This window comes from Lethenteron reissneri, chromosome 37 (assembly GCF_015708825.2).
Source record: "Lethenteron reissneri isolate LAM-NWPU_2019-01 chromosome 37, ASM1570882v1, whole genome shotgun sequence".
NCBI classification, from domain to species: domain Eukaryota; kingdom Metazoa; phylum Chordata; class Hyperoartia; order Petromyzontiformes; family Petromyzontidae; genus Lethenteron; species Lethenteron reissneri.
The window spans coordinates 10,953,520-11,097,698 of record NC_083815.1 but is presented as its reverse complement, the minus strand read 5'-3'; the positions used below and the strand labels follow the sequence as shown (position 1 = coordinate 11,097,698).

Below are 144,179 nucleotides of genomic sequence, written 5' to 3'. Positions count from 1 at the left end.
GTACTATACGATGAATACCATAGGTACTAATACAGTATATACTAATGTACAAGTTTGTGACATGTGATCACTACTGACTATAATCGGTAGTGGCAGGGCCTGGTGGCGCACACTTTGAATTCAGCAATTGCATTAGATGATTTGGTACATCGCAGATTTCATTGTGGATTCATAACGGCAGACTTTATAGTGTTTTTCCCCGTGTAGAATTCATGATATGTTCATGGATATAGCCCATCCGAATCTTGTAGACCTTTTAAATAAACCTGTCAATGAACTATAACACCTTGCATTCGAATGTAAGCTTGATTTAATGCATTTGTAGCATGAATTATTGGCTAAATCATCGTTACATTTTTAGTATTGACTACCTATCACTGGGGATTAAAGGGTCCGTTTGTAATGTGTTAGGCATCACTTATTTAGCATGGTGTGGTGTAATAGTTGACAATACATTTTTTTTATTTAACCTCACAATAGTAATGTGTTAGTAGCAACTGGTGCCAGTGTTTATCATTCATAATTAATGGACTTTGTGGTAGTTCACAAGTACAAACCAAAAAACTCTCCAAACTAATTAAATACTCCCTTGTAGAAGTATTTACAAGTTCCATGCAAAAACAATATACTGATTAAATTACGCCCTTGTTAAATGATCGTTTTTATATATCTGTTAATGACGAGCAAGTGAATACTCGGGAAATAAGATTTGGTTTGTGTAAGTGAAGTTCCCCCCCTCGGGTTTTTTGAGTGTGTGACGCGTTTTGACCCTGAATCATTTCACCGGAGTACTGATGGAATTTGCCACGTGCAGAAACGAGTGCTTTGTTAATCACGTTTGTCCTCTTGCCATCCGCAGGTTCCGAGAGACTGTGGAACTCCAGATCAGCCTGAAGAACTATGATCCACAAAAGGACAAGCGATTTTCCGGAACCGTCAGGTCGATGCTCTTTGCTTGGATTAGTTTGTGCACCTGACCTACTGCTCTCGGGGTTACACGCATTGGTACCATTGGAATGGAATTTGAAATCAATGCAGTCCCTGACTCACCCATCCCATTGCAGAACGAGCATTCATACTAATACACTACTTGGCATATACACGCTATATTTTTTATCTGCATGTAAGATAAAGGTGACAATTAGAATGTTTGCATACATCTCTTGGAAAAGCATACATTTACATAGGGCAGTTACGTTGCAGATTGTAACAGCATCTCCCATATGGCATGCAGTCAATTTGTTAAGACTATGTTGGCAAGATAATTCTACTTTTAATCACTTGACTCTGAAGTCTATGAATATTGATTGGCTGCAATTGATTACATTGAGAAGAAATGCTCAACATGTAGCCTAGCCCAAGGGACCAGCGCTTGAAACTTGCTCTTTTCACAAAGGACCCATACAAGGGACATCCCCATGCACACTCACAGTTGTGTACATCACACGGCATTGAATTGATATAAGTCAGGGACTGCTCTACATAGAAACCCCGGAGTAGTAGTGCACAGGTAGTCCGACCCCGTCCGGGCGGACGGACCTGCACCCTGGGTCTTAAAATAACAGGGGAGGTGGGAGAGGCCCTCGGGCTGATCCTGCCGACAGGTAAGCTCAGCTGGTGGATGCGACTGCCATCACAGGTGCAGACGAAGCCAGCTGCGCTGATCTGGTAAGATGCCTTTTATTAGATCCCTTGAAGGTGTGTTTTTTCTAGGCATCTGCGAGTGTTTCTGTGCTGTAAGACTGATTGTCGCTTGAATGTGCAACCTCGAAAATAACCTCATTGGGGTTGTCTCTATCCCAGTGCCCCCCGGCACATGAAAGTGGCAGCTCAAGAGCTTTCTTGCACTTGATGATGTCACTGCCATTTTAATATGTCAATGGAGTGACGTCCGAGCACTGCGGGAGAGTGCCTGTGATTTTATAAGTCCCAATCAAACCTCGCGTAGGCGGGAGGGGAATTAAGTCATGCAGTATGGAATATCTCATGGCTATTTAAAATCTCAAGTGGAATACGTGCAATAGAAGATCATTATTTACGGAATCCGATGCATGTATTGAGAACATAATTTTAGCCTGTGACTCAATACGTATTTACAAAAACCCATTATGTCCCTCTGCAAGTGGCGTGGCGAAAGTGCTTGCTGGCTTGGTCACGGTTGTCCCTGGCACCATAGTGCGAGCTGAAAATCTGTTCTTGATCCTGTTGCAGGCTGAAGAATACTCCCCGCCCCAAGTTCTCCGTTTGCCTCCTGGGAGACCAGCAGCACTGTGATGAGGCTGAGGCAGCCAGCATCCCCCACATGGACATCGAGGCTCTGAAGAAGCTCAACAAAAACAAGAAGCTTGTCAAGAAGCTAGGTAAACCTCGTTCTGATGTGGTTCTGTACGAGGGATACGTTCTGGAGATGCTCGTAAAAAGCAACTTTCGCAGATAATTTGGCCTACATCTGCAGATGCTTTAAAGCTTTGAGAAGTTATCTCTATTTCTCTCATCACTATCTCATCACTTAATCTCGTCACTATCTCATCACTTTCTCACATCACTTTATCTCACTCGGGATACTGTCGTGTCGAATTCCAGATGTGATCCGCAGATAAGCCGGAGTCACGGATAGCAATTATTGTGAATAACGAGGGAATATACTGAACCCTAACACACTGATGTCCTGGAATGACTTTCCATGGTGGTTGGGTGACAAATAGGAAATATTTGTGCTATTTGGCAGTTAGGAAGGCATCAACAACATTGTTTTGACCACCCTCCAATTTGCGTTTTCGTGATAATTCAATCCGCAACTCACAAAGCAGTGCATCAGCCCTATTTGACAACCTCTTGCGGAGAGTGATGTCTATAACTACGACAAACAGCATGAGCTCTGTTATCCCCGGCATCCATGGGGAGAATGGAGGGTGCCGCTTCATCGACTATGCCGGTTATCTAAGAGTTGTTCTTGTGGTACACCAAATTTTCCAAGCACTTAACACTTTTCGTAAAATAAAATAAGCCTACAATTTAACTGTAGAGGTCCTCACCAGTTGTAGAGCATTCTGAGTGTTGTAGAGAAGCATTGTGGCTATTTAGAGTACAGTATACAGTACTGGATGTGCAGACTGCCGCAAGCGCCACGACTCGGCATCGTCCTGAAGCTCCCGTAACAAACGGATCTATGATAAACGCACGGCAAGATGCCGAATGGCTCGTTGGAATGTTACTGCATACGTGAAGGAAGATTTATATTGCCGCCTATGACACATGCCGGTCACTAGACCATTCTGGATGGTAAAGTGTCGGATAAGAGCTTTTGCTGTATATACAAATACACAGAACTACTATGAGATCACTTCAAGTGACCTCTTATACATACCAGGGGAAGCACTCTCCCACCTGCCCTGCTATAGATATTTGAATCATGGTCTGACTGAAGTTGTATTTTTTTTTTTACTCTCAAAAGCTGGAATTCTGAATTAAGTCAAAAATAATGAACGGCTGCTCATGCACATGAATTGGTGGCTTAGCTCAGAACATTACCTCCACTTAACGACCCGATTAGTAATGTTTATGGGTGACTCCTGGATTTATCCCTGAGCCGCTGACGACTTGCCATAGTTAACATGTCGCCACAGTGGCGTGATGTTCACTACCTCTCATCTGGGTTCGATCCCGACCGAGAGACGCCTCTATATTTGGAGTTTGCATGTCTCCCCCTGTGGTCATGTGGATTTTTCTCGGCGGTCCTCTCGTTTTTCCTTCCACATTTAGAAACATCTATTTAAGAGTAATTTGGCTGCTGTCATTTTCCACACGATAAGTCACTTTGTTGAGCTATCATTTGTGGCCGGATCACTTGTGAAAAACAGCTATATAGCTCAGTGGGCCTAAATAAGGTAAAATAAAAATAGTTTATAGTTTAAACTATTTAACTGCCTAGCCCTTGTGTTACTCCACAGTGCAGAGCTTTGTGACTGCCATTGCATTTCCATGGACGTTGCTAAACAGAGATGAACTATGATGGGGGCCAGAAAAGGAATCGCATTTGTTGAGCGCTGACCTATGGGTTAATGGGAATTGAGATGCAACAAGGCCTCTGCCTGCCTCACGCGACGACCATTGCTGTTGCACCCATCCCGATTGACGCCTCTCTACCCTCCTGCACCCTTTACATCGCCACAGCCAAGAAGTACGACGCCTTTCCTTGCCTCCGAGTCGCTCATCAAGCAGATCCCTCGTATCTTGGGCCCTGGCTTGAACAAGGCTGGCAAGTTCCCTTCTCTGCTCACCCACAACGAAAACATGGCGAGCAAAGTCGACGAGGTGAAGTCGACCATCAAGTTCCAGATGAAGAAGGTACGTCGTCGCGCTTGCACGCCGATGCGTTGCAGGCCAACATCTCGTGTTTGTCTTCCTGCTCGGGGCCAAATAGCTGAAGGTTTATTGTGCAATGGTACAAAACACAGATAATCTGGCCTGTCAGGGCTTTAACAGGAGGTGGGGAACCTATGTGCACGGCCAAGTCACTTGAACTAACAATTCTAAACAGTCTGCAAACAATGCTCATCTGTCACTGCAATCACCTTGGCTGCACTAATTAGATACTGGACCCGAATATTTATAAATTTCCAACACTTTCTCATTTTAGCGTGGACACTTCTGTCAAGTGATGATTAAGGTGTTTTCATGTGTTGGCCCACCAAAGTTATTTGTAAGCCAGCCCTGTTTTTCCCTCGTTAAATAAATGGTTCCTCACCCCTATTGTGAATGACAAACTCAATCCTAACAAAGTGTGGTTCATATTCACCTCTGAATACACGGGAAGATGACTTGTTGTTTAAAAAAAAAAGCCTTAAATGTTTGTTCGCAATAAATGTAGTTTTCTACAGAGAGCTGGTAATGTAAATGGTTGCGTCTGCGAATATTTGCAATAGGAATACGATTTCCTTGTCTTGCTTCTTGCAGGTGCTTTGCTTGGCGGTTGCTGTTGGGCACGTAAAGATGACGGAAGACGAGCTGGTGTCGAACCTGCACCTTGCCATCAACTTCCTGGTGTCGCTGCTGAAGAAGAACTGGCAGAACGTGCGTGCCCTCTACCTCAAGAGCACCATGGGCAGACCACAGCGCCTCTATTAATTAACCATCGCGCCTCGTCCTGTGCATGCGCATTCCTGAAAGTATCGAGTGCCTGTGCGGGCTGTGGTGTTTGGTATAAAAATAAAGGTGAAATTATTTCCACGTGGCTTCACTTGAACCTCACTTTTCTTATCGAGTCGGCATGCTGTACGAGCTCTGACGCAATGCAACCAGAGTGAGGATATTACGGGAGACCTGGCTGAAGAAATGGCCAATATGGTATGTTTGGTTACGTATGGTGTGAAAGTAGTTCAACGTGCAATTATTTACTCTGACAAACCAGATAACACAGTTGAAATGTCTCCCCTCTATTCCCACGTTTTCTGGACGGGAGGTCAGGGGGGGTTCAGGTGTAATTTTTAAGGGAGCCCAAGTAATTGAAAAAATGTTGGTTGACATTCGATTTAGCCTTCCCAGTTCAATACAGCTGCTTGTGCTGCTTGTCATGCTGTGATGTCAACACTGCCTTTGGAAATAGAAAGGACCTTATCTCTTGGGCATCTTGAAGCTTTCCATTTGGTTATAACGGGCTTTTGATGCGTTAGTTTATTGCTGGATGGAAGTTGCAGGCAAGTTGTGGGAAGATTACTAATTAAGTTAATTTTCAATATAAGTCCCACGTGAACATGTAATACTGTTTTCTTTGGGTCTTTCGGTAAAGTCAGGTTCAAAGAAATTAAAACGACGTTTCGATCGCAAAACAAGCAGTCAGGCTGAAAAAAGGGGAAAGCTGCTGAGGCAGACTGTTTCAAAGGTTTGAAATGGGTATAGCCCAAAGGTCACACATTAAGTGGGTGGGGCTATTGATGTTAATGAGAAATTAGCATGTTAATGTAAGATCAGAGGATGAGTGCAGAGGTGGCTATGTTAATGTGAGATAAATTAGCATATTAATGTAAGATCGGACGACCACGGAGGTGGCTATGTCAATGTGAGATAAATGAGCATGTAATGTAAGATCGGAGGTGGCTATGTTAATGTGAGAAAGCATGTAATGTAAGATCGGAGAGCTGCAGACACTTGGGCGCACGAGGTGGCTGAGAAATTTAACCTGTTAATATAAAATCAGAGTAGCAAATAACGAACATCGGAAGGTAGGATGGAAACATCACAGCCAGTTATGACTTAAACTGGTTAATAACGTCCTTCCAATGATTGCTCTGAAACCATCTCGGTTTAAATTGTGTCTGTCTATAAACGAATTTTTGTTGATAGCCAGTGGGTTTGCAAAGGACCTTCGTCTTGGAGAAATCAATTTCGTGAACCCACCGCATTAAAACTGATCAGCCACGGCCGAGGTGTTGGTCCTCCCGTGTTTCAGATCTGCCTTATGTTCACGAACACGGTCCGTGACATGTCGCTTAGTTTCCCCAATGTAACTACTGCCGCAGACGCAGCTTAGTTTGTCGACGCCGGGGTATTTAATTTTATGTACTGTGTTACATCGAACCTGGATCTTGTGTTTATGATTTTGGAAATCTTAGTTATTTGCAGCTCTGATTTTACATTAACAGGTTACATTTCTCAGCCACCTCTGCATGCTCGTTGTGGAGGTCGGCCTCCGATCTGCCATTAACATGCTAATTTCTCTCACATTAACATCAAGAGGCCCGCCCACTTCGTCTGCCCTTGGGCGACAACCATTATAAACCTGTAAAACAGTCTGCCTCAGCAGCTTTCCTCTCTTTTTGTAAATCCTTTATATTAAGTTCGCTTGCTTGCTTAGGACCGTGCAAATCTTTCGGTCGTTTTTTAACCCACTTCCCGTGATCCAATTGAGCTGACATTTTCCACACAGACTCGTTGTGCGTGACAATGTTCGTGAATTTTTTTTTCAAAAATGTTACACTTTTTAGGACAAAAATATTATATTTAATGACCAATTGCTTAATGCTGCCATGCAATCATCTGGCCCATATGTGGCAGCCATCTCAAGCCAGAGGACGAGAGAACTCTAGCCGCCACACATATAAAGGATTTAAAGTGAAAAACTTTGTTTTTATGGGTTATACTTGTTCAGTCTGATGACGACGGCTTGTGTTGCGATCGAAACGTAGTTTGTTATTTTCTTTGAACCTATCTACGTGACTTTACAGAAAGGCCCAAAGAATATGAATTCCTGCAGTCACGAAAGCTTTAAGTCAAGAATTTTACGTTTTAGTGTAGCTTCACTTTAGATCATGCTCTTGAAAGCTATCTCAAGAGCCTTGCTCTTAAAGCCCTAATTGTTGCAAAACATTTTCAACCGGAGCTGGAAAGCATTTAAACATGCACATACTGGCAATCCATCAAAATAGCACTTGTAATTCTATTGCAATGTTTAAGCTCAACGTGAACCCAATAAAAACTAATGAATAAAACATGGGGAGGCTCAACCGTATGAAATAACGTTTACTCGGTATCCATCGGTTGAAAAACAAGTCAAAACGCAATTTGCACAGTGGCAATCCTTGTGTCATCGCACGCGAACATACAACTCCTTACCACACTTTCTCTCAGGGACTGACGTTGAAAAAATGTGTTCGCCGGTAAACTTGAATAGGGGGTGGGGTAACGAGGTCTCCTACACGATTGGCAATTGAGTTCGACCATCTGGTGTAGCTGTGGATTACGCAGCACATTCAAGTCCTCTCGTGAGGGGCGATGGAAACAGTTGTGGGGTTACAACAGGAGGTTTTACTGCATAAAGTGAATGGTCTGGAGCACGTTATTTTGAGAAATACCAAATGTTATAGCTGGAGATGAATTTGACAACATTGTGTTTGCTTATAGTGGATAAATCTGCTAAATGCATCAAGATTTAAGAAAAGATTAGGAAAATAGGGGGAATCCTCTTACCCAGACCTGGCTCCCAGTGCCTCCCATATGTTGCCAATTAAATAATCGCTTGTAGGGAAGAGCTAATTTGTGACGTGTGTGTTGTGGTTTGAACAACGTGAATTATGCACTTCAAGCTGACCCACGTAAGTAAAATATCAAAGCTTCGTGCAGGTTACTCGTGCCACCGCGTCGGGTCACAGATTTTCCCGTCGCCCCTCGGTAACGCACGGTGTGTGTGTGTGCGTGCATGTGTGTGCGCGTCGGGTCACAGATTTTCCCGTCGCCCCTCGGTAACGCACGGTGTGTGTGTGTGCGTGCATGTGTGTGCATGTGTGTGCGCGTGGACCGTGACGGGCCGTTTTGTGGCGACGGTCGCGTCGTGTTTTACGCGGGGGGTGGGGGGGGAAGCCTCAGGTGAGGATGTCGTGGGCCCGGTCCTCCACCAGCACAGCCATGTTCTTCACGTTGTCGCACCACGAGTCCAGCCTCTCCTTCATCCCTGCGATCTGTGCCGAGCAAGCGACGTCAGTACCCGTCGCGGTGGGCCGAGAGAGTGAAAATGGACTGCTGCGTGAACACCGTTTTGTTTCCACGTTTGTCCCAATTGTGATATGGACATGGTGGAATGAGATTAATCAATTTACGTCTTCTTGCAGAGCAGCGCAAAACCTCTCGTGTCAGAACGGCTCCGATAGATGGAAAGTAACAGCTGCCTCGGAAATCCCTTCGTCACCTCTGGTCTATACGGTAGTGGGGCCAAATTTGAGCACAGAACCAAATTTAACGTGGTGTGTTTTTTGCACAGTCATTGGTGACCAATCTGAGACCATCTCATTGCACTTGTGAAGCCAGTTTAGTAATGGGTGGCCACCGAGATTTGGACCCAGGAGTCATCTAATAACTTTCTCCTACATTTCAAGCGTGCTCCTGCTAAAATTAGGAATGAGGCTCATCCCATTGGGAGTCCTGCGACCGTGCTGGCAACCTTACATCCCTTATTGCGGTGGGGGGGGGGGGGGGGGCACCGTTGACTTTGCACAGTCACCTATTTTACTTTATGGACCCCATAGGCAAAGTATACCGAGTTGGCCTCCAGCTTAGTTTTTAACTCCCATTTTATTAAAATTCCAGAGTCTAGCTCTGCTACAGAGCCACACGACCTTTTCAGTCGTGTTCTGTGTTGTTACAGGAATAGCCTAACAACATGGCATTACATAAGGTGGCCCCATGACCAAATCGCCTAGAATGTGTCAGATCTTTGACGTGAAGCAGGGAAGTACCCGGACGGTGAATGGGAAACCACCGGCAAAAAACGAGCATTTACAATGCATTGTGGGAAACGGACGCACAGTAACACCCATTGTTATATTTATTTGATACTTTAGCAGCTAAGGCCCACTGAGCTATACACCTCTTTTTCACAAGTGACCTGGCCACAAATGATAGCTCAAAGAAGTGGCTTGTGGAAAATTATAGCAGCCAAATACGTGCGTGCTCCCTACCGTCACCAACCAGCACTGACCAGCGTGATGACACTTGGTGAACTGGACATTTCTAAAAATAAGCTTTATAGCTCATCAGATTCGTCCAGTACAAATACATGTTCAGATTCTGGTGTAATAACCCCACCATGACCCACACAGCATGGGGGGAAGGGCCCTCATCCAGCAGAGGATTGGCAATAAGGCTGCGCACGTCCAAGAACGTGCGTGTTGATCCCCAGAGCCGCGGAGGGTGCGAGCACGAGGGGAGGAGCGGTCACCTGCTGCAGGTTGAGCACGCGCGGCTGCACCCAGTTCATGTGCACCTTCTTGTCCACCTCGTCAATGCTGCCCTTGGCCAGGCCGGCCGACAGGGCTTTCATCACCAGCAGCTCCACCTGGCACAGGGTGGTGGCGGAGGGGAGCGGAGGAAGGCATTGGTGACATCGGTGTGTGCGTGTCAGATAAAAACTTTTTTATTTGACCAGGTAAGGCCCACTGAGCAATATAACTATTTTTCAGAAGCGACCTGGTTATCACAAATGATAGCTCAAAGAAGTGGCTTATCACGTTGAAATTTATAGCAGTCAAGCATGTTTCTAAATGTGGAGGGGAAAACCGGAGGGCCCGGAGACAAATCGACGTGACCACAGGCAGAACATGCAAACTCCAAATATACAGGCGTCGGGATAGAACCCACGACCCCCTGTATGCCAGGCGAAGTAGTTAACATCTCTCCACCAGGGGCCGCCAGTGGCCCACGGGCCTTGCAGTGAAGAACACCGAGCCAGAGCATCAATGGGAAAATGACCGACTTCACGTGGGCTGTAAGGATGCATTACCTCGTTGACCGGGAGTTTCGCCTTGGTGGAGATTTCCTGGAACGTGAGCTGCCGGTTGTTGGCCGGCCGTGTGAACGTCATCTGGCAAATGAGACACGGGAATACAAGCAAGGCAACTCGCAAAGCAGCCAGCAAGTGAAAGTGGGCTCACAAAAGGCATTTTCTTTTTGTGAAAGTCCATAATGGTCCATGTTAAATTACATCTGCACGTTCCATGGCAGATCCACCCCCTCTGCCATCACCGATAGAAATTCGGAGAAAGCCGATGTACGATTACGGAAACACGACTAGGCTGCTAGACCACTGAACCGTCGTGAAGTCTGGAGGCACTGAAGAATTCGACTGCACATCGACCTAAGTCCTTTCCGGTACAACAAATCTGGACATAAGATTTTTAAGTGGCTATTCATCCAGCCGTACGTAAAAATGACATTTTCTCCACTACTGCAATGTAAAGCAATGGGTCTGCCTGCTCACTAGAGGCCACAACCCAGTCATGCAAATTCTACGAACCTATGACGAGCAGGAGTCTGTATAATAGGACGAATATTGCCTTGTCACTCGATGTGTGCGGGTAATGGGCTGAGTAAACACTCAAATGAGATTAGAACTTTGCAACCTAACAAATGTGCCTTGAGCAAATGAATCGCTAATGCTGCTGCGTTGACAGTGGTGCACAAGCGCAGTTATCAAATAAACTCAACCCGTTTGTCAATAACATTGTAGCCTTCAAAAATATATATAAAACTAGCGGGAAGTACCCGGCGTTGCCCAGGCAAAACATATATTTCAAAACTTATCTTAAAAACACTACAGATACTAAGCTATTGTGAAAGCCCGGTGGCCCGTTTGTCCATTTCTCCACCAACAAAATTATAAGAGGCTTGCAGAAGTCCAAACGTGATATGATGTGGGGGGGTAAATAGCTGATATAAAAGGTTTCCAAAAATTGTCGACCCCCCCCCTTAAAAAAATGTTTTGCCCCCGCGTAGGTAAAGAACGTACACACCCTACATACAACTAAGTAGTATTTATTGACTCTGCAGATGTATCTACTGACTGTCCAGTAGTATCTGAGCCAGTAGTAGCTACTGACTGTATAGTAGTATTTACTGACTGTAGCAACTACTGACCGTAGTAATAACTACTGACTCTATAGCAGTATCTACTCACTCTATAGTAGTATCTGTCTCTAGCAATATTTACTGACTGTAGTGGTATATACTGACTGTTTTAGTATCTACTAACTCTATATAGCAGTATCTACCAACTCGACAGCAGTTTCTACTATCACTACAGCAGTGCATACCGACTGTGGTGGTACCTGCTTTCACTACAGCAGCACATACTGACTGTGGTGGTACCTGCTTTCACGACAGCAGTGCATACTGACTGTGGTGGCATCTGCGATGATTACAGCAGTACATACTGACTGTGGTGGTACCTGCTATCACTACAGTAGTACATGCTGACTCTATAGCACAAACTACTAACCTGACAGAGTGCCGTCGTGAGGCCTAGTCTCGCGAAGAGCCCACGACCTCGCCTAGATTGCCTAGCCGGCCGAGGTGGCAACTTGGCAGGCTGGGGGCTGGGCCGCTACCCCCCCCCCCACCATCCCCCCGCCCGCTCTACAGTAATAGTATGTAAGCGCTATAATATTACTATCTACCGACCAGAGAGTACTAAATGCACACATTGGGATGGGGGGACATTACACTTTGAAGAATTTACCTCAGCGTTGTATTTTTTTAGCATTTTGAACGCGAATGAGAAATCCCCCCCCCCACCGATGACGCGTGTGCGTTGCTAGGGGCAACCCCCGGGCAGCTTTAGCCCTCGCGAAGCAGCGTACAGCGCGGTACCTGGCTACTTTTTTTTAAAGTCAACCCCACGGTTTGAAAGCCAAATCCTTCGCAAGTGTGCATCCACACAGAGACAGACAGACGGACAAACAGACAAAAAATGACTTTCATATACAAAATAGTTGATGTTTGTGGCAATAGCCCTTCTTCCTAGCACGTAACATGTCAGTTGAGGACTCTTAACCATAGCGCTATCCAAAGGAATATTATGATCGTTAATAATAACAACAAATACATTGTGCTTATGTACCCAGGGAAGCTACGGAGTCTCCAGACTTTTCACAATTACCATACATCCCTGTGGGAGGAAATATGATTACACAGAAAGTTGAGAGCATAGAAGTACAGTATACCAATAGATGTTGATGCACCGTCCTCTGCCACGCACACCATGCAGCATGTTGTGCGTGGTGATCACCCATGCAAGCATTTATCTGGATTCGATCCGGGTTCGCGTCTAAGATGGGACGAGATCGGGGCGCATTCCGGCTGATTTGATCTACTGATACCACGCCCGTCAAAACGGGCTTTCGATTTGCCCCACCACTCACCTCCATGATGCAGAGCAGCTGTATCTTCTTCAGCAGCTTGGACTCGTTGGCAGCGAGGTCAGGCTGGGGGCAAACGCGGCAAACCACTACGTTAGCCTCAAACTCATTTCTACGTACAAGGTTTTGCCACTCTCGCGCAATGCGGTTTGTTTTAGAAGGTGCCTACCACAATGCTGTTAAACGTTAGTTTACTATAGCTCCACCATGCAGGTGGGGGATATAGAGAGAGACTGGTGACGTGAGAGGGTTGAGAGATGCATGGAGTGCCGTGGTAGCGAGATGTTAACTCCCTCGCCGAGTATAAAGGAGATCATGGGTTCGATCCCAAACCTGAGGCTTGTTGTATACTTGAAATTTGCATGTCTCTCTCCCCGTGGTCGTGTGGATTTTTCTCCGGGTCATCCGGGTTTTTCCCTTCACATTTAGAAACGTGAGTTAAGAGTATTTGGCTGCTATAAATTACCACGTGATAAGCCACTTCGTTGAGCTATCATGTGTGGCCAGGTCGCTTCTGAAAAAGAGCTACATAGCTCAGTGGGCCTTACCTGCTAAAATAAAAAATAGTTTATGTAGAGAAGATTAAGATCCCGCACCTGTGTGCCCCACTTGGGCTTCAGTGCCTGGAACTCCTCCACGTTGCCGCTGTTGAAGGCGTACAGCGTGTCGATGAGCCACTGCTTGTCCGTCTTGCGGACCGACTCAAGCACCGGGTGCATGAGCTGTCGGAGAGGGGCGGCATTCAGGACGAGCCCCTGCTTCGTTGACGTGACATGACTCGTACGTTACAAGACCTCAACCCGGAGAACTGGTCAAACATCCCAAGCAAGTATATTGAACTTCTTTCGCACAGTACAAAGCCAACCGCGCTCATTGGAGGTGCGAGCAGGACCCTCCGGATGAAAGAGACCCCAGACTCAGCTAGACATTCCTTGGTTAACAAAAGTCGTATAGGCAATGGGGTGGAGCTCATATGTCCACTGTGGGCCTTGTGCCCAGTGCCGTAAATTCCAAATTTCTTTGATGGGGGAAATAACATCACTTGTGACAATCACAATGTGATGGGGCTGAGTCGATGTACACCAATTATATTGCCATATATTCTGCACCTCCCATTAGCATGGTTGGCTACGTACGGTGAGAAAGGAGTTCGACGTACCTACATACATACATATCTCGGCCACCCTTATTTACCAGTAGGTCGGGTGGTCTGGCAGCAACATGGAACATGTGGGATCCAAAGTCTACGTGAAAGGAGCTTTCCCTATTGAGGAAACAGTTACACAAGTGCCTTGAGTAATGAACGGCTGAGTGAGGAAGCTTACCAATTCCCCGAAATTGTACACTCCCTCCCCGAGCAGCCCGGCCAGGCCGAGAGTGAATGCCCTCTCCTGCTGCTCTGTCACTGCACACATCGCAACACGCAGGGCAAGGGACGGGTGTTTGGTCTAATTAGGCTGTAACAACTGGTTCACGGGGCAGGGTAAAACGGAGTCAAGCAATCCCGCTGGGCAGTGGTCATCACCATCATCATTTGCAATCCTGGCTTGCGGACACCCGAGAGAGAGAGCAACGATGGAAAGAAGACACCCAAGTGGATGACCGTCATGGGGATGAAGCGATAAGATCGGCTCATGCTGCAGGCGCTGGGTGGATTGTTAAATCGTGAGACTGTGAGAGATGGCGACGACATCAGGTTGCCTTCATGCTAGGCCGCAACTGACTTGGCTGGTTGGGTTATTACCAAGAATGTCCTTGATGTCGATGCAACCGAGGTAGCGCAGGGCGTCCTTGTAGTAGGAGGCGTGGTCGCCCATCAGCTGGTAGTAGCGGCTTGACAGGTCGTAGAAGCGGCTGTGCACACTCGTCACGCCGGGCAGGCTGTCCAGGGTCTCCCCCACCTCCTCCACCAGTTTCTGAAGCAAAGATTCGCAAACAGACGCAGCAAATTCACGTCAGGTGCACGAGTCGGTGCTGACAACCTTACATTTAAAAAAAATATATGGAAAAATATGACCAACATGTGTTGCATTTCATAGTTATATATCATGGCAAACTTACCTTTGGGACAGAGGCAATAAATCACATAAGCTATGCAAAGGAGTTAAGGACGTTACATCTGGAATGTGTATTTATTATGCATTCACCAAGAAGAAACATGTTTTAAGGTGGGTCCTGCACTGATAATGTTCGCCCAACTCTTATTCGTTTTTTCTATGTGGGTGGCAAGAAAAGAACTCTAGGAAAACCGAGCGGCTACCGCATAGACTGGTTTGTCGCGCTGCCATTATCCTTGCACCTCACGGCCCGGCAGGCCGAGAGCCTCACAGCAACAATCTTTGCACAATCCACCAGCCTCCACCTTTAGAATGCCACTTTACAGGCGTGCATCGCAACGCCCATCTACGCCACCACATTCCGTTAAAAACGACAAATACGCCGCCCACCGACCTATCCCTTCTAACGTCAGGAGACGGTAAATACGCCGCCCACCGACCTATCCCTTCTAACGTCAGGAGACGGTTTCCAGTACCTTGGTGTCCTGCAGTTCGTTCTGCTGCATCTTGAGCACCCCGATGGACGTCTTGCATAGGATGACAGCCTCATCATTGCCTTTCACCTGTGCGCGACGACAAAGCACAGGAGAGGGTGGTGAGTCTACGAGAATTATAACGGTCCGACATACGGTGCCTTTTCACTTAAACATGATTCTAAAAACTGTGGCTGGAAATAAAATGCTAAAATTTCTAGAAGCCAGATCATTTAAATGAACGACGTGCACGACAACACAGGGAACCACTGATCAGCCGAGGCACTTTTGAAGCAAGTGCCGTTTGTAACAAACCATTAAGGTCAGCACAGCTTAACAAAGCATTTAACAAATACACACATGAAGCAAATAACATAAAAAGATCACTACTAATATATTCTATAACTAAATCGAATATCAGTCTCTCCAATCATGAGATATTTCTACTGACTGTCACTTCTCAACACTTGTATATGTAGGGAATCTGGAACTGTAAACGCCGGGATTCACAATTTTCTCTCTCCAGCACTGAAGTTGACCTTTCCACGCACGCATCGTATAAATGAGCGCAAAGTGAAGATTCGCGCACGTACATTGGCGTTCCCCAACTCCCATCTGATTAGGGAAATGTACCCGTTTTTATAAGTGCATTTCACCTTTTCCTTTGTCTTTTCCAAAAACTGTAGAGCTTCGTTTGGATCTGAACACAGGAAAATGTACGCACATTAAGCATTTCGTTCTTGTAGAACCTCGTCTTCTTCCTTTCCAGTCCTAGAGTGTCGTCCAACTTATCTAAAAATGAACGGAGCCTTCCTTCCTCTGCTATCAATGCGCATATCATACCCTCTGTGATACCCTACTCATGTTTAACCCTTCCCCATTCCGATGACGTACGTGTAAATCGTCAGAGAAACTAAAATCAAATAATTTCACTTGTACGTCTTTGACGTACTGAGGCTCCCACAAGTCTAAGCGGGAGGGCGTGTGGCACAGTTTGGCTCCAGCTATCAGTGCGGTCGCGTCGCTACGGTTCTCCGCAGTGAGTCCAATGTCTTAAAAAACAATGGCGCTACGCCTCTCTAAATAAAATTCACGGGACCCCACCCTGCAACTTGCAGATGTCTCTGAACGGGAAAGGGTTAAATTGCACTTTTGAAACCTCACTCATCCTTTTACTAAGGTGTTATCAGCCAATTATTTAGTGTTGACATGTGGGAAGAAACCAGAGAACCTGGAGAAACCCCCACACGTGCGAGGGTGAAATACTATCCCATACACATGGAACGGATGGAGATTATTTTTTTACACACTTGCTGCACGGTCTTCTCCCGGCAAGCCTGGGTACGGCACCTCCACACCCACAGGAAGGGAGTCTCACAACATTTGTGCGATCCACCAATCCTCGTCTCCGCAGTGCTGGATTACAGGCCATGTGGTATAGCCACCTACCAGTGCCCGGAGCACACTTGTAATCCAGCACTGTGGAGAAGAGCAGGAAGGCTGCTGCCTCAGCTACATGGTATTTTTTGATTAACTCCTCATAGGTGGTGGTTTGTGTGTTGAGGCACGAGTCATACTTTATGTAGCACTGACTAAGCACCACAATGAAGGACCTCCTCAAAAAAGTCTACAGACTCGGTGAATCTTTTCTAATGTTTTCTGCGTAAATAGAAGAGCACAGTGTATGGCAAACACGTGGTTCTACACGTGCGTGACCATGACTTACCAGTGATCTGCTTGATGATGTGCAGTATGATCTCCACCAAGGACAGTGGGTTTACTCTTCAGACAGCACAGAAAGTTTGCAAAGGAAAAAAACACACAAAAAATCATCATGAGAGTGCACACATTTTAATAGACGAATTATGACTTAAAATTAATTGGCAATTATTTCTGCACATTACGACAAGGCTTACCTGTGTTCAAAGTCACAGAGAAAGTTTTCATACATCTGTATAAACAAAAAAAGAAGACAGCATACATTTGTTAAGGTATATACGAAAAGTGGGGCCCAGCCAACCAGGTTTGCCAACAAACTATGGAAGGATTGTTCATACTGTAACAAAGGTACCATAAAGCACAATTGTACAGAAGGCTTAACAACTTAACAAAAGACTTAACTGAACAAAGTTATCTTCTTGGTTCTTTCGGTAAAGTCACGTAGAATGGAAATAATAAAATAATTAAAATAAAACATAATAAAAGAATTCTCATGCCGTTTCGGCATTAATTCAGACGCTGTCTCCCCGACAGACCTGGTCTTCACCTGAGGACGGCTGCTTGCGTTGTGGCCGAAACGTCGTGAGAATTGTATTTTATTATGTTTTATTTTTATTTTATTATTTCCCCTCTACGTGACTTTACCGAAAGAACCAAGAAAATGAATCCCTGCAGTCACGAAAGCTTTAAATCGAAATTGAACAAAGTTACCTAGACTGGTCATAGGAGACTGCGGCTGTCAGAACCAGAATCTTTATTTACACTGGAGGAACCCGATGAGCTATCAAGCTCTTTGTATAAATGTCCAGTACGTGCAGGCCACGAAGTTACAACAAACAATACAAAAATACAATAGGAGTATAAAGTATAGGAAAGGTAAGCAAATCACCAAAAATAACTATTTTTATTTTACGAGGTAAAGCCCACTGCGTTATTAGCTTCTTTTTCAGAAACGACCTAGCCACAAATGATAGCTCAACGAAGACCCTTGCAAGTTTCGTGAACCTTATAAATCAATATTAAGCACCCTTTTAAAGGAGCTATCTCATGGTTAAATCAGCATGGGTCTGACATATATTTAACTTGGTATGGACATATGCGGCATTGATGAATTTGTAAGGGTGCATGGACAAATCCGGAGTGGCATGTCTTTCATACCTTGAGTAAGCCATCGCCTTCAGCAAAACTGGGATGCTGCACAAACGTGGTAATGTGCAGTGTGAGTTGATGCCACAGTCTAAATACACACAGGAAACAAAAAAAGGACATTTAATACTCAACAGCACCAATATTGCAAAAAGGCACAGTAGGACGCCTCTCATTCAATGCAAATATGATCCACCAGAACTGCCAGTCTGCACTTTTTCAAATAATGTAAGACTAAAATAGGACTTCTTCACAATTCCGGCAAATCGCCTGATGAAGCTGGTTGTAATCACCGGCGAAACGTCGTACTCGAATTGTAAATGTCGTGGGTTTACTCTCCACAATACACCGGTGTGCTATACTAGTCACGAATTGGCACGTCCTGTTTACGTGCAAAAATCGTATTGACTGGCTGTGTCAGGTGGTGGTGGGTTAACGACACATTTATATTTACGCGATCTAACCCAAAAAAACCTTTATGGATGTCGGATATTCCCTAGGCTACCCCCTGAAACCCCTCCACTGGCTCACTCACCAAACCTCGACACGAATAGTGTCTTGGGCCGTCTGGAACGCTCTTCAGATATTAGTAAGCCAATGGAGCTATGCACTTTTAATTAATCATCCAGATTGAAAACTCACTTCTTTAGAACTGCTTTTTGGTGTTTAGTTTGTCGTCCTTTCTCCCGCACCTCCTGTTAGCACGGTTGGCTACGTACGGTGCAAAAGAACAGTTTAACATGTAGCTTTTTGCGACCAAAGAGGTTTTTTTGGGTTAGATCGCGTATATATAAATGTGTCGTTAAACCCGATTAAACTAGTTGCAATTACTGGCGAAACGTCGGACTCAAATTGTAAATGTTACGGATTTACTCTCCAACACACCGGTATTGCTGTACTAGTAACGAATTGGCATGTTCTGTTTACGGGACAAACCTTACTAATTTGCAGTGGCGGGTGGTGGCGGGTTTAACGACACAACATTTATATTTCTACGCGATCTAACCCCCAAAAGCCCTCTATTATGGTGCGAACGAACTTGATACAACCGATCAAACTCGCCAGCACAATGACAGCGCCACTGCAACAGCACAAAATGCCGAAACGTAAACACGACTGTATATAATAAACACAGTAACGTTACAAGTTTGACGTTGTAGACGCGACTGCTGGTGGATGTTGCTACGGGCTGAACAAGTACAGAGTAACACAGCAGATGCGGCCGCCTCGATTGTGACGCGTCATGGTTGTTGTTGTTGTTGGTTGTTGTTGTTGTTGTTTCCAACTCGCGACTTGGCAGGCCGATACAGACGTGCCGGTGCTTGTAGAATAACACCGCCAATGCCAGAGTAGCCTCCCTCGTCCATTCACTGCGTCTCTACCCGCAGAGTTTTACCTCAACCCAATAAGGCCTCGAACACGCAACGGGGCCCCGACATGCGACCTCGGCCTCGCCTGAGCCTCCCATGCGGGACGCGCGCCTCGCGTCCGGGCCAAGGCAACCAGGCGAGGCCGAGGCTGAGGCCTGGACGGCGGAGGTGACTCAGCGGCACCCAGCGAGCGTGCGCCAATCGCTCACTTCTTGTTGTAGAGCTCCTCCAGCCTCTGCCACTCGGCCGCGAGCTCCGGGGCGCTCTTGCACTGCTGCTGCTTGAGGAAGGCGGTCACGTCCCTCATGGCTCCGCCGGTGTTGGGGGAGAATTCAAAGTGAAGTGAACGAGGAGGCGATGGAGGCGGCAGCGGAGGTAGGCGGGATGGAGAGCGTGACGTCACCCAGCGGTCAACACTGCGAGGTGACGTCAACCACCAAGTCGGTTTGAGCGGTAAATTGACGTCACCCTCCTCCCCCTCCTCCACTCACACCGTGACGTCAAAATAAGAAATGACGCCGCCGCCAAAGGCGTACGTCACAAAAGCGTGACGTCACACTCGCAGACGCCTCCAATTGCTGTTAATCTGACCAGAATCAGAATTCTAGATTTGAAGCTTTCAGAATCAGAATACTCTTAGGTTTTTTCGGTAAAGTCACGTAGGGAAAAATGAATAATAAATATTTTAATAGAAATAAAATAATAAATCACGACGTTTCGGGGGCAACACAAGTCTCCGTCATCAGGTGGGACCGTCACAGCTAAATTTACTGTATCAACTTCTTGGTTCTTTCGGTAAAGTCACGTAGAAGGGAAGTAATAAAATAATAAAAATAAAACATAATAAAATAAAATAATTCTCACGACGTTTCGGCTACAACGCAAGCAGCCGTCTTCAGGTGAAGAATGAGACACTACCAAGCTAGGAGCTTATATATACGCTGGGTTGGAGGTGCAAGAGCGCCTTAACAAAAAGAATGTGCATATCAAGAGGAATTTAGCATATTCATGGGAAATGCGTAGGAGATGGGTGGGGGGGGGGGGTTTCATAGTCATATTATGCCCATGCATTATGCAGGATCAACAGCACCAAGGAGATGGGGGGGGGGGGGTTTCATAGTCATATTATGCCCATGCATTATGCAGGATCAACAGCACCAAGGAGATGGGTGGGGGGGGTTTCATAGTCATATTATGCCCATGCATTATGCAGGATCAACAGCACCAAGGAGGTGGGTGGGGGGGGTTTCATAGTCATATTATGCCCATGCATTATGCAGGATCAACAGCACCAAGGGGGGGTGCTGTTGATCCTGCATAATGCACGGGCATAATATGACTATAAACCCCCCCCCACCCACCTCCTACGCATTTCCCATGAATATGCTAAATTCCTCTTCATATGCACATTCTTTTTGTTAAGGCGCTCTTCTTCCACCTCCAACCCAGCGTATATATAAGCTCATAGCTTGGTAGTGTCTCATTCTTCACCTGAAGACGGCTGCTTCCGTTGTAGGCGAAACGTCGTGAGAATTATTTTATTATGTTTTATTTTTATTATTTTATTACTTCCCTTCTACGTGACTTTACCGAAAGAACCAAGAAGATGAATCCCTGCAGTCACGAAAGCTTTGAATCGAAATTTACTGTATCAAGTGAGGCAAAATTCCAAGAGACAAGCTCTTAAATACAAGTTAAGGGAGAGGGGGGGAGGGGCTTATCTGAATGTGGTAGCCAATGAATGGAACGTGTTGGGGGTGGGAGGGGCTAAAAGAGAACAATAGGTGCATTTGGGGTTGTAACCGGTGTTGGCTGACAATCCAAATACAAAAAAATTAACCTGTAAAAACAAAATTTTTCACTATAAATCCTTTATATGCGTGGCGGCTAGAGTCCTCTCGTCCTCTGGCTTGAGATGGCTGCCACCTATGGGTCAGATGATTGCCTGGCAGCATTAAGCAATTGGTAATTAAATATAAAAAAAAATCCTAAAAAGTGTAAAATTTTGCAACATTTTTTTCACGAAAATTAATTGTCACGCACAACGAGTCTGTGTGGAAAATGTCAGCTCGATTGGATCACGGGAAGTGGGTTAAAAAACGACCTAAAGATTTGCACGGTCGTAAGCGCGCAAGCAAGCAAGCGAACTTAATATAAAGGATTTAAAAAGGGCAGTACTGTTAAACGCTGGGGATGTCAACACTCGGTAAAGAAAAATAGTACCTGTCAAATAAGATGGTCCAAATATGTGTAGTTAAATCTTTTTTACATGATTAATAACATCTTTCCAATGATTACTCAGTTTGTACCCATCATCACGGTTGAAGTTATGTCTGTGTTTGTATATCTGGATGGCTTCGTATACAAACCTTTGATGGTAGCCAGAAGGTTTGCAGAGCACCTTGGTCTCAGAAAAGACAATATCATGAGTGCCCACAGCGTTGTAGCAATTATCGGTTAACGGCAGAAGACTCAATTTTTTTTTGATCATTGCTATTTACATTTAGAATCAACATCACGCGTTGAGAGTGATTTGTCTGCTATAAATTCCCACGTGAGGACAAGCCACTCAGTTGAGCTACCAATTGTGATGTCCAGGTCGCTTCTGAAAAAAGAGCGATATAGCTCAGTGGGCCTCACCTGGTAAAATAAAAAAATGTTTATTTTTATTTGAATATATGGTTTGTTTACCTTTATAATACTTTGCACTCCTATATCGTGTGTTTGCATCGTTTATTCTTGTAACGCTCTGACCCGCCTGTGAAAAAGAACTTTATAGGTAATCGGATTCCTCCAGGATAGATTCTGTGCACTGCCCAGCGCGTGCGACCCCACGTCCCGTGATGTCACCGCACCGGACAGCGAACACGACGCCACCACTCTCCTCTACTCCTCTACATAGGTAATCGGATTCCTCCAGGATAGATAAACATTCTGATTCTGTGAGAAAATAATTATCTCATTAAAACACTGCTTTCTTGTATTTGGATTGTCAGCCAACACCAGCCGCAACCCCGAGTCGATGTGCAGCATTGTTCTATTTTAGCCCCCCCCCCACCGTTCCATTCCCTGGCTACCACATTCAGATAAGCCCCTCCCCCCCCCCTTAACTTGTATTTAAGAGCTTGTCTCTTGGATTTTTCCTCACTTGATACAGTAAATTTAGCTGTGACGGTCCCACCTGATGACGGAGACTTGTGTTGCCTCCGAAACAGAGGCGTAGCTAGGGGGGGGGCAGGGGGGTACATGTGTCCCCGGGCGCCAAGGTAAAGGGGCGCCAAAATGAGGCTTACAACGTTACATTAGAACTTATTGCGGCGGGCGCGGCAGCCTGAAACTACTGCACAAATCTACACCTCAACCTAAAAGTTTATATATCCCGCCACACACAGCCTACGTGTCATGTAATTACATATTGGTACGCGCGTCTATTAAGAACTTACATGTGTAATGCGGGCGCGGGCGACCTCCCGGATGTGACGTCACGGAGAGGTGGAGTTAGGTGACGTGGGAGCAAGGTTAAGGTTCTTAAGGGATGAGACCGGAAGAGGAGGGGAGAGAGTGAGAGACTGGACAAGAGTAAGGCCACGTTGGGCGAAGCCAGGAAGAGTGGCACCGGCGGCCAGCGGTGGCCAGCTAAGGGAGCAGCCAGTGGAGCTGCGGGAGAAGACAGCAGTGGGGCTGCTGGAGAGAGGGCGGTCGAGGAGCTGCGGTGAACACAGCCGGCGAGGCTGTGTGTGAGAGGCTACGAGAGCGACGAGAAGAGAAACTGCAGCGAGTGCAGCCAGTGGGGGCTGCGTGAGGGTGACAGCGGCGAGGCTGCTGGAAGGTTACGAGAACAACGGGAGACCAACAGAGGAGCTGTTGGCGTGACGGGGTTAACAGCAGTATCAGTGCAGTGCGGAAAGCCTTATAGAAGGACAGCCGTGTGGGTTACGAGAAAGAACCGAATAAAGGACACCAAGCCAGACTTCGTGGTCGAGTCCTTTATTACATTGGTGTCGGAAGTGCAACGGCATGTCGAAACAAGTGAGAAAGAAAAATGTTCCAGCGCCAGCATCGGCTTCTTCGTCCGAAGACGACGACTTCCCTCCAAACATGGATCCTGCCGGGGTGGTGGAGGAGAGCCCTGCTGAAACGAGTGCGGGGACTGGGGTTGAAGATGTAGCCGCAGTGTCGGGGCCGCCGACAACATCAGACGCTGATCTGCGATGGCTGTAGGTGGCGGAGCAACTGGAGACTCTCAAGGACGTCCTGGGCCAATTGTGTCATCTCGTCACCCCAAGGACGGCGACGGAGAGAGCGGAGAGTGCTCCACAGGCCGCCACGGTATCTTCGCTCCCGGCGCCATCGGCCACGCGGCAGGAAGCCGCCATCTTGCGCGTTCCGCGGCGGGAAACCGCCATCTTGACCACGCCGCGGTTCGACGCCATTTTGAATTTGCCACCGGAGGAGCCATCGGCGGAGGGCGGAGTAAAGCGAAGTCGGAGTCGCCATCTCACCACGGTCAAAGAATTCGCCATTGGGGGCGACTGGAGCGCTTTCGCCTGCAGATTTTTGGCGGCGGTCCGTTCTGCGAGATGGACCGATGCTGAGGCCTTAGAAGTGTTGCCGACTCTTCTGGACGACGAATCTGTTCGATTTTTTCGTTCCATTAAGGCCGAGAAGAAGAGGACATTATACGGAGTTTTTCAAGAAATGGCCGACGCCTACGAGCCACCTGACGACGCGCATCGGCGATTCGCTCAACGACAACGAGCGCTCGAGGAGTCGCCCGTGGCATACAGGGGTGCGGTGCTTGATTTGGCTATGGCCGCGTATCCAGAAACAACACCTGACCTGCTCGAGCCTCTCATCTTGGGCAAGATGCTCGAGCTGTCGCGGGATCTTGGGATTCCCATGCCGGTGTGCGGGCATGAGAAGCTCACTTCCCGGGCGGCGGCAAAATGTCTGGATGCACAATTCAACCTCCGACGGTGGAAACAAGTCGCGGCGTGGACAGGGGGGCCCGTCGCAGAGGGTGGCGCTCTGGGTTGGGACCCTACGAAGTCGGTATACGTGCCGGATGGGGGGGGCCCTCAGGAGCTGACGGCCGCCTCGGGGCCATGGTCAGGCCGCGGTGGACCGGCCTCTCGCGCTGCACCACCGGTACGAGGCCGGCGGGAGGCAAGGCCTGCGCTTCGGCGCAATGACGCCGATTGTTTCCGCTGCGGACGGAGGGGCCACTACGCGAAGGACTGCTGGGCCCGCATCCCGGGTCCGCCGCAACAGGAGGCCTCATCATCGGCCAAGCCGACCAAGGAACCACCGAACCAGGCAAGTCGGCATTCACCAGACACCCGGCAAGGCTTGCACCTCACCCATCACCTTCGTTGTGCGATCCGAATGTTATTGTTGATGAGAGGCCGGCGACGGGGCCTTGTCGCTCGGTGACGCAGTGGCGCAAGTTGGCACGGAGGGTTGTCACGGCCGCTACGGGTTCGTCCACCGTACCGGGGTCTATACAAGGGGTGGACGTGCGCATTCTAGTCGATTCCGGCGCGTCCGCCACTATCATTTCGGATGTCATTTTCCATCTGTTGGGCATCCCACCCGGGGCCGTGCGTCCGGTTTACGGGTCATGCGTCGCTGCGAACGGGGGTAGCATGGGCATCGTGGGCCAGGTGGACGCTAAAATAACTATTGGGGAGGTGTCGGCCTCGGGCATGGTGTTGATTTCAAGGTCCTTGGCAGTTCCATGTTTATTGGGCACTGATTTCCTGGCTAAGATGCCTATTTTGATCAAAATTAATGAGAATTGTATTGAACTGCCAGGTGGCCGTCAAATCTCCTTTCTGCCCTCGCCCTGGGGGCGACCTGCTTCAGCCGTACAAGTGCAGGCGCTGTCCGTGGCATCTGTTGACATCCCACCTGGCTCACAGATGCTTATTCCCTTGCGGTATCGGAAGCCCCTGCCTGATCGGCTAGGAGCGATTGGGGTTTTGTTGTCTCCGTCAGCCTCGATAACGACCGGATTGGCGCTGGTTGGGGCACAGACCATCGTCCGGCCGGATCAATTACCTTTTTTACAGGTGCTCAATGCGGGTGCGGAAACCGTCTGCGTTCCGGCTGGTACGGTCGTGGCACATGCCACGACGGCATTTACGGCTCAGGATTGTTCGCGTAGCCAGGGGGTGGTTGCTGGGGTTTCTGAGCCGGTGTCTTCAGATGATCGCTGGATTGCTAAATTGTGTGACGGAAACTCTTCCCTGTCCGTCGATCAACGTGGTGCGCTTCACAAATTGTTGTTGACGTTTTCGGATGTATTTAGCTCCGATGATTTGGATTTGGGGCGCACCTCGTTGCTTCACCATCATATTGATACAGGCAACGCTGCCCCTATTCGGTTGAATTCGCACCGAATGAGTCCCGCCGAGCGAGACCACGTTCGGGGGGCGGTGGAGGACATGTTGGCTGCGGACATTATATCGCCATCTAACAGCCCTTGGGGCGCGCCTGTGGTTTTGGTCAAGGAAAAGGATGGCACATTGCGATTTTGTGTTGATTTTCGCAAATTGAATAAGATTTCAGTGGCAGATGCGTATCCCCTGCCGCGTATGGACGACTCCCTCGATGCATTGTCGGGGGCCAAGTTCTTTTCCACACTGGACCTCTCTTCGGGATTTTGGCAGCTTCCCCTTGACAAGCCCTCGCGGGAGAAAACCGCATTCCGTACGCCACAGGGGTTGTTTCAATTCAACTGCCTTCTGATGGGGCTGAATGCGGCCCCTGCCACATTTCAAAGGCTTATGGAGCTCGTGTTGACGGGGTTGCAGTGGGAGACATGTCTCATATATTTGGATGATATTATTGTCTTCAGCCGCACATTTGACGAACATTTAAGGCGGCTGGAGACGGTGTTCACGAGGATGCGCTCCGCAAATTTGAAATTCAAACCAAAGAAATGTCACCTACTGCAACGGTCCGTCCGTTATTTGGGACACATCGTAAGTGCTGAGGGGGTGTCCACGGACCCGGAAAAAACGGCGTGCGTCCGGGATTGGCCTACTCCGGCCACCGTGGGGGATGTACGTCGATTTTTGGGATTTGCCTCATATTATCGGAGGTTTGTGCCGAATTTTGCGACGATCGCGAGGCCCTTGCACCTCCTTACGGGTAAGGGACGTAAGTTTGCGTGGGGACCGCCGGAGGAGGCGGCCTTTCAGAGTCTGCGCGATCTGTTGGCTACGGCCCCAACATTGGATTATCCCGATTTCGATCGCTCTTTCATTCTTGATACGGACGCGAGTGACACAGGTATTGGCGCGGTATTATCCCAGTCTAGAGGGGGCGTAGAGCGTGTCGTGGCGTATGGTAGCCGGGTCTTGTCTCCCGCGGAAACCCGCTACTGTGTCACTCGCAGGGAACTCCTAGCCGTTGTTTTTTTCCTACGTCAGTTTCGACCGTACCTGTACGGCCGTTCCTTTATCGTACGTACAGATCATGCGGCCTTGCAATATGCCCTTAAAATGGATCAACCTTCCGGCCAGCTGGCGCGTTGGTTGGACACGCTACAGGAATTTTCATTTCAAATTCACCATCGTAAAGGGGTGCGCCATGCGAACGCAGACGCACTTTCTAGATTGCCGCAGCGCTCCCCTTGCAAATGTGCGTCGGGGACGCAGAGATGTACGCCCAGCCTACCCCCCCCTCAGCCGGTGGTGTTGGCTGTTGAGGAGTCGGATGCTCCTGTGGAACCGGGGCCGACTGATGGGGTTTTGAATCTGCCACGGTCTGTTTGGATAAGGGAGCAGATGATGGATGAGTCGTTAGTGTCCTTGCGGAAGCGATCCAAAGTGGAGATTGGGGGTCCGGTTACGGAGGGTGCGCCGGAAACCGCGGTCCGAGATGGTCTGCTCATGTGGAGGGAAGGTCTCCAGGAACGCTGGCGTCTGGTAGTGCCTGCGTCCCTGCGATACGAGTTGATTAGAACTCTCCATTGTGACACGCTATTACATTTGGGTGTGCAGAAGACCTTGTTGACGTTGCAACGTCATTATTTTTGGCACGGCATGGCGACGGATGTCGTGGGGCACGTCCGCGCGTGCCCTGACTGTGCCCGACGTAAGCCACCTAAACATCCTTATGTGCCGCCTTTACAGTCAATTCAGGTGTCTCGGGTTAATGAATTGGTGGCACTGGACATTTTGGGACTTTTCCCACCATCGGCGAGGGGTAATAAATATTTGCTGGTCGGGGTTGAGTACCTCTCCCATTGGCCGATGGCCTGGCCGTTGCCCGACCAATCGGCCGCGGCCATTACCGACGCCTTTTTGTTCGGATACGTTATGGACAAGGGTGCGCCGGAGAGACTCCTCACGGACCAGGGCCGAAATTTCTCGTCTAAATTATTGGCGGAAGTGTGTGCGGGCCTAGGGACTAAGAAGGTCCGGACATCCCCATACCATCCGCAAACGGATGGTATGGTTGAGCGGCTAAACCGGACATTGTCTGCCATGCTGTGCCATATGGTGAGTGAGCAACAATCGGATTGGGACCTGCACATCCCGGGGGTGCTTTCGGCGTACAGGATGACTCCTCATGCGGCTACGGGTTATTCGCCGTTTTACCTTATGTATGGTCGGGAAAACGTGCCGCCGATGGATGTGCAGATGGGAACCGGTGTAAGGGGACTTTGTAAACCACTCCCTGACTACATTCGGGACACTGTTCGCCGGGTCTCGGAGGCGCGGGAGAGTGCCCGTGTGGCTACGGCCAAAGCTCAAGCCCGGAATGAGAGGTATGCGCGGCGTTCCAAGGGGGAATGCCCCTGGAAGGTTGGGGACCTGGCCTGGCTCCATTGCCCGCAGGTGCGGCCGGGTACCTCTCCCAAATTTCACAAACCTTGGCAAGGGCCCGTCCGCCTCATTGAGGTTCTTAACCCTCAGTCGGCGCGTGTTCAGATTGGTTCTCGCCGTTGGGTTGTTCACACGTCGCGCTTGAAACCGTATGTTGCTCCCCTACATGATGCGTCATCTCCCAATGTTGCCTTGCCGGGGTCTGTTGCTGCCGACTCTCCCCCGCCTGCGTCTATTGATCTTGCTAGAGCGCCTGTCATACCTGTTCCAGGCAGGCTGGCCTTGACACCACAGGGGACGAGGCGCCCTGCTCGGAGGGTGCCTGCCAGATCTGCGGGAACTTCGAGCCCTGCGGCCCTTCCGACCCCGCTGCAGACACATCCGCGGGACACGCCCGAGACTGATCCTTCAGGGACACGGGACGTTGGTGGACTTCCAACAGCGACAGGGGGATTTGACCCTGTCACTCCTCAAACTCCATCACGTTCCCGTTCCGCGGGTAGGCCGCCGACCGTCCGGGACGGGCCGGCGACCCGCACACGTTCTAAATCCCTTGTGTTTCGTTGATTGTTACGTTGCATTATTGCTCTTACTGTGTATTTATTGACTGCTTCTGCTACGTTACTTGATTATTATGTTGTGTTGATTGTTCTTACTGTTATATTGCATGCTTGGTGTCCTTTGGTGTGTCAGGGTCGGTTTCGCCCGCATTACTGTTGGTGTTGTTCAGCCGAGGTCGGCTGGGTTTTTCTCCACGGGGGAGGGTGGTGTAATGCGGGCGCGGGCGACCTCCCGGATGTGACGTCACGGAGAGGTGGAGTTAGGTGACGTGGGAGCAAGGTTAAGGTTCTTAAGGGATGAGACCGGAAGAGGAGGGGAGAGAGTGAGAGACTGGACAAGAGTAAGGCCACGTTGGGCGAAGCCAGGAAGAGTGGCACCGGCGGCCAGCGGTGGCCAGCTAAGGGAGCAGCCAGCGGAGCTGCGGGAGAAGACAGCAGTGGGGCTGCTGGAGAGAGGGCGGTCGAGGAGCTGCGGTGAACACAGCCGGCGAGGCTGTGTGTGAGAGGCTACGAGAGCGACGAGAAGAGAAACTGCAGCGAGTGCAGCCAGTGGGGGCTGCGTGAGGGTGACAGCGGCGAGGCTGCTGGAAGGTTACGAGAACAACGGGAGACCAACAGAGGAGCTGTTGGCGTGACGGGGTTAACAGCAGTATCAGTGCAGTGCGGAAAGCCTTATAGAAGGACAGCCGTGTGGGTTACGAGAAAGAACCGAATAAAGGACACCAAGCCAGATTTCGTGGTCGAGTCCTTTATTACACATGGAAGAACGTCCCAAACAACAGACAGGCGCAGTTTTTCAGCCTTAGTCACCGGCCTGTTTTTTGGTGGCGGAAACTACGACGGCCTGAAACACGCTGGAGTGCACGATCAGAAGCTGTTAAAGCTATCTATGAAGGACTGGATGAACTAGACAAATTATCGGAGGATGTAACTATGACGCCTGAAACCAGAAGTGATGCAGAACAGTTACAGGCATGCGTATTAAATTTTAACTTCATAGTTTAATTACATTTCTGGAATGTCATTTTTGGAAAAATTGATCGTGTTCAGAAGCGCTTACAGGATCCTATTATGAATTTCAAGGAAGCAGGAACTGATCTTGAATCTTTGGAGCATAAATTTGTCAAGCTTCGTGATGATTTGAGCCAAGTTGCTGTAGAAAACGCCAAAACAAGATGCACAGCCTGGGGGATCGATGTGGACAGAGATTTGACGGTACATGGCCCCGTCCATCGTTCCTTTGATGCGGTGAAATTGTCCTGTCCCCTTAACAAAAAAACACCCCCAAAGCATAATGTTTCCACCTCCATGTTTGACGGTGGGGATGGTGGTCTTGGGGTCATAGGCAGCATTCCTCCTCCTCCAAACACGGCGAGTTGAGTTGATGCTAAAGAGCTCCATTTTGGTCTCATCTCACCACAACACTTTCACCCAGTTGTCCTCTGAATCATTCAGATGTTCATTGGCAAACTTCAGACGGGCATGTATATGTGCTTTCTTGAGCAGGGGGACCTTGCGGGCGCTGCAGGATTTCAGTCCTTCAACAGCGTAGTGTGTTACCAACTGTTTTCTTGGTGACTATGGTCCCAGCTGCCTTGAGATCATTGACAAGATCTTCCCGTGTAGTTCTGGGCTGATTCATCACCGTTCTCATGATCATTGCAACTCCACGAGGTGAGATCTTGCATGGAGCCCCAGGCCGAGGGAGATTGACAGTTCTTTTGTGTTTCTTCTATTTGCGAATAATCGCACCAACTGTTGTCACCTTCTCACCAAGCTGCTTGGCGATGGTCTTGTAGCCCATTCCAGCCTTGTGTAGGTCTACAATCTTGTCCCTGACATCCTTGGAGAGCTCTTTGGTCTTGGCCATGGTGGAGAGTTTGGAATCTGATTGATTGATTGCTTATGTGAACAGGTGTCTTTTATACAGGTAACAAGCTGAGATTAGGAGCACTCCCTTTAAGTCTGCTCCTAATCTCAGCTCGTTACCTGTGTAACAGGTTCCGGAGACACTTGTAGAGGTAACTTCTTTATTACAATACAACACTTCAACAGTCCAACGCTCCAACAGTCCTGATACTCTGCTCCAGCTTAGGTACACAGCCTAGCTACACAGCCTAGATACTCTACTCTGGCTACGCTCCGGAACTCGCCCTCACAAGGTCGTAGCGTCGGGAGTTCCAGAGTCCCAGCACTGGCTCTCGCAGCATCCCAGGGTCTTCAGATGGCTGGTCGTGGGTCTTGGGTCTTGAGTTACAACTGGCCCCGATCGTCCAGGGAGCTCCGCTTATATGCCCAGTCCCCAACGAGGGGTGGGGCCGTGTGCGCCACCAGACATCCCACAGAGCACACACAGCCCCCCCCGTTGGCGGCGCCCAGAGGCTTAAGCGTCTGGACCTCCTGGGAACCCAGCGCCTGGCGCCCAGGGGATTACGCGTCTGGACCCACCTGGGAACCCAGAGCCTACAGCAGCCCCTCCCTTCTTATGTCACTACATTACCCTCCTCTATGTAGCCTCCAGCCATCCCGGCTGTCAATAATTAGAAAGTTTAAATTAACGAAAGGGAGAGAGAGAAGAAAAAAAAATACGCGAGCTTCAACAGGAAAAGAAAAGAGAACAAGAAAGCAACCATAAATACCCTAACCAACCTGTACAACTCTACACTATATACAAGCATCAATCAACAAAAAAGTGAAGCAATGACACGTGAACAAACGACCCGCGGCACACCTAGCCCTCCTCGGGATCCGCATAGAAAACGGGGAATTAACAACAACAAATATACAGATTCCGACGCGTTGGATGCACAACCAACACCGGTAATCGAACCGAAATCACATAATCACCGCATGGATGGCAGGGATCCACACCACCCTGCCAGCCTCCCATCCGTCAGGTGGAGAGAAGGCGAAGACCAACATGTCGAGCATCCCTCTACACGCACTTATCCGGACGTCTGTCTACGTCCCGGGTCGAGAAGTCGTACTTCAGGGCCGACCCATGTACTGGGCAAAGAAGTCGCACTTCAGGGCTGCTCCAGTATCTACATTTTAAAAATATATATATAAAATTTACATGACACAACAAAATAAATCTGCCTGCTCCTGTCCATAAATGGTGGCCGCACGCATGAACCGCATCTCCAAAAGGCATCCCGTGCTTGCGTCCCAGCAGCCCTCAATGAGGACCACCACCGACATTACATGTCAACCGTTTGCACCCCCCGCCTTTCCAACGTGGCGTCTCCATCCTAAAACCGCGCACGTCGGCCATATCGGGGGGGACTTCAACCCAGTCTCTCTCCAATACTCGCATCGCAGCATATAGCTGTACCGACCGATCTGAGACCCAATCTCTCTCCAAGACTCGCATCGCAGCATATAGCTGTACCGACCGATCTGAGACCCAACCTCTCTCCAAGACTCGCATCGCAGCATATAGCTGTACCGACCGATCTGAGACCCAACCTCTCTCCAAGACTCGCATCGCAGCATATAGCTGTACCGACCGATCTGAGACCCAACCTCTCTCCAAGACTCGCATCGCAGCATATAGCTGTACCGACCGATCTGAGACCCAACCTCTCTCCAAGACTCGCATCGCAGCATATAGCTGTACCGACCGATCTGAGACCCAACCTCTCTCCAAGACTCGCATCGCAGCATATAGCTGTACCGACCGATCTGAGACCCAATCTCTCTCCAAGACTCGCATCGCAGCATATAGCTGTACCGACCGATCTGAGACGACCCATTGTTCACTCCCTGCACAACATGCACCCTAACAACTGAGGGATACAGTCCCAACGTAACGGGACAACTACACCTGAACACCACGAATCTCCAGCCCACTGTTTCAACGCGCCTCGGAGTGTTTCAATCTCCGGGCCGTCAGGGTGAGCCTACTGCTCCAGACGTACCACGGAGGGTCTCAACCTCCGGGCCGTCAGGTCAAACCGTCAGCCATAGCATGACGGGACCACACTCTCCGAGCCATGTGAGCACACAGCCCACTAGGCTAGACATGCCACGGAGTGTTTCAATCTCCGGGCTGTCAGGTCAAGCCGTCAGCCATAGCATGACGGGACCACAACTCTCGTGTTAGACACGCAACACCCGCTGGGACATCCTGGTCAGGATCTGCACCCCAAGATATTTGAGAGCCAGCATGACAATTCCAGTCCTTGGCAGCATGTCACCATCTCAAGATAAATGCCCCATACAGTATATACATCGTTAACAATGACAGCACAAGCTATACATTAACAATCACGAACAAAGCTCAATATAAACCATACATTGTTAACAATCACAAGCAAAGTTTCGCACACACATTGACAACACTCACGAGCGAAGCTCCACACAGTTTACCCAACAACAGTCACGACTCCCCGACGACAACGAAGAAAATATCAACAAAAAAATCATTAATCCGGAGCGCGTAAATGTACGAAATGTCAGGGGCCTGGTCTCCCGACCTCCAACCTTTGGCCAGAGCAGCAGAGGCGGCGAGCAGCGAGTCGGTCCATGTGCCGGCCCCGGCGCTGGTTACAGTAAGAATGGCGACCTCACAGTCCGGTCGCAGCGCTGATGACGCGGTATGCTAGGTTGCCAACAGCTGTCACCCGGCGGTGAGGGACGCAGCGCTGATGACGCGGCGTCGTCGGGTTGGCACACGCTGGGCCCGGAAGTGACGTCGCTCCCAGCGGTCACTGCTCCTCTGGTGGAAGTGATGTCATTCCCGGAAGTATCCCTCACATCCGTGGGGGGAATGGCGGCGGCGGGCTCGGGCGAGCGCCGCGCCTCCTCTCTCCCTCCCGCCATCGGCCGCGAGCACCGCAGCTCGCCCCGGAGGGAGGCGGTGGCGCAGAGCAGCTCTGCGAGGCGAAGCAGCGCCTTCTCCATCTCTGCTCCCGACGCTGGAGAGGGGACGGTCGGCGGAGCAGACAGCTGCTTAGCCGGCGGTGCGGCGTTGTTGTCGGCCGGCGGTGCAGCGTCGCTGTCGGCCGGCGTTGGCCGCCCCATCGCTGCCTGCTCCTCTTCATCGCCGTCAGGACTGACGGTACGTGGTTCACCTCTTGTCTCCATTGCCACTTCTGACGCCAAATGTAACAGGTTCCGGAGACACTTGTAGAGGTAACTTCTTTATTACAATACAACACTTCAACAGTCCAACGCTCCAACAGTCCTGATACTCTGCTCCAGCTTAGGTACACAGCCTAGCTACACAGCCTAGATACTCTACTCTGGCTACGCTCCGGAACTCGCCCTCACAAGGTCGTAGCGTCGGGAGTTCCAGAGTCCCAGCACTGGCTCTCGCAGCATCCCAGGGTCTTCAGATGGCTGGTCGTGGGTTTTGGGTCTTGAGTTACAACTGGCCCCGATCGTCCAGGGAGCTCCGCTTATATGCCCAGTCCCCAACGAGGGGTGGGGCCGTGTGCGCCACCAGACATCCCACAGAGCACACACAGCCCCCCCCGTTGGCGGCGCCCAGAGGCTTAAGCGTCTGGACCTCCTGGGAACCCAGCGCCTGGCGCCCAGGGGATTACGCGTCTGGACCCACCTGGGAACCCAGAGCCTACAGCAGCCCCTCCCTTCTTATGTCACTACACCTGTATAAAAGACACCTGGGAGCCAGAAATCTTTCTGATTGAGTGGGGGTCAAATACATATTTCCCTCATTAAAATGCGAATCAATTTATAACATTTTTGACATGCGTTTTTCTGGATTTTGTTGTTGTTATTCTGCCTCTCACTGTTCAAATAAACCTACCATTAAAATTATAGACTGATCATTTCTTTGTCAGTGGGCAAACGTACAAAATCAACAGGGGATCAAATACTTTTTTCCCTCATTGTATTTTATCGACTTCAACAGATGTCAACACGGTTTTTACGACTAAAAGACCTGAACACAAAATTTGGATTTCTGCTGGACGTCAAAACTCTTCTATCTGACACAGATGTCGATGCAATTCGTCGAAATTGCAGATTTTGGAAATTTCAATGACACCGACATCAATGGCCACGAGCTTTTCACAGAAATTGGAGATTGCAAAATGCTGCTCAGTAACCGGAATGAAGTTCTACCAGAAATTCCTTTGGATCTTCTTGGTTTTATTGTGTTTTATGGAGACGACATATTTCCGAATTTGCGAATTTCACTGCAAATTGTATTAACAATAGCAGTTTCAATTGCAAGCTGTGAGCGGTCGTTCAGCAAATTGAAACTTATTTTGTCGTATTTGCGTGCTTCAATGGGACAAGATCGTCTCAGCGATCTTGTTCTTCTTAACGTTGAAAGAGAAACATTGTAAAAAACAGATTTTAATTACGTGATTGACCAATTTGCGACCATTAAAACAAGAAAAATTAATCTTTTGTAGACTGTCAACCAGTAACTGAATGAGCCATGTAATATAATTTCTATAAATTTGCTTCTTTAAATACAATGTTTCATTAAAATTTTAATTGTTATTCCTTATTCGATGTAATAGGAAAATGTGATTTAACGGGGGGGGGGGGGGGGGGGGGCGCCAATTTTATAGTTCGTCCCCGGGCGCAAAATATCCTAGCTACGCCTCTGCTCTGAAACGTCGTAATTTATTTTATTTCAATTATTATTTATATTTTTTACCTACGTGACTTTACCGAAAACACCTTTAGAGTATGAATCCTTGCAATCACGAAAGCTTCAAATCTAGAATCTGTCAACACCTCTTAGTCCCTTGTTTTAGTCTCCTCTACAACCTGCCTTTCATTATACACAAGTATAAGTGCTCCAACGTATTCATTCACCTCTTCCTGATACCATATTCATTAATCACCACCTGTGATGCTTAATTGTTCTGTATAACCACCATACCTCTACATTTCTCATTTTCATTCATTACTCATGAATCAATCTTTTCCGTATCTGGTCCCTTATCTCTGCTTCAGATGCAGATAAGCTGCTCCATGACTTAATCTCATCTCGCATCGACTCTTGCAAAGTCTTGCTCCTCCCTGGCATTGCTAAGAAGGTTCTTAACAATCTGCAGTATGTTCAAAATGCGGCTGCTCGGGTGTTAATCAGAACACCTCCTTTAGATCACATACGCCTGCGTTGGCCTCTCTGCACTAGCTTCCAGTTTCACGTAGGATTCAGTCTACAATCATACTGCTAACCTACAACGCTCGGAACCACCTCGTCCCAGCCTATCTTAGAGACACACTGCACCCATATGTCCCTTCAAGGCCCCTAAGATCTGGGGATGCAGATTTCCGTTCCCAGATCAGAGGCTTCGGTCGATCGCCCTTATTTCCACATGGCCCCGCGACTCTGGAACTCTCTTTCACGAGGTCTCAGTGTCTCTCGAGTCCGTAAACATTTGTAAAACTTTTTAAAACTCATTTATACACTTCCGTTGATTCAACTATTTGTTAAGAAAATGCCTATTGGCATTTATTTATATTTGTTTCATGAGTTGTTTTTGTGCTCAGCGTTTGTCGCTGTGTCTTGTATAGCCCTTTGAGATCCTCGATGAAAGGCGCTTTATAAATTGAACTAGCTTTACTACCCGGCTTCGCCCGGGAATTGGATTCACCACGCCCGGCCGCCTTTGTCCCCCCAGTGGCTATGTTCACACACCACACGAGTTACTCGTTTGAGGCTGAGTCGACCTAGGGGAGGCCCGAGGCCAGTTCAAATAATCGTCACCGGTGGTGGCCGCGAGCGGGAATCGAACTCAAGTCGCCGGGTTCGTAGCGCGCTAAGCACTACACTACCGCTCCCCCCACACACACACACGCGCGCGCGTCCATAGGTACACATACACGCGCTTGCTGCAGACACACACAACTTTAAGGGTGCGTACGGCAGTAAACGACTGAAATAATAAAGCAATGCTGCGCGAAGAACGCCTTAGACCTGCAACACATTTGTATTTAACTTTACTCGCGGAGGGTTGGGGGGTGACATGAGCAGGCACACTGCGTGACGCTTCCGCACACGGGTCACATGACAGATGTGACGTCACAGCTCACTTGCCGTGCAAAATATATCCATTATTGCGCTCTCCCCCCCAAAATACAAAAGTCTATTTCTATAATTTTTGCATAGTGTACAGTCTGGAAAGTACCTACATGGCAAATTTCAAGTTTGTTGCATGTCGGGAAGTATGCTAAACATCTTGAACAGACACATTCCCAAATTTCCCTTTTATATATATAGAATACAGACAGACCTTGCTTAGCGTGACCCCATAGAATGCCAATTCGTTATAGTGCTTGTCCTGGTGAAAAACTTTACCAAAGAAAACGTAAATCCAAACTTCACTTACGAGAACACACAGCGCCTGCCGCCATCCTTGTGCGATAGGTGGCTCTGACACGGTATGTAACTTCTGCATTATTTATTCAAATCTTGGTACAGCCACCCCCTCTCGTTCTCGCGGATGCCGACCCGCTCTCGTGGCTGCGCTGCCCCGCGCCACGTGGCGCTCACCCCGCTCTCTACCGCACCGCTGCCTGGCGGTGCGCTGGGGAGCGGCTGAGCGGCTCAAGGTTGAGCTGCCACGTGGCAGGTGGAGATGGGGGGCAGCAGCGAAGGGGAGTTCCTCTTCGATCTTCTACCACCGACCCCTAACGTTGCCTTTTGGCGTCCTCTGGTCTAGCACCAATTGAGACGAGGCTCTAAAGAAAGCTATCTCTAGACAATGCATGTATTCCATTGGAACCTCCTTTGCCAGTAGCAAAACATGATAATTGTTTTTTTACCCTTTAATCTGGCAACAAAACTGACACCTTTTTTACAAGGAGTCATGTTTGCATTGACCACAATACCTGCAGTCGGAATGCAAACAAAAAACACAACTCTGATAATGTACGAAGGCACGGAACGAGAGGTACGCGCGTCGATCACGAGTTGACATCCCTTGGTCGGTGGACGATGTGGCATGGCTCCATTTCCCTCAGGTGCCGGTGGGTACGTCCCCTAAACTGCACAGGCCTTGGCGCGGAGCCTGTGAGGTTGGTGGACATTCGGAATCCCCAGAGTGTTCGCATCCAGTACGGTCAACGTCGTTGGTACGTTCACTCGTCACGGCTCAAACCCTATGTTGGCCCTTCATCCCCACTTGTTGACCTGCCGGGGTCTGACGTGCCGAATGTGCCACTTGCCTCGCCCATTGATCCCCAGCGGGGCCGTGTTCTACCCCCCGCAGATGCACAGGTTCTGAAGAACAACGAGGCCCCGGACGTCCCACCTCCAGTGGGGCCGGTCCCGGCCACAGGGGACACCGAAAATTCTTCTTCTTCTCCGCTGCTCCCATACCTGGGCAGTGCGCTCATGACCGGCTCCGGTTTTACAGCAGAGGTCTCACTCCAAATCAGTCGAGCGGCAATATCTTTTCATTTGCTGCGTAACGCTGTGTGGAAGCTACCTGGTCTGTCGCTCCGCACGAAGCTCCAGGTCTTCTCGGCCACGGTCATTCCCTCCCTTCTCTACGCTTGCGAAACCTGGACCCCCCTAATGGAACATCTTCGCTGGTTAGAAACATTTAGGCTGGCCTGCCTACGATCCATCCTGGGTTTAACCAGGCTGGTTTGTGTGAGGAGCTCACACATCCTTTAAAGATCTGGACAAAGTCCTATCGGTGAGCTCCTCCGGCAGGCAAGGCTGCGTTGGCTGGGTCATGTAGCCCGCATGCCCAGCCACCGCATGCCTAAACAGCTTTTGTTCTGCTGGTTCGAGGGGGCTAAACGGGCGCGGCACGGGCTAGAGAAGAGATGGAGTGATGTGGTACAGGAGGACGTGGAGCTGAGTGGACCTGCCGATGACTGGTATCAGCGGTGTCAAGATCGGCCTCTGTGGAGGAGGCTTGTGAAGGACGCTGCTGGGCAGTTGGAGGCTCACAAAAACGAGCGGAGCGCCGGATCGCTAAAGCACAGCAAGTTGGCACAGTAGGGGGCACAGGTGGTGCATCAGCCAGTCATCTCAGTCAGTCGACCCGTGGCACCTGGGACTGCCCCGTGACCTCCTGCCGGCGGGTATTCGACACTTCACGTGGCCTCAAGGTGCACATGGCCTGGCACAAGCGTCGTGGTGACGTCACTGCCACTTAGTGGCGAATGGCGGTTGTTGTTTGTAAGTCTATGTGTGTGTCTGTCTTTTTCGCTCGGGCAACGCCGGGTACTTGCCACTAGTTTGCACTATAAAAACTGCCTGCAGTTATCCCATGGTGGGATGAAGAACTGAGATGAGGGTACGCCGTCGCGTTCTGTATCGTACGGCGTGTTATATCGTTCCACATGTGCACCCAGAAATCCTATACCACTCGGCTCAAGAAATTAGTTCGAGAAAAGAGAAACGGCTTTACCATTTCAGGTAGTAATAATAAAGGTGCTAAGATGTTCAAACATTAACACTGCATCGTCCTTGTGTTGTCCACCTTTTGGCAGTCTTTGGTCTACAGCACCGGTGAGACAAAGCCATAACAGAGGCTGTCTCTGGTGCAGCCAATCCGGTTGTAGGACTATGTGTACACTATCAAATAATATGATTTTTTTTACCACGAGTATGTGTAGCTCATGCAGACTTAATGCCTTGTAATAGCTATTTGGTGTTTGAACATCTTAACACCTCCTGTATGAATGCCAGAAAGAGTAAAGCTTTTCCTTATTTTTTTTATCATCTTAAGACCGTACAGATTTCTCGAGGATTAAAAAAAATATTGATTTTGACCGTACTGTCAGAGTCCCATAGATATCATTCAACGTCAACTGCTCAGAAAGCGCGTTATGAGCGCGTTCTTGCGTTGTGCAAAGTTAGAGCGAAAACGCGTTGTGTGCGCACGCGTTAAGCGAGGACTTACCGTGCAGTATTTTTTTCATTTTTTTTTTAGGATTGCCAGGAAGCAGCAATGTGAGATAACGATCGTGATATCTTGGCACCTAACGTTATTGAGATGTCATCGAATGTCTGTGTTGTCCTTCAGAGTACAGCGTGATGTTACCCCAAAGATGGATTCAATGGAAAGAGCCATTCTGTATTTGTCATGGTGGTATAAATTGCGAAGAGGCCAAGCTTTAAACACATCGGCAACAGACAACAAAAATGCTTGAAAAAGTCTTTATTAAAAAAAGCACATTAAACAGTTTAAAAATGCTTACAAAAATATTCCAGGTACAAAACTGTACAAAACTAGCAAAGGGAAACATTTAATTGCCTACTTTGATAAAGTGTCAAAACACTTTCTGACGCTCATTACTGCACAACGCGATTTAAAACAAATATGGGACCAAAACGGCCTGTCCCCACTTTCCAGATAAAACAAGTCTACATTAAACAGAAATACTGTGGCATAGAGAAAATCTCTCCTACAGACCGTTATCAGCAATGCCTCCAATAGAGAAATGTCAAGGCATGAACATGTACCTTTGAATAATCTCCAAAACAAATAAGACAGACGTGAGTTAAGCTGGACAAACCCAATTAACTATAAAGCTCTTTCCCAGGCATCCGTCCAGCCCAACATGGTTCGTGACGGTGGAAAAAAAATCACAAATCGATGAGTGCCGCATTAACTTTGTGAAATGATGCAGACTTTTATCGACTCTAAAAACATTTTTTATTTTACATTTATCCCATTTTTCATGGTACACTTTACATTTTTACCAACAATGATACTTAATTTATGTTACCAGTCATTTTTTTCAAGGAAATTATAAAATGTCCTTCTATGGCGCATACATGATAAACACAGCTCCAGCATGTGACACTGCAGCACTGCTTATTGAAGTCAATTTAAAGCAGCACCTTTCCTCTTTAAAGCACTTTGATGAGTTTTATTGCATTAAGTATTAAGACACATTGATACATTTCAGCACGCTCACCTACACCTCTCCCACCCCTACCCATGCCAGGCAGAGCAAAAATGATCTGAAATGCCATACTCCAAAGGCCAGATTGCAATGGTTTATCCCACTACCCTTTTTATCATTGACAGGTTTTGGTCAATTACGAAGCTGCCCACAATGCACTGCCAGCCAAACTCAAACAACAACTCTGCAGGTAAACCTGGTCAGGGGGAAAGGGTGGTAAGGAGATGATTACCGCAGGACATTTCTTATCGAGGAGTCAATGGGTGAGGTTCTCTTTAGGTAGCGTAAACCAGACGTGGTTTATTCCCAACAGCCTGGTTGGCAACTGGGAAGATGCGATCGGTACTAACACCCGAGTGTAAATGCTACTTCGAAACACGAGTAATTCAAGTCTCAAGACTTGCATTAGCGACTCGAAGAACAAATTTAAATGTTATTAAGCGGACATATTGCTTATCATTAATAATATTGAAGAGGGAAACAGTTTTCTAGCCTCCAGTTAGAAACGTGCGTTTAGAGTATTTGGCTGCAATACATTTCCACACGTTAAGCCTCTTCTGTGAGATGTCATTTGTGATAGCCAGGTCACTTCTGAAAAATAGCTATTTCGCTCAGCAGGCCTTACCTGATAAAACATAAAGTTTGCTTATTAAAATGACGGTGATTGTTCGTGACATGTCATTTGTTTAAATCGGCACATACGAGGCTTGATGTGGCTTTCCGAGGCTGAGATTTCAAACTGATATTCCGTTAAAATGGCTCACAATGTGAAAATGATATTTGTTCATAACATTAAAAAAATCTGAATAATAGACATTATGCAATGATTATATACACCAAATATTCAACTCAATAAATAAAGACTGCATTTTAAATTGAAAATATGAACAAATAGAAGTCATAACTGTAAACCCAAGCAATACAATTTTTCTCAACCAGAAAGAATAATTTAAAGCTTAAATATTAATAGACTGTGCAGATCCACTCCATCACAAAGCGCAGCCCTCCCAACTGTCACAAGAAGCTGCCATGAGCTCATTTGCTCAAAGTGAAGTTAAACAGTGTGAACTCTTATCACATGCATTCAGTAGGGCATCCCAAACAACACAAAATTGAGTTCAACGTCAAAACATTTACACAAATCGTTGTGCAGGTGTTTTTTAACCAACGATTTGCACAGCACCGAGCTGTTATCTCCAATCAGAGCGCCATATATTTGGATTGTTATTACATTTGTGAATCTTTGTGGCAGTCGAAAAAAACCCACCGTCGTTCATCGCGGCGAATGCATTCGCCGCCGTTACCCTTGACAGCGTCGCCACAGCCACGCGACTTTGTCCCAGCCGAACAGTCCCGCCGCCGCACGTACGAACACGCGTCGCTTTCTAAACCGGCCCCTCGAGCGATGTCTGCACTTGCGAGGCACGCGCCCACGTGTCACGCAACACGGCCACATGGGAAGTGCAACAACAAGAATCTAAACAAAGTTGCAATCAACACGAATGCAGACACCACGCTGCACTGCTTAACTTCATCTTCAGCCAGGAACACGTTCCTGATCACACGGAAGGAGAAACATTTACTATACTTCAGACTAAATAAGCTTCCCTTTGACCAAACTTAACAGTATAAATCAGCCAAAATAACCTGCGATGTTCAACACCAGTCAAGACTAAAAGCATCAGAATAGTTTAAAAGCCACTAATTATCTTTACACTGCTAATGAAGACCCTACACCAAGTGGCAGCATTTATATAAAGCATGGTAACAGTTCTTTAAACGTAATTGTAAATGACTATTTGATATCTCTTACTTTTAACCGTTTTCGAAGCGTTTCCCATGCAAAACAGAAATAAGCTCGACGAAATGTCTATGCTTAAAAGCACAGTGATATTATGAATCAACACCTTTCACGAGAAAATCTTCATTCGCTTTTAAATATTTTACACTACTCGCTAACATCTGCAGTTCCCCTCACCCAGAATCCCTGAACAAGGCGAGTCTGATGAAATTCTTGAAGTAGAAAAATACGAATGGCACTTAAAATGTTGCCGTCTATTTACACATAATTCAGTCCTGAGTTTGGTGTTTTTTAAAGATATTCGCCATTTCTCATCGTAATTTCCACGCGCACGCTAAACACCGCAGCAAGAGCCACAGGTCCGGGCCTTTTCCGTTTGTGTGTCGTGACCGTCACACATTCACTCAACCGAGCTTGATCTGCAAAAGGTGCGGGGGCCCCTGCACCTTTTGCAGATCACGCAGGAGGGCCTTGCATTAGGAGAACGTTTGCATCTGGAGGGGGCGTTACTACCCCGCTGTACAAAAGGCACGGGCGGAAAGCAATGAGGATGAAAAAAACGGTTGGTTGCAGCAAATGTACAAGGGAACACTGGGAAATTAATCCAGCCGCGCGCGCACACACAGGGACTCATCCGAAAGCGCCTGCTGGCAGCCAATCCTTTTGGTGCAGTACTCTTCAATACTAACAGGGGCAGCCATTCGCAGTGAATGTTACTGCACCAAAAACTGGTAGGGCTAAGACATAGATGTCAACATCGAGACCAGAGACTAGACATAAAACTCAACATTCACCCTAGGAAGACCTTGAAATCAATGATCGTATATCTCCGACACTGAACTCAATACCCACGCTATGGCCTCCGCCAATCGCCCAGCAAATACGTATTTCACACAATGGGGAAACGTCTATGCAGATGTTTTTTTGCGAATGCGGAAGTCAGTGTTGCTCTTCACATTATGGTTTTTTGCAAGCAAGATGAATTGATATTTAACATTTGGCCAGCCTCGATGTGAATTCGGACGTCCAAGTATTTTGAGAGCAACGGTTCTAATTGCAGGAGACGACAAAGTGTGTTGAAACGACCTTTAGGTTACATTGAGAAGCAACCACCGAAATAACAATAGGCCTGGCAGCATTCATGTAATAGGCAGATTGTTTCTAGTGTCCCTTGGAGACAGTGGGACTGCAGTGGGACGAAAACACAATTGGGCAGAGAACCACGGAGGGCAGTGTTCATACACAAATTGATCAAACAAAGTTGAGCGACTGTTGAGAACAAGTGAGGAAATCCTATCGCCATGACCACAAGCAATCGTGGCTCTAAATAAAAGGCAGATTTCTGACATTTAGATTCTTAAAAATAACACGAAAGATATAAAATACTGCTTCAAATCCAAAACTAATGCACAATAGCAAAACATGCTTGCTTCCCGAGGCACAGTCTTAGAGATCAGAGGTCTCAAACACCTGAGCCTGCAGTCATTGTTGCTCTAAATAAAACATTCCTTCGCTTATCAGCACAAAAACTCACCACATTCAATCTCCATCATCATCATCACCACCACCACCAAAACTACCTTTAAACCATACTCGTAGGTTTTTTCGGTAAAGTCACATAGGTAAAAAATAATAATAAAATAAGAATAAATGAAATAACTCAATTAAATAACGACGTTTCGGAGGCAACACAAGTCTCCGTCTTCAGGTGGGACCGTCACAGCCAAATTTACTGTATCAAGTGAAGAAAAATCCAGCAGACGATCTTAAATACTGGTTAAGGGGAGGAGCTTATCTAAATGTGGCAGTCAGGGACTGGGAGGGTGGGGGGAGTGGGCGGGACTAGAAGGGAAGGTCGTAATTTAATCGAGTTATTTTCATTATTTTATTATTATTAACCTACGTGACTTTACCGAAAAAAACCTAAGAGTATGAATCCTTGCAGTCACGAAAGCTTCAAATCTACCTTTAAACCACCGCTAGAGATAAGCTGCGTACCGGTATTTTCGCATTCTTCTTTCGAATGGATTAATAGCAGCAGATTAAAGATTTAGCTTGAGATTTCTGTTCAGATGCAGAGTGGATCTCGTACTTTCCTCCTTTAATAGAGCGAGGACAACAGCTGTTAACGATGTGGTCGAAGGTTTGGGATTCGTGGCTGCACTCGCAGGCCGCCAAATCTTTGATGCGCCATTTGTGCATCAGGTCCTGATTCGGTTGATGGTCGACCATTGGCGACGTGGAAGGTTGAACCGGGAGGTTCCATGGATAGACTGTGCAGATCCACACGATTTGTGGCGCATTAACAAATATAAATTACGTACGATATTTAAATCGAGTGAGCATGGCAGACAGCTTGAGCGCGCACGACAAAATCCAACACTGACACGTGAGTGGCTATGTGGCGCGGTCATGTGATCCAAGGGCTCATTAGGGGGCGTTTGGAAATGTGGCGCTAAACTAAGCGTAGTCTTAATTTCTATCGGAATTTAAAACAACCCTATACGGGTTTTGAGAGAATAAGATTTGTCATTGAGAAACGCTCTGGCGTGTAAAAATTAACGTTTTCGTACAGTAGTACCACATTTTCCACAGTAGTTCTAAGAAAGGCTGCAGTCAAAATGTCAATGAATACCCCATAAGTTAGCAGTACAGATTGTGTACAGCATTTGTCAAAAATTACTCCCAAAAACCAAGGTAATGACGATACGAATTTACTCGTTTACACACCGATGATGAATGCGTTGAGTTTTTTTTAAGACCTCCTTATCAATCCAAATTAAAGGTTTTCTCTTACATTGCCTCCATTTCAGTGGACAATAAACAAACCACTACCTATGCAAAATGTTAAACAAAGCGATGACTTTGTAGAATTTCACAATGACGTCCGAGTACGCTTCCTCTAGGTGACGATGGCAAGACACGAAAATTAACAAACCTCTGCACCTGGATATTTGTATTTGAATGCTTTGTGAATTAAAGATTGCACTGCACGAAGCATCTCTGTGTCTGTACATCGATCGGCAGGCCCAATCGGTGAACCCTGATCAGCACAATCTGGATTGCCAATTGTAACCAACGCATTGCAAATACAGCAGCAGGTGAACCGCTCGTTTACTCGGACGCCTAACTTGTATGCATGCATGTACGTACGTTGAACTTCTTTCGCACCGTACGAAGTCAACCGTGCTAATCGGACGGTGTGGCTTATTGTTGTCTTGCACGTTTCCCCACCACAGTCTACGGCTGCACACCCCACCCCCAATGCCTCACAGCTGCTCGTTTCGATTTGGAAATATAAAACACGTGTGCACGCACGCACTCACTCACTCGACACACAACACACACGCACCACAGTCCATGCTCTGACTGGAAGGAGGCAGGGAAGGCGCGGCGGTTGCTTGCGCAGTTGCCGTTTCACCAGTCCTCCTCCTCGTCGTGGTGGAGCTGCGGTGCTACGGGATTGACGGCGAGGGCGGTAGCGGCCGCTGGGTTGCCGGTTATGGCAGTTGCGGTGGCGATGGCGGTGGCGGCGATGACGGGGGTAGCGGGGGGCGGCACGGCCGGGGGGCGGCCCCCGCAGCACGGCTTAAAGAGGTGCGGGTCAATGAGCACCTCCCCGCACAGCCCCATGTACACGATGCCGCAGCACACCTTCTGCCTGAAAGCGATGAAAACGGCGAAACAACTTCAGTGTCATTACAGTCGATCAAAGGCTGTTTCGGATACATACCCGATTCAACATTAAGGCTGCCAACTAGATAGCTAGCGAGGTATTTCATCACCTTCATCGCAGCGTAGGGTTTTTTTGCGGTTGTGCTTCGTAGCTCTCCCAATTGTTTTAAATGTAATAGGTACATATACATGTTAATCTTTTTTTTTGCACCGTACACAGCCAACCGTGATAATCAGAGGTGCGGGAAATAGCTTAGGCTACCAAGGGTGAGCAGCGGTTACATATAAGGTAGAGTGTTGAATAATGCGCACAGCATAAAGCAACTTCATTTCTGTCCTGAACTAAAATGTGTACTCTGTAAAGTATTGTAACAACCTAAGCACACTTTTTTTTTACAAATTACAGAATAAATTATCTCCTTGTCAACTCCACGACCACTGTCCGTGCACGCAATTGACCTGCAGCTGACAAACTGGCCAAGGTGCACAGAAACTGTAACATGCGGATTCAAACTATAAACTATTGTTACTTTACCAGGTAAGGCCCACTGAGCTATGTAGCTCTTTTTCTGAAGCGACCTGGCCACAAATGCTAGCTCAACAATGGCGTATCATGTGTAAATTTACAGCAGTCAAATACTCTCAACGCATGTTTCTAAATGTGGAGGGAAAAACTGAAAGACCCGGAGAAAAATCCACACGACGACAGGGAAAACAAGCAATCTCCAAATATACAGGCGTCAGGGTCAGGATCAAACCCACGACTTCCTGTATACCAAGCTAGGTAATTAACCTTTTGGAGAGACCCAGGGAGAGAGACACCCATCCAGGGAGAGAGAGACCCAGGGAGAGAGACACCCAGGGAGAGAGACACCCAGGGAGAGAGACACCCAGGGAGAGAGCGACCTAGGGAGAAAGACACCCAGGGAGAGAGACACCCAGGGAGAGAGACACCCAGGGAGAAAGACACCCAGGGAGAGAGACACCCAGGGAGAAAGACACCCAGGGAGAGAGACACCCAGGGAGAGAGACACCCAGGGAGAGAGACATCCAGGGAGGGAGACACCCAGGGAGAGAGACACCCAGGGAGAGAGACACCCAGGGAGAGAGACACCCAGGGAGAGAGACACCCAGGGAGAAAGACACCCAGGGAGAGAGACACCCAGGGAGAGAGACACCCAGGGAGAGAGACACCCAGGGAGAGAGACCACCCAGGGAGAGAGACACCCAGGGAGAGAGACACCCAGGGAGAGAGACACCCAGGGAGAGAGACACCCAGGGAGAGAGACACCCAGGGAGAGAGACACCCAGGGAGAGAGACACCCAGGGAGAGAGACACCCAGGGAGAGAGACACCCAGGGAGAGAGCGACCTAGGGAGAGAGACACCCAGGGAGAGAGACACCCAGGGAGAGAGACACCCAGGGAGAGAGACACCCAGGGAGAGAGAGACACCCAGGGAGAGAGAGACACCCAGGGAGAGAGACACCCAGGGAGAGAGACACCCAGGGAGAGAGCGACCTAGGGAGAGAGACACCCAGGGAGAGAGACACCCAGGGAGGGAGACACCCAGGGAGAGAAAGACCCAGGGAGGGAGACACCCAGGGAGAGACACCCAGGGAGAGACACCCAGGGAGAGAGAGACCCAGGGAGAGAGAGACACCCAGGGAGAGACACCCAGGGAGAGAGACACCCAGGGAGGGAGACACCCAGGGAGAGAGACCCAAGCGCTGGGACCGACCTCTTCCAGTAGGAGCGGTCGAGGCAGGCGAGGGCTGGGTCGGGCGTGCTGGAGGGGCCCAGCTCCACGTCGGAGCCCTCGTCCGAGTGGGGGCTGTAGCTGGGTGACTGCGACGGCGATGCACTCGACGCGGTGCTGTGCGCATCCGAGCCTGTCGCACACGTAACACAGGTAAAGATCCCCCGTGTAGCCTCTAACAGACTGTTGGGGCGAGCGCCGCTGTTAGCGAGCACACTATGAATGTTGGTACGGTGCACGAAGGGGGTGTGGGTAGTGTGGCGAGAATCACGGTCCGCCTTATTTTTAAATCCTTTATATTAAGTTCGCTTGCTTGCTTAGGACTGTGCAAATCTTTCGGTCGTTTTTTAACCCACTTCCCGTGATCCAATCGAGCTGACATTTTGCACACAGACTCGTTGTGCGTGACAATGCATTTTCGTGAAAAAAAAAATTCCAAAATTTTACACTGTTTAGGGAAACATTTTTAATATTTAATTACCAATTGTTTAATGCTGCTAGACAATCATCTGACCCATAGGTGGCAGCCATCTCAAGCCAGAGGACGAGAGGACTCTAGCCACCCCGATGCCACGCATATAAAGGATTTATAGTGAAAAACGTTGTTTTTACGGGTTAATTTTTATTCCCAATGCTGAAGTTTAGACACCACACCAGGTGCTTATTTAAGGCCGATTCAACGTAGGGGAGGAGCAGGACCGGTTCAGATAATTATACTGCTGGGGCAGACCCTGGGGACAATTACGATTGTAATTGTATCATCCATCACGAACTCTCAGCGGAACGTAATTATAATTTTAGCATAAAATGTTGCTGCTTTTATATATATTCATCTAAATGTAAAGAATATAAAAGGGTGTTAACATAATTATTGCAATGCTGCATTAAGACAAACGTATTGTGTTTCTATAGGAATGTGGCTATTAAGGCACAACAAACACCGATTCTATTTGCTTTACGGTCTTCCGTAAACATGTTCAAGCACACGGCGAGCACGCACTTTGAATATTTAACTTTTAAGGTATTTTTTTTCTTGTTTTCCTGTTACACTCATGGCTGCTGATGTGTTTTCACAATTTATACTCCCCTGTCATGCAAAATCAGCCGCTCAAAACGAGGTTGCTTGGATTTGATCCATCAACTGGCCTACCACTTCCGTTATCAGAAACTGGCTCACTTGCTGATCGCAGCTGGCGCACCCGTTTCTAAACATCGCCACGGTCTATACGGAAGCAGACGAAAGGAAAATTGAGCGTCCGTATTTCCTGCCAGCTTAGCTAGGGTCTTGTACCAGGGACTTACACCAGTGAGGCTTCATGGACCTGGTAAAGGCCAATGATGGTTCCATCAAGATTAGGATTTGAATTGTGCTTCGTGTATTGACGGACTGCACAGCATATGCACCCCCCAACAGCACACCTGGGGTCAAACTTAATTACAAATGAGCAACTTTTTTTTTAAAGAGAAGAACACTCTGGCTGGAACACCTCAATAATGTGAACAACAGAACCAACTAAAGTCACCCGTGCATATTTACTATGTCTAACCATGAGCGATGCGCAATATGAAAAACAACAAAGCACACTATTAAATACTTATTTTGCCGCGCTTTGAGATGTACTGCACAGGATGGGTGGCATAAATAATACATTACGATGGCGACGATGATGGTGAAAAACACAGCCCAGGGCTCGACTCACTTTGTCTCTTGAGCTGCTGCTTGATGCGGTGAATCTGGCCCACACTCTTGGGTCCAACGAACGGGGACTTCATTTTTTTGGGCTTCATTGCCACCTTCAGCCCAGGGCCAGCCCTTGCATCAACCACCTGACAACACACACAGCCCATGTATCAACCACTGGACCCCCACACAACACCAACACACACAGCCCATGTATCAACCAATGGACCCCCACACAACACCAATACACACAGCCCATGTATCAACCACCGGACCCCCACACAACACCAATACACACAGCCCCAAGCATGACCCACCTGGCCACAAAACAACAACCGCCATTCGCCACCAAGTGGCGGTGACGTCACCACGACGCTTGTGCCAGGCTATGTGCACCTTGAGGCCACGTGAAGTGTCGAACACCCGCTGGCAGGAGTTAACAGGGCAGACCCAGCATGTGCCACAGGTCGACTGACTGAGACGACTGGCTGATGCACCACCTGTACCCCCTACTGTGCCAACTTGCTGTGCTTTAGCCACCCAGTGCTCCGCTCGTTGTTGAGCGTCGCTCCTCTGCCCCCTCTGTTGTTGTTGGAGGGCGACTGCCCCCAACTTGCCGAGTAGCGTCCATCACGAGCCTCCTTCAATTAGGCCGATCTTGACACCGCTGGTACCAGTCATCGGCAAGTCCACTCAGCTCCACGTCCTCCTGTACCACATCACTCCATCTCTTCTCTAGCACGTGCCGCACCCGTTTAGTCCCCTCGATCCGGCTGAACAAAAGCTGTTAAGGCATACGGTGGCTGGGCATGTGGGCTACATGACCCAGCCAAGGCAGCCTTGCCTGCCGGAGGAGCTCACTGATGGGACTTTGTCCGGATCTTTCAAGGATTTGTGAGCTCCTCACACAATCCAGCCTGGTTAAACCCAGGATGGATCGTAGGCAGGCCAGCCAAAATGTTTCTAACCGGCGAAGATGTTCCATTACAGGGGTCCACGTTTCGCAAGCATAGAAGAGGGAGAGAATGACCGTGGCCGAGAAGACCTCAAGCTTCGTGCAGAGCGATAGACCAGGTAGCTTCCACACAGCGTTACGCAACCGATGAAAAGATAATACCGCTTGACTGATTCGGAGTGAGACCTCTGCTGTTAAACCGGAGCCGGTCATGAGCACACTGCCAAGGTATGGGAACTCTCCATTCTCTCTACAACTGCCCCATCACCAATTGGGAGTTGTGGGTGTGGAGTGTCCGATGGTACAAAATGGTTGAGCAATAGGGAGCCATCCCTTAACCGCACCCGGGCATCGATCAGCCTCCCATTATATCTGTACCTGGCCACACACACACCTAGCATCAACCACCTGGCCACAAACATGCATATACCCAAATAAAGTTACACCAAACCACGAAGGGAAAATTCACACGAGAACCACCTGTTACATGGTTTTGTATCTGTAGGTCTCTGTGCGTGTGTATGTGTTGGTATCGCAGGCAGCACAGGTGGTGACATATCAGTCATCTCAGTCAATTATAACCGATAACATCTTAGTCTGTGAGCAAGCCTTCGACACTTAGCTCAGCCTCAAAGTGTACCCAGCCTGGTGCAAGAGATCCGGTGGCGTCACCGTTACCGAGTGGCTGTTGTATTTGCATGTGCGTCTATGTACAGCTGCACTCATGCACCCTCTGCACGCATGCACCCTCTGCACGCATGCACCCTCTGCACGCATGCACCCTCTGCACGCATGCACCCTCTGCACGCATGCACCCTCTGCACGCATGCACCCTCTGCACGCATGCACCCTCTGCACGCATGCACCCTCTGCACGCATGCACCCTCTGCACACATGCCTGTGAATGCGTGTGCATGCGTGCGAGTCGATCTGGCGTCTCTCACGTGATTCCAGTTGCGAGTGGACCCCGCTGGAAGCTTCTTGCACCTCTTGACGAGCAGCACGCAGGCATTGCAGATGTCTCCAGTGCGCGCCTCCGTGAGCCTGAGGACATAGCGCCGCCAAGACGGACCCACGCACAGTCACGACGTACAGCTCTGGACTAGCTTTGGGGAGAAAGCCCAAGGTATTTTCTCCTACGCAGATAAAACACGATGTGATGCAGCCAACCCCCTGAGGTGTCAGTCTGAGAAAAACCAAGCAAATTGGTGATGGCATTCAATTAAAGGGGAGGCAAAGCAAAAAACAAGGAGCTCTATTTTATATTACAGACAGGTACCCAGGCTGTCAGACGTTATTTTTAAGCTCTGGTAATTATAAATAATCGTTCTACTGTCTTTTGAGGCACACTGCCATAGCACCCTCTTGTAACGTCAGGGGAAATACTGGAAATCATTCTAGTTACACTATGATAACCGCACCATACATATGCACAAGAAAGAGATTTAGCCACAACACGAACTCAGGGTGTTGAGGGCTGGAGTTTGAAAGCCATATTGGTGACGTTGCCCCATATCTGGGAGTCTGGATTCCAGAGGTGGATCACGCATTTTTCCAATAATCATATTTCAGCTCCTGTACTGCTGTGGCTTCACATTGCTTTGCTATTTCGGTAGAACAGCAGCCAGATGTTTTGTTGGGATGCATCTCTGCTCATCAGCAGGCAGTGCCCCAGGACTACCGTTTTAAAGAACACTGCTTCTTCAGCATCACTGTCAGTCGCCCACCCAAACCATGGCAGCAGCAGATGTGGATATCTGATGCACAAATGGAAAGTAAAAAAGTTCTCCAGTAGCGTGCAACCATGGTCATCCAGAACAGATAGTACAACGTATATCGACGCAATGTCCCAAGAGATCTACAGATACGAAGGAGACATCGTGGTGATACACTCTGCTGGCTCCTGGCGCGGTTATCTGGCTTCAAGCACCTGAATGTAAAATTGTAGTTGTCACTCTGCATCTACATCAGCCGTTAGAAAGAGGACGACAACCCACCCAAAGCAGCTCTTGAATTCGCCCTGGTAACGCCGGCTGTCCGTGAAGCGAGAGCTCGAAGACTTGGCCTTGCAGATGCAGCATCCGTCAGTGCTGCGATACATTTTGGGACGGTGGAAACCGAACATGGTGGTGTGCAGCGGTGGAGGGTGGGGGGGGGGGGGCACGGGGGCCCGGCGATCCACACGGCTCTGCGACGAGCTCTGCCTGGGGAGGGGAGCAGCGCACAAGGGCAGAGGGATCAGCAGCGGGCTCGAGGTACAGTCCGTTCTCGTATAGAGAACACCACTTTATGGAAAAATTGCGTTATAATAAATAATATATGGTAAGCATAGTCCGTGATAACGCGTGAGATGTGTACGCAGGCTGGACAAAGACTGAGGCACCTGGGTTGCATCCAGAAGCATCCCGCCTCGTATGATGCTACTCCGAGGCAGCCGTACAACCCGCTTATTCTTACTCGCACGACGTAGTTCCAGTCGCTCGATCACGTAATATCCAATTCCCATCCGCGTTATATATATAAAAAAAAGTGTTCCCCAACACATTCATCGCGTCATATCCAATTTGCGTTACGAAAACAACATATAGCAGAACGGGCTGTACCACGAGCAAGAGCCGAATGAGAGACGAAATGCATCTCTGTCAAGAACGACCCGCCAAGTGGGGCAGACGCTCATCCGGGTGAACGAACACGGAATCAAAATGGGATTGCCGTACAACAGCATGGCGGGACCCCGGGGTCCTGAATAAACGGAAGTCAAAATCGTAATTAATTCCATTTATTTTTGGCGACTCCGTCCCACCACGCACATAAACGCCGCGACCCACCTGGCGCGGATGATTCTGTTGTCATGTCGTCCAAGCGCAGCGAGGACGAATGCGTAGAAGAAACAAAACTTTGAAAAACATTGCCGTATCGTTCGCTTTCAACAGACATAAAATGACGTCGCAACGCAGTTTATGCAAGAGCCGGGAGCTTATGGCAACCTGGGGTCCCGCCATAAGGTTCACTTGTGCTCAAACGTCTGTGCCAACCTGTGTATAGACTCTTTAAGAGATTTATCACGAATTGTGCATCAGCTGGAGGCAGTGAGTGGGGTTCATAGTGCCTTGTCCTAGTGGAGAGTAATGTAGGTATGATGTTGAACTTCTTTCACACCGTATGTAGCCGATATTGGAAGTGGCTCTGCCTGCCCCCCTATCCACTCCCCCAAACGAATAACCAGTGGTGGAGTATGGTCAAACAAGTGGCACTGCCGACACAGCGCAGGAAGTAGGTTAAACAGTAGGATTGACAAATGGCCGGAAATTATTACATGATTAAGCCACAACTGTGCTTTAAGAGTCACAAGGTGAAGAGGCATCATATCCAACAGGAACATCATGTCATCAGTAAATGGCCCTTGACACTACAGAACTACTTCTGGAGTAATTGTAATTTGTAAAAATTCCAGATTAAATCATTTAAATATCGCTTTGACCGTCACACGACGAACCTCTCAAATCCCGAGTGAGCAGGAAAATTGTGCCCGCTACACTGTCGACCAGGTCACTTGAAGAAATATCACAGGTAACTCTGCAACATCCGCTTCCGTAGGCCGTTCGCCAACAAGAAGGCTTCCGCACTGCTCTGTGAGAAAGACCCGTATGGATACGTCGTCTCGTGACATGATGGCACAATTGAGATAAAATTGTGGGGGGGGGGGGGGATTCCAATATGTCTGTATATATATAATTTTTTAAAGGTAAACTCGCAGAGTTTGACTTTGAAGCGAGATGGACGGTGCCGTGCGTCGAGGTGACGCTGCGCAAGGCTCCTGCCCCGTGGTTTCCGAGCGGTTGGACCGGTTTGTGTAACCGCTAGACGGCTCCGCTGCATACCCCTCCGCCCCAACACCCCCGTCAGGCGCAGATGGACACAGCCCGTCACACCCAGACACCACCGCTGCGCCACACACCACGAGACAACACCGCAGCTGCAAGACCACGTTATATTGCTTAGGTAGCCTCGACAGCCACAAAGATGGATCAGACTTGACTTCAGACCGTGCTGTTAGCGCTCGGCCACAAAACTGCTAGACGGACCAGACTATAGCATTACACTCTATCACGGATACGCAACAGGTTTATACCATTATGCTTTACCACTGCTACATATCAGATTTCATGTATAAAATCAGGTTACAGATAAACCATCCTACTGATAAACATGCTGAATAAAGATAAACGTTATCCTACCGTTAAGCTCGTATCAATATCATCATAATCATCCTCAAGACATCACCTATCCACTGCTGATTTACTCTTGCTATTGCTATGTCTCAGCGCAATTCTCAACATGTATCGCTCCCCATATGCTCTCCTTTGTGCACTTCTTATTTTCTTTTCACTGTCTTTGACAAGTGTCCAAGACTTTGGAGCCATACGCCAAAGCAATAAAATATGGACCGAGTGAGGACGTTCCTCCAAAGGCACACTGGGCATGGTCGATTTCACCATCAAGAGTATGTCTCCTCTATTGTGCGTGCCGTCTGCAATGTCCACCTCATATGTATTGCGTGAGCTGTTGTAATCAATTGTAACATCTCGTTTGGAATATGTATGTATGTTGAACTTACTTCACACCGTACGTAGCCAGCCGTGCTAATCGGAGATGCGGGGGAAGGCCAATAATGTAAACACAAAAAGTAGTTCTATAGAAATGCATTTTCAATCCAGATTTAAAAGTGCATTGCTCCAGTGGCTTCCGAATATCGGAAGAGTTCCAGACGGCTACAAAAGTGTGCGATGCAGTGACCGTCTTTGTTTGATGGTTGAATTTCACAGTATACTGTCCCCGTCTCGTCTATGGTCTCATTCGTACTGTATATCCCATGGGTGCTTTTGCACCACTGTATTTTGTTTAGTTTGCACTCGTACACGAATATCCCCGGTACAAGCGAATACACACCTACTGAAAAACCAGACCAATGGAAAACAAGACCAGACTACTGATAAACTAGAATACACAGAAGAGCCAGACGACTGCAGCATTGCACTGTTCCACAAGGCTACAGACCGTGCCTAATGCCCATGGGTACCGTTATACACCAGGGAAGTGCTACACAACAGAGCCGACCTACACTGCGCAGCCAGATCACCCTATTTGCGCAGACAATTCCGCAATTACAGTATCATCAGAATGTTTGCCTGGCGGCCCTTTGATTGGTGAAAACCCACTGCCGGTGTCTTTGTTATTCCCCTACATTAACATTAGCTGCCCCACCCATGCTGCTGACACAACTTGGGCTATGCACATTTTTTTACTTTACAAACAGTTTGCCTTTAGAGGCTAACCCCCCCCTCCCTTTTCCTGATGATGACCGCTTGTGTTGAGATCGAAACGTCGTAGTTTTTTGTTATTTTCTTTGCACCTATCTAGGTGACTTTACCGAAAGACCCAAAGAATATCATCAGAATGTTTATCCTGGAGGAATGTGATGAGCTTTTAAGCTATTTTTCACAGATGTTCAGCAGGGGCAGGAAACTAAACGACATGTCTCGGGCCGTGTTCGCGAACACAAGGCAGATCTGAAACAAGGTAGGACCAAATTTTAGCGACCCCGGTGAACAGAGGGTGATGGTGAAATGTATGGCAATGATTATGGGCGATATGCATGCTTATACAAATACAGGATGCACAATAGATTTGAATCCGTGCACAAACACATGTACAGACAGCCCTTTTGTAAATCCATGCAGTATGGGTCATGGGGGATATTTAAACATACTTCACCACGCCGGTCAGTACAGGTTGGGGAAGGCAGGGGAATATTTAGAGCTAGTAGGACTGCATATGGCTGCTGTAGCCCGCATGAGCCTATAACATCTGTTATGCATGGTGATCGGCTAACCAAGAACTATCCAGACTAAATCATTGCTTAGCTTTCAAGATCTGACGAGATCGGCCGAATTCCATGCGATTCGACCATGGGCGCATTTTGTTGTGTACATGCATTTACAAATATACACAGACCCGACACCCACGCGCACATAATATACGAAATTCCACATTACTATAGACGGAGGTTGGCGTTTAAAAAATAACATAAAAACACGGATGACTATAACCAAACTTTGGAAATACTGTACCACTTTCCCGAGTATCAGTCCATCATCTGCAAACAAGGCTCATGTTGATCTTTGTGCATCACTTCCTTCATCGAAAGTGGTGCAGCGTCTGCAGTTGTACTCCGTTTAGAAACATGCATTTAGATAATTTAGCTGCTATAAATTTCCACATGAGCCACTTTGTTGAGCTATCATTTGTGGCCAGGTCACTTCTAAAATAGCTCAGTGGGCTTTACCTGGTAAAAAGAAAAGTTGTATTTGTATATATGTTTTAAGTTCTTTGTTTACCTTCCACATTATACTTTGAGCTCCTCTGGTGTTTTTGTAATGTTTGTTGTTGTAACGTTCTTACCCGCCCCTGTGAAAAGAGCATTAGAACTCATCGCATTCCTCCAGTATGAATCAATATTCCGATTAGCGACACGACTGCGGTGATAATGCCAAGATAGATGATTGACATTACAGGCATCAAGAGTGCGTGGTTCTCTAATCCACGTGTTCCTCTCAGTCTCAATCTAGTCATTCCGAGCACACATTTCTTCACGATTTTATGCCACTATATACTTGAAGTTTACATTTACATCGTCAATACACGTCGAAGATTTATTTATACTGGAGCAAACACGATTTTTTCCACAGATGTCCAGTAGGGGAAGGCAAGAACGTGATAACAAAAATACGATAGTCATGCAAAGAATTGGAAAGGTAAATAAATCACCCAAAAACACAGATACTGAAATAACTTTCAGTAGTTATCGAGCACCAATGAAGTACAAGCAGCGTGGAACACCGCATCGTGGAAAATGCCAAGGCCACATGCTCACCCACACAGCACAGGGTATGTGTCAACGTTGTCTCCCATCACACCACAGGTTTGAGGCCCAGTCTACCTACGGCCGCATTAGTAACCCTTTGATAAAAATTAACCCGTAAAAACAAAGTTTTTCACTATAAATCCTTTAAATGCGTGGCGGCTAGAGTCCTCTCGTCCTCTGGCTTGAGATGGCTGCCACCTATGGGTCAGATGATTGTCTGCCAGCATTAAGCAATTGGTAATTAAATATTTTAAAAAAATTCCCTAAATAGTGTAAAATTTTGCAAAAAATGTTTTCACGAAAATTAATTGTCACGCACAACGAGCCTGTGTGGAAAATGTCAGCTCGATTGGATCACGGGAAGTGGGTTAAAAAACGACCGAAAGATTTGCACGGTCATAAGCAAGCACGCAAGCAAGCAAGCGAACTTAATATAAAGGATTTAAAAACAACATCACATCATCATCAGTATTATTACAATAAACTATTTAAATTACGGATTTTTTTATGTTACCACGTCAAGCCACCTGAGCCATTGCATAGGTGTTTTTCATAAGCGAACTGGCCACAAATGATAGCTCAACAAAGCGGCCTATTATGTGGACATTTATAGCAGTCAAATATTCTCAATGCATGTTGATTCTAAATGAAGGAAAAACCAGAGGACCCGGAGAAAAATCCACACGCGGGGAGAGAGCGACACGCAATCTCCAAATATACAGCAGGCGTCACAGAGTCGGCGGGATCGAACCAACGACCTCCTGTAGCCACTGTGGCACCCCAACATCGCCAATGAGCGCCTGCATCGTCAAAATATGCTGCACTCAGGTCTCCCATCCATCTTCACCACCACCCCCTCCCACTGCCGGCACTTGATCAGCGTGGTGAAGTATGGTCAAACGACCACCACGGACTCGTCCGACGTGAGAGAGGAGGTGTAGTAGTATCCTCATCCAGCTATAAATGTCTACATTAAGAGCCGCCACTTTGTTGAGCTGTCATTTGTGGCCAAGGTCGCTTCTAAAAAATGATAAGTTAAATACTTCAGTGGGCTTTAACTGGTACGATTTTTTTAAAAAGGTTCGTTTTCTTTGTAGTTTTTAAGTCACTGTTGGAGAAAGTGCTGTTAGCGAGTATAGTACCTATAAAGGCCGGTACAGCACACGAGGGGCTGGGTGGCCAACACCACGCCCGGCCGCCTTTGTCTCCCCAGTGGCGATGTTTACACGCCGCAGCAGGTACTCATTTGAGGCCGAGTCGACCTAGGGGAGGCCCATGACCGGTTGTTGGCTGTGTGCGGGAATTGATGTCACTTTGTTGAGCTTTCATTTGTGACCAGGTCGCTTCTGAAATGTAAGTTAAATACCTCAGTGGGTTTTAACTGGTCAAATAAAAACATGTTTTATTTGTATATATATTTAGTAAGTTATTTGTTTACTTTGCACTCCTAATCGTGTTTTTGTGTCGTTGTTGTAACGTCCTGACCCTGTGTTCCCAACTGGGGGACATCTGCTGGAAAAAAAACATTACTTTATAACTCATCGTATTCCTCCAGTATGAACACAATTATTCCTCATTCTGACTCACAAGTTGCAGGGACAGGAGGAGCGACTGTGGCCTTGCAACCCAAACACAAGCTGCTCCCAGACTCCTTCAGTAGGATGTGCAGCAGCAGCAGTAGCAGCACGACACTAAACTCTCTCTCTCACTGCTGGAGCAGTCTGGTCGTGGCCACCACACCTCGACAATTTAGCTCTTTAAGAACGAACAGCTCTTCGTTGCTGCTGCTGGGTTTAATTTATTGTCGCACGCTGAGCACGGGTTTGCTTGGCGTACGGCGCTAAAAAGAAGTTAAACGTGCAAGTGCCACCATACGCGCCGCGGAATACAATACCCATCATCACACGCAATAGCGGACCGACTAATAAAAACATTCACAAGTTGACACGTGTGCATGCGAGTATAAACCAACGAGGCGTGTAACGTGGAGGTGGCACTTTGGTGGTGGGATACTCAAGAGGGGATGGCTCTAAGAAGAGAGACCACGCCACGAGGTGCTGCTGCTGCTACGCCACGTGGGGTTTGGGCCACGTGGGGCTGGACGTGGTGCGACTTGGGCCGCTTGGCAACAATCGGCGAGGCGGCTTCTTGGCCGCCACGCGACTCAAGCAACGACGTGAGGGTCGATCATTGAGTCGGTACTGGTCTCGTACGGGAATCCCCTCCACCACCACCTCCACCACCATCGCCGCCGCCAACTCACAAAGAGAAGCGCACGGCGCGCGTCCACTGCCATTGTTAGTTGGAGTGCACCTCACTCGCTCATCTCCACACACACACACGCCGCGCCGCGCATTAACACCGAGGCACGGCTCACACCAACCCGCTGGATGAAGGTAGTCCACTAAAAGCGGACGAGCAATTCACACTTCAATGCCCGGAGAAAAAAAATCAAAATTTTCCATCGTAGAACGCGCAACGAACGACATCGCGACGCGCGTAACGCAACGACGCCACTTGGGCAATGGGCCGCTGCAAACTCACTCGGTGCACGGCGCGCTGAGTCCGCTGTCGTCGTTGTCGTCGTCGCTGTCGCTGCAGTCGGAACGAGAGCGGCGGAGACTCGGCGAGAGGAGCCGAGGAGGAGCCGTGGAGGAGCGAGCTGCGAGGAGAGACGGAGGACGAGGGCTCTTGTCAGAGTCGCCCTTCCCGCGCTGCGCGAACAACAACACCAACTTGGCTGGCGAGTTCAATACAAGTTGGTGCGCATGCGCAGGAGCATCTGCTTAACATAGTATTAGCATATCATTAGCATATCATTAACATGTCATTATCATATCATTAGCATATATTAACGGGCATCTGCGCAGAGCGCGGGAAAAGTGCGGTGGGAAATTCAGGATCTGAATATTTATTTAAAGAGGAGGAATCCGATGAGCTATGAAGCTCTTTTTTCACAGACGTCTAGTAGTTTCACAGATGTCCAATAATATAATATTAGATTTAACGAAAAATTGGATTTAGCCTTTGTGGCAATAAAACAGGAATTAAGATATTCTTTGGGTCTTTCGGTAAAGTCACGTAGAAGGAAAATAATAAAATAATAAAAAATAAAACAAACATATTTGAGAAGGGAAATAATCAAATAATAAAAATATAAAACAAACATATTTGAGAAGGGAAATAATAAAATAATAAATATATAAAACAATAGAAATTCTCAAAAATGTTATTGTTTAATATTTTATTATTTCCCTTCTACGTGACTTTACCTAAAGACCCAAAGAATATGAATTCCTGCAGTCACGAAAGCTTTAAGTCAAGATTTAGGTATTAAGATGTCAAAAAACACCACGTAGATTCCTATTGCAAGGCATCACGTCTGAATTAACCACACGTGCACCTTCTAAAACATGCAGGCGAATGTAGCTCTGCTCATAATAATATTATTGAGTTGAAGCTTTCGTGACTGCAGGAATCCACTCTTTGGGTCTTTAGGTAAAGTCACGTAGGTAGAAAATGAAATAAATCACGACGTTTCGGGCGCAACACAAGCGTCCTTCATCAGCTGGGAAAGCGTGGCCTGCTGCTGATGCAGACTGTTGTAAAATGTTTGAAATGGGTGTAGCCCAAGGGTCATAAAGAAGTGGCCGGGGCTAGAGATGTGAATGTGAGAAATTAGCATGTTAATGTAAAATGGGAAATAAAAATGTGAGAATAGGTTTTCCCCTTTTTTCTGGTAAAACACCAAACTGAAACCTTTTACAAGGAATCATGTCTGCACAATACTTGTGTTCAGAATGCAAACAAAATACACACTCTAATAATATATGCATTGTCTTTGAAACTGATTGGTCCAGAGTGTGTTTTTGTTTGCAATATGACCACAAGCATTGTGGTTAATGCAGACATGATTCCTTGTAAAAGTCTCAGTTTGGTGTTTTAACATCTTAACACAGCTGTTTTGTTACCAGAAAAAAGGGGAAAACCTATTCTCATATTTTGTTACTGGCAAAGGAGGTCACATGATGATGATAATAATAATGTGTTGCATTGACTTAGAAAGGGATTGGCCTCCAACAGAGAGAGCAGCCTTCTTTGTGGCATTGCCTCACCAGCGTTAGACCAGAGAGCTCGGGTCGAGCAGTTATATTCTATGGGACTTTATACAATCAGGACGATGTAAAAAAAAATCAAGATTATGATTAACATGTATTAACATAAATTAGCACGTGGAGAGGCGTGGCTTTGATGACGCGCCACAAAGGGGGCGTGGTGACGTGCACCCGAGCGGGCCCGCACGTCCGCCAGTGACGTCACCCCGAAGAAGGGGGGGGGGGTGGGGCTGGGGTAGAGAAGGGAAACTGCGGGGAGGAGGGCCAGGGGGAGAGGGGGGGTAGAGGAGGGGCTGGGGGGAGAGGGGGAGGGGCTGGGGGGAGGGGCTGGGGGGAGAGGGGGAGGGGCTGGGGGGAGAGGGGGAGGGGCTGGGGGGAGGGGCTGGGGGGAGAGGGGGGGTAGAGGAGGGGCTGGGGGGAGAGGGGGACGGGGGAGAGGGGGACGGGGGAGAGGGGGGTGAGGGGGAGGGGCTGGGGGGAGAGGGGGAGGGGCTGGGGGGAGAGGGGGATGAGGAGGAGGGCCAGGGGGGAGAGGGGGAGTAGAGGAGGGGCTGGGGGGAGAGGGGGAGGGGCTGGGGGGAGAGGGGGATGAGGAGGAGGGCCAGGGGGGAGAGGGGGAGTAGAGGAGGGGCTGGGGGGAGAGGGGGAGGGGCTGGGGGGAGAGGGGGATGAGGAGGAGGGCCAGGGGGGAGAGGGGGAGTAGAGGAGGGGCTGGGGGGAGAGGGGGAGGGGCCGGGGGAAGAGGGGAATAGAGAGGGGGGGAGAGGGTGGGGGCTGGAATCTCCGTATAATGACATAAATACATAAATAACGCGGTGGACCATTTAAATCCCACTCCGCGTGTGCGTGCTGCTCATTGCCAAGTGCTGAACCGTGCCGCTCACGTTTTTTTACGCGCGATTTTGTTTAATTGCGGCAAACTTGCATTGCGTTCACACTGAGTTAACAGGTGGTTGGTGCGTCATTTGTTGCATCTTGCACGGCTGTGTGCGGCTACGAACCCGGCAACCCCAGTTTATGATATTGACTTACACTGGAGGAATCCGATGAAGCTATTTTTTTTACAGATGTTCAGTACGGGCGGATCAGAACGTTACAAACAACAAGCAATTAAAAAAATCGTGATAGGTGTGCAAAGTAAAGGAAAGGAAAACATCACGTAAAAGAATATACGAATAAATATTGATTTATAGCTTTCGTGAATGCAGGAATTCATACTCTTTGGGTGTTGCGATCGAAACGTCGTGATCTATTATTTTTCTATCTACGTGACTTTACAGAAAGATACAAAGAGTAAACTATACAAATACACATGTTTATTTGTTATCGTGGCAGGTAAAGCCCACTGAGCGATTTAGATAATTTTTCAGAAGCGATCTGGCCACAAATGACAGCTCATCAAAGTATCTCATCAATTCGCGCTCACAGCCAACACCGGTCATGAGCCTCCCCTAGGTCGACTCAGCCTCAAATGAGTACCTGGTGCGGCAGTGTGTAAACATCAATATCAGGGGACAAAAAGCAGCCGGGCGTGGATTATCTGAACTGGTCCTGGGCCTCCTCCCCTAGGTCTCTTCAGCCTCAAATGAGTACCTGGTGCGGCGGTGTGTAAATGTTGCCACTGGGGAGACAAAGGCGGCCGGGGGTGGTGTTAGCCACCCACCCCCCTCGTGTCCCACAGTGCCGACCTTCATAGGTGCTACTCGCTGACGGCACTTGCCCCAACAGTCTGTTGAGGCTACACGGGGGATCTTTGTCTTTGGTGCGTTCATTGTTCCGACTGCACGCGCTGCCCGCGTCGTCGATTCTCTCCGTGACGACGGAGCGGGTGTCCAGCACGGCAGAGAGTGGCACGGAACGTCATGTCCCCCCGTCTGTGTGCACGTCAGGGACTAACGTGACCCCGTGCTCAATGTCTCCGTAACTTTTGAGTCGTACGACGAGTCAATGATTTGGTGACTGCTGATGCCGTTTCCGCTGCGTTGGTAGTGGTGGACAAATGACACAAACGCAACGCATTTGTCAATAAAACTGTATGGCCTCATGATTAGCTAAAATATTCGGCGACATTTCAGGAAATTGCCCCTATTCACGTGCTATACATCTCCATATAATGTATTTGAAACGTGTGCTATGAACAATGCTCATTGCCCGATACTTTACGTTTTTAATTTTAAGACAGTGTTGGACAAATGTGTTGGGTTTTTTTGGTAAGTCTGCAAGGACGTAATCTACCCGAGCCAACTGACACTACTTAATTTATATTTAAATTTATTTTTACTTGGTTGGCTTTCTCATGTGACGACAGTTGTTTTTGCGCTGGTTTATATTCACATTCTTTCTTCATTTGATATTTTTGTGTTTAGCTTTTGTTATTTTGGCGACCCTGATGACCCAGGTAACTATAGGGTGCGTAAAAAAACACATGTTAACACTTATATAGGAACTATCGTTTTTAATGGGATAACGGATAATACACTGCAACATGATAACACATGTATTTTAAGAGCTTCAAAAAGTCTCCACTTGTTCGCCATCATTGTCAACACGTGCCTGGAATCCTCTCCAGGTGGTCTCCTGAGCCCGGAGGCACATTTCTCATGGTATTGTTGCAAATTCTCAGAAGTGCATTTTAAATGAAACTTATCCTGGTCTAAATTTCGATTTAAAAATGTATTGCTGTAGTTTTGACACCTGATGATGATTGCTTGTGTTGCAATCGAAAGTCGTGATAATATTATTTTATTATTTTGTTTCCCTTCTCCGTGACTTTACCGAAAGAACCAAGAATATTATCTTAGTCTCTTGACTTATCATACGGTGAAACAGAATAAACGGTTTTCCAGTTCACCCAACGCTGACCTATTGCCTTCATTTGCATTATTTTTTGCGACGTTAAAGGTGAATTGAAAACACCCTGTGATATTAATATGGATAGCCTATATCTCATAAATTCCACGATAGTCGACATGATGGATCAGTGGGTTTAAATAAAAGCAAGAGACATTGGAAATTCCCTCAATGATTCTGCAAGAGATCCCAAAGCACATTTAAATATACGTCAATAAATTAATCAACACCCACCATGGCTGCACAGTAACAACGTCCAATAAAGCCACATTTTACCAAAACGTATTTCATACATTGCCTTTAATAAGATACATTCAAACGCAAAGTACAGCAATGCAAAACCGTGCATCAACACATTTTTGTTGTTGCCGTTACAAAACATTCACATTTTTTTATGGCAGAGCATAAAACATGGCCCATTCGGTTGTACGCTGATCACAACAAAGGTGTTTCGTAAACAATTTAGAACTTTGATTCAAAGAATAATTTCAACTTCAAATACACGGCGCCTATGATACGTCCCATCAGGTACCGTGCGTACACATGCAGCGCATCTCTTGTACACTGAATACATGAAAGTCATTCTATTGATGGGGGGGGGGGGGGGGGGGGAAGAGTCGTCTGACTCAAGTGGCGTTGGCGAGTGGGTGCTCATTACGGCTGGAACCGGCACGCGAACGTGCGTCATCGCCAGCACCACACAAAGGTTAGCCGACCCCCCCACCCCCCCCAATATCAGTCGGTGAGCCCAGGACAAATGGTACCACTTGTCCGATACCACCTGGAGGTGGCATGACTTGTAAGTGGTTACAATCTCTTCGTGTGGCCAATAACAGAGAATTACGTGAAAACCACTTGAAATTAATAGGGTTATCAAGTAATTCACTATTAGGTAAAATAAATCGATCGGTGGAACCAATTTCTGCACTGGCCTGTGGACTACAAATTATATACAAAAAACAGCCCCATCAATCCACGAGTGGATGAATTCAGCATGTCAGTCATGGTGGTTGTTTGACCGTACTTCATCACGCTGGCTAATGGGGTTGGGGAGGGCAGGGACAGGCTCAGGATCGGTTCAGACATGACGCACCACCGATGTTAGCCATGGTCGGGAATTGAACTGTGGGGGCCAGGTTCGTAGTACAATGCCCATCACCACTACGCCGCAGCTCCACCACGCTCCGCACGTTAGCTCATCCTCCAATGAGCACCCAGTGCAGCTCACAACTGCACTGGGTGTGATACAAATGCGGCTGTGTCCTTATGTAGCAGTGGTCTCACCGTCTACTCCAGTGCCACACTGGCCATGAATATTTGTCACACGCCAACACCAATTTCCTCAACGCACCATTCAGGATAAGCGGCAGATAACGTGCGTGTGTGTTGGAGAGTATGACGTAGTGCTGCTGGGTTATAATATCCAATACCCATGATTAACAGGAGCATAAATATGGGTATAATGATACCAGCATCACGATCCAATACATTATATTTAGAGCTTAACAGATGCATTGCAAAGCCTGGCCATTCTAAAAATCACCACTGGACTTGATGCCTTGCAATAGGTTTCAATTTGGTGTTGAAACATCGCAACACCTGCTTAATGCCAGACAGGGGAAACTCTTTCCTGAATTTTGTCATGATTTCTCGGTTTATTAAAACTGTGCAGTGTTCTGTAACAGTTCAACACAAGTCCAGTATCGAATCTTGGAACAAATCAATTCCTGCCACCCGAACACAGATGCCAATTCTCAGACAGGTGGCGACTCCACATGTACTCAAGACCATCAAAAGGCATCCATCTCATTGACAACCATCCCGATGAGGCCACTGCGATGTCATGTTTCACCCAGCACGAGCGTGTAATGCTGACATCGGCGGTGGGGCCGCGCACTTGTCCATTCCCACGTTTGTGAATCATTTAAATATTCCAGTATCAGTTGAATTGAGTCTGCGGTGTCAAGATTCTGGGTTCGAAATCTTGGCAGCCAGTGGTGGTCGATTACAACTAATTATTCGGTGATGTTCCAGCTGCTGCAGAGTTGGCAGTCGTGCACAAACATAAATAAAGAAAAAAAATCGTAACACCTTCGCCAATAACACTGTGGCCTTAGAACAACAAATATATATATAATAGGCGACGTTTCAGGAATTGTCCATTCTTCACAGCATGTGTTCAGTTAATTTTGTTGATCGGCGATGAAGCAGTTCTCCAGTGGAGCATGCCTCATCATCTTTGCCTATCTGCCAAAACACTGCCCAAATGACGCTAGTGTATCTTACGCATACAGGGCGATCCATTTATAGACGCCTCACTACAATAGTCGGGAATACATCTTAAAGAAAGAAACATTTAAATTCAAAAGCCTCTAGAAATCTGCCACCAACCCTCAGTAGGCATATTCCATCTATTGGCACTCTCCTCTGTAAGATATGGATAAATTGCGTGCACAATGCAGTATTCAATCACCTGTTGAAATGGAGTCATTAGAAATCAGGGAGGTATCTATCCAAGTGTGTCACGTTCTTACCCGCCCGTACGGGACATGTGAAAAAAGAGCTTCATAGCTCAACGGATTTTTCCAGGATAAATCAATATTTTGATTCTGAAGTATCACCTGTATGTCACATTTCTCTATCTAATTTGGTGTATCCCAGCTCTGAGGGTTACTGTTTTTGGTAAAAGTAGTAAACTATAAACGGAAAGCATCGCGTGTGGCACACAACTCCTTACAGAGCGTGACAGAGGTGCTGTCTGGCTTCAGGTAGGACAGGCCTGAATCCAGTCTGCAGTCGAAGGCCCAGTGTCCCCCATGTTTCATCTCCACTGACAGCCCTGAACTAGTTGTGCAAATGCGACATTCCCATGGCAGCAGATGCCCACCAACACAAGTTTATCCACTTCTGACTCCCCATAAGGTGGTACTAATTTTATCCTTACAGGAGGGATGATGGCTTAAGTTCAGAGGTGGATAAAGTAGCTTCCCGGGGGGGGGGAGGGGGCAATCCCAAAACTTCAGGATGAAAGTCAACTTTTTTGTCCTGGTGAGTATTAATGTAATAACAATTTTGGAATTCTCAAAGAGGGAGGATTTGAATCGAACCCTTCGCTCGTGCTTGAGTGCCACCTCGCCGGGCAACGTGCAGAGCCCCTCTTTACAGCAAATATCGAGAGTTTACATGGCAACAATGAAAACTGGAAATGAAAAATATTACGTAGAGCAAAGTACGTCAAATAATTGGCACGGACGGGTCACGAAAGAAACAATTAGTACAAACATAACATTGTAAAAAGGTGAGATAAATAAAAAATATATAATTAGAAAAAATATTGGCTGGCTTTAGGTGCTTTATTTGTGTCACATGGGCTGTGGGAGCTCATTATTAGGACACTTTAATAAATATTACGAATATGGGTTGCACACACGTATACAGACACATATACAGCACAATATAGTTAAATATCTAACTATATATACACATAGGCACAGTTATATATACATATAGATACACATATACAGACGCATGTGTATATATTTCATTGTTATATCTTTATGGGGAGTAGTGACGTAGCAATTAGCACAATGTGCTATAAACCGACAAATGTTAAATCGATACCTAGCAACGGCTAACATCAGTGGAAACGTGAAAATCTGAACCTGTCCTGGGCAGCCCCCTTTTCACCTACTTGCTTTGACCAGCGTGGTGAAGAATGGTCAATCTCCCACATCAGAAATGGAATGGGGGAGCCCTTCACCCTGCAGAGGGTTGACAAAGGGCCATAGGTGGTATCAGGAATATTATTTCTGTATTGCGTGAATACGGTGTAATCGTAAAAACGCCACGGTCAAAATATTTAGACAATTTTTGCAACAAGAGATCAATGTCCACGCTATGACGTTTGGGCATGTGACGATCCAATCAAAATATTACATTCACATTGCATGCATCAAATCGTGCGCGTATGAGAATCAACGGTTGAAGGATTCTGAAAGGGATAGTTACCCTATCCTCTAACAGAACGAATAAGAGCCAGAGTTTGAGCCATTCCTCGATTTGAGTCGATTATTAATCAGAAAAATGTAGAAATTTGACAAATCCTAAGAGAAATATTGTAGAAAAAATTAGAAAAATATGAAGAAAATCCGCAGACATGGCTCCTGGTGCCTCCCACGTGGTTCCAAAGTTAAAGAATCACTTTGCAGGGAAAACAAGTTTCTCGATTAGCAATTAATTGAAGCGTGTTGTGGATTCTGAAGCAAGACAAGAGAGTCCATCTGGGTGGCAATTCAAACCTTACAATGGCAACGGACGGGGTGTCCTGCACTTGAAGAGGTTCCATGTAAAAAGCACCAAGAGAGGTTCCTTCCACATCATATATACATCTGACAAGTGCTCCAATACAGGAACCTCATTGCAAGGCTTCTGAAAATCGTGATGCTTCTCCGGGTAAATTCACATCACAAACGAAATTATTATAAGTTTAGTTTTTATCGTCAAGGTGTGTAAATCAACCCAGCGAACCTTGGTCATCCTCGCGGCCAGCCATCAGACAAAGACGGTCACCGCATCGGGCACTTTTAGTTGCTCTTCTGCGGCCGTCTGGAACGCTCTTCCTTCCGATATTAGGAACCCGCTGAAGCTATGATGCACTTTTAAATCATCCAGATTGAAAACTCATTTCTTTATAACTGCTTTTGGTGTTTAGTTTGTTGTTCTTCCCCCGCACCTCCGGTTAGCACAGTTGGCTACGTATGGTGCGAAAGAAGTTCAACATACATACATACTTCGCCATTGTATGCTCTACATGGCCACTAACATTCCTATTGAACCTCAACATACATGTACATACATTTGTATGCACATGTATGTTGGAACAATGGCGCTAATATTCTTAAATCCTCCCGTCCTCTGTCCACCCAGCAATTGAAATGGGTTCATTGTTAGCCGATCGAGGGGCAGCGTGTGGTGGGGTAAAGGGTGGGTGCTCCCACAAGTGTGGGTACTCCCGTTAGAGAGGCTCTTCCAGAGTCTCATCTCCAGTGGAGGCCCTCCTTCCGGCAGTGCCTCACGCGAGCAAATTGCAGGCCTGCCCCTTTACTCGCTCCTGTTACGATTTGGGCATGGAACGAGCTTGTGAAAGAATCTAAGAACTGGGCAAGGGGGTGGGATGATGGACTCGCCGCATGCGACCGCGGCGAGTCTCGGCGCGCCCACGAAGAGGAGGAGCGGGGGGGATGGCGACGCCGCAATTTCGGCCAGACGCAGGCAGATCCCCCCCCCCCTCCCCTCCCGCAGGGCAAACGCCGCCGTGCGAGAGGCCAAAAAAACCCACGCACACTGCCGCCGCCGTCGTCGTCGTCTGCACGGGAAATCGACTTTGTATCACGAATGGCGTATGCTCGTTAATTTGTGTACAAAACAAACAAGAAAGATAGAGAAATGCAAACGTTCGTATAAAAATTCTCCGCTCCGCGCTGGGATGTCACCGTCTGGTTTGGTTTTGTTTCGTTCGCAAACCGACAGCATACAACACGCGTGTCTGGGAACAGACGGTACACTCGCCCTGCGCAATGGTTCACGCTAAAACTTGAGGGGCATCGATTTGCGTGACTGCAGGAATCACAACGGTTACCCCTTTAGACAGTTCGCAACGTTTTCGGATAGAAAAGGTCCCGCTGCCCAAAAAGGCGAAAGAACAGTTCTTTTTTCTGTTTACGAAAAATGGGTTTAGAAGTCCATCAAGCGCTGCTATTTATAACATGGGGGGGGGGGGCACTCATCCGAAACGTCTAAAAGGATCACGTAAAAAACATCCGGGACAACGGAGACGTCGTCACATGGACGGCGCACGGCAGACGTGTCGGTGCGGTTGGTGCGGCAGCCGAGATCACGAGACGGGCCGCACGAGATGACAACCTCGCGGACTGGACGCACGAGACGCGGACGACTGCTGCGGGAGTAGACGCAGCAGGGGCTCCTCGTGCTATCGAGTGCACCGGGCGCCGACACAGATTCACCGGCAGCGCCATTGTCCAAGAGGCCAAAAGCAGACATTGCATCGTCTGCTTTGTTTTTGTCCCGTCCCGCGATTATAAACAACAAGAGGTAAACGCCTGCACTTTCCAGGGCGAAACCCAGACCGTTGAACACCGCAAGAGGAAATAATTAGCGAGGGTGCAGTTCGTCTGGTTGTGCACAGGTTAAGTGGGTCAGCAGGTAGCCTGGGGATGACAGGACGATGTTGCCGTTTGACGTGACAGCCACAGTGGAAGTTGACGTGAAGACTCGCCGTTCAATCTGCAGGTCTGGTATCTTGAGTGGCCAAAGGCTCGCGTTGCTGTGGACTTTTCTCCCCCCACCGCACCTCCCATGAGTTGGCTATGTACAGCGCGAAAGAAGTTCGACACGCGTACGTACGTGACAAACGAACGTCGACCGCGTGCACAGTGCGGAGACGACATGGAAACGCGCATTGGCCTGCTGGTGAGCAGGTTAGAGTGTATTAGGAGGTTAAGTCACGCGACCTTACTCTTTGGTGATCATGAACCACGGTTGGCAATGGTGACAGCGAAGGGAGCGTAGATGATTTGAGAGCGCTTATCTATCTGCTGGTGAAATCAGGAGGCCGAGCAGATCTGGACAGCTGCAGACGGGTGATTGGAAATTGACGTTGAAGTGAAGACACTCGGCCCATGTGGGCATACCGAGTTGTTTGACGGTGTCGTGGGGAGATCAAAGCACCAAGGTTGATATACCGAGCAGTGGCGATGACTTGAGGGCACTCAATCGATCTGCGGGTCAATTCGGGCAGCTCGGAAGAGTTCATCGGCGTTCGATTCGTAGACGTAGCACATCACCGTTACGAAAGCAAATCAGCAACGATGAAAAATATTCTTGAATCTATTGCCAGCGGCTCAGAGAACACAAGCTTAACACTGAGAGATTATGAAGCGAAGTTATTGTTGAAGGCAACGTATGGGCGAAGTAGACTTGAAGAGTACATGGTAAGTCCTCGCTTAACGCGTGTTCACACAACACGTTTTCGCTACGACACGGTTCCTTCCATTCGGGAACACTTTGCACAATGTGGAACGTGCACTGTTATAGCGCGGAAGGTGCGCGGTTACAGTAACGCGGTTTCTGAGTGGTCGACGACGAACTACTTGAGCTGCACGGCTGAGCGGTGCAGTGATACCATACGCGGAGTGATACGGTAACGCGGCGGCGTTACCGCGAGTAGTAGTAGTAGAAGTACATCGTATCTCGTCAAACTTCATAGTTACCTTATTCATGGGGAAATTGTTTTGTTTAACGGGTTTTTTGTTGTTGTTGGTTAAAGCGGCACTTTACTCTGCCATGTTAAATGAGGACTTAATCTATCTTTGACGTCAACCGAAGCCGATCACAGGCCTTACACTTTGGGGATCGTGAACCACAGCTGACACTGAAGACTGTATCGGAGTTGGGATGATGACTGGAGGGCACTGATAAGTCTGCTGGTGAGGACAGTTGGTCCTGTTGGTCATTCAGTTTAAGTCTTGGATCGGCGATGACTTAAGAGGTCACAGATATACGAACGGGAAAGCGGGGGGGGGGGGGGGGGGGGTGGGCGATGCTCACGAACTAATGCTGGTGTTGAGGACAGCAAATACATGGAGGCGAGTTGAAAACAAAACGGCACAGGGGTGGAGACAACTTGAAGATACTCCGTCGTCTACGGATGAACTCATCAGATGACCTGACGGATGACAGTCCTCAACCCTGGAGGGCTGCGAACAAAGACTGGCGTTGAAGCAGTTTGGACGTCGGGGGGAGGGGGGGGGGGGGAGACTTGCAGACAAACGTTGAGGTTTACGGTCGGACAGCTCCAGCGGATTGACAGGGGTCCGCGCACTTGGACCTCCGGTGTCGAAGACGGCAGAGGAACGGCAGCGGCGACGATGACGATTCCTCCGGGACTACCTTCGTCGTCATCGTCGCGCTGGTGGTCGGAGGTCAACGATGGTGGGCCCGGCGCGGCCAGGGTCACGCGGCGACGTCCGGCGGAGGTCACGTGTCGATGCCCTTGACGAGCGACGACTCCAGGCTGATGGGGAAGCCGAGCAGGGCCTGCAGGAGCCGCTCCAGGTCGCTCACCAGCCTCGCGTCGCGCAGCAGGGCGACGTCCTCGTACATCTGCTGCAGCACGGGGGAGCTGGTGAGCAGCGAGAGCCAGCTGTGCAGCAGTTGCTCCCTGCCGGGGCGCGGAGAGGGGGAAGAGTCAGAATGTTTATTCATACTGGAGGAATCCGATGAGCTATAAAGCTCTTTTTCACGGATGTCCAGTAGGGGCGGGTAAGAACGTTACAACAACAAACAATATAAAAACACGATAGTAGTGCCAAGTACAGGAAAGGCAAATAAATCACGTAAAAACACAGAAATAAAATGAAACCATTTCCATCCTACCAGGCAAATCCCACTGAGACGTTAAATTATTTTTCAGAAGCGACCTGGCCACAAATGATGGCACAACAAATGTGGCTTATCATTTGGACATTTATAACAGCCAAATAATCTCAATGCATTTCGATTTAAAGCTTTCGTGACTGTAGGGATTCATATTCTTGGTTATTTCGGTAAAGTCACGTAGACGGGAAATAATAAAATAAAAAAAATAAAACAATAACATTCTCACGACGTTTCGATTGCAACACAAACAATCATCATCAGGTGTGAAAACCACTGCAAGAAAATTATGATGATTGCTTATGTTGCAATCGAAACGTCGTGATACTTTTATTGTTTTATTTTTATTATTTCGCTTCTCCGTGACTTTACCGAAAGAACCAAGAATATGAATCTCAATGCATGTTTCTAAATATGGAGGGAAAACCCGAAGGACCTGGATAAAAATCCACACCACCACAGTGAGAGAGACATTCTAACTCCAAATATACAGCAGGCGTCAGGGTAGGCATCGAACCCACAACCTCCTGAAAATCCCTTCGGTGTGACGGTGCCCCACGCTCCCGCGGCCTCCTCACCGGGCTCCGAAGCACACGAGCAGCTGGAACTTGCCATCCTTGCCGATGTGTCGCGGCGCCCCGTTGATGGCGCGCACGAGCGAGCAGAGGGCGCGTCGCGCCTGCACCTCCCGGCTCGGCCCCTCTCCCCGCCGGAGATCCGCGTCCGGCTCCGGCGCGGGCAGCGGCGGGGCCGGAGTCGCCGCCAGGAGCGGCCGCTCCGAGCCACCGCCGTGCCGGAGGAGCGTCGTTGCGGCCGCTGTGCCCTCCGCGGTCTCTTCCAGGTGCGAGGCCACCCTCTCTGCGAAGCGCGGGCGATGGTTTAGTTCCGGCAGTCACGAACTCCGCTCATCCTCGCAGCGGCTTTTGGCAGGCCATCGAACAAAGACGGTCACTGCATCACGCGCTTTCAGGTGCGCTTCTGTGGCCGTCTGGAATGCTCTTCCTTCCAAACTTCGGAAGCTACTGGAGCCACGCACTTTTAAATCTAGATTGAAATCTCATTTCTTTATAACTGCTTTTTGTGTTTAGTTCGTTGTCCTTCTCCTGCACATACCATTAGCACGGTTGGTTCCGTACCGTGCGAAAGAAGTTTCACATACATACATGCGTGAATCGCTGGTACGAATAAATATCAATAAAAATCGGACCCTGGCCATCACGATTGCAATGCAGAGTTAAAGACATTAAACTGCCGCTCCACTCATCTACGCAAATACTTGTACAGTAAAACCTTGGATTGTGAGCACAATTTGTTCCGGAAAAGTGTTTGTAATCCAAAGCACTCGTATATCAGTTGTGATCACGTGACGCTCGGCAGACAAAGCATATATGTACTACTCGTATTACAAGACCTCGCTCGTTTATCAAATTAATATTTATTAAAAAATGTTGCTGGTCTTGCAAAACACTCGCAGACCAAGTTACTCGCAATCCAAGGTTTTACTGTAAGTCGTTTGTTAACACCGGTCGTCTGATGGGAGTGTGGCAGTGGCCAACCTTTGCAGGACAATAGCTTTTGACTTCCCACAGAGTGGATACTCCCATTTACTTACTGACAGGAGGCCGACTCGCCCTGGAAGGTTGGTGTTTGTTGTAGTCAAACGCACCCACTGCAGTGCGACCCAGCTGGAGAGGAGTGAGCGCAGACAGAATTGATTCTTGCATGGGAAGTCAACAGTGGTCATCCCGATGGCGATACTGGCCTTAGCCACGGGTAGCAAGGAATTAACAAAACTGGTTTGGGACTGCAGAGCGAGTCGAGCACTGTCCAATGCTCGTTTGAGCAGTGGAAACCATTTGAACTCCGACCTTTTGGCCACAGAGGCTGACATGGGCAGACAGAAAGAGGAAGTCAAAGACTGAGCCTACGCAGGAACATTTATACCCCTTTTCCAAGGGCACAACAGTGACGAGCCAGCACGAACCCTTGCAGTCTGGGTGACTTCCTAATCTCTGAGCTGGGCCTTGACCAAACCGTGTCACGCAGGCATCACAGCACGTCCGAACCGAACTCGGGGTCAAGCAAGGGCCCCAGGGGTGAGGCGAACGACGAAGTCACTTGCGCGCGACGCCAGTCGGCACGCAGCTCACGCACGCGCCATCATCGCGTCACCTAAACGCACTTCTATATCACGCCACGCACTTTGTGTGACGTCGGCGGCACGACTCTGCTTCCGCAGGCGTAAGAGCAAGCTGGCGCCTCACCTGACCGGCAGTGCGTGCGATAAACTCCGCTACTGACGCGCTTGTCTGGCTTGACCACCCCCCCAATGTGAAATTGTGGTTGTTGTCCTGCATTGACATCAGCCGTACGAAAGAAGAAGAAGGACCTGGCACAGCGTGGCACCAGCACGGATGTGGCCGCTGGTTAAAGGGGCACCGGCGACTGAATACACTCACCCACAAAGTCCCAGACGAAGACAGGCTTCTGGAAGAGGCGTGGGGAGCGTAGGCCGTGCTGGAACACGTGCCCCAGCGCCCACACGAGGCCTCCCTCTCCACACAGCAGCAGTGTCAGGGACCCACGCTGCCAACGTAACAAAGACAAAGATCCGCACCATGTAGCCCTTTAGCCTAGGGGAGGAGGCCCAGGACCGGTTCAGATCATCGTCACTGGATGTTGGCCGTGAGCGAACTCGGGTCACTGGGTTTGTAGCGCAGCGCGCTAACCGCTGTGCCATCGCTCCCCACACAACAACAGCAGGAGCAGGAAAGGCTGTCAGTCACCGCTCAGTGGCTTTGATGTCACCACGATGCCTTTGCCAGGCTGGGGGCGTAGCGACACCTGGTTGAGCGGTGCAGGCTTGTGGATGGAAGACAACGGGAGGATAGAGCCCCCAGGTGGTGTTGATGGAGAGTTCCACCAAACAGGAGGCCATGAGACAAATTTGTGTTTTTTTTATTTTAAACTATAAAGTATTTATATTTTACCAGGTGAGGCCCACTGAGCTATACAGCTCTTTTCCCAAAGCGACCTGGCCACAAATGATAGTTCAACAAAGTGGGTTATCACGTGGACATTTATTGCAGCCAAATACTCCAAATGCATGTTGATTCTAAATTGTGAAGGGAAAAACCGGAGGACCTGGACAAAAATCCATGAGACCACAGGGAGAACGTGCAAACAGCAGGCGTCAGGATGAAACCCATGACCTCCTGCATGCCAGACGAGGTAGTTAACATCTCGCCACCGTGGCGCCCCCATAAACCAGTTGCGGCTCCGACAACGCCACAGGCAACCATAAACAACACGGGGGTTAGTTTAGTCCTTGTAACCCCTGTTTAACCTTACGGAGAACCACTAGAATCATCAGCACAAGCATTGCCAGCGCAGTCGAGCTGCTGCCTCTGGGGACACCATGACCTCACCTCTTTCTCAGGCTTGTGGAAATGCTTCACCAGGTTGTTGACGGCTTCACCCACCCCTTCCTGGATCTGCTCTGGGATCATCTCTAAGCGAGGCGGGGGCGGGGGGCATGGAGCAGGAAGAGGCAATTCGAGGTCAAGAGAGTCAGAAGCCATCCTATTTACAGAGTCGCAATGCCATACTGGTTCAGCAGTCACAATTCCATACAAAGCCTAAATCCAGCAGTGTGGAGGGAGCGAGCATTGGCGGATCGCGCACATTTATGAAACGCCCTGCCCCTCAGTGTCCAAGTGTGATAAACTGTTACAGCTAAATTATTTTTATTTTACCAGATAAGGCCCACTGAGCTATGTAGCTCTTTGTCAGAAGCCACCTGGCGACACACCCTAGCTCAACGAAGTGGCTTATCATCGTGTGGAAACGTATAGCAGCAAAGCACTCTAAACGCACGTTGATAAATTTGGAGGAAAAAACGGGAGAACGCGGAAAAAAATCCACACGACCACGGGGAGAGAGACACGCAAACACCAAATAATACAGGAGGCGTCAGTGTCGGGGTCGAACTCACGACCTCCTGCATACCAGGCGAGGGAGTTAACATCTCCTAGCCACTGGGTGTACAGTCGTCGTATTAAGTAATGCGATTTAAAAATACCGCGTTAGGTCAATTTACGCTTACTTTTGTTATACGAGCGCTATTATTAGAATAGCGCGCTTTGGTGCGTTGGCCACGGTGTGTGGAACGCGCTGCGAGCTAATCGTTAGTCTGGGGCAGCAACGTTGAGTAGCGATCCCGCCTGAGGTGCAGCAGCAGCAGCAGCAGCACTGGCAACAATCACAATCATGGGCAGCATCGGTCAGCATCGCCTCCTCGCGCACCGCCACTCTCCACGCCTCCACTCCACCAGCCCCGGTACGTTCGTGAAGATAAGCTTATCTTCTTCTTGGTTCTTTCGGTAAAGTCACGTAGACGGGAAATAATAAAATAATAAAAATAAAACATAATAAAATAATTCTCACGATGTTTCGGCCACAACGCAAGCAGCCGTCCTCAGGTGAAGAACAGGTCTGTCGGAAAGACAGCGTCTGAAATGACAGACCTGTTCTTCACCTGAGGACAGTTGCCTGCGTTGTGGCCGAAACGTCGTGAGAATTATTTTATTATGTTTTATTATTATTATTTTATTATTTCCCTTCTACGTGACTTTACCGAAAGAATCAAGAAGATGAATCCCTGCAGTCACGAAAGCTTTAAATCGAAATAAGCTTATCTTCTTTTTTTTAAGCTTATCTTTACGAACGTGTTAAAATCTTTTTGTTTTGCTTTATTCTTTCTTTCTTTAAATAGGCTGTTACTATCTTTAATACATGTATTGTAGCATTGTAAATATAATATGTTCCTGTAACCGGTGAAATATGTAGACGCAAGAATGGGGTTCAGCAGTGTGCTCTTCCTCACCCCAACCATTTCCTTGATTTCTTACGTTTAATTTACGCGATGTTGATCAACGCGCCATTCTTCAAGAACACAGCCCCCGCGTGAAATGAGAGGCAGCTGTACTACAAACTCCTCAAAATAGGAATGGGGCCGTCCATGAATGACGTCACGCGATTTTGGACGATTTTTGACCCCTCCCCCCCCCTCGTCACACGGCGTCACAAAAATTCAGACCCCCCCTCAAATATGACGTCACAAAACTCTGCCCCCCTCCCAAAAAAAAATTAAACATGCTTCAAATCGCTTTAAACTATTGTCATTGTAGTGCGTATTTAATGTGGCGCTGCACTCTGATGTTGTAGGAGAAAACATTTATTAAAAGTATATTTAATTAAGTAGAACGTGTTGTCTATATTTATTTAAAGTTGCGCATTTTTGTGTTACGTCACATTTCTTAAACCCCTCCCACCCTCGTTACACATCGTCACAAATGTCGGACCCCCCCCCCCTAGGTGCGTGACGTTATTTATGGATGGCCCCGATGATAGTATTCTGAATCTAAGACGAGTTGCAGAGTGTGTATGGTGTCACATTCAGGAGACGGCTGACACAAGGTGCGCCGTGGTACAAGAAAAGTGGATTGCGACGGAGTAACCGATCTCGCTGATATTAGCAGCACCCACTCACGCATCATTACTCGATCCATGGATTGGCAATTTAATCGACGCAGCGATCAACCGGCACATTATGAATAACCCCGTATTTTTTATGTTTGTTTATTATGGTATCGACCGAGCGGAATCGATGCAGTTAACCTCGATTAACGATCCACAATGATCATATATGGAGGGGCAAATCTCTGATCGGTGATTTTGTCGGGTGTACGAATTTAACGCTCCATTACAGCCACTCTTCACAGTGCATTAGGGACAGGCCTTGAGCGTTCAATTACAAAGCACGTTCTAGACACTGCACAGAAACTAGTGGGCATATTCGTTTCGTAGAGAACATGGCAGAGGGAACAAAGGAAAGACTTAAAACCGATGGAAGGGAATCAGATGTGTGTGGGGGTAGGGAGTTCGAAACAATGGGGGCAACAGAAGAGAAGGAGCGACCTCCCGCTGAGTGTTGTGGGCGTGGAGGAGCAGGGCAGTAATGGGTAATCAGGGACTGACTCCACTACACAAGGAACCCCTCTCACCACCGACTCCTCTCTTTTCGCTGAAACAACGAATCGCCATCACGGACACCCACTCGTGCCCCCTGCTGCACCCCCTTTCGCCTTCTAGCTGCACTTAATCCCCACCCTCCCAGCTGCACCCACTCACTCTCCCAGCTGCAGCCACTCAATCTCTCAGCTGTACCCACTCACTCCCCACCCTCCCAGCTGCACCCACTCCCCCCCCTCCCAGCTGCACACACTCACACCCCTCCTCCCAGCTGCACTTACTCACTCTCCCAGCTGCACACACTCACACCCCACCCTCCCAGCTGCACCCACTCACGCCCCTCCTCCCAGCTGCACCCACTCACTCTCCCAGCTGAACCCACTCACGCCCCTTCTCCCAGCTGCACTTACTCACGCCCCTCCTCCCAGCTGCACCCACTGTTGCCCTCTGCCGCACCAACTCTCGCCCCTCCCCCCCGCTCCCTCCTAGCCGTACTCACTGGCGCCGCCGGCGCAGGACCCGTTGGCGGCCGCGTTGGCGCAGGCGGCGGAGGAGCCAGCGGACGAGGCCGGGCCCCGTCGGGCGAGCGCCGGCGAGCGGGCGCAGGGCGCCGCGCCGCGGCTTCCGCGGTGCCGCTCGTCCCCCCGGGCGGCCCCCGCGGCCCTCCCGCCGGCCCGGCCCCCGCCACCCCCCGTCGTCGCCGCCGCCGCCGCGGCCGTCACCACCTCGCCCACCAGGATGCGCTCGAGGCTTCCGTCGTCCACGCCGCGGCCAATCCAGCGGCCGCACGGGAACCTGGCGGGCGGCACCGCCACGGGGGAAGTCGACGCTTTTAGTCTTCGTCGTTGTCGTCGTCGTCACAATCCGTTACGTTCTGGCATCGTTTGTGTTTTGGCAATCAGTCATGCACATTCGTCAATTATTTAAGCAACAACAAAAATGTTTGAACGTCAGTGCTGCGAAATATGCCTCAGTTCAAAACATGGGCACATCACGCCTCATTTGAAACGAGAGATTTGTTTCAAGTTACAGTAAACCGTTGTTAATTCGACACATGGGGCTCTGGCCTTGCCAAAATATCCAATATTCCGAATTACGTACAATTGTACTCCCCAGTTCCTTTCCATTACTTCTTGATGTAGGTGCAGACGACATTCCTGAGAGGGTTGGCTTGCACAGAGTGCATCAACAAGGTAAAGTCCAAAGCAACAGGTCTGCACTAACGCTCACCACGTGCGCCGCCACGAGACAGAGTCGTTGTTTTGGTCATGGCGTGGTGTCGCTCCACGTGCGTGCCCAAATTGGACCATTTGGTGCAGCAACTCGGGTCATGGCGAATTCATAATACTGTGTCGATGCCGAAAGCGCAGCCGTTCCGAATTAACCACAATTACGAATAATAATGATGATCAAATACCGAAATAACGAGGTTTTACTGTATATTTTTAAAAGTGCCCATTCGTTCATGGTTGAGCACATGATCCATTCAGAACTCCCGTGTGTCACCCCCACAATTATAGAGAGGCATAGAGGAAGTAGCAGGCCTGCCTCTGAAGTCCCTTAAACCACCTCTCACCCACACTTGGTGTTTCGCTTCTAGCATGCACTGCTGTCATCATTATCATGATCCATGGGCAGATAACCCGGAGGTGTCCACTGCACATTCCGTCATTTTTTTCCCACTTTACTTTCAGTCTACTGTGCCAATACGCTCAAGTCGTGGCCACGTCTTTCTGGCACCGATCTCTTGCGATGTCATCGTCAAACCATTCTCTCTCAGGCCTTCCTCACTTTCTCAATCTCCGGCTCCTTCCGTCGCGCTCATTGAACGCGACGGCCCCGTGGCAGTGGGGAGGGCAGGTGGAGGTGGGGGTGGTGGGGGTGGTGGGGCATCGGCCAGTCATCTCAGTGATGCGACTCGTGGCACCTGGGTCTGCCCCGTAACCTCCTGCCAGCGGGCGTTCGACACTTCACGTGGCCTCAACGTGCACATAGCCTGGCACAAGCGCCGTGGTGACATCACCGCCACTTAGTGCCGAATGGCGGTTCTTGTTGTTGTTGTTGAGGGGGTGGGGGGGGTGGGGGGGGTATATCCTGTGGGTCGCCAGACGAGCGCACCTGTACAGGTGCCCCGTGATCTCGTTCCGCACCATGACGCACTCCACCAGCCACTTGGTGAGCAGCCCCGCGTTGTCGTGGCCGATCTGCACCGTGGTGAGGCGGCCTAAGTTCACGCACTGGGACGGGGGGCGGGGGAATGGGAGAAACGGGTCAATGCGCAGCAACCCGGGGGGCTTGCAAGACTAAACAATGTTTTATTTGAGCAGGTAAGGCCCACTGAGCTATATAGCCAAGTACAGTGCGAAAGCACGGTTGGATAATGTTTTTTTGGGTTATATTGTGTAAATATAAATGTCTCGTTAACCCATCACCAACCGACACAGCCAATTAGTAAGGTTTGTCACGTGAACAAACGCTCCTTGATTCTAAGTGTGGAGGGAAACACCGCAAGGACCCGAAGAAAAATCCACGCGACCACGAGGAGAACGTACAAACTCCGAATATACAACAGCAGGCGTTAAGGGTCTGGATCGAGCCCAAGACCTCCTGTACACCAGGCGAGGTAGTTAACATCTCGCCAATGCGACAGGCCCAACTGTAGCTGCGGTGCAAGACAAGACGATGCCGCCACGCATCGTCGAGGACGGTGCCAGTGGGCAAATCTCTCGCGGCGGTCCGGGCACAACGACGACGCGGCCGCCGCCGCTGCCGCATTCTGACAACGACGCCGCCTGGCTTGGCGTGAACGAGTTAAGTAAGCAGAGAAGCAGCAGCGCAACGGGGCTCATCCGTCGCTCGTTTCCACTTTGTTAACCAAGCGCGGGTCGACACGCGCACCGCGATTTAGAAACTTGTCAGAAACACGCGTCTGCATTATTGAGATTATTTTCATGCTATGAATTTCTGCATGATGGGTCACTTCGTTGGAGTGTCATTTGTGGCCAGGTCGATTCTGAAAAAGAAGCTAATAGCTCAGTGGGCTTTACGAATTAAGATAAACATTTTATAGTTGTATTTGTACAAATATTTGTTAAGTGATATGTTTAGCTTTCCTATACTTTGCACTCCTATCGTGTTTTTGTGTTGTTTGTAACTTTTCTGACTCGCCCCTAATGGACATCTGTGAAAAATATCCTTATAGCTCCTCAGATTCCTCCTGCAGTGTGAATAAATATTCTGAATCTGAACTCGGGTTGCCGGGTTCAGAATCAGAATATTTGCGTCAATGAAACAAAATTGCGTTTAACAAACGTTCGCCTGATAATTGTTTTTTTACCCTTCTATCTGGCAACAAAACTGACACCTTTTTTACAAGGAGTCATGTTTACATAGACCACAATACCTGCAGTCGTAATGCAAACAAAAAACATAACTCTGATAATGTGCACTGTCCTTGAAGTTGATTGGTCCACACCCGAGACAGCTTTCCTTAGAGCCTAGTCTCACATGGGTTGGACCAGATGACGCCAAAAGGCGCACAACTCAAAGACAACGCACCATCAGAGTATGAGAGCTCGGGGTAAGCATTTACACCATTGTAAAACCAATTATCATATTTTTACTGGCAAATGAGGTTCCAATGGTGTAAACGTTCGCCTCTTCATATTGCTTGGTGACCGTCGGGGCGAGCGCCGATCGCGATTGGTCACGCCGCACCGAGTGGGGGCCGCACCTCGAAGGCGAGCTCCAGAGAGCTGCGGGGCACGAGCAGGACGCCCGTGTCGCCCAGGTCACCGCCCACGCACACCCACGGGTTCGCCGTCGTCACGGAGGGCCCCACCTTTCGGCTCGGCACGATGAGCACGCGGTAGCGCATCACTGCAGCGCGCGCGCGCGGAGGGCGGTGGGTGGGTGGGTGTTGTGGGTAGAGGGATGGGTGGGGGGTGGGTCGGGAGGTGGGTGGGTGGGTGTTGTGGGTAGAGAGATGAGTGGGGGGTGGGTCGGGAGGTGGGTGGGTGGGTGTTGTGGGTAGAGGGATGGGTGGGGGGTGGGTCGGGAGGTGGGTGGGTGTTGTGGGTAGAGAGATGAGTGGGGGGTGGGTCGGGAGGTGGGTGGGTGGGTGTTGTGGGTAGAGGGATGGGTGGGGGGTGGGTCGGGAGGTGGGTGGGTGTTGTGGGTAGAGAGATGGGTGGGGGGTGGGTCGGGAGGTGGGTGGGTGTTGTGGGTAGAGAGATGGGTGGGGGGTGGGTCGGGAGGTGGGTGGGTGGGTGTTGTGGGTAGAGAGATGGGTGGGGGGTGGGTCGGGAGGTGGGTGGGTGGGTGTTGTGGGTAGAGGGATGGGTGGGGGGTGGGTCGGGAGGTGGGTGGGTGGGTGTTGTGGGTAGAGGGATGGGTGGGGGGTGGGTCGGGAGGTGGGTGGGTGGGTGGGGGAGACGGGGGCGAGTGTGAGTGACAGATTCGATTAGAGATGCGAAACCAAATATAAAAAATGTGGAAAAATTACAAATTTACGGGAACAAAAAATCGTGCTGCGCATTTGCTTTGTATGCATGTTGAACTTCGAAAGGGCCCATTGATTGCTTAGCGATTACTACTACTACTACGCTTAACTGTATAGACCGTGGAGGTATTATGCAGACACACGCCTGTGTAATTCATTGTGGTGTTATAATATACTGTCAAAGGTCAAGAGGTCGTCACGGACAATGTATGCATGTATGTTGAACTTCTTTCGCACCGTACGTAGCCAACCATGCCAATCGGATGTGCGGGTGAGAGGACAACAAAACTGAACACAAAAAGCAGTTCCAATCTAGATGATTTCAAAGTGCATATCTCCAGTGGCTTCCTAATATCAGAAGGAAGAGCATTTCGGTGGCCGCAGACGCACATCTGAAAACGCGCGATGCAGTGACCGTCTTTGTATACATTTAAAGTTTTCCATCTCTCTCCGGAGCGCCTGGCGACGCGGAGCGCACGCTCGCCGTACACGGCTGCTCGTGTGTCGGCGGGGAGAGCCGCCTACCGACGGTGGAGAAGGCGTTGGTGAAGCAGTAGTAGTCGACGGCGTTGAGCGTGAGCAGGTGGTACAGGAACTGCTCCTTCTCGTCCTCCATGTGCAGGAAGGCGTACGGCTTGTAGAGGCGGCTGGGACAGAGACACAACGGCAAGTTTTTCTCTCTCCCACCCGTTCAGCCGGACACGTCGTTGGCACGGTTGTATTCGCCATGGCAGCAGGAGGCTAACGTGAAGGCGAGATGCTTCACGCGTGGGTGTTCATCTGCAGCAGTTTCACAGCAGAGGTGGGCTATGTTGCTGGGCGACCGTTCCAGACCGAGTCATTTATCGTATTTGGCAAATTTGGACCGTGACGGCGGCAGCGGACGGCAGGGGACGACCCCGGTGGCAGCTGTCCCTGTGAGGCACAAGATGAATGCGGGACCGGCCTGCAAGCAAGCATAAGCTTGCCAGTGAGGGGCAACGTCGCTATGTTGCTTCTCAAGTAACCCTTTCCCGTTCCGATAATGTCCACGTACGTATATGCACGTCATCGGAACGGAATCAGAAGAAAAACGAAAATAAAATAACTTTATCAGAACCGAAGCTCCCACAAGGCCATGTGGGAGGATGTGTGGCACAGTTTGGCGCCAGCTATCCATAGAGTGCCATGAGTACAATGTCTTTAAAAACAACGGCGCCACGCCTCTTTAAATAAAATCAACGCTGAGCCGCATGCGAGTTCCGAGATTCAGCAACTTGCACACGGGAAAATATGAAGTAATCTACGAGTTAATAATCGCACCGCTATTTTTTTAATGATGTCGCGGGGGCCTTTATCGCCGTTTACCATCCGGTGTGGGCGAACGGCGGCACGTGTCTCACGGGCCACTCGGATCTCCAGCGGCGGTAACGAGGGTGGCCGCTTCAGCTGGAACCGCGAACCTCTGCCACGCAAGCGGCGGCGATCGCCTACGGCTGGGGTGCGCGTCACCGCCCCGATGATGATGATAATGATGGTGATGATGATGGTGATGATGACGGTGATGATGACGGTGATGATGCTTATGATGACGGCGACGAATTCGCTCCTTACCCTGAGAGGTCCTCATCCGACAGCAGCTGCTTCAGGTGCCGGGAGAGCAGCTTCTTCTCCATGGAGAGGCGGACCCAGGCACGCGCTCGCCCCACGTCCGTGCGAATCTCTGCGATGTTCTGAATGTGCCTGTCAAAACGATGGGGCGAGGAACGGTCAAAACGATGGGGCGAGGAACGGTCACACCTCCTGCGCGAGTTGACCCCCTGCAGCGAAACTGAACTTGCACGAGAGCTGGCCAGGTGGTGCTGTGTAGGTGAGTGTGTGCGTGTAGTGTAGGGGAGCGATAGTGTAGCGGTTAGCGCGCTGCGCTATGAACCTGGCGACACGGGTTCGATTCCCGCTCACGGCCAACACCAGTGACGATTATCTGAACCGGTCCCGGGCCTCCCCTAGGTCGACTCAGCCTCAAATGAGTACCTGGTGCTGTGTGTAAACATTGCCACTGGGGAGACAAAGGCGGTCGGGCGTGGTGCTGGCCACCCACCCCTCGTGTACTGTTGCGGCCTTCATAGGTGCTCGCTAACAGCACTTGCCCCTACAGTCTGTTAAGGCTATATGGGGGATCTTTGTCTTTGTAGTGTAGCCTCAAGGTGCACATAGCCTGGCACAAGCGTCGTGGTGACGTCACCGCCACTTAGTGGCGAATGGCGGTTGTTGTTGTTGTAGCGCAGCAGTTAGCGTGCTGCGCTACGAACCCATTCAACACGAATTCGATTCTCGCTCACGGCCAACACCGGTGACGATTATCTGAACTGGTCCTGGGCATGCCCTAGGTCGACTCAGCCTCAAATGAGTACCTGGTGCAGTGTGTAAACATCGCTAATTTGGAGACAAAGGTGGCCAGGCATGGTGCTGGCCACCCACTCCTTAGTGTGCCGTGGCGGCCTTCATAGCTGCTCTGCCAACAGCACTTGCTGCTGCAGCCTGTTAAGGCTACATGGGGCATCTTAGTCTGCGCGTCTCTTTTTGTCCTGCATTTGGTTCGCTCTGGCGCAATCCAAATACCGAACCCAAATGGGCTCTCATCCAGTAAAACGAGCGCACTGAACGCCTACGCCGCAGACCCATTGAGAGAAGCGTGGCGCACTGGCAAGTGATGTTGGCTGGGGGCCCGTATCCTCTTCTGTATGGGGCCCCGCGGTGGCGAGATGTCAACTCTCTCGCCTGGTACGCGGGAGGTCGTGAGTTCGCTGCCGACCCTGACGCCTGCTGCTGTATATTTGGAGTTTGCGTTATCTCCCTCTCCCCGTGGTCGCGTGGACTTTTCTCCCGGTCCTCCGGTTTTATCCTCCAGATTTTAAAACGTGCGTTTAGAGTGTTTGGCTGCTCTACATTTCCACGTGATGATAAGCCACTTCGTTGTGCTATCATTTGTGATAGCCAGGTCGCTTCTGAAAAAAGAGCTGCATAGCTCAGTGGGCCTTACCTGGTAAAATAAAACATAGTTTGGTTTCGTAAACAAAAGTTCAACGAATATGAGGCTCACGTGAAATTGAGGCCAGGGTGTAGTTCCACTACCTCGGTGAGCCTCTCGCCAGGCCTGACCACAGAGGCATGCGCGAGATCGGCTGTGCTGGATTAGCGCTCCGAATTGAACATTCAGCTGCAAATGTGCGACAGACAGCTCGTTGCTAGGGTCATGTGAACTATGTTGGCGTGGTGCATTGTGGCCACGGGGGGTGGAGGGGGAGGGGATGTGGGGCTTCACCTCATGTCTTGCGTTAGAGAGGCTTTGAGTGGGGGCATAATGAGGCCCCCGTCGGACCGTCTCCTCTCCTGATTGGCCGCGATCCCTGGGAAAACCCACCAATCACAGCTCAGGATGGTGGCATCTGCAGCAGCAAATTTAATCGCAGGTTTGGCAGAATCAGAGCAGAAGTGAACGGGGTATACACATGCACAGATTCACCCACACAAAGACAAAGATCCCCCCGTATAGCTTCAACAGACTGCTGGGAAATGTGTTGTTAGTGAAGGCACGGTGCTCATGTTCGGATAGATCTTCCCACGTTTTGATGACACCGCACAGTCCGTTCACAATTTTGTAATCATTAGGTTTGCGACCCAGATTGGACGTGTTAGATGCTGAATCTTGATTTGAAGCTTTCGTGACTGCAGGAATCCATACTCTTTGGTTCTTTCGGTAAAGTCACGTAGGTACAAAAAATAAATCATAAATGACGTTTCGATCGCAACACAGGCAATCGTCATCAGGTAGAAAGATACAGCCGTAGAACTGCTGTACTCGTGTGCATTAGCATGCCAATCCTCATTTGGCGCATCTCTGACCCCGCCTACTCACCCTTGGGTGACACCCACCTCAAACCTGTATGAAGCCTCTTGTTGCAACAGCCCTTACTTGGTCAGCAGTTCTACGGCTGTATCTTACTACCTGATGACGATTGCTTGTGTTGCAATCGAAACGTCGTCATTTTTTTTTATCCCTACGGGAATTTTACCGAAAGAACCAAAGAGTATGTTAGAAGCTGATTTAATAAAAAAAATAAAAAAAAATTCAACTGGTTTGAAAAGAAGACTTTGATATATGTCTAAAAGCAAGCATCACGTGGCCATGTGGTTACAATTCTTCCAGAAGACCACAAGAATTTAGTGGCATAGACTCCAACCACAGACCCCGCGATTCACCACTCGGCTCCCCTTATTGCATTTGCATCTTGCCGCCCTCTACGGCAGCTGTGCCCAGCACCTCGCTCGCTGCCGCTGTTCATCCTCTGCTGCTTTCTCAGGGGACACTCGCTCCCAGCTGCCCGTGCGGATGGCCTGCCCCCCCCTGCCCCCCCCCCCCCCGGGTGTTCTGGGAGCTTAAGCCGCGGGGCCACGTACCCAGAGGGACGGCGCTCTCAAACGCGGCCTCCTTCTTCTCCTCCTCCTTCTCCTGGCAGCTCAGCAGGTGGGACCACAGCGCAGACTTTCCCTGTTCGCGCAGACCAACAACAGAGACAGAGATCCCTCCATCTCCCCCCCGCCCCCCATCTCAACCACCACCAGTGTAGCCTGGACAGACTTTTGGAGCAAGTGCTGTTAAGCGAGCGGCGCCTGTCATCGATTGTCTATTAATCGTGTAAACTGTGTATGCAGTACGTTTACAAGTATGCACGTATGATGAACTTCTTTCGCAGCGTACGCAGCCAACCGTGCTCATCGGAGGTGCGGGGGAAGGACAAACTAAACACAACAAGCGGTTTTAAAGAAATGAGTTTCCGTCACACTAATATGGTGAAAAATACAGAAAAAAGAGAATTATGCAACTTTGACAGCACAAAACAAGAGGAGGAATATTCAAATCTTTACTAAAATCGCGACCACGATTCTCGTCACTTCGCCAAATTTCCTGGGGGCAAGCAAACGTCGTTACGGCGCTCGCTCCAACGCCACCGCAACGAAAATCCTCCACACGACCGCTGATCTCGCGGGAGCTCGCTCGAGATTCCACCGCCCAGGAAGCTCAGCCCTCCCCTCGTGGGCCGCCCGGCCAGACGTCCAGCGCAGAACCCCACCTGCTTGGCCAGGAGCCCGTGTGACCAGATTCGCTCGAGGAGGTCGCAGAGGCTGGCGATGAGCGTGTTCTCTTCCACGCCGGTGAGCGTCACCTCGCCGTGGCCCAGCTCCACGGCCTCCTGGCCCATCTTCTCCACCAGCATGCGCTTGGTCTGGCGCACGGACAAAAAAGGCAAAGTTCCCCCGTGTAGACTTGAACAGGCTGCAGGGGCAAGTGCTGCTAGCGAGCACCTATGAAGGCCGGCACTGCACACGAGAGAGTGGATGGCCAACACCACGCCCGGTCGCCTTTGTCTCCCCAGTGGCGATGTTTACACCGCACCGGGTACTCATTTGAGGCTGAGTCGACCTCAAATGAGTTCCCAGATAATCGCCACTGGTGTAGGCCGTGTACGGGGATCGAACTCGGGTCGCCGGGTTAGTAGCGCAGCGTGCTAACCATTGTACTACCGCAGCCCATATGAATGTAAATTCCACACAGACACGTCAGCAACCTAATGCTGCGCTGCCACCTACTGGCCACTTTGTAGCCCTGCTACAGGGAGTCACGTGTTGATACGGTTATTCGTACAGGATCCATCAATTCGTATTCCTCGACAGGACTGGCACCCGTCGTGAGAATTTGGGATCGCGTAAGCGACACTTTAACTCAGACCACGAGGAGGGGGGGGGGGTGAGGAAGCTCCGTCTCTGGACTTCATTTGTCGTACGGGCCGTGGCCACCACTTCAAAACGGCCTGCAAACGATAACCACCCATGACTGCCAGCATCCTAGCCCCACCAATCGGGTGCTAGAGGGGGGATCTCATCTTCAACCCGGCAACACCGTGCGAGTAACTTTAGCACGTTCGATCACATCCGCCACCGCGAAGGTCTCATTATACTCGGACGTTACGGGGATGATTTGTCGCTTTATTATTTGGATAGTGCCAAGGTGTGTGCGCGTTGACGTGTGGCCCGCCAAAGGTACGCCAAGGTGCCATTCGGCCCTCATTCAGTCGATCAGACGGCCGCGTGTGGTGGGGTAAAGCGTGGGTACTCCCACCTCTTCCAAAACGTCTGGCCATTGCGGAGGAGTAGGCCAATTACCACGTGAGAGAGGGGCTCTAAAGGGCTTCTTCTCGTGGAGGCCGCACTGCCAGCAGTGGCGTGAGCGAGAAGTTCACTTACGTCTGTGAACTCTCGGGATGTTAATCCACACAGCGGTTGTGGCACCCGGTTGGTGAAAAGTTAACTACCTTGCCTGGTATACAGGAGATCGTGGGTTCGATCCCAACCCTGACGCCTGCTGCTGTATATTTGGAGTTTGCGTGTTCTCGCCATGGTCGCGTGGATTTTTCTCCGGGTCCTTCGGTGTTTCCCTCCACATTAAGAATGAACATCATGCGTTTAGAGTATTTGGCTGCTGTACATTTCCACATGATGATAAGCCACTTCGTTGAGCTATCATCTGTGATGGCCAAGTCGCTTCTGAGAAAGAGCTACGTAGCTCAGCGGGCCTCACCTGGTAAAAAAAATATAAAAACTTTTTTGTTTTAATAGTTTATGACACTTCGACACTTACGGGAAGGGAGTTTCACAACATGTGCGTGATCCGCGAACCCTCGCTGCCTCCGCAGTGGTGGATTACAGGCCACGTGCATATCCACCACCGACCTTAAAAGAGCTACTTAGCTCCATGGGCCTTACCTGGTAAAATAAATTAATATAAAAATATATTTCTCTCTCTCACCTTGGTGCGGCACTCCTTGAGCAGGCCCTCCACAAACTTAAGGTTGGTCTTGGCGAACACCGAAGGGGAGAGGTCGGCCAGCTTGGGCTGCCGAACGCCGCCCTTGCCCAGGCCTCGGCCGTCGGCTAAGAACTTCTACCGGGTGCGAACGCCGCACAGCGGTGGCAGGCACGGCACAAAGGGGTCAGAGGTTAAGGGCCGCCTCGCAGAAGCAGCGGCGGCTTTTGGCTAGCCGTCGAACAAAGACAGTTACTGCATCGCGCGTGTTCAGATGCGCTTCTGCGGTCGTCTAGAACGATCTTCCTTCAGATATTAGGAAGTCACTGGAGCTATGATGCACTTTTAAATCATCGAGATTGAAAACTCATTTCTTTAGAACTGCTTTTTGTGTTTAGTTTGTTGTCCTTCCCTGCACCTCCAATTATGACGGTTGGCTACGTACGGTGCGAAAGAAGTTCGACATACATAAAAAAGTGAAGGGAGGCGAGAGTTGAAGGAGTTGAAGAGACTAGGAATAGAAATTTGTTGGCATGTCTTAAATTGAACGTAGGAACCACAACGTCAGCACAGACATAGGATCACGTGACTAGGTGCGATGACAAATAGGCACGTAAAAACTATTGACACCCCGTGCACTCTCTGACGAACTGGGGGGGGGGGGGGGGGGGGGCGGTGTTTACAGTTCCATTCGAGGACCGGTTAGATTTTTTTCCCCGTCCCGTTTGCACCCTCCCCCTCTCCCCCGTCCTCATGCTGCGTGGCGCAGCTCCGCTCACTGCGCCGCCCCGACGCGAGCCTCGGCGTTCGCGGGCGGCGGTGTCGGTGCACGGGGGCGGCCCCCAAACCGCCGGGGTGCCCCGGACGTCGCCGTACCAGGTTGCACTCGGACATGGATTTGCGCGGGGGCCTCGGACGCTTGACCACGCGCCACCCGGGCAGCGCCAGCGCGTCCAGGCCCGGGCTCATCTCCGTGACGGCGGCTGCAGCGAGCAGCGGCTGCAGCGGTCGCCGTGGCGCGGTTTGTTGTTTTTGCGCGCGCGGTTATTTTTTGTTTCATCGCAGGTCGGTGTGCGTTTTGCGCATGCACGCGTGTTCGTGCGAGGGTGGAACCCGCGTTAGTTTGCGGTTTGTTTTCGAGGGAGTTTGCGCCCCCCGTTTAGCAGGGTGTGTTAGGACGCGTCCCGAGGCGTGGTTGTTGTTTGGGATTAGCGCGCGGTATTTTTTATCGCGACAATTAGTATTGGTTTTTTTTGCACACGATATATAAATACAACATTCGTGACGTTGGTGTGCCTTCCGGCGCGCAGTCGATTTTGGGAGATCATTTGGGCATGCATTTTTTGGCCACGTGCGTTCATATATCGCGCGCATCGGCGTTTTAACGCGTTAAAGTGCGTGCGTTTTTGCAAGTGATCGTAGCGCACGTTAAGTGTCCATTACGGCGTGCGTTGCACACGCGGCCAGCCGATGTTCATGCGCGTACATCCGGCGCGTATTTCACGACGAGCGTTGGTTTTGCGCGCGGCGCAATGCGAATCGGCACGTCTCAGTAGCACATTGCCGTTAGGTTGAGCAAGGTTACGCGTTAAGTCAGGCGTTGCGCAAAAAATAGCGAGCGTTGTGTTAAGGTCACAAGCGGAGCGTGAACAGAGAAGACGTACGATTAGGTTCCTCGAACAACAAGCCACATCTTTGTCCGTTCGCTTTGATTGCAGAAGTCCACAAACTTACGAAATATAACCCTTTGAACCATTAATCGCAGGACGGGCATTTTTTTTTCAAGCCTTTCAACAATCTCCCGCTTATTTTTCAAAATCAGAGAAAACTATGTCACAAACGTAACGGTAAAACATAATTTCAACGTTACAAAATCAAGATCACAAGGGCCGTGATCACAGTCGATGCCGGTGATGCCAAACATCCCAAGCAGGACCGACCTGAATGCTTAACACTGTCACAGCTCTGCTTATGTCACTTCTCACCTTGATTAATACTCTCTTTCTCTCTCCCCTCTATGCCTTTCTCAATTAACTCCCATCGAAACTCTAAATTATCCAGAATGCAACAGCCAGACTCCACACCCCCGTCTGTAAACAAGACCACGTCAACCCAATCCTCAAATACCTTCACTCACTCCCAATCCCATTCCGGACAAAACTGCCACTGCTCTCATTTTCATTTTCGTTCATTCCTTTACTCTGCAGCCTCACACGACACTCATGAATAAATAAAAGCACTGCAAATTCCTCATCACGTTGAGCCAGGACCTGGCATTGCTTGCACAGCAGTGTGAGACGTGGTCACATTGAGCCGTGTTGTAGAATCCGCATTCTATCGTCCGCGTGTGCGTGGTAAGTGTAGCGGGTTAGCGCACTGCGAGACGAACCCAGCGGCCCGAGTTCGATTCCCGCTCGCGACAAATTACGACGGCGAATATTCGAACCGGTCCTGGGGCTCTCCTAGGTCGACTCCTGCGCGTGCGTGTCTGGGTGTGGGCGCGCGTGGGGACTCAAATGAGCACCTGGTGCGGTGTGTAAACATCGCCACTCGGCAGACAAAGGCGGCTCGGCGTGGAGCTGGCCACCCACTCCCTCGTGTGCCGTGCCGGCCTTCACGGGTGCTCACTAACATCACTTGCCCCAAGAGTCTGTTAAGGCTACATGGGGGATCTTTGTCTTTGTTCAGTGAAGACTTGGATTAGGCTGTGACACAGACGTGCCTTGGCCCGTTCTATTGTGTGTTCTGATTGGGTCCTGAAGCGCCACTTCACAATGGGAGAGACGACTTCGGGAAATCGCAGGCGCACGGCACCTGCTCGTTGTCCAGTTGCTGGTGCTCCGAGTTTTGCCGCAGGTGATCCCGCCTCAGCCACGGAGCTTTGCTCGCTCTCTTCACCCACCTGCACACACAAAGGACAAAGAACCCCCATATTGCCGTGAACAGACTGTCGGGGCAAGTGCTGTTAGCGAGCACCTACGAAAGCCGGAACGGCACACGAGGGGGTGGGTGGCCAGCACCACGCCTGGGTGCCTGTCTGGCAAGTGCTAATGTTTACACATCGCACCAGATGTTAATTTAAGGCCAAATCAATCTGGTGGAGACCCAGAACTGCTTCATAGATTTGCCTCGGTTATTAGTCGTGAGTGGGAATCAATCACCGGGTTCATAGCGCAGTACGCTCACCACTACATTGCCACTCCCCACACATACACAGCCATACATACGCACACAAAGACAAAGATCCCCCAGATTAGCCTTAACAGACTGTTGTGGCAAGTGCTGTTAGTGAACACCAATGAAGGCCAGGACGGCACACGAGGGGGTGGGTGGACAGCACCACGCCGGGCCGCCTTTGGCTCCCTCGTGCCAATATTTTTACACATCACACCAGGTACTCAATTGAGTCGACCTCGGGGAGGCCCAGGACCGGTTCAAATAATCGTCGCTGGTGTTGGCTGTGAGCGGGAATCGAACCCGTGTCGCCGGGTTCCTAGCGCACAGACATACATACACACACACACACACAGTCATACATCAACATACAAAACAACAACAGCTGCCATTCGCCACTCAGTGACGGTGACGTCACCACGGCGCCCGTGCCAGGCCAGACGCACTTTGAGGCCACAGTTGGTCACGGCAGAGACCCAGGTGCCATGGAGTTGACCGAGATGACTGGCAGATGCACCAGCTGTGCCCCCCCATCGCCTGGCGTTGCCGCAACAGCCACGAACTGTGGCCGGAGGAGGGGAATGCGTCCCTGCGGCGGTGGGGGGGGGGGTGGGGGGAGGGGGGGAGGAGGGTCTCACTTGTTCCCGGGGGGCCCGGTGGCCAGGATGTCGGCCTGCAGCTTGGGGAAGAAGCCTGGCTCGTACTTGCCCTGGCCGATGCGCATGTCGAGCAGGTGGGGACGCACGGCGGTGTGGTCGATCCGCGCCAGGCGCGACAGCACGGCCAGCTCTGCCCACGCCGCAGAGACACGCCATGCAGTGAGACGCATCGCAGAGACACGCCATGCAGTGAGACGCATCGCAGAGACACGCCATGCAGTGAGACGCATCGCAGAGACACGCCATGCAGTGAGACGCATCGCAGAGACACGTCGCAGAGACACGCCACATAGCGCTTGGCTACGCACGGTGCAAAAGAAGTTCAACATACGTACAAAAGACAAATATCCCCCGTATAGTCTTAACAGACTGTTGGGGAAAGTGCTGTTAGCGAGCACCTATGAAGGCCGGCACAGCACACGAGCGGGTGGGTGGCCAGCACCACGCCCGGCCGCTTTTGCCTCCCCAGTAGCGATGTTTACACACCGCACTCAGGAACTAATTTGAGGTTGAGTGGACCTAGGGGAGGTCCAGGACCGGTTCAGTCGACCCGTGTATTCGAACCCGAGTCGCCGGGGGTTCGTAGCGCAGCGCAAACCACCACAAACACCACTGCTACACCATCGCTCCTTCACCGGCAACCTCCGATTAGCACGGTTGGCTATGTACGGTGTGAAATAAGTTCAACATGCATACACACACGCGCACACACTCGCTCACGCACGCGCACACACACGCACGCACCGGCCTCCTCGCCGGACGTGCTGCGCAGGTACGTGGAGGTGCGCAGGGTGGGCGTGCGCACGTGCAGCTGGCGCGTCTTCTCCACGCGCGCGTCGAACACGGCCAGCGCCGGGTCCTTCTCGTCCCACTGGGACAGGATCTTGGCGTCGATGAAGGAGGCGAACATCTGCGTCTCGAGGAAGCGCGACAGGAAGGGCAGGTACGGCTCGGGCTGGTCCGACAGGAACGACGCCTGGGGGGGACGGTGGGAGGAGGAGAGGCAGGGAGGGGGGTGGTAGGGAGGGACGGAGGGGAGGAGGGAGGGGAGGAGGAAGGGAGGGGAGGAGGGAGGGAGGGGAGGTGGTAGGGAGGGATGGAGGGAAGGAAGGAAGGAGGGGGGGTGGGAGGGAGAGATGAAGGGAGGGAGGGACAGAGGGAAGGAGGGATGAAGGGAGGGATGAAGGGAGGGAGGGAGGGGGGTGGAAGGGAGGGGGGTGGAAGGGAGGGAGGGGGGTGCGAGGGAGGGAGGGGGGTGCGAGGGAGGGAGGGAGGGAGCGAGAGCGTCGTGGTGAAGCTGAGCGTGAACGATACAGCGGCGACGGAGCTAGTGGGCCGGTGTCGGGGAGAGGGGCGAGCTGGCTCAGGATTTGAGAGGGAGGTAATGACTAAGAGGACGTGAAAAGGGAATGGGAGGATCAGCGACGGGGGTTTGTGGGGACATTGCAGGTGGCGGCGAGTTAGAGGAAGGTCGTGGAAATGAATTACAGAAAGTAAAACAAATATAAAACATTTTAAACAAGTTGATGGTTAAGGCATTGTTACAGACAAACGAGTTGAGTTTCGTTATGTGTGCTTGTGCACCACTGCCAAAACATCATCAAATAGTTGCATGTATATGAACTTCTTTCACACCAAACGTAGTGCAACGTGCTAATTGGAGGTGTGAGGGAAGGACAATAAACTAAACACAAAAAACAGTTCTAAATAAATGAGTTTTCAATCCAGATGACTTAAAAGTGCCTCCTGATATCGGAAGGAAGAGCATTCCAGACGGCCACAGAAGCGCATCCGAAAGTGCGCAGTGCAGCCAGCAGCCAAACGCCGCCATGAGGGATGACCGCAGTTCGCGTGATGGTTCATGCTCCCTGACGAGACCAGCGACTTATCGCCGTTCATTTCGTGGCGAGCAGCTTTACGCGCCACGAGCGCTGGCTTCCACGCGAGCGAGCGCGGGCGCACCTTGTCGAAGTTCTGCGTCTGCTCGCGGCTGCTGCCGAGCCAGGCCTCCATCTCCTGGCCGGCGGGCGCGATGACGAACACCTCGTAGTCGGCGAACATGTGCGTGAAGCGGTTGGCGAACGCCTCCCGGAGGTGAGCGTTCAGCCGCAGGTCGTCCACCTCCCGCTCGCTCAGCCCGCTCGCCCTCACCGCCTCCTCCGCCGCCGCCGCCGCCGGCCGCTCCTCTCCCGCCCTGCTCTCCGTGTCCCGCGGACGCCCCGTCCCGTCGCCCGGTTCCGGCACGGCCGCGACGTCGGCCGAGTCGGCGGCGGCGGCGGCCGGCAGGCCGATGCCCGCGCGGCGCGCCAGCGCCTGTATCCTCGTGAGCCGCTCCGGGCCGTCCCGCACCGCCGCCGCCGCGGGGCCGTTGCCGTTGGCCTCGTCGTCGCGCGGCCGACGTCGCCGCGCCGGCTCGGCGCCCCCTCGCCGGAGGGCGGCGCCGTCGGCGGGGTCCGGGTCCGCCGCGAAGTTGCGGGAGGGGGCGGGGGCCGGGTCGGCGACGCCGCCGCCGGCGGGGGCGGTCGCCGCGAGGGGTTTGCCGCCGCGGCGGATGGCGCGGCCGCCCCCGGCGACGGGCGGCGGCGGCGGATCCGGCGGCACGCGGAACGCGGCGAGGACGGCGGCCAGCTCGGCCACGAGCTCCGCTCTGTGCGGGAAGAGCGGCAGGTCCTCGGGGACGTCCACCCGGTGGTTGGTGATGTCCACGAAACATAGGTTGGCCTGCCGGGAGGGTTGGGGGGTTGGAGGGTGTGGGGGGGGGGAGGGTGGTGGGGGAAAAAAAACGAAACGGCGACGTTTCGAGTCGAGCAATCGAGAGAGTGTGGGCCGGGTGGTCGACCCTCGCACGCGCGTGCGCTAGCCGCGTACCGGCACTGCGCCCGTAACCGCCGGCACTACCGACGTACCGTTACTGCACGCAGGCCGGCGACTACCCGTGTTCCGGCACTACCCGCGTACCGAGCCGTTGTCCCGTCTTCACGGCCGTAGAGTGCGCAGTCTCTACGAGGCCACGTAAACCCGTGACGTATAACATAACAGGTGCACGTATCACGAGCGAAAGGATATATATCGGATGATTGATTAATGTATAACTATATCCCTGGCGTATATGCATGTGTATGTATGAATACGTCCAGGTGTACATGTATAAAAGAACGAATAAGTGTATGTGCATATATATGCAACTATGCATGTACGTGTGTCTTTGTATATGAATGAGGTAATGTAGCGGTGAGTGCGCTGCGCTACGAACCCGGTGACCCACTCACAGCAAATATTGGAGACGCAAATCTGAACCGGTCCCGGGCATCCCCGAGGTCAAATCAGCCTTAAATGATTGGTTCGTACTGTGGTTGTGAGTAAACCATCAGCAATGGGGAAACAAAAGCGGCCGTGCGTGGTGCTGGCCACCTACCCCCTCATGTGCCGTGCCATCATTTGCAGTTGCTCGCTAGCAGCACTTGCCCCAACAGCCTGTACAGGCTAGAGCGGAGATCTTTGTCTTTGTTATCACGCACGTGCGTGGGTGGGTGCGTGGGTGGGTGCGTGGGTAGGTGGATGCGTGGGTGGGTGCGTGGGTGGGCGCGTGGGTGGGTGCGTGGGTGGGTGCGTGGGTGGGTGCGTGGGTGGGTGCGTGGGTGGGTGGATGCGTGGGTGGGTGGTTTGGCGCGTGAGTAGGTGGGCGGTGGCGCAGCGGTTAGCGCTGCGCTACGAAGACTGCGTCCCGGGTTCAATTCCCGCTCACGGCCAACACCATTGACGATTATCTGAAGCGGTCCTGGGCCTCGCCTAGGTCGACTCAGTACCTGCTGCGATGTGCAAACATCGCCACTGGGGAGACAAAGGCGGCCGGGCGAAGTGCTGGCCAGTTGCTCGCTAACAGCACTTGCCCCAACAGTCTGTTAAAGCTACACGGGGGATCTTTGTCTTGGTGCGCTGCCTCGCCAACCTCGTTGGGCAGCTCCGGGAGGCAGCAGTCATCGTGGCTCTCCGCGTGCAGCCCCATGAGATAGGGCACGGGCGCCTCCAGGAAGTAGAGCAGCGACGCGGGGAGGATGGGCACGTAGACGTGCTGCCACGCGAACGGGAAGAGCAGCGCCGTCACGCACTCCGCCACCAGCATCAGTTGCTGGTAGTCTGGTGAGGAGGAGAGGGGGGGGGAAGAGGGGGAGGGCGTCAGGGTCAAGCAGCACGAATCATCGCGCGAACTCCGGTCATCCTCACAGCAGCGGCTTTTGGCTAACCATCGAACAATAACGGTCATGGCATCGCTCGCTTTCAGATGCGCTTCTGCGGCCGTCTGGAATGCTCTTCCCTCCGATATGACGAAGACACCGGAGCTGTGGAGTTTAAAATCATCTCGTCTGACAAACTAATTTCTTTAGAACTGCTTTGTGTGTTTAGTTTGTTGTCCTTCCCCGCACCTCCGATTAGCACGGTTGTCTGCGTACGGTGTGAAAGAAGTTCAACATGCATGCATAAAGGGGGTCAAGGTCGTGGGAGCGTGGCACAACAAGACTGGTGTCAACACAATCCCAGTAAAACAACAACAGCAGCAGCCGCCATTCGCCACCAAGTGGCGGTGACGTCACCACGGCGCCGGTGCCAGGCCAGGGTGCACTTTGAGGCAACGTGAAGTGTCGAAGGCTCGATGCTGGCAGGAGGTCATGGGACAGACTCAGGTGCCGTGAATTGGTTGGCTGACCGAGACGACTGGCAGATGCACCACCTCCCTAATGTGCCAACTTCCTGCGTTTTAGTTGCCCGGCGCGTTGTTCGTTGTTGTCAGCACCTCTGATCAGCACGCTTGGCTACGGGGAAAGAAGTTCAACATAAATACAAAAACAAAGATCCCCCATATAGCCTTTAACAGATTATTGGGGAAAGTGCTGTTAGCGAGCATCTATTAAGACAGGCATGGCACATGAGGGGGTGTTTGGCCAGCACCACACACAGCTGCTTTTTGTCCCCTGATAGTGAAGTTTACACCACACCGCACCAGGTCGTTATTTGAGGCTGAGTCGGGAATCGAACCCGGGTCGCGGGTTTTGTAGCGCGGCGCGACAACTCTACACGCCAACTCTACGTGACACACACACACGCCCACACACATGTGCGCAAACCGCACTCTCATACATGTGCGCAAACCGCACTCACACACACTCACACACACGTGCGCAAACCGCACTCACACACACAGATATGCACACATACACGCACTCACACACACAGATACGCACACACACACGCACTCACACACACACCGTTGGAGTAGAGCAGGATCTGTATCTCGAGCAGCGCGCACGTGAACAGCTGCAGCACGTTGTCGAGGCCGAGCAGCTCGACGAGCTCGCGCAGCGCGTGGTCCAGCAGCGGCAGCTCGGCGGCGCCGGGCCGCTGGCACACGACCAGGGGGCCCTGCACGCCGGCGAAACGCAGCGAGCGGCCCGGCGGAGGCAGCGGCACCTCGTACAGGAGGTTGTACACGTAGCTCTCCAGCGGCAGCGGGGGCGGCCGCGGCGACGTCACCGCGCGGTGCAGCTGCAGCAGCACCTTGCGGCAGGCCTGCAGGCGCCGGGGGGGGGAGGAGGGGGGGAGGAGGGGGGAGGAGGGGGGGGCAGAGGGGGGGGTTCAACTCAAACTAACTTTCACGTATACACACGCGTGTGGATATCATGGGACCTTTTTGCCACTATCAAAGTATGGTGTCTATTTTGTTGTTTGAACATCTTAACACCTGTTTCGTTGCCAGCAAGGGTACAAAACCTATTCTTTGATGTTGGCAAACAGGTATCCCGGAATATAGCTGCTCACCCCAACCTATAAATGCTATAGAAGGCATTGCCACTTGAAATCAGGAAATCAGAGTCGGTGGATATAATTAAGCCTGCTTTGAAAACCCATCTCTTTAAAGTGGCCTTCCCCCTCTAGTTTGGTCGGTGGCACTGGTTCTGTTTCTGTTTCACCGCCTTCCATGCATTGCGCATTGGGATCCTAGGATGGAATCCGCATGAAACATTGGAATTATTATTATTAAATTCTCCGATACGTGCCTTGTCTTTGGTGTAGGCCAATCAGTTTTTAAGACAATGCATAACTTATCACACAACATGTTTGTTTGCATGTTCACCACAAGTACGTGTGGTTAATGCAGACTTGATGCCTTGCAAAAGGTTTCTATTTGGTGTTTGAACGTCTTAATACCTCCTGTTTAATTGCGAGCAAGGATATTTTCTACACGTGTGGTTGTCTAACACACTGGATTCTCATGTAGAGTGTCTCAGCAGTGCTGGATGGATGCTCTGACACGGGGATCGGCCCAGCTGAGCCAGGAGCTGGAGGGGGCAGATCACCCCTTGATGAGGCCTTTGGGACCCTTGGAAATTCTTGCAGTAAAGTAAAAAAATGTCAGAACAATGTTTAAGAATTTATCAAGGCGGTGATGTGGTCTCCCTTTGCGAAGACTAAAGTAAACTATTTTTTATTTCGCCAGGCAATGCCCACTGAGCTATGTAGCTCTTTTTCAGAAGCGACTTGGCTATCACAAATGATAGCTCAACGAAGTGGCTTATCGTCGTGTGGAAATGTTTTGCAGCCAAATAACTCTAAATGCGTGATGTTGATTCTAAATGTCGAGGGAAAAACTGGAGGACCCGGAGAAAAATCCACGTGACCACGGGGAGAAAGACACGCAAACTCCAAATATACAGCAGGCGTCAGGGTCGGGTTCAAAACCGCGACCTCCTGTAGACCAGGCGAGGTAGAGCTAGAGCAGAATACATGATAAACGATGGACGGTGGCAGCCCGTTACTCATTCAGTTTTTTAGTTCTTGGAAGTTTGTTTAACAGTCACTGTGTTGTGCCCCCCTCCCCCACTTAAGTCTTCTGTATGCCCCCCCCCTTTAAACAGGGTCCTGCGGTATGGGCACGCCGAGCAACACAATCACCCCGGCGTTCTACGTCATCGGAGCAAACCGCGGTCGACGCCGACAACCAGCCCCCGGCGCAGGCCGGGCGCGCGTACCTGAGCGAAGGGGAGCGGCGTGATGAGGCACAGCGCTTTGGAGACGTAGAGCGTGTCGCAGCCGATCTCGTACGAGTTGAAGCGCTGCAGCAGCCGCCGCCCCCCGCCGCCGCCGCCGATCGGGGCGCCCCCCCCACCGCCGTGCCGCCCCCTCCGCTCTGCCGGCGGCGTCTCCGCGGGGAAGTGTCCCGCGGCGACCCCGGGGCTGTCCGGCGATTCCGGGATCGCGAACGTGGCGATGCCGCCGCCGCCGCCGCCGTCGCCGCTCTGCGCGTTGTGCATGGCGTAGAGCGTGTGCATGGCGTGGCAGATGGAGCGGCACGTGACCTCCTCGTAAAAGGTGAGCGCGAAGGCGTAGGTGCGCGTGCCGTCCTCGCGGGTGATGAGGAACGAGTGGAAGTGTGGCGTGCGGTCGTCCGTCTGCGTCCGGAACGACAGCCCCTTCGGCATGCACAGCTGCTCCCCGACCCAAACACCGCCGCCACCGTCACCCGTGGAGGAGGCGGGAGGGAGGGGATGCCAACGGGAGAGAGAGAAGGGAGGAAGAGGTTGGGGGAGTAAAAAAAGAGAAAGGCGCGTTAACAATGTCATCGTAAACCGCGTACGCTTTGCGCGAGAGATGTATTCGATGGGACGTACGCACGACAGATGTACGGTGTTTTTTCCACTGGCACATCCGAGCCGCGCCAACATGGTGGCCCTTCACGGCACGGGTGATTTCCCACCGGCTATTTGCCAGGCCGAGTCTGAATCAAACGCTTCAACTCCTGGCCTCACGAGAACATGTGAATCTGGCTGGGGTGCCAAGCAGGGGCCCTTGGGAGAGTGGTGGTAGGGGGGGGGAGTTCATCATTTCTCGCCAGGCATGCGACGCGACCCGTTCGCCGCACGAAGACGTCAGCGGCGCGGGTTTTGCGGCGGAATGACAACTCGGCACCTTCCCAACCGCACCGGGCCGGCCCGGACTCTGATGGGAAGGCCTTCACACAACAGACTGAAACACGGCATGGATTGGGTATTTGAATGTATTGGCAGTACACCGGCCGTGCGCGGAATGAAGAAAATAAAAAAATTTCGCAGAAATGATTTACGTTCCCGCGATTCGCAACCTTGGTCAGAAAATCTTGCGGGGTGGTGATGGTGCATTAAAATCAGTTCTCGTGACGTCGAAGCAGTCGGAAGACGAACGTTTTGAGCGGCTGAGCACGAAGCTTCACAGTCTGTTGAATCTAAGGCAACTTCCGATGGAGAGTCTGTGGCTCACTCAGTCAGTGCTTGCTGCTTCGCTGTGCTTGTGCAAATTCTGTTTGAAAATGTTTCGTGATTTAAACGAGAAAATAAAAAATACAATAAACCAATAAACTTTCCATTAAGATGCAGCGGGTTTAATGGATTTTAATAATTAAACAATACGTTAAAACTCTTTACGTTTGTGGAACGTAAACTTCTCTTCACGTAAACGTCGCTTTTGTACTTGCGCACAAACATGCAAGAGCACGGAACGAGAAGGAATTGCCGATCGATGTTCCAAATTAAGTGTTCCTCACGACGCAAGGGTTTGAAGGAAAACTCAGAGAAACATCAATACCCTGGTCCATTAAGTGCTGACATTGAGTTGGGCAGGCCTACGCCTGCCCAACTCAATGTCAGCACTTAGAGCCACTTGCTGCCACCGCCGCCGCCACGCGGTGCCATTAGAGCTGGTTCCGCTGCCATCGTCGTTTGGCGGTCGACGTTCGAAGTGGTGGACTGCGACCCCTCAAAGGAATGGTGCTGCTAACCCCCCCCCCACCCCCCACGTGATCCGTAGTTCAAACAAAATCACTCGAGACGCCGGTGTGTACGGCAGCCAAGAGCGGTTCATGCGAATGCTGTCGCTCGCAAGAGGTCACGCGCGCACGGTTGGCGCAGCGGCAATCCTTCATTGCGTTGCGACTGTGCGCGACGACTGAACGAACGGACGGACGGACGGATGAATGGGTCGTTCACAGCGGCAGGTCACTTGTGAGCTGTGTGGCCACGGGCCAACGTGAAAAAGACCCGCAACTAATTTCGGGAGAAATAAATACGTAACGACGATCATCTTCTCCGCGCGCGGTGGCCAAAAGTCTCCACAGCTAAATAGGTACGCGTCGCCTTTAAACATGTCACACGCTTCCAAGTAATGGAATTGTTTGATTCAAAAACGAATATTTATTATCTTGTGGATACACACGAGCAGTACACTCTTAACATTTTTTTGTATTGTATCAGGTACGGCCCATTGAGTTGTATAGCCACAAATGACAGCTCAACGAAGTGGCTTATCACATGGAAATGTATTACAGCCAAATACTCTAAAAGCGTGTTTCTAAATGTGGAGGGAAAAACTAGAACCACGGGGAGAGAGACACGCAAACTCCAAATACACAGGCGTCAGGGTCGGGATCGAACCCACGACCTCCCGGATACCAGGCGAGGTAGTTAGCGTCTCCTCGCCACCGCGGCAGTGTGTCCCAGGCTGTCTGACACGAGTTTAAAACCTTGCTAATGAAGAAACAAATCCATTAAAAGCAAACAAAGGCCCTCTGCCAGAGGACCCGAGTGCGACGCCCCTGCTTTATATTAAAGCGTACGGTGGTAGCCTCAGCGGTGTCATTAGCTTGCTCGAACGAAGCGCACGAGACAAAGAACACGTCAATTTCCTCACAGACGAAGCCCACAGCTTGCAACGGACAAACTTTGGCGGCGAGCCGAGGCTCCGATATGTACTAGACAGGCGACATGTATTTCTCTGTTTGCGTTTCGCTTTCATCAACCGAGCATCGATGTTCGGATGTACAAATTATAGCAAAGGTGTTGATGAAACCGAATCGTGGCCAACGTCGTCGGCCATGATTTTCCACTGCTGGATGAAGGCCTCTCCTAGCCGTCGTGATCTCCGACAGTAAGGCGACGACGCAACGATTCGTTGATAATCTCGAACACAAGCTTCCCCCTCTGTCATGAGTCCCTGATCACTTCTTGTCTCTAGTAGATTTGGAGACATTATCTCGTGCGTCTGTCGTCTGAGTGAGTTTGCATCATCATTTTATCTCATCGCTTTCTCCCATCACATTCTCTCTCATCACTTTAAATCATCACTTTCTTTCTCTCTCTCGAGCCAGTCGTGGTAGAGATGCGATCCGCTGACGGGCAAAATCGCGGATAGCTAGTATCGTGAATAACGAGGGAACACTTGTACAGACGGGGTTCACGGACCCACTTGCTGTACTGCCTTGCCCCCTGGGCCACCTCGCAGCCTGGTAGGGCATGGGAATTTCACAAATCTGTGCGACCCGCTGATTCTCACCTCCAAAGCGGTGAACGGATCACCGGGCATGCCTGGACGTACAGAGCAACACACCGGAAAAAAGAGGAACCAGGCCCGTTGTACGTACATATGTAAATATGTGTGGCTGTTGAACTTCTTTTGCACTGTACGTAGCCAACCATGCTAATCGGAGGTGCGGTGGTTGTATGTTGAATTTCTTTCGCACCATACGTAGCCAACCGTGCTAATCGTGCTGTGGTTGTACGTATGTGAAACTTCTTTCGCACCGTACGTAGCCCAACTGCGCCAATCTGCGGGGAGTTCATTGCGATGCGGAATTGCGGTATCGGAGTGCCGGGCACGCGGTGGGGACACAGCGGTAAGCGACGTTGGCCGGATGAACCGGCGGCGTGCGGGAAACCAGGAGGGTGGGGGGGGGGGCAGCACGTACCATGCCCACGGCGTCTCCATCGAAGGGGTTCCAGTCGACTGCCTGGGGGTAGTGAGCCAGCACCTTGGCCTTGAAGGTGCGGCGCAGCGGGGTGCACTCGAAGTTCTCTCCTGCGTTCCACCACGGAGACAAAGGCAAAAGATCCCCCGCCGTGGAGCCTTAACAGACCGTTGGGGCGAGTGCTGTTAGCGAGCGCTCATTAAGGCTGGCACGGCGCACACGTTGAGGGGGTGGGGGGTGGCCAGCACCGCTCCCGGCTGCCTTTGTCACCCCACAGTGCTTGATGTTGCACACCGCACCGGGTACTTTGTTTAAGGCCGAGTCGACCTGATATCACGAGCCACCGATGTCAGTGACGGCCGGGAAAAATACGACTCAGGTCGCAGCATTAACCACTGTCACCGCTCTTTAGGTCGAAGACAGACTGTAGGGGCACGTGCTGTTAGCGAGCACCTATGATAGCCGGCACGGCACACGAGTGGGTGAGTGGCCAGCACCACACCCGGCTGCCTTTGTCTCCCCAGTGGCGATGTTTACACACCACACAGGGTACTCATTTGAGGCTGAGTCGGCCTTGGCGAGGCCAGGACCGATTCAGATAATTGTCACTGGTGTTGGCCGTGAGCGGGAATCGAACTCGGGTCACCAGGTTTGTGGCGCAGTGCGCCAACCACTACACTATCGCTCACTAGCCACCGAAGTTAGTCATGGCTGGAATCAATAAAACTCAGGTCGCCGGGTTCACAGCGTTCACCACTATCACCGCTCTTTAGGTCACACACATACATACAGTACATAACACAGCCACTTGGCACACACACGCTCACACACACGCACTCACACGCACGCGCTCACACGCACGCGCACGTACACGGTGCGTACACGGTTTGTGTCATGGTGCTACCTGGTCAAACGCACGTGAGGCAGAGATCATCTCCTTCAGTGGCCATAAGCCGGGAGTTACAATGCCACGAATGCCACTGTTGATATCCGACCGACCGACAAAAGGTGGCGCTTATTGTATGACGGCCTGAGCCAACTCCCCACGAGTATGCTCAGATGAGAGCGCTAGGCTGTGTGACCGCAGACCGTCTCGTGATCTCTTTATGTATTGACTCCTGCTGCTGCTGCTGTCCTTGCATCAACACAAGTAGCCGACGCAAATCATTTCCCCCAATTACGATGTTTTCCGGGTTATACGACGCACATTTCCCCCAGCATGTTCAAGCGAAGGGTTGGTTGCGGGTCCGTCTAATAATAATCCAGTCGGTGTGTTTGAGCGTATTGCGTGACCAGATTTGTCAGTCATCTCCTGCTAGCATTGAGACATTTCACGTGGCATGAAAGTGCACCCTGGACTGGCACAGCTGCCGTGGTGACGTCACCGTCACTTAGTGGCGAATGGCGGTTGTATTAGTGTTGGTGACCAGATGTGTATCCCTCTGCTGACACCGGGCGCAGGTTTGGGGCGTCTCTTACATTCTGGAGCGTCGTTTAATCCGGAGAATGCGGCAGCCGTTTATGGAATTGCAAAAGTGACCCAGACAGAGCAGAGAGCAGACCTGCTTTAGAGTGGCTCTGTAAGTTAAGCTGAGGATAGATATTTGTTCGAGTAAAGAGTTAAGTTTCAAGTCACGTGAATAAATTATAGTGAATAAGTCCGATTTTTACTGTCATCACTACATTTTCAACCACATTCTTTATTTACAATAAATAATTCAGCCCCTCTGGGCCCTTACTTTAAGCTGTGCGTGCGGTCAACTTCACTGGATCGCTTTGCTTAGACCCGACACTACATTTCATGCGTGGCGTGCAAAGTCAATCAGTTTATGCGCCAAAAATGAAGTATGGTACTGTAATGAAATAAACGGGATATCCGGCAATTGCCGACAATCCCAACACCGTGACAACGCGCCAACTCATTGTGGCGCACGCACGCAGGGCTGTTACGGGCACCGTGTGTTCACACGCGTTGTGCGCACAGTTAAGCCCTCGACTTCACGTTATCTCCATTTGCGATTAAACGAAAAATCTGAAACTATTTTTTCACTTTACCAGGTAATGTCCACTGAGCTATGTAGCTGTTTTTCAGAAGCGACCTGGCGATCACAAATGATAGTTCAACAAAGCGGCTTATCGCGTAGAAATGTAAAGTTAATACTTTAAAAGCACGTGGATTCTCAATGTGGAGGGGAAAAACCGGAGGAGCCGGGAAAAAATGCACATGACCATGGGGAGAACATACAAACTGCAAATATTCAGCAGCAGGCGTCAGGGTTGGGATCGAACCCACAACCTCCTGCAACCAGGCGATGTAGTTAACATCTTGCCACCGTGGCGCACCTATCAGAAACACATCGCGGACGTAAACCGGGGCATCACTGTACTACACCTTCACCAACCAGAACCGGCATGGTGAAGTATGCTCAACTGACCCCCATGACCCACTGCAGTGTGGAGAGGGCCTTCCTTGATGCAGCAGTGGAATGAGGAAAGGGCTGCAGCACGCACACGCATTTGGATTTGAACGTTCACCCCGCGTCTCTAACCCCCATCTACGTCAAGCCATGCCACGCATCGACTATCCCAGGAACGGGCAAGAAAAATAACACGAAGAGGCATTTTCTTGGGCAAGGAAAGAAAACCCCCGACAATATTTCAAGATCCGCCAATTCATGGGAATACGTATGTTTGTGTGGTGGCATCGAGGGGGCCACAGCAGTGCAGAGACAGTGCCGTGTGAGGGGTGGGACTGTCAGGGCAGAGCCCGGGTGTCGCTGAGAAGGGGGTCATGTCAGGACGTGACCGCGAGGTGAACCCGGGAGGACACGTGACCGGACGAGAGGGGGCAGGGGGGCACCAGTCGGGAGTGAGAGGATCACGTGATGGAGATCCAGGGTCCCCACGAGGGTTCTGGAAGGGGGGCGTGGCCAAGGGGCGGAGCCAGCCACGCCAGGGGAGTTATAAGCGGGGTCCCGAGAGGGTTCGGGGCGCTCAACTCTGGGAATGAAGTCGCCGTCCTCCATCTCCGGTCTCCACGTGTGGACCAGGCAGCCTGTTAGCCCTCCGGGTCCGGCTATAGAATTGTCTCTTCGAGTGTCGGTTTGGTGAGCCGTGGTGGTCACCACCCTCTGCTGTTACCCTGTTAGAGTTACCCGTTGTGTTAGATAAACGTGCTGCCTCCAAGTACAAGTGTGCACCTAAGTCAACACACTATGTATGTATGAATGTTGACCTTCTTTCGCACCGTTATGTAGCCAACCGTGCTCGTCGGAGGTGCCGGGAGAAGGACAACACCACTAAAAACACGCACGCAGAAACACTAAAAACACGCACGCAGAAACACTAAAAACACGCACGCAGAAACACTAAAAACACGCACGCAGAAACACTAAAAACACGCACGCAGAAACACTAAAAAACGCACGCAGAAACACTAAAAACACGCACGCAGAAACACTAAAAACACGCACGCAGAAACACTAAAAACACGCACGCAGAAACACTAAAAACACGCACGCAGAAACACTAAAAACACGCACGCAGAAACACTAAAAACACGCACGCAGAAACACTAAAAACACGCACGCAGAAACACTAAAAACACGCACGCAGAAACACTAAAAACACGCACGCAGAAACACTAAAAACACGCACGCAGAAACACTAAAAACACGCACGCAGAAACACTAAAAACACGCACGCAGAAACACTAAAAACACGCACGCAGAAACACTAAAAACACGCACGCAGAAACACTAAAAACACGCACGCAGAAACACTAAAAACACGCACGCAGACACACTAAAAACACGCACGCAGAAACACTAAAAACACGCACGCAGAAACACAAAAAACACGCACGCAGAAACACTAAAAACACGCACGCAGAAACACTAAAAACACGCACGCAGAAACACTAACACCACGCACGCAGAAACACTAAAAACACGCACGCAGAAACACTAAAAACACGCACGCAGAAACACTAAAAACACGCACGCAGACAAACTAAAAACACGCACGCAGAAACACTAACACGCACGCAGAAACACTAAAAACACGCACGCAGAAACACTAAAAACACGCACGCAGAAACACTAAAAACACGCACGCAGAAACACTAAAAACACGCACGCAGAAACACTAAAAACACGCACGCAGAAACACTAAAAACACGCACGCAGAAACACTAAAAACACGCACGCAGAAACACTAAAAACACGCACGCAGAAATACTAAAAACACGCACGCAGAAACACTAACACGCACGCAGAAATACTAAAAACACGCACGCAGAAACACTCAAACGCACGCAGAAACACTAAAAACACGCACGCAGAAACACTAAAAACACGCACGCAGAAACACTAAAAACACGCACGCAGAAACACTAAAAACACGCACGCAGAAATACTAAAAACACGCACGCAGAAACACTAACACGCACGCAGAAATACTAAAAACACGCACGCAGAAACACTAAAAACACGCACGCAGAAACACTAAAAACACGCACGCAGAAACACTAAAAACACGCACGCAGAAACACTAAAAACACGCACGCAGAAACACTAACACGCACGCAGAAACACTAAAAACACGCACGCAGAAACACTAAAAACACGCACGCAGAAACACTAACACGCACGCAGAAATACTAAAAACACGCACGCAGAAACACTAACACGCACGCAGAAACACTAACACGCACGCAGAAACACTAAAAACACGCACGCAGAAACACTAAAAACACGCACGCAGAAATACTAAAAACACGCACGCAGAAACACTAACACGCACGCAGAAATACTAAAAACACGCACGCAGAAACACTAACACGCACGCAGAAACACTAAAAACACGCACGCAGAAACACTAAAAACACGCACGCAGAAACACTAAAAACACGCACGCAGAAACACTAAAAACACGCACGCAGAAAAACGTCACGAAGCAGTCCGTCAAAAGAGCCGCATGCAGCCTCCGGAGCCGATTGCCCTCCCTCTACGAGAAAACGTGGACGATGACGACGGCGTTGTCGTCGTTGTTGTTGTTGTTGCGAGCTCTTGTGAAATTTCCTGACGCCCGACTCGTAATGTGTGGTTTGGTTTTCTGGGGCCAGAGACGTGGACACAGATGGGGGGGGGGGGGGGCGTTGTGGATGTAAACATGGATACCAAGCTCGTAACACTGGCACGGAGAAATAATGCGGAATTTAAAAGTCACCGCAGCATGTTTCGTCTGTGTCGGTTAGATTTATTTTGCCATTCCTGGAAATGTAAATAGACACTGCAGTACGGTAATGAACATACAATACTTTTTTAAAGCTTTTGTCAAGGTTTAAGGTCCTGTTGAGCCGTGTCAAGTCATGAGGGGTTGTAATGGCCATACTTCACCACGCTGGTCAACATTAGTTGAAGAGCAGTTCAGATATCGATCACCACTGATGTACACTAGCCATGGCCAGGAATCGAACTCAGCCTATGTGCTGTATAGCAGTGTGATTCCACCCCCAATTCCACCTCAATATACAGAACTCTATCCTGCAGTATACTCTACCCTAATACAATATAGACTGTGCACTGTGTTTCGACATTGTCGTTAAGAGCTCAATTCCCCGTTGAGGGTAGTAGACTCGGCCAATCATCTTGTTGGGGTCAATAAAATTATCACCGCTTTGTGGGAAATAAATAATGGTTGTCCTTAATAAAGTTTTTTTTGGGGTTAGATCGCGTAAATATAAATGTGTCGTTAAACCCGCCACCACCTGGCACAGCCAGTTGGTCAGGATTGACACCACTTTCACCTCCTCTATTTAAGACCGAAACAGGAGGAGGTTTTCTCCACAGCTACTGGTTGTCACCTGATGAGGCTGGTTGCAATTACCGGTGAAACGTCGTACTCGAAATTGAAAAAACTTGTGGGTTTACTCTCCAACACACAACCAATGTGCTGAACTAGTAACTGGCATATTTTGTTTACGTGACAAACCTTCCAGTTTTTTTCGTGTCGGGTGGTGGCGGGTGTTAACGACACATTTATATTCACGCGATATAACCCAAAAAACCTCAATTATGGATAATATTGGTCGCGAAAGCCGCCTACTACGTGCTAGACCGTCACTGCCAAGTACACCATTTGTTTATTTTCTTCGACTGTCTCTCTCTCTCAACATACGGCTACCGTAGCTGGTAAAAGCGTCTTCAATCCTCTGGGACCCCGAAACGCCTGCTCTTTAATACCGCTCCAGGCAGAACGTTGACCAATAGCTAGAGTCGAGCACCGTTGACTTGGTAAAACATTTTTAGTAAACGGGCTCTGATTTAGTGGACCGAGGTCTGACTTCTAATTAGCTGCTGGTGCCTGTCTCCAGCCACATGCATGGGGGGGGGGGGAAATGTCTTCATCCAGCAGTGGATTTACCAAGGGCTGTAAAATAAAACAAACATATAATGCACTTTTACAAATATTGTCGTGTATGCTACACGTGCAATTATCATATAACACTGTGATCATTGAAATACGAGTGCATTTGCATGGGTATCTGTGCATGTCTCTCTTTTCTATGTGCTGGCTTCTACAGTACAGTACTCCAGTGTAAATCATCATCTGGACGGGCGGTGGTGTGGCTATGCACGCCTGTAATCCAGCACCGTGGAGGCGGCAAGGGTTGTTGGATCGTACAAATGTTGTGGATCTGCCTGCCTGTGGGCGGTGATGAGGAGCCATGCTCTCGCTTGCCAGGGGAAGGCAGTTCAGCAAAAAAAAGTGTGAACAAACCTCCACTACTTTCATCTGTATGGGATAAAGTGTTGTGCCCTCGCAGGCGTGACTCTTCTCTGTGTGTATAAACACTCATTCATTGTTTGAAAACATTCACAAGTAGAGGACGGCAGAGCTTTGGCAATCGTTGGTGCCGGCTCACCGCCTGGCTGCTGCCATCCCGTTTTTTCTGTGTTTTCCCTCGCGCCTCCGAGTTTTCATTTCACTTCGACGGTGAGCGAATGCTGCAGGGCGCTTCAAGAGTTGAGATTATTATTTACGTAAATGATTATTATTATTAGACACTAAAAAATGTGGTGTTATTGGAAGCAGACGATAAAGCAACAGTTAGATACACGGATACATAACTCACTTGGCTAGATTTGATTTGACCTTCGTGGAATAAAAACACGTTCGCAAGAGCGGCCAATATGAAGAGGTGACAGTGGGCTCCCTGTGGATGGTCTCACCACGCCTCGTTATCGCCTCCTTCCTTCTGCCAGGTCACGCAACTGTTGCAGTCGACAAAGTGACCTCCAATGTCCGCTTTTTTCCAGTTTCCCACCGTCCGGCTTGAGGACCTCCCCTTGGTGGCCAATCTCTGGGTGCCACTGCAGCGCCTGCCGTGGGGTAACCTGGCCTACTGATTTTTAAATGTGCATTTGAAAAATGTTGATACTCCGACTGATGCTCCTGCTGTTGTGGAGTGCCTCATGCAGCCAGCTATGGCTACAGGGTTTGGTGGTACATGTTGTTTATGTCGTTTATTTAGAAATTTGGGTCACAGTTCCTATGATCACTGTTACATTGTTTATGGCTTTATTTTGATGATTTCGAAAAGTTTTTTGGTTTGGCCATGTTTGTTTGTTGTAGTACGGAGTTAGAATGATGGCTTTAATCTAAGTTGCCTTGTGGTTGTTGTTGTTTGACTTGCATCCCACTGGGATTTTTGCACAGCGTTGGTGTACGGTGCTTTTTTTCTGGAAGACTTTGCAGTTTTTTCCCTGGATTTTTCTGTTTGTGCATAGTCACTTTAAAATGTTTTCTTGTTCATGTTTTTTTGTTGCGGTTGCACCCAATTTAAGAGCCGAATGGCTTACAGGGCCATACCAAATAAATGAAACTGAATCTGAAAACTGAAACATTGTCCCACCCACTGCCACCTTCTCTTCCTGACTGGAGGCCTTCCCGCACGCTTCAGTTTCACACGCGCCAATTGTTTACGCCACCCTGCCGTGAACTTCGGAACGCTTTCTACGTGAACCCTTCACTCACGGATCGGGAGATGTTTTACCCCAATTGCGCCGCAATAGGGAGAACTCCCTCATCAGGCAGAGGACTGACAAAAAGTCTGCACAGCTGCACAAATTGGGAGCCGTGGTGCCAATGAGGAACCGTGGGAAACTCTCACCGCCAGTGTTTGGTGCAACTGGGCACGTGCCTGAGCACGCTGCGCTTGGCGGCGTCTCTGCCACAGGAGTCAAGGCCACTTGCAGCGACCACTTCCCACAGTAAGCGTTATCGGCGAGGGCACATTGAGCCGGGGCGTGGTGGGGCTGTCACACCCCACCATGCTCCAACCCCGAGCATCGTGCAGGCTTCACAACCAAGCAGGGCCCAATCAATTCAGCCAAAGCCTGCAGCCTCCGTGGGGGCCTTCAGTTTTAAAGGGAACCCCGATTTGTTTTTATATATAAAGACAAAGAATCCCAGTGTAGCCTTAACAGACTGATGGGGCAAGTGCTGTTAGCGAGCGCCTATGAAGGCAGGAACGGCAAAACCATGCCCGACCGCCTTTGTCTCCCCAGTGGTGATGTTTTTACACATCGCACCAGGTACTCATTGGAGGCTGAGTCGACGTCGGGGAGGCCCATGACCGGGTTCAGATAATCGTCACTGATGTTGGCCGTGAGCGAGAATTGAACTCGGGTCGCTAGGTTCGTAGCGCAGTGCGTGAAAATATATACGCACAGACACGGCTTTATAATATTCAAAAGTAAAAGTAATTGTCTGCTCAAATAGACATTGAGGCGATAGTCATCCACTGTTTACAACCCGGAGACGCTCGGTAGAAATTCCACAATCTTATGACGGGATCTAGTCTCACCATAGTCCAAGCACCATTCACTTCTCCGCAAAGTGATTCTCAATCTAATCTGCCCCGGAGGGATGATCAGCTGAATCAACCGCCACCAATCAGGATTAAAACTCTCACACAGTCCGATTGCAAGCCACTTGCTCTCCCGCCGAGCCACCTGGCGCTGTATAATGGATGAGGCGTAATCCTCGAACACTGTTATAAATTCTGCAGTTTAATTTGGTATATTCTTCTTTTGTATGGCTGATGCAGATGCAGAGACAAACAACTACAATTTCACATTCGCGTGGCCAAGCCAGATAACCGCGTCAGGAGCCAGCGGAGTGAATCGTCGCTGTGATGTCTCCTTCTCATTTGTGGATCGGGCATTGTGTTGTTATACGTTGTACGGTCTGTGCTGGATGAACACAATCGCAGAATGGAGCGATTTTAAATTTCCATTTGAGCATCAAATATCTACATCTGCCATGGTTTGTGAAGTGGATGCGGTTTAGGGTGGACCATGAGCTTCGTGGAAGATCAAACCCAAGGATCCTCCTGCTGCTGTGTTGGGTCTTTGTTGCTCCACAGCATCACCACGTGCAGCATGATTAGCAGTCGCTGCACGTGCCAGAAATTTTAAATAATGAACTTTTAAATTAACTTTGTGATTCAGATGTACGGTCCGTGCATCACATTGAAAAGCTAGAATTTAAACGAGGATCAAGGTGAACGACAAATGGAGCGTTTGCATTCGGGTGTTGGTGGTGGTGATAAAACAGGGAGGGGGAGGGAATTGAATTTACATTAAGGTGCCTCCCCACTCCCCCCCCCCAAAACTACAACGGCTCGAGGCCCCCTAACGGGTCTGAGCCCCGCCATCAAACCTAGCGTGGCCCCCCAGCAGCCAGAGCAAAGGAGATCGTGCCCGCGAGAAAAGGACGCAGAAAACTGTTTTACAACCGGATGTGTAAAAGTTTTGTTGTTGTATTATTATAAATATATAAATATAAGTTCACACCCTGCAAATTTCAAGCCGGAGGTTTCCGGTTCGTTCTTCCCAGCGCAGCGGCGGTGGCAAACACGGCGCATGTTCTTAAATATCCTCCACACTTCTACCCACGCAGGAGTAACAATGGATACGCTGCGATTAGTCCATCAGCCGGGCTGCGTGTGGTGGGGTAAAGTGTGGGTATTATTAACCTCCTCAAAGATGCCTGGCCAGCGTGGAAGAGTAGGCCGAATACCCTCTCATTAGAGGAGGCTCTCTAAGGCTCCCTCTAGTGGAGGCCCTTCTGCCAGCAGTGGTGCATGGAAGCAAGCGCAAGGGCTGTACCTTATCCATTACTGAGGTCTTTTTGGGTTAGATCGCGTGAATATAAGTGCGTCGCCGGCACAGACAACTAATAAGGTTTGTCACGTAAACAGAACGTGCCAATTCGTTACTAGGTCAGCACACCGGTGTGTTGGAGAGTAAACCCACAACATTTACAAGTCGAGTGCTGTGACATTTCGCCGGTAATTACAACTACCATCATCAGGCGATGGCCAGAATTGTGGAGAAATCCTCCTATTTTGGTCTTAACCTCCAAAACACCTCTATTATGGATAATATTGGTCGCGCAAGCCTACGTTTCAAACTGGCTTTACCTTCACCGATTTTCACGCAATGTCAAGGCATGGAAAGAGAGTTCAAATAAACCTCAAACAAACAACTCATTGCATTTTGTTCCATATGTGTTCAGAGTTAAAATAACGGACCGTGGACTCCTCCAAACACACTCCAAAAAAGGACTGATTATTTTTTTTGGGGTCGCAAGGTCACGCAAATTCAAAACTAATGTAGCCTTTCATTTTTTTTATGGCAAAATAAGCATCGTCAAATAACGAATCGCTGGTATCGTTTGCACGCAGCAGCAGCGAACCAATAAAAAAACCCCCGATGCAAATTTTTTTTCCCCCCCCCAAGTGAAAAAATATAACCGCGGACATCTGTTTCTCATCTCAGGGTCGCGCTAGCTTGGTCCCGGATAACTTTTCAATACAGTTCAGCGAACCGCCATATTTATATTACCGCAAATATGTTGTCTCAAAACCACGAGTTCATCAAGGACAAATAAGCAAGGTCAGATGGCGAAATCTGTTCGATGATATGATCTGGTTGGGAAGTCAACATTTGAGAGAGGAAAATATTTGTTTTCCCTCGCCCCAAGGCCAAACATTTTGCAGAAACTTCACTGTAAGCTCAACTGGGATGAAGTTGGCAACAGAATGGGAACTGAACCCAGGTACCACAGGGATCGTATCACAGAACGGAAGCCACCGCACACACAGCGCTTCGCATAGCACACACGAAACGTGCGCAATTCCCTACGCCACCTACACACGTGAGACGGTACACGTTGGCTCATGGATGCGTCTGAGCACACGAATACATAATTATACACGTCGCAGAAGGGTATAATGAACTACACGATGGACAAAGATTTTTGTATGTTCGATAATATTGCACATTGATGTAACGTGCGCAGTATCGTTTGCAATCTATCCATACCATCATTACAGATTTTGCAAGGACAAGCATCATTAGCAAGGGTCTATTGAGGCCACCACAAAAAACACAAGCGGTAGTACAGCCAGAAATGATGCACTGCTCTCCACCTTTGTCTCTCTCATTTTAGGTGATTGGCTTTACCTCGTGCAGGCCCAGGCGAGATTTCAGATGCAAATTGCCATTGGCGAGTTTAGCACGCAAGGTTTTTATCCTCTGCATCATGGCCATGAATTTAACCAGGGTCATCCGGGTCATAGTGCAGTGTGCCAGCGACGATACACACAAAGCCAAATGCTGCATTCCCCATGCAGCTGTAGAGAAGATAGAGCAAGTGCTGTTAGTGAGCATAGATTAACACCAGTGCACCACATGCGTGAGTGGCCAATACCATGCTCGACCGCATTCATATCCCCACTGCTCATGTGAGCACGTCATCGCAGATACTCATTTAAAGCCGAGTTGACCTTGGTAAGGGGGCAGGAGATAATGTGCATCGAGGCCGAGAATCGAGCTCGGATTGCTGGTATCGTAGCGCAGCACGCCAATCACCGCACTATCGATGAAAAAGTTGCGCTGTCAGACTGTTGGGACAAGCGAGCACCGATGAAGCTCGGCACGGAAAACGACGAGGTGGGTTGTCAGCACCACGCCTGGCCGCCTTAGTCACCTCAATGCTGATGTTTACACAACGAACCAGGTTTTTCATTCGTCACCGAGTCGACCTAGAGAAGGCCCAGGACCGTACGAACATTCGCCGCTGTTATCAGCCGTGAGCGGAAATCGAACTCAAGTCATTGGGTTGAAGCGCAGTTCACTAATCGCTGCGCCACCGCTTCCCACACCTCACGGCCAGTCCACACACACACACGGCATGCTCGTGAACTACGAATCATATTAAACGGAACAAAAAAATACATTTCCTTCGACTACCAAGTAGGGTTTTTTTTCTGATGAAGCTCCCAGCACGCGGAGTGAAACGTCGGACGTCAGGCCAAACAACCTGAAAACACGTCAGGAGAGCCAACGGGTTTATTTTGTTTTCGATTCGGAAGGGTGGGGAGGGGGTGGGTGGTGGATCGAACGGAAATGCCGCGAACGACTCTCAAATGAACAGAATGCACAGAGCCTGCAAAAACAATGACGTAACCTTCGAAGCACAGCCTTCCCCCTCACCCCCCACCCACGTCTCCCGCATGGGACCGAGCTAAACATAGCGGCACATCCCACCGAGGGACAGGGAATGACAGAGCGAGGCTGCATGGACTCCACAAGGCATCCGGCGGAGCGGGGGTGAGTGGGTGGGTGAGTGGGTGGCTAGGAGCGATGAGAACACTCTAATGTAATTACCCAGCGCAATGGATGCGACGGGAACAATCTCTCAGATTGTCACTTAGAAGAAATATGGGGTTTGCCGTTGCAGCTTATTTGGCTAATGCTTTGACCTGTGCCGCAGCCACCCCAGCCAGCGGCGCCAAGATCTGTGCGTTCAAGCAGTGGATGGTTATTGGGCATTTTGATGCATCAGATTAAAACCCCGATGAACCGTATGCAAAGCGAGCGAATTAAAGGTACGCGTTTGAGACGCAGCACATTTTTAGAGTCCGATCAGCGTTTTATCGAAGGTGCGTTACCCTGCCGTGGACACAGAGCAGCGTTCTTCATTGCAACGTTCGCGGGCGACTGGCGGCCCCTGGTAGCCTTTAGTGCGGCTCCTGACGTGCAGCCCCTGACGACACACAACGTGTGAATACACCCCCATAGCGCTGTCAAACCCCAATGGTTTCAAATGTGTGGCGGCCCTCACACACTGATGATGTCTTATTGGCCAAAGCGGCTCCCTTCTGAAAATTCGTGAAGAACACTGCCACAGAGACCACCGAATGAAGTGACCTTGCTGCTGATTGTGTGACCTCAATTTCCAGCAGGGGCCATTCCTGGACGCGACGTAACGTTGCATTTCACGAAAATATCTCAAAGTTTTTTTTCTCTCTCTCGATAATTGTACGCTGACATTCTGTCGCACCGCACGGAGCCAACCGTGTTAATCGGAGGTGCGATTACCGAGCATTGCGATCGCGCCGCCGGTACACGTCACACGACGGAGTCGATTTCCGTGTGGATCCCTCTCGGCCGAGATGTGCATCGCCACGTCGTGTGAAGGGATGGCCCATCGCAAGGTGACATCACCGAACTGCCAAGGTTACTTTACAACTATTGAAATTAGAATTTTTTTTATTTTGCCAGGTAATGCCCACTGAGCTATGTAGATGTTTTTTCAGAAGTGACCTGGCTATCACAAATGATAGCTCAACGAAGTGGCTTATCGCGTGGAAATGTATAGCAGCCAAACACTCTAAATGCACGTTTATTTTAAATGTGGAGGGAAAAACTGGAGGACCTGTATAAAAATCCACACGACCACAGGGAGAGAGAGACACGCAAACTCCAAATATACAGCAGGCGTCAGGGTCGGGATTAAAGCCACGACCTCCTGCGTACCAGGCGAGGTAGTTAACATCTCACCACCATGGCACTTGTTAGTGGCCCCTAATCTACATGAGCTAGCACACATCTGCACATGCCCTGCAAAGAGTGTTCATCGCATAGCTATACAAGTTCCCAATGGAATTTAACGTTGTGGATTTTTTTTGTGTGCGTGTGTGCAGCCATTGGTGACAGTGCATGAGACCACCAACCCGCTATGCTGGAGAACCTGGGTTAATATTGAGTGGCTGTACAGATGAAAGCCCAAGGTTTCAAGGAGCTCTGCCATAGTCGTAGTCCCGCACCTCCATTTAGCATGGTTGGCTACGTACGGCACAAAAGAATTTGAACAAACATACATGCCACCCAGCCACCTTGCATTTCCCAAAATAATAATAACAATAATACGTATGTCCTTTATGTATCCAGTAAAGCGTCAGTGAGGCTCGATGTACTTTTCCAGGAGGTTGTGTGTGGCCAGACATCCCACCGAGTGTTTGGCACGTGGTAAGAAACCTGAAAACCCAAAGAAAACCCATGAATATTAAATCAAGGGGGACAACATTCAGAGCTCCTGGCACAGTTAGACTCAAGAATCTTTTTTTTTTGCTACACTGCTATCTCCTGGCCACCTTTGCAGCCTGTGCCTACAACACTTTTAGCAGTTTCCCCATGCAAGTTCCAGCCGAAGTGAAGATCGGGGAGCTGAGCCAGCGAGATTTGACGGAAAGATCGTCGCGAAGAATTGGACCCAGGAGCACCGGCTCGGACAGAGTGCTGCTTCAGGTGTCCACAGCCCTCTGAACAGACGCGGAGAGTTGGTGACCCGTAATAGTGACCCTGCTGTTGCTGAAACATGCATTCAGAGTATTCACATTATTTTGCTGCCGTGAATTTCCACATGATAAGACACTTTTGTTCAGCTACGACTTGTGGCCAGGTCGCTTCTGAAAAATAAGGTGATAGCTTAGCGGGCTTCACCTGGCAAGATACATACGAGTTTAGTTTTATCTGTATATATATTTTAAACGTATTGTTTACTCCTATACTGTGGACTCCTATGGTGTGTTTGTATTGTTTGTTGTGGTACCGTTCTGATGTGCCCCCTAATTGACGTCTGTGAAATAGAGCTTTATAGCTCATCGGATTCCTCCAGCAGCCTCAATAAAAATGCTGCTTCTGCTGCTGCTGCTGCGCGATGGAGAAATTTGCTTTTCCAGCGATGACTCCACTGGCCGCGAAAAACAACGCGGCAAGTGGGGGGGGTGGGGTCACGGCACGAGCCGGATGAACCATGAACAACGATAACGAGAATTGTTACAAAAACTCAGAGCTACATCCTGCTGTGAAGAGGTATCTAATAAGTATACACAGTAAAAGCTGCCATCATTATTTTTATTTAATAGGTGACGTTTGTTATATGAAAAGGGGGGAATTGCGCTAAAGGTCACCTATTGTGTATTTTACACGGCTGTGCTCTTGATGAATGTGTTGATGGTTTTCTGTTCGCCGCTGTGCTTGCGTAGCACTGCCAATGCGCTTGCACCCAAAGAATTCGCGACGAACCAAGTGCCCCCCATTGCCCAAAACGTCACCTCTTATAGCAGTGCCCCCCCTCTCGCTATGTTGCAGTGTTATTGAGGCGTGCGTTGGGGAATGTTGTTTGTTTTGTTATTTGCGCCTGCACACAATTGCCAGTACAGTCGTACAAATAGTTTTTTGGTGTTTTGTTTCGTTTTATCCCCACCCTCCCCCTCCCCCCGGCAATGGCGATGCGTCGTGGCGGTCTCTGCCTAGCGCGTGTGGGGGAAATGTCACAAGAACGCGCGGATTGCAACACAAATAAATAAATAAATCCGGCGACGGCATGGGGATTTGAGACGACCAATCGGGAGAGGCCCGCTGGCATCCACTGTCACGAGGTCGTGAGTTCGACTCGCCATCGCGAGGTCGTGAAAGTTCAAATCCTGGTATGCGTGGCGACACGGCCCATCATCATCATCATCACCGTCATCATCATCATCATCACTGTCATCATCATGATTACTGTCATCATCGTCATCGTCGTCACCGTCATTATCACCGCCATCATTACCGTCATCATCATCACCGTCATCATCATCATCACTGTCATCATTGTCACCGTCATCACCATCATCATCACCACCTTCATCATCACCACCTTCATCATCACCACCACCATCACCATCATCACCGTCATCATCACCATCACCATCATCACCGTCATCAACGTCATCGTCATCACCATCATCGTCAACATCATCACTGTCATAATCATCCGCGATTGTGGAATCGCCTTCCTTGGACCATTAGGGACTCCGAGTCTGTGTCACTTTTCAAAATCACGTCTTAAAACTCACGTGTTTGTACTTGCGGGCTTTTCCTGTAACGTAATATTAAACAAAAACTATTCTGTTGTCTAATGGATTACTCTGCAATTGTTATTATTGTTCGCTTTTATCATAGTCCTTCGTGTTATTGGAATTTCGAGAGTCGTCATTCAAATTATTATCATCAGCTTTCTATTTCATTTAGATTATTATCTAAAATTGTGAGTGTAGTTTTATTTTTACCTCTGCGGGCCCATAAAATAAGCACCACTATGTGGGGGAAGTCGAGTGTGTTTGTTTTGCGGACAGACTGGAGCCTGCCATGAGAATATGGAGTGTCCACCACCAGCTCGTATGCGCTGGGATGCCGACGACTCGAGGATCGATGGATGCACGCTGCGCGCCGTGCATCCGTCCCGATCCACCTCCTCAACCGACGCCACATTCAGTTCCCTCTGAATATTAAACAAGCAGGAAACCAGCTGTGTTTTTGACAATAATGATGATAATAGTGTAAACTAAACCATTTTTTTTTATTTTACCAAGTATGGCCCACTGAGCTATACAGCTCTTTTTCAGAAGCGACCTGGCCACATATGATAGTTCAACAAAGTGCCCTATCACGTGGAAATTTAAAGCAGACAAATCCTCTAAATGCGTGATGTTGATTCTAAATGTAGACCCGGAGAAAAATCCACGCCACCATGGGGAGAACAGGAAAACTCCAAAAGTACATGCGTCAAGGTCGGGATCAAACCCACACCTCCTGCAATACCAGGCGAGGGAGTTAACATTTCACCACTCGAGTTTGCCTGAATGCCAAAGTCGAGGGGAAACGTGGCCGTGGACTCGGTCGACTGCGACGCCAAACAGCCACGTCGGAGCGCTGAGCCGGCGCTGCGCCTGGGTTCCAGCCAGCGCCTCAGTTGGCTCAAGCTGATGCACTGCGGCCATTGCCACCACTAACGCTCATCACCGCACGCTTGCGTCAAAGCTGCTGCCGAGTTCAGCCCAAAGTGTCTCAGCGCCCAAACGATTGCTGGGCGGTGTTCATCTCCACTCGAGCGCCTGAACACAGTATTGGAAGGTCCACAATCCCACGGTGGGAGATGGTTCCTCAGCAGTAAAACCATTGGGTGACTTTCCCAAAAAAATGGTTATGTATCTTATCCCTCCTGGATGGACGACAGGCCCTCACTGACCCTCCGTCATGAGGGGGTTTGAACTCCGCGACCTTTCAAGCCGCCGAGGCGAGCGCCCGCCCACCACGCTGCCAGTGGGACCGTTCCTACGGAACTGAGCATCCCCTTACACAGTGTGTGGGATACCAATGGGACTCTCAAATGGTGAAATAGTGGATACTTGGGCGCCACGGTGGCGGGATGTTAACTACCTCGCCTGGTATGCAGGTGGTGGTGGGCTCGAACCCGACCCCGACGCCTGCTGTATGTTTGAAGCTTCCATGTTCTCTCCCGTGGTCGTGTGCATTTTTCTCCGGGTTGTCCGGTTTATTCCCCTCCACATTTAGAATGAACGTGCATTGAAGAGCATTTGGCTGCTCTAAATGTCCACGTGACAAGCCACTTTGTTGAGCTATCATTTGTGATTGCCAAGTCGCTTCTGAAAAATAACTGCGTAGCTCAGTGGGCCTTACCTGGTAAATAAAGTAGTAAAAATACTTGATTTGAAGCTTTCGTGACTTGCAGGAATTACTCTTTGGTTCTTTCGGTAAAGTCACGTAGAAAGAAAATAAAAAAAATTAAATAGAATACGACGTTTCGATTACAACACAAGCTATCGTCATCAGGTAGAAGTAAATTTGACAGAGAGACAAAACACAGACACGGAGACACACAGACAGACACACAAGCGGAGACAACACAGAGACACAGAAGAGATACACACAATATAAGACATAGAGAGGTGGCGTGGATTTAGAATCAATATCTCAGAGGTGTGTCTCCGTGTGTCTATGTTGTGTGTCTCTCTTCTGTTTCTCTGTTGTCTCTGCTTGTGTGTCTGTCTCCGTGTCTGTGTTTTGTCTCTCTCTCAAATTTAGTTCTACCTGATGACTACTGTTTGTGTTGCAATCGAAACGTCGTATTCTGTTTAATTGATTTTCTTTCTACGTGACTTTACCGAAAGAACCAAAGAATAGTAAAAAATAGTCAATTGACTGTGTTGAACACAGCACAACAACAATGTGTTAAGCCAGTGGATGTTATTTCCCTCCAAGCAGAAGCAGACGGAAGACACGAGGATTCGCCGGCACAGTTGACCGCGTCTCCCGACGTTCCGCAAGCAAAAGGTGCTTCCGGTGTGGTTCCAGGAAGACCGGAGAGCATTGTCAGAAAATACAGTACAGCGCTTGGCTCCCCCAAAAAACAACAACAACAACAACGGAGCGTTTGTGGTGGATTTCAGCTTCTCTCATCGCAATTGTGGATTGTTCGTTGATTTCTCAAGAGGCGGACTCACCTAACCGCACTGCCCAAGTAAAGAGGAGGAGGAGTGGTTGGCTTATATATATTTTATTATTATTATTAAATGCCACCGTAGCTATTACCCAATGGGCATTTGGAATCAATGCATCACAGCAACAGCGGCGCGTGTTTGAATGAGACAAATCCCCGGACTGGTTTTGACTTCACCGAGTCTCATCAGCAGCGGTGTGGCTGACCTGGTCAACTACTAATGCAACGGCGCAAGGCCTGCCGCTACGCTCTTAGTATTTAAACACTCTCACGTAACGTCTTATTGCGTCTCCCACACACACATAAATTAAAAATAAACACGATCGGAATCAGTTTTCATATCAATAAACGCTCAATGTTTTCCTAATATCTAGGGCAGGTTAACAAAATAAAAAAAGAGAGAGAAGACGACGATAATGCGGTGAATTGAGGACAGGAGACCAGGTGACCACAATCAGCATGCGCCGCTTTCGCTCGACCGTGGGCGCTTGAATAACATCACTGGAATCATGGTTTTTAATCAACCGCAAAAGCCCCACCCTGGGAGAAGAGAGAGAGGTGAAAACTCAACGAGGAGAGAACGCATTTGTTATTGTGCAGATCGCGGATTAGGATGGATTTTAATTAAGCCACCTGGAAAGTTCAGAATGGAACGTGCCAGCAAGGCAGTGCAAATATAATAATGTGATGAGGAAGAGGAGGGGGCCTGATGGGTGGGACGCGTGTGCGGATGGAGATCAGCAGTGTAAACCATGTAACAAGGGGAAGACCTCGCGCATAACGATGGTGGTACGAGTTCAAGCGTTAACGATGCAACAGCTGTGAGAGCTGTAAGAGAGAAGGAAGCAATGGTGAGGTCTGGTGGCACCAATAAGATTGGTCACGATGACCTTGTCATTTCGAGTTTTAAAACCAAACATTTGAATTTCTTCGTGGCTTGCGCATTTGAGCCGAGACTTGCCAGATGACATCTAAACCAAACAAGAGCATATTTAGAATTCTGATTCTTCTGTATAAACCTTCGATTAGCACGGTTGGCTACGTGTGGTGTGAAAGCAGTTCAACATACATACACAAACATCTACGCCCCAAAAGCCAAAGGGAGACTAGAGAGGAAACACAAGCACCAAAGGGAATTATAATCTACACTTACAGAACGAGACGAACCAGTGGCATCTGCATCTACAGATTATACAACTTTTAAAGCCATTCCCCGTGTTTAGTGTACACGCCGTACAACACGTTTGGAATCACATTATGAGACCTCCTTTACCAGTGGCAAAATATAGTAGTAGGTTTTTACCCTTTCAACTGGTACAAAAACTGACACCTTTATACAAGGCATCATGTTTGCAATAACCACAACACAAGCAGTAAAAATGCAAACAAAAAGAAACAACTCTGATGATGATAATGATATGCACTGTCCATGAAGTTGATTGGTCCACACCCGAGACAGCTTTTCTTAGAGCCTAGTCTCCATTGGTGTTGGACCAGATGACGCCAAAAGGCGTACGACTGCTTGTGTTGTGGTTATTGCAAACATGATGCCTTGTATAAAGGTGTCAGTTTTTGTACCAGTTGAAAGGGTAAAAACCTATTACTACTACGTTTGGAATCGACAGGAGTAAAGTTGGACTTTTACATGGTAATATATACATCCTAATGGTAATCACTTTCAACTTGTAACATGCTGCACTGTATTCACTGGAACGACTCAAAGACGCGGCGAGGGACCATAGACAACGTGGAAAAGCAGCCAGGCGGCACCAAATTCTCCCCCAAGTTCTGCGATCCTCTATAAATAAAGGTGTTATTGGCCAATTACTTAGTGTTTATACACGTGGGAGGAGACCGGAGTACCTGGAGAGAACGCACATATGCGAGGGGGAAACACTCTATCCCATACAGAAGGAACAGATGGAGTCCACATTTTGCTGTGCCACCTTCTCCTAGCGAGGCGAGTTATGGCACCCCCTACCCGCCCACGACAAGGAAGTGTTACAGCATTTGTGTGATCCACCAAGCCTCGCTGCCTCAACAGTGCTGGACTACAGGCATGTAGAATATATTACAGAGGCGAGTTGTAAATGTCCTAGGGTGGTCGGTGTGGCGGCCGAATTTGTGCGCACGATCGCTGGCGCTACAAGTCGTCAAACTCTGCGGGAGGTTTCAACCTTACGACACACAAGGACTATCGATTTAACCCTGAATGGCCACAATGCCTTGTCTGAACCCGAGACCTCACAGAGCTGAAGGTTCACTGCTTTGACAATGGGGCCAGCCTCCTGAAAGGCACCCAGACCAGGGCTTGAACCAGAGCGCGCAGAGGCGATGGCTCCACACCATGCCACGGGCAAAAACAGCCTGCGCGCAGCGTCTCAATTGTAAAAAAAAAACCATTGTATTGCTACACGAGGCAATTGTACGTGTGAAGGCATTTCCAGCGTAGCTAAGGCGAGGTTGTCACAGAGTCACGTGACTTGCGAGAGCGAATCGCTGCGTTGCCGGCCTCTTGCTATAAAGGTCGCCGAGCGGTGCAGTTGGAGGAGCAAATTCGGCTCACGCAGAGCGCATGAATTCAATTCGCTGGCAAGCGGTCGACTCAAGCCCATCATCGCTCCGGCACAGATTGGAAGTCGTCCTGTGCTCAGACTGCCCCCCCCCCCCCCCCGCCACTGCCATGAGAATGTGGAATTTATACATCTTGCTCAGGGTAACCGAGAAATACAAGTGCCCCCGCAATGCCTCTTTGAGCCGGGAGACTCTATTACCTCTGACTTCTGTCCGAATAAAAACCAACCACAAAACTGCAGTTACGGGTTTCGTCTATTACAAACGTTTTTTTTGGGTTAGGCCGCGTAAATATAAATGCGTCTCTAAACCCGCCACCTGATGAAACTTCATCAATACGACAGATAATATTATTGGTGGCGAAAGCCTACTCCGTGTTGACCTCACGGGATTTGATCCGCGATGAGCACAGGGGCTCTCAAGCGAAGCCACTTGGAGGTGTCAGTTTGGTAAATATTGTAAACGTACCACAGTCATCCAACGCATTTGCTTCCTTGTGAAAGCCTCACGGAGGAGTGCTTGGGGTGTTTGGCCATTTCCTTCTCTTCGTATTGTTACGTGTTGGGAGGAAATCGCGAGTGTCGGGGTAAAACACGCGCACCTACGGGGATAACACTTCAGTACGGAGAACCTGCTTGCCACGCTCCTGACTCCCAATGGGCGCCAAAACACATCACTGTGCTGCAGGCGAGCGACTCATCTGCTGCGTTTCCCCCACGGCTGCTTTGAAACGAGCCGAGTCGGTTTATGGCGCACTGGGCTGTCTCGGGCTCGGCCTAAATTCCCACAGCAGGCTTACTCCGCGTCGCCACCAACCCCCGGGTCGCGCGTCCCACCGTGCTCGCTTTCAGAGATGTTCAAGCGGCACGCCACCCGGGCAGCCCTCAGCAACGTCGCGGGAGTGGGGGGGGGTCAACACTGAAGAGTGACTCATCCCGTGCCGAGGTCAACTTGAGGGTCGCGTTTTTGTAACAAAAAAAGAAACCTCCGCGTAAAGTTACGAAAATTATCGATCTTAGCATCGGGATGGCGTAACATAATCCAAGCGGACGTTAAACCCCCGTTAAAATATTCAGAGCAATTATTATCGCTCGCCACGGAAGTAACGAGGGGGCAGAGGGGGGGGGGAAGGAGGCCATCGAGCCGGGTGGCGGCGGTGGCCGTGAAACGTTGGGGCCGGACACGAGCCGAGCCGGCCTGTGCCAGGAAGGGCCCAGCACCGCTCGGGCCCCATTAATAATCGTCACGGGAACGCGGCGTAAAGAGAACACTGCGGCTCCATCGCCGGGCGATTCACCAAACCCACTCTCTCTTCACTTGTTCAGACTGCAGACGTTACCAATTGTGTACCAAGCTCTCCGATGCGTCCGACGTTTCAGCGCTCGTGGCTGGGAGGCGGTGTGTCGATCGACGGACGGAACAACCCCAAAGAAGCGGCGGAGAGTCGTACAGCACTCTTAGTTTTTTCGGTAAAGTCACGTAGGTAAAAAATGAAATTAAAATTAATAAAAATAAAACAATAATAAAAAATCACGACGTTTCGGAGGCAACACAAGTCTTCGTCATCAGGTGGGACTGTGACAGCCAGATTTTCTGCTTAATACAGCTTAATACAGCAAATAAACGTCGTGATTTATTATTATTTTATTTTTATTAATTTCATTTTTTACCTACGTGACTTTACCGAAAAAACTAAGAGTATGAATCTTTGCAGTCACGAAAGCTTCAAATCTAGAATTAAGTCGTACGGCACCCACCGCGACAACCCGCGCGGTGGAATCACGCACCGACCTTCGCCTTGTTATCGGCTCGTATGAATAGCACAGGCTTTGCCGTGTCACTATAACTTTTTAAAGTGTGCTTGCTCGATCTAGCTGCAGCGCAAATACACCGCGTGCCCTTCAGAGGAGCTCGTGCTACGTTGCGCTGAATTCCACACAAGGCGTCCTGAACACGCGTCGCCATTTCAGCATCGGGACGACTACTTTTGGAAGAGCAATTGGATTTCAATCGGCGATTACCAGAGGAATTAGTGTAAGATAATTCCGGTATTTGGAATATTAAAACTAAAGTAACTTTCATAAATTTTATAACAAGTATAAATTAAGATGACAGGTCGATTTGACCTTGGAAATAACAGCACTCGACTGCGATTGCCGGGCTTGTCGTGCGGTCTACACACACACTGCCTGCCCATGTGATCGTATTAACCTCGAGTTGGCAATAAGATCAGTTCACCATTTAAATTATTTTGTAAATCATTCCCCAAATAAAAAAAAAATCTCAAATGATTGCAAATCTAATCAACATCAGTCAATACACTCCAAATATCTAAACTAAACTTTTTATTTTACCAGGTAAGGCCCACTGAGCTTTAGCTCTTTTCAGAAGCGACCTTGCCACAAATGATAGCTCAAAGAAGTGGCTTATCACGCGGAGATTTCTCGAAACAAAATACTCTCAACGCATGTTTATAAATTGTGGAGGGGAAAACCGAAGTATCCGGAGAAAACTCCACGCAATCACGGAGAGAACATGCAAACTCCAAATATACAGGCGTCAGGGTCGTGACCGAACCCACAACCTCCTGCGTACCTGGTGAAGTAGTTAACATCTCGCCACTGCGGCGCGATATCAAATATCTCATGACACGTTGACAAATTTGTAAGCAGCATGGGATCATCAGTGGCTACGTTTGGGCAGCTAATCACGTGACCTTTCATACATTCCCCTTCTCCAACATCGTTCGCTTTAGGAGACATGACCTAACATTCCTGTCATAGCCCTGCACACATTTCCAGCAGCTGATGGGGATGCTCATCATTGGCAGGAGGCCTTCGGCGTGTGTGGCACATGCACGACGTGTGTGGGGTGTCACGGTGGCAAGACGTTATCTTCCTCGCCTGCCACGCAAGATCTCGTGGGTTCGATCCTGACCCTGACGATGCCTGTTGTTTGTTTGGAGTTGGCGTGTTTTCTCTCTCCCCGTGGTCGCGTGGATTTTTCTATGGATCCTCCGGTTTTGCCCTCCACATTTGTAAACATGCGTTTCTATTATTTGGCTGCTACTATAAATTCCCACGTGTGGTGATGATATAAGCCACTTCGATCAGCTATCATGTGTGGCCAGGTCGCCTCGGAAACAGAGCTAATAGCTCAGTTTGGCTTTACGAGTGGGCTTTATCGCACCTCCGATGAGAACGGTTGGCTGCGTACGATGCGAACAAAGTTTAACATACATGCATCCGTACCAGATGAATAAAATAGTAAATTTTAGATATTAAAAGCACTGTGCTGAAGCGGAGCTACGCGTGGAGCCGCGCCCGCACGTTGCATGGCGGGGGGGGGGAGAGGGTGAAAGTGTCTCACGCACGCGGGAATGTGCGTCCGCGTGCGGCGTTATCACGCGCAAAATACATCCAGCGCCACGCGTTATCGCCCCGGCATTCTCTCGGAGCGCGTGCCCCGGAAAGTGAACCCAACAATAGCGCTCGCGTCAAGGGCTGGCTGCGTGCGTGCGTGCGAGCGAGCGCTACTATAGCTCTCAATAAGAGAGCTGGTAAAGCCATCCCCCATTATGTCGAGGGTGTGCAGACTTGGATTTTAAAAAGGTATCTTGAAGTATAGGATGTTGATTAAGGTGGCCTATGTGCATGGGATTTTGAATTAGTTTATTTTGGGTTTGATCATTGTGTAGGTGTATTTTACTTTTGTTTTAACTATAACCCTCCACGAGCCAAAAGAGCCAATCAAATCTAGTTGCCACCTCATGGGCAAATATGACGAATGATTTGTGTTTTTAGCAAAACTGGAGGAGGAACGTTGAAAAGCAAAAACAATCACATTTTTTAGTGAACATTTGGACAGAATCATCAAAATAAAGGTTAATAAACTTTTTTTGGGGGGTTAGATTGCGTAAATATAAACGCGTCGTTAAACCCACCACCACGTGACACAGACAATTAGTAAGGTTTGTCACGTAAAACAAAACGCGCCAATTAGTTACTAGTTCAGCACACCGCTTGTGTGTTGGAGAGTAAATGTAACTTACATTTACAATTTCATTTATATTTACGCGATCGAACTCAAAAAACCTTTCTCATGTAAAATATCGGTCATGAAAGCCTGCGTGTTAAACTGAAAATTAAGCTTGCTTTACCATCATTCCTCTGGAATGATGGAAAACCAAATAAATTTAGCATATTTATCCACGTGCAAAAAGTGATTTCATTGGCCCTGTTGGGTGGTGGAGGTCTACAGTTACAAAACTGACGTCATACCGGCACGATCCACTCCCTGAAAAAAAAATGTAATCATGAATATTCATCGCGAGAGCCTACGTGCAATATAACGATTGAATTTAACAAACAAAAACACACGCTCACAACCAATTCGATGAAGAGAGAGCGTACACAGCCTTGGGTTTTGGTGACGCGTGTCGGTGCAGTATGTACGTTGAACTTCTTTTGCACCGTATGTAGCCAAGCGTGTTAATCGGAGGTGCGGGGGAAGGACAACAAACTAAAGACAAAAATCATTTAAGAAATTAGTTTCCAATCTACATTTAAAGGTGCTTAGCTCCAGTACCTTCCTAATACCAGCAGCAAGAGCTTTCCAGACGGCCGCAGAAGCACATCTGAAAGCGCGCGATGCGGTGACCGTCCGTCTTTGTTCGATGACGAGCCAAAAGCCGCTGCTGTGAGGAGGACCGGAGTGCCGTGTGATGGTTTAGGTTCCTTGACGAGATCAGCAAGGTATTGTGGTTCATTTATGGCCAACACTTAAGTGTCTAATGAGCGCGACCTCATAATGTATTCGCTCGGCAACTGGAAGTGTGCTGATGAGGGCAGTCAAAGTGTAACTTGTTGCACAACAAAAACCCAAGCTGGCACCGACTCCGCCAAGTGAGATTTCTCAGCCCCTGCAGTTTGTTTCTGCGTCGTGTATTCTTGACGACGATTCTTTTCGTACCGAAATAAAGTGTTTGTTTGATAGTACCCACGCGTTGTCACTCCTCCATGAATCAGTGCTGGAAATGCCTCTCAATTCGACAATGTCGACCTCACACAAAGCGGTACTAATTTTATATACCCCCCCCTGCCACGCCCTGGAGGGTGATGGGCTAATTTGAACAGAGCAATCTTCTGATGTCAGAGTTAAGCGCTCTGTTAAAGCCAGTGCCAACCAAGGACGATATTTTGACGAGAGCACTCTCTCATTTTTACAAACCGAGCTGGTGTGAGTTACAGTTTCCAAGTAAACATATGACACAACTGAACTAAGCCTGGCAGCCCTTCAACATAGCTCCTTTAATCAACGTGAACGCTGCTCTTTCAGGCTCCGTGTGGAGTAATTCACCGCGCGCCAATCATCTGCCAATTTCTAGGAGAAGCTTTCATTCCTGAAATGGTGGCGTAGCCTGAAACAAGCGACGTGCTGAGGCTGTTCGTCGTGTGTGGTCTTGCTGGGCATTAAAGTCTCGTTCAATCGCAGATAACCGTCTGAAATCAATTCAGAATTCTTAGCAGCTTCGCGGTGACATGGCCATTATGAATTTACGAAGCCAGGTGGTCATCTGTTGATAGTCCAGACCATGATTTTATGATGTATACAGTGAATCCAGCTGTGAATGTTTGTATGTATGCTGAACTTCTTTCAAACTGTAAGTAGCTCCTGTTTGGAGGTGCAGGGGAAGGACAACAAACTAAACACAAAAAGCAGTTCCGAATAAATGAGTTTCCAATCTAGATTATTTAAAAACGCACAACTCCAGCGGCTTCCTAACATCGGAAGGAAGAGCATTCCAGGCGGTACGCAGAAGCGCCCCCGAAGTCACGCGATGCGGTGACCGTCTTTGTTCGATGTCTCGAACGTCGTGCCCAAGCCACCAGTCTAACAACGAAACACCAGCCGAGGGTTCAAGCGGCCACAGTGGTCATCCTGTGGATAGACCGGCCCCTGTCGTGCGTGGAATTGATTCCACTGGCTGAGGACAGGCCAGTCAAGCTGAACGCAACTCATTTTAGGACGCAACTGCCACCTTTGGCTTCTCTTAACACAAATTATTTGATGATATTGATGATGCTGCCGTTGCTGCGTTCACAGTGGTGCACAAGCACAGCTAACGCAAAAAAAATCTACGCGTTCGTCAATAACCCCTTGTGCGTGGGCTTAAATGAAAAATACATAACACGTGACATTTCTGGCAATAGCCCTTCTTCGTGGCTACGTACGGTGAAAAAGAGGTTCAATGTACATACATAAAGCACATGGGTGATCTGCGTGCTACGAATCTATGTAGGGCAAGTCCTCGCTTAACGTGTGTTTAAGGCTGTTCCTTCCATGAGCAAACACTTTCTTTGCACAACGCGGAACGCGCACCCTTTTAGCGCGGAAGGCGCGCTGTTACAATAACGCAGTTTCTGAGCGGTCGACGACGAACTACTTGAGCTGCACAGCTGAGCGGTGCAGTGATACGGCACGCGGAGTGATACGGTAACGAGGCGGCGTACCCTCAGTTATTTGTCCCGCGATCTCACTGTGTGGTGTGCGTACATTGTATCTCGTCAAAACTTTATCGTGACATTGTTTACGTCGAAAATGCTTTCGCTTGACGCGTTTTTTCATTTAAAGCATCGACGGCGTTAAACGAGGACTGACTGTACTGCGAAGAATGGCCAATGCCCCAAACGTCGCCTATTATATATTTTTCTTTTAAGACCAAAGTGTTGTTGACCAAGTGTTGGTTTTTGTTTAGGGGTATTATAGTTCCTGTATTATTGATGCAACTGTAATTTTTTTGTTGTTGTAGTAATTTATTATTGCCAATGGCATATTTTTAGCGATCAAAACCGCAATGCGGCATCTGTTATCGAAACTTAATGTAAATTTCAGGGCTCTGCATGCCCATGTACCTTGCGCAGTGACTCAACTAAAAAAGCCACACTCCTGACCGTTGCACGGCCGAATGCACAGTGTCGATAGCCTCGCATTTCAAATCAGATGAGGTTAAACCATTCGCAGATATGCATTGCGCAGAATTATTTCCTCGGCCTTCTGTGCCGTGTTAAAACACTCACTTGTCCCGCATATTGTTCTCCTTCTCCGCACCTCCGATTAGCACGGCTGGCTACGTACGGTGCGAAGGAAGTTCAACATACATACGTGCGTATTAGTTGCCAGTATAATTCTGTCCATTGAATGGCCATACAAACCACTCTATAAAAAGAACCGAGATCGACTTGGGGTGGGAAGAGATTGGGTGTGCGAGGCAGGAAACGTGAATGTTCCACTGTATGGGTCATAACAATTGACTCTGACAAAGCAACGAGAAACAACGTCTCCAGCCTACAGGCACCGGTGAATGTACGCATGTTGAACTTCTTTCGCACCGTACGTAGCCAACCGTGAATATGGAGGATGCTGGGAATGTGGTGGCAGGACAGAACAAAGCAACTCGTGAATGATGCCGAGTCGGATGCGGCGGGGAGGCATTGTAGACGCGGGGGGAGGGGGTTACGGTGGGTGGGATGGGTGTGCGGGGGTCAAAGGCTTCATGCCAGATGGTGGGATACTGGCAGAGGGGACCCTGGAGGTCACGTGTCGACCGTGCGACGGTTGCGGGATGTGGCAGAAGGAAGCGAGTGACGGTGAGGCGCGGTGGCATCATTGCTGACATTCTGGCCGTCTGGAACGCTCTTCGTTCCAATATTAGGAAGCCACTGGAGCTATGCACTTTCAAATCTAGTTTGAAAACGAATTTAGAACAGTTTTTTGTGTTTAGTTTGTTGTCCTTCCCTCGTACCTCTAGTGCAAAAAAAGTTAAACATACATACATTGTCCGTGACGACCTATTTACCACAAAGAATTAAACAGGCGTGCGCTGGCATAAAACCTCCATAGCCTATACAGATAACCATAGTAGTAGTTTAAGTAATACTCGCTTAACAATCAATGGGCCCTTTTGAATGTTCCCCCAGGTGTGATGATCCATTGCCCCTAGCCAGGCCGCCTGGATAGGAACTGTCAGCATCATCGAGCGAGATGACGACCCGCGATATCGCGGCGTGGTCAGAGTACCAACACGGAGATGTTGGGGAGATCAGCGCGGGATGTCACGGTGACATTTGTGATCGAGCCACACCACCTGATCCCAAGGCTGCGCAGTTGGCAGCGCATATGGAAAGCCTTCAGACGCTTGATGTCGGACACAAGCAGTGTCCAGGTCACTGGGCTATAGAGTGCACACGGCAGGATGTTGTAGATACGTGGCTTTGATCCGAGGCAGAGTCTCCAGATATTTTTTTTTATTTCACCAGGTAAGGCCCACTCATGATTACATGCCACACCAGGTAGTCATTCAAGGCTGCGTCGGCCAAGGTGAGGCTCAGCACCGGTCCAAATATTCGCCACTGTTAACGGTCGTGAGCGAAAGTCGAAGTCGTGTTGCCGGGTTCATAGCGCAGTGTGCAAACCACTGCGCCACCACTCCACCACCCAATAACCAGCATCGTCACCTCTATCATCACCAACTCCATAATAAAGGTTTTTTTGGGTTAGATCGTGTAAATATAAATGTGTCGTTAACCCGCCACCGCCTGACACAGCCAACTAGTAAGGTTTGTTCACGTAAACAAGACGTGCCAACTGTGACGTTTCGCCGGTGATTACAACAACCAGCTTCATCAGGCGATTTGCCAGGACTGTGAAGAAGTCTTCCTGTTTCAGTCTTAAACAAAGTGAAGGTGTTCTTGGTTCTTTCGGTAAAGTCACGTAGAAGGGAAATAATAAAATAATAAAAAGAAAACATAATAAAAGTAGTATATTATTTAAAAAATATTATATTATTTTATTACGTAAATTTTATTATTATTTTATTATTTCCCTTCTACGTGACTTTACCGAAAGAACCAAGATGATGAATCCCTGCAGTCACGAAAGCTTTAAATCGAAAAAGAGTGAAGGTGATGTCATCACCGAATCACCACCACCATCAGCGCCAGCGGCACCGCGACCCTGACGGCAGCGTCTCATACCGGAGAGGTCGTCCGGCTCCAGCCCCGTGTTGGTGTCGAGGCCGCACACCACGAGGTAGTCGAGCAGACGGCCTCCCATTCCGCTCATCACGGGAGCCACTGCAGCGGAGGACTGGGTCAGCGCACACACGACACAGACACAGTCACGTGTTACTACAATAGAGACAACACACACCACGCACACAACGCAGCGCTGTGCGCGTTGCAAGAGAGCTGGGCATTGGAACAATCGCCCGGACAGAGTTAAATGCGCCACCAGTCTCAGCTCAATTACGTAGCCGACCGTGCTAACCTCCGATGAGCGGGGTTGGCAACATATGGCGTGAAAGATGTTCGACATGCATACAAGTGAAACGCACACTTGGACACAATGTCTGCAACTGTTACGGCTGGGATACATTCGACATGATCCAGCAGTGTGCAACATCTAATTACAGCAAAAAATTCGCGTTAGTCAATAGCATTTAATCACAGTGCGTATTTGTGCATTATTTATGCATTTTTCCCGTTGTGTGATATTCGTCGTACAAATGCGTACTGTACAAGTTGTAGATTTCAAATGTTTATTTCCAGTCCATGTCATGATGTGCGTCTGCTTTGCATTGTGTCAATGAGATGTTCCATCATCTCGAATGCTACAGAAGGTGAAATATTTTAATGATAATAAAACCATCTTTTTAATCATAGGTCTATCATCATCATGCCCACTCTAACCTTTGAAACTAGATCACCATCAAGGTCATCATCACCACCATCAGAGAATTAACCACATTATCATCTTAATTGTCCTGCAAAACTATATCATTGTTGTCTTTATTATAATAATCATCATCAGCCATGGTCAATCCACTGCTCGATAATATCTTCCCCAAGCCACCGCTCTCTCCCATGATACCTGTGGTGTTAACAAGATCTCATCATCGCTCTATTATCACCATTATCATAACCCTCGTCATCAGTGCCACCAAATTTTCAAGTACGACATCTTCACAGTCATCATCATCTTCAAATATTAATGACCATAATCATCACAACGATATCAACACTTGTCACCGTGACCATCATAACCGCCATCGTTACTATATGCATCGTCGTAACCAGCACAACCACCTTGTGTAGGGAGTGCATTGTGAATAAACCACGCAACACCCGTTTACTTCACGGGGGACACATTGTGTAGCACATTATGTACATGCTGCGTGGAACACCCATATGATTGATGCGTACCTTACTAACGAAATGCAGGCAAAAGGTAAGGACATCGATTATCCCATTCATATATGGCTACTTGCAACACATTCGTGAAGAGTTTCGGAATGTTAACTTTGAGGATTTTGGATTTACGAGGACACATTTTTGTTCCTAAATTTTTTCTGCAATAATTTAAGCGGGGCTCTGTGCTTACAGAAGTGACGTCACCTGCGACGCCACGTGACACACCACGATTGGGCCGGGTATGATACAAATCACGTACAATTTTTTTTTACTAAGATATGGTAAGTTTATTAGCTGTACGTTTTATTTTGGCACGGGTAAACCCCCATTGGGCAATCAAAGCCCATTTTTCATGGGGGACCTCATACCTATCAACCTTTTATCAGTTCTATACCTTATTACAGACCAATTCAAACGTTATTGGTCACCCCGTGGTGCCCTTATAAATATCAACGTTCATCCTATACACTACACTATACACTACACTACATATTTGTCAACCCCTTATCAGTGTCTACCTTATTATAGACCAATTCAGACACTTATCGGTCACTCCGTGCCCTTATAAATCTCAACGTTCATCCTGTAAAGTCCCATCACAAGAGAGAAAGACAAACAATCAATTTAATTTGCCCCGTATTGAAACGGCTGTACACCGTAAGGACCTAAACACTAAATTTCCCTGTACAAGAATACGGGGTAAGCCGTACGAGTTGACAGGTATCGGACCTGGTTACTAAAAACCTGGTCACAGCCACAAATAAAGAAAACCGTGAACAATCCAATAAATAACTTTACATGGTTAAATTCCGAATGGCAAAGGCTGTGCATCAACACGGTACAAACAGCACAAAGACGAACACAAGGCGAGCATAGCAGGCAAAGCCCACCGAGCTATTAGCTTTTTTGTCTTCAGGAAGCTACCTGGCCTCCACGTGATAGATCATCGAAGTGGCTTTTGTCGTCCTCGTCACCACGTGTGAATTTCTAGGAGCAGCCAAATAATCGACACGCGGTGTCGATTCGGAATAATGCGGGGGGGTCGCCAAGCAGCGAGGAACCCGGCTGAAATTCCACGCGACCTCCACGTGAGAGAGAGAAAGAGATCACGCGGACTTCAAATATCCAACAACAACAACGGGCATCGTCAGGGTCCGGGATCGAACCCATGTCAACTCCTTGCGTTGCAGGCGAAGGAGGTGCCGGCTGCATTCCGTCTGACGTCATATTTTTGGAACAATCCGAAATGAAACTCCCAACAAATTCGGAACGATCGCAAATTTCGTGCATAGGGTGCGAATTTGGATGTAAAATTTCTTGTATGACGGGGGAGCGATTTCATCTGAACGTCGGAAATACGTCGCCTTAAAACACCAACACACACACGTGATGCAAACATCACCATGACAAAGACAGATCTCCCCCGGTAGCCTTAACAGACTGTTGGGGCAAGTGATGTTAGCGAGTAGCGCCGATGAAGGCCGGCACGGCACAGAAGGGGGTGGGTGGCCAGCACCACGCCCGGCCGCCTTTGTCTCCCCAGTGGGGATGCTTACTACACACCGCACCAGATACTAATTTGAGGCTGAGTCGACTAGGGGAGGTCCAGGACCCATTCAGAAAATTGTCACTGGTGGTTTGGTAGTGAGCGGGAATCGAACGAGGGTTACCGGGTTCGTAGCGCAGCGCGCTAACCACTACACCCACCGCTCCCCACATTCAGGACACAAACACATTCAGGACACACACACATTCAGGACACACACACACACACACATTCAGGACACACACACATTCAGGACACACACACACACACATTCAGGACACACACACACACACACATTCAGGACACACACACACATTCAGGACACACACACATTCAGGACACACACACACACACATTCAGGACACACACACACACATTCAGGACACACACACACATTCAGGACACACACACACACATTTCAGGACACACACATTCAGGACACACACACATTCAGGACACACACACACATTCAGGACACACACACACACATTCAGGACACACACACACACATTCAGGACACACACACACACACATTCAGGACACACACACACACACATTCAGGACACACACACACACACATTCAGGACACACACATACACATTCAGGACACACACACACAGGACACACACACACAGGACACACAGGACACACACACGCATACCCCTCAAACCTAATATACATACACACATGCCTACATGCACAACATTTACACGTACATATACATACATGTACAATTTTACACAAATATATGTCCTGTATGTTGAACTTCTTTCGCACCGTACGCATAATATACCCCGCGTATAGTAACACAATCGTCTATACACACGCATACACACACACGCGTACACACAAAGACAAAGGTCCCCTGTGTAGCCTACTCGGGCTATTGGGGGCAACTGCTGTCAGCGAGCACCTATTAAGGCCGTCACGTGGTCCGGGCAGCACCAGGCCCAGCCGCCTTTGTCTCGCCAGTGCTGGCGCTCACTCTTCATTTAAGGCCGAGTAGACCTAGAGTGGAGGAGGTCCCCGGGGGGGCCGGTTCAAGATTTCGCCACTGACGTTAGCCGGGAAGATCTGGATTCGAAGCGCAGTGCGCCAACCACTGCACCACCGCTCCCCACGAATGTACACCCACATTACATTTATACTGCAGAGTAATGTGTTAATACACACGCACACACATCTACACACATATACATTACATCTATACACGTGTGCATACATCTACACACATATACAAACATCTACACACATGTGCATACAGTATACAGATACAATATACACACATCTGTACCGTTACACACGTGCATACACACATGTACGTGCACACACGTGTACACACATGTGTACACACGTACATCTACGCGGGCATGCGCATACATCTCTACCCATGTACATCTACCAAGCACATGGGACATACCCAAGCGAACACATGCACAGTCACACAGATGCGCATGTGCACAGTTCGTCTGTACACGTGCAAATACACACAGAGAGAGAGGGGGGGGGGAAGACAAAGCGTGGTGCGGATTCCTCATTCACCTCTTGCTGTGTTCTTCTCAACCCGGCACCACCACCACCACCTCCATCACCATCATCTCCGTCATCACCATCATCATCTCCTCCTCCTCTTCATCCTCCTCCTGCCTCGAGCTGCGATCTCGCTCGCGAATCGCGGCGATTGGGAGAGCGGAGGGAGGAGGGATGGAGGGAGGAGGGAGTGGGGAGGAAGAAATAAATAAACAATCATCTCATTCATTATTTAATTATTACACTCACACAATAATCACACTTTCGATTCCTGCGATCGATTCCTCCCCCCCCCTCCCCCCAGGCTCGACTGTTCATTTGCGGGGGGCAAGGAGGGGGTTACAAATGGAATCGATTGTCTCGGAATGTAATCGATTATTTCATATTCGATTCCACGGTGCGAAGAGAGCAAAGTAGAATTGTAGGAATCGGGTTGTATATAATCGACGGAATCGATATCCCCCCCCCGGCAGCACAGCGCGCGGGTGAGTTCTGCACGGTGGCAGCTCGCAAATCGATTCCGTTAAAGCTGCGCCACAGAGAATCGATATGACCATCATACGTACGAATCTACAATAGCAATGTATTGCACTTAGCGGCTGTACCCACAATACACGTGCGTGTGTTTATTAATCCGTTTAATGACGCTCCAGCCATGCAGTGTGCATCCATGTCCGATATTGCCTTTAAACATTAAATCAAGGGTGAAAGACGGAAACTACGGAAACGAAAGCAAACGAAACTAGAATCGATTCCTCTCCATCATTACGCAATGCCTCTTGTCCATGCACACACACACACGTGTGTACGTGTGTGTCTACGTGTACATGTGAGTGTGTGCAAGTGTGTACGTACACGCGTGTGCATGTGAGTGTGTGCAAGTGTGTACACACGTGTGCAAGTGTGTACACACACACGCGTGTGTGTGTGAGTGTGTACACACACACGCGTGTGTACGCGTGTGCATGTCTGTGTACACGTGTGCATGTGAGTGTGTGCATGTGACTGTGTGCAAGTGTGTACACACGTGTGCAAGTGTGTACACACACACGCGTGTGCATGTCTATGTGTACACGTGTGCATGTGTGTGCATGTGACTGTGTGCAAGTGTGTACACACGTGTGCAAGTGTGTACACACACACGCGTGTGCATGTGAGTAAACGTGAGCACGCGTGTGCTCACAGATCCTTGAAAGATCTGGACATATTCCCATCAGTGAGCGCCTCCGGCAGGCGAGGGCTGCGTTGGCCGGGTCGCGTAGCCCGCATGCTCAGCCACCGCACGCTGTCCAAGCAGCTTCTGTGTTGCCGGATAGAGGGGGGGGGGGGGCTCGACGAGCACGGGCTAGAGAAGAGATGGAGCTGATGTGGTTACAGGAGGATGTGGAGCTGAGTGGACTTGTCGATGACCGGCACCAGCGGCGTCAAGATCGACCTCTGTGGCAGGAGGAGTCTGTTCCGTGACCTGCCAGCAACGAGCCATTGCCACTTCACGCGTCCTGAGCGTGCACTTAGCCTGGCACAGGCGCCGTGACGTCACCGTCACTCGTTGTTGATAACGTGTCCTATACGCATGTGTATGCACATGCAGTCTAAATTATAGGTACACGTGTGTCTTCGTGCGTGGACGTGTACTGCCTATGGGCGTATGCACGCAGTGTGTGCAATGACCATGCATGTACGTACACATGTACATGCACGTGTACGTACACGCGTGCCAAATACACGTGTGTGCAATGGTCCCGTGTTCGAATGTATGCGAGTGAACACACTCTCCAAGTGTGTGTGTCTGTGTGCGCACCCACGTGCTCATGCAGTCAGTACTCACTGTTTATGCCCCACGCATTAAAGGGCACGCGTTGCATGCCGGGATGATGTAATCCATTTAAATCCCGAGGGCTCACGGGGCAATGACGTTTGGCGCGTGAAGGGAGATTGAATCGTTTAGCCATCGACATTCGTGTTGCCAGGATCAGTGGGAGGGAGTTCGCATAAAATCTGAATATTTATAATGGAGGAATACGATGAGTTATGAAGTTCTTTTTTTTCTTCCACAAATGTCCCCAAAAAAATCCTCCATATTTCTACAAAGTCCACTCTTTTTTCGTGCGAAATGTTCTTCAGTAATTGTCAGACAGAAAGTAGTGAGCGAAACGGACAAGGTCTGATCTGATCAGTGGTGCCACAACAAAGGGTGGTATGATGTTTCAGTTGAAGGGACATTCATACAGGGTGATCCATTCAGAGATGCTCCACGAAAATATTGCATGAAATCTTTTATTACGTTTTAGGGATTTTTTTTATGTCAAAAGCTGCTACATGTCTCCCATCAAGCTCAACATACTATATATTTTGTAAACACTTTTTTATTTCGAAGATATAAAGACAACATTTATTTCACAATATTGATAATAATAAGTATGAAAAATATGTGTGGTGTCTATAAATGGTTCGCCCTATATTTTTCGGATTACAAAATTTCACAGCAATGAGCTTACATGGTCAATTTGTTAACAGATTTTGGAAATCATGTACACGTGTTAACTAAAACGTGAATGGATATGAGAAATATAAGAGACAGAAATATAAATTGTTTTCGAGAAAATAAAGAGAAATAATAAAAATCAGACAACAAACATCTGAAAACCCCCAACGCTCCACCGTACCTCGCCCCTCCCAGTGCCTATCACGTGCCTCACAGTTCAGGGATTATTGTAAGGACAGCAATTGTTTTAAAAACAAAACTAAGAGCTCTTCTGGGCAATGATGATAAGCATTGGGACACCGGTGGTCCAAGTACATTCCCCTTCAGGGGGCTGCTCACGCAGAGAGAAAGAAAGAACGGTTCTACAAAGGTCACTCACGGCTGCATCAGGTCACGAGCCTTTTGATCACCCAAGTGTTCAAAAGCGCCCCCTTCGTGTTATCGTGGTGTACAGCAAAGCTTGCATTCTAATAGCTGGAGAGTCCTTTACACCACCCACCCATACCGCGAATAATATATCTGATGTATTTTTGAAAGTTAACCGTCCATTTTGCAATTAGCATATTTTAAAAAATTATAACGCAAATATCTACTTTTTTTCTTTAAAGATGTTAAAGAGCGTCTTCGCCGAAGGCGATTGGCAGTTTAAAAATAACGGTGTTTAAAATAAAGGGGTTTGCAAGGATTGAGGAATGAGTGGCCGTGATAGAGGGTACTTAGGTCGACTCAGCCTCAAATGAGTACCTGGTGCGGTGTGTAAATATCGCCACTGGGGAGACAAAGGCGGTCGGGCGTGGAGCTGGCCACCCACCCCCTCGTGTACCGTTCCGGCCTTCATAGGTGCTCGCTAACTGCACTTGCCCCGACAGTCTGTTGAGGCTATACGGGGGATCTTTGTTTAGGGATCGCAAAGGAGTGGCTGATCACGTGTAAATTTATAGAAGCCAAAACTCAAAAACGGTGTTCTTCATTGCAAGTCCCGCGGGCCACTGGCAGCCACTGGTCGCCTGACATGCGGCCCCCCACAATACACACCACGTGTGAGAAGACCCCTTGCAGGCGGTGTGGGCGGCCCTCACACTGAAAATGAGTGAAGAATACGCCTCTAAACTCACGTTGATTCTAAATGTGGAGGAAAAAAACCGACAATGGGGAAAATGTGCAAACTCGAACCCATGACCTTCTGTATACCAGGCGAGGTAGTTAACATCTCGCCACTTGTGGGGAGGCCTTCATCCAGCAGTGGATTGATCATGGTTGATGATACATTGTAAGATATAATAAGAACTTTAGCAAAGGATTGTTGACAATTTTTTCCCAGGCGGGTAAAAAAAAACCCGAACAAACCCGCTGAAACCACTGTTGTTATGTACAAACCACTCGAAATTTCTCACCTCAACATTTTCCCAAACGCAAACCATAAACGTCTAGGGACACCGGAAAAAAAATACGCTGAATTAATGATCAATGAGAACATTGTGTACATTTGTTATTTGCTGTGTGGGTTTAGTCTTCCAGTAGGGGGCGGTGTTGCATTGTGGGGTTTACCCGATTAAGGAATTTGTGAGGAATTTTCAACATTTGACAGATTTTGACTGTGACGCCAGTAAACACGGTCAGCTCCTAATTGTTAACTACTAGGTAGAAGTCTGAGCAACAACTACACTCGACTGTGTGCACGTGTAGTGACATATAATCGTTCACGTAGCAGCATAGCGCTGGTTGCTGGCAGGGAAGGGGATCTGCAGCTCACAGCAGCCCTGACTGACAGCAGGTCACGTGATAGACCAGAGAGGGATGTCGGGGAAAGGTCACGGAAGGGGCACACCGAGAACCCGCTAGTAGGTTCCAGAAGGGGGCGTGGCCGGGGCGGAGCCAGGCCACGTGACAGTATAAGAGGGATCCCGGGAGGGGAGCTCGGGGCTGTCGTGTGGAGTGGGGTCTCCGTACTGCTGCTGGAATCTTCGCCATCATCTCTGTCTTCACCATCTCGGCGTCGCCAGTCAGAGGCAGTCTGCCAGCTGTCCTGACTGTGAGCCGTAGTTACCAAGTGTGAACTGTTAAGGCCGTGTTAATAAACAGCGTGCCTCCTACTCTTAGTGTCTCTGAGTTAGTCACTATACACGTATGAACTGCTATATCACAAACCAGGGTCCGATTTCTCTCCCTGGATATCAGCAGGGGTACATG

The 144,179-nt window shown here is 49.5% G+C and overlaps 4 protein-coding genes across 7 annotated transcripts in view; 1 reads left to right on the top strand and 3 right to left on the bottom strand.

Moving 5' to 3' along the window:
• Positions 1 to 5,229, top strand: part of RPL10A (ribosomal protein L10a) — a 7,707-nt gene extending 2,478 nt beyond the window's left edge. The window contains 5 exon segments of the mRNA XM_061566773.1: positions 860 to 940; positions 2,212 to 2,360; positions 4,174 to 4,190; positions 4,192 to 4,347; positions 4,957 to 5,229. Coding sequence (XP_061422757.1) covers positions 860 to 940; positions 2,212 to 2,360; positions 4,174 to 4,190; positions 4,192 to 4,347; positions 4,957 to 5,127 — 574 coding nt within the window. The 3' untranslated portion in view covers positions 5,128 to 5,229.
• Positions 5,230 to 7,502: 2,273 nt separating this feature from the next.
• On the bottom strand, positions 7,503 to 19,852 carry PSMD13 (proteasome 26S subunit, non-ATPase 13). The gene is made up of 13 exons (XM_061566771.1): positions 19,658 to 19,852; positions 18,091 to 18,169; positions 17,130 to 17,164; positions 16,940 to 16,995; positions 15,870 to 15,913; positions 15,217 to 15,303; positions 14,428 to 14,599; positions 14,009 to 14,088; positions 13,280 to 13,405; positions 12,687 to 12,749; positions 10,271 to 10,351; positions 9,710 to 9,826; positions 7,503 to 8,453 (listed from the first exon to the last, which is right to left on the bottom strand). Exons 1-13 carry the CDS (start codon positions 19,753 to 19,755, stop codon positions 8,358 to 8,360), a joined length of 1,134 nt encoding a protein of 377 aa, XP_061422755.1. The 5' UTR covers positions 19,756 to 19,852; the 3' UTR covers positions 7,503 to 8,357.
• Positions 19,853 to 44,359: 24,507 nt separating this feature from the next.
• Positions 44,360 to 52,774, bottom strand: SINHCAF (SIN3-HDAC complex associated factor). Its single transcript, XM_061566533.1, has 5 exons — positions 52,574 to 52,774; positions 51,521 to 51,620; positions 49,641 to 49,767; positions 47,923 to 48,073; positions 44,360 to 46,169 (listed from the first exon to the last, which is right to left on the bottom strand). Exons 1-5 carry the CDS (start codon positions 52,699 to 52,701, stop codon positions 45,926 to 45,928), a joined length of 750 nt encoding a protein of 249 aa, XP_061422517.1. The 5' UTR covers positions 52,702 to 52,774; the 3' UTR covers positions 44,360 to 45,925.
• An 11,977-nt stretch (positions 52,775 to 64,751) lies between these two features.
• Positions 64,752 to 139,668, bottom strand: LOC133351543 (DENN domain-containing protein 5B-like). 4 transcript variants are annotated; one of them, XM_061566841.1, is made up of 24 exons: positions 139,517 to 139,668; positions 135,214 to 135,325; positions 104,900 to 105,009; positions 101,157 to 101,612; positions 99,396 to 99,696; positions 98,081 to 98,268; positions 96,094 to 96,852; positions 94,876 to 95,107; positions 94,111 to 94,261; positions 93,113 to 93,200; positions 91,175 to 91,297; positions 90,302 to 90,436; positions 88,569 to 88,721; positions 87,895 to 87,985; positions 86,759 to 86,882; positions 85,048 to 85,176; positions 83,980 to 84,101; positions 82,687 to 82,832; positions 81,072 to 81,190; positions 79,453 to 79,748; positions 76,349 to 76,431; positions 75,380 to 75,506; positions 73,499 to 73,778; positions 64,752 to 72,705 (listed from the first exon to the last, which is right to left on the bottom strand). In XM_061566841.1, exons 2-24 carry the CDS (start codon positions 135,299 to 135,301, stop codon positions 72,522 to 72,524), a joined length of 4,485 nt encoding a protein of 1,494 aa, XP_061422825.1. In that variant the 5' UTR covers positions 135,302 to 135,325; positions 139,517 to 139,668; the 3' UTR covers positions 64,752 to 72,521. The 4 variants fall into 4 exon arrangements, with proteins under 4 accessions (XP_061422825.1, XP_061422826.1, XP_061422827.1 ...); XM_061566842.1 differs by having other exon boundaries at positions 86,759 to 86,843; XM_061566843.1 differs by lacking the exon at positions 91,175 to 91,297.
• Positions 139,669 to 144,179: the final 4,511 nt, after the last annotated feature.

What these genes read in the sequence shown, in the direction of transcription:
- LOC133351543 (XM_061566841.1), bottom strand. Translation starts at nt 135,301, where the DNA reads ATGAGCGGAATGGGAGGCCGTCTGCTCGACTACCTCGTGGTGTGCGGC. An exon ending in GATCCTGCTCTACTCCAACG is followed by an intron (nt 98,269 to 99,395) that starts GTGTGTGTGTGA and finishes CCTCCTCACCAG; the next exon opens with ACTACCAGCAACTGATGCTG. An exon ending in CAACGCCTTCTCCACCGTCG is followed by an intron (nt 82,833 to 83,979) that starts GTAGGCGGCTCT and finishes CGCGCGCTGCAG; the next exon opens with TGATGCGCTACCGCGTGCTC.
- SINHCAF (XM_061566533.1), bottom strand. Translation starts at nt 52,701, where the DNA reads ATGTTCGGTTTCCACCGTCCCAAAATGTATCGCAGCACTGACGGATGC. An exon ending in CCACTCGCAACTGGAATCAC is followed by an intron (nt 49,768 to 51,520) that starts GTGAGAGACGCC and finishes GTGTGTTGTCAG; the next exon opens with GTGGTTGATGCAAGGGCTGG. An exon ending in GACCGCTCCTACTGGAAGAG is followed by an intron (nt 46,170 to 47,922) that starts GTCGGTCCCAGC and finishes CATCGCTTTCAG; the next exon opens with GCAGAAGGTGTGCTGCGGCA.
- PSMD13 (XM_061566771.1), bottom strand. Translation starts at nt 19,755, where the DNA reads ATGAGGGACGTGACCGCCTTCCTCAAGCAGCAGCAGTGCAAGAGCGCC. An exon ending in CGACATCAAGGACATTCTTG is followed by an intron (nt 14,089 to 14,427) that starts GTAATAACCCAA and finishes CGATGTGTGCAG; the next exon opens with TGACAGAGCAGCAGGAGAGG. An exon ending in AGCCCAAGTGGGGCACACAG is followed by an intron (nt 12,750 to 13,279) that starts GTGCGGGATCTT and finishes GTTTGCCCCCAG; the next exon opens with CCTGACCTCGCTGCCAACGA.